This window comes from Carassius gibelio, chromosome B2 (genome assembly GCF_023724105.1).
Source record: "Carassius gibelio isolate Cgi1373 ecotype wild population from Czech Republic chromosome B2, carGib1.2-hapl.c, whole genome shotgun sequence".
Lineage (NCBI taxonomy): Eukaryota > Metazoa > Chordata > Actinopteri > Cypriniformes > Cyprinidae > Carassius > Carassius gibelio.
The window spans coordinates 3,431,603-3,547,928 of NC_068397.1; the positions used below are offsets into that span (position 1 = coordinate 3,431,603).

General features: G+C 37.3%; 6 protein-coding genes and 1 long non-coding RNA gene across 11 annotated transcripts; 4 read left to right on the forward strand and 3 right to left on the reverse strand.

Annotated features, from left to right (window-relative positions):
- The first annotated feature begins 725 nt into the window (after positions 1–725).
- Positions 726–52,872, forward strand: LOC127951065 (rho-associated protein kinase 1-like). Of its 2 annotated transcripts, none has more exons than XM_052548699.1 (33): positions 726–1,668; positions 22,851–22,932; positions 24,319–24,419; positions 26,178–26,315; positions 28,248–28,423; positions 28,512–28,596; positions 29,336–29,480; positions 29,631–29,769; positions 30,355–30,446; positions 30,622–30,772; positions 30,858–30,924; positions 31,028–31,116; positions 32,383–32,431; positions 32,605–32,740; positions 33,061–33,140; positions 33,493–33,739; positions 33,957–34,063; positions 34,509–34,659; positions 35,283–35,443; positions 35,632–35,816; positions 36,624–36,693; positions 36,957–37,060; positions 37,479–37,644; positions 40,690–40,783; positions 40,859–40,947; positions 41,128–41,319; positions 42,340–42,505; positions 45,861–45,931; positions 46,027–46,115; positions 46,247–46,325; positions 47,976–48,237; positions 49,239–49,446; positions 51,487–52,872. In XM_052548699.1, exons 1-33 carry the CDS (start codon positions 1,570–1,572, stop codon positions 51,488–51,490), a joined length of 4,074 nt encoding a protein of 1,357 aa, XP_052404659.1. In that variant the 5' UTR covers positions 726–1,569; the 3' UTR covers positions 51,491–52,872. The 2 variants fall into 2 exon arrangements, with proteins under 2 accessions (XP_052404659.1, XP_052404658.1); XM_052548698.1 differs by having other exon boundaries at positions 780–1,668; positions 49,743–52,872.
- Positions 31,361–31,851, reverse strand: LOC127951078 (uncharacterized). Its single transcript, XR_008152584.1, has 3 exons — positions 31,692–31,851; positions 31,516–31,615; positions 31,361–31,435 (listed from the first exon to the last, which is right to left on the reverse strand). It is a non-coding gene; the product is annotated as an uncharacterized LOC127951078 (long non-coding RNA).
- A 4,250-nt stretch (positions 52,873–57,122) lies between the features above and the next one.
- LOC127951062 (translation initiation factor eIF-2B subunit epsilon-like) lies at positions 57,123–70,617 on the forward strand. Its single transcript, XM_052548694.1, has 16 exons — positions 57,123–57,475; positions 58,787–58,911; positions 58,992–59,177; positions 59,249–59,426; positions 60,670–60,750; positions 60,837–60,914; positions 60,989–61,301; positions 61,573–61,718; positions 64,214–64,355; positions 64,677–64,778; positions 65,629–65,736; positions 65,844–65,934; positions 68,434–68,557; positions 69,046–69,171; positions 69,249–69,359; positions 69,561–70,617. Exons 1-16 carry the CDS (start codon positions 57,341–57,343, stop codon positions 69,618–69,620), a joined length of 2,106 nt encoding a protein of 701 aa, XP_052404654.1. The 5' UTR covers positions 57,123–57,340; the 3' UTR covers positions 69,621–70,617.
- Positions 70,618–74,166, reverse strand: LOC127951063 (mitochondrial ubiquitin ligase activator of nfkb 1-A). 2 transcript variants are annotated; one of them, XM_052548695.1, is made up of 5 exons: positions 74,002–74,166; positions 73,316–73,437; positions 72,421–72,508; positions 72,223–72,343; positions 70,618–71,307 (listed from the first exon to the last, which is right to left on the reverse strand). In XM_052548695.1, the coding sequence occupies exons 2-5, from the start codon at positions 73,430–73,432 to the stop codon at positions 70,821–70,823; spliced, it is 813 nt and encodes a 270-aa protein (XP_052404655.1). In that variant the 5' UTR covers positions 73,433–73,437; positions 74,002–74,166; the 3' UTR covers positions 70,618–70,820. The 2 variants fall into 2 exon arrangements, with proteins under 2 accessions (XP_052404655.1, XP_052404656.1); XM_052548696.1 differs by having other exon boundaries at positions 73,316–73,434; positions 74,002–74,162.
- A 1,340-nt stretch (positions 74,167–75,506) lies between these two features.
- Positions 75,507–89,935, reverse strand: serbp1b (SERPINE1 mRNA binding protein 1b). Its single transcript, XM_052548290.1, has 9 exons — positions 89,578–89,935; positions 87,823–88,000; positions 87,298–87,438; positions 87,149–87,220; positions 86,260–86,334; positions 85,984–86,170; positions 85,833–85,889; positions 81,817–82,014; positions 75,507–76,762 (listed from the first exon to the last, which is right to left on the reverse strand). The coding sequence occupies exons 1-9, from the start codon at positions 89,831–89,833 to the stop codon at positions 76,703–76,705; spliced, it is 1,224 nt and encodes a 407-aa protein (XP_052404250.1). The 5' UTR covers positions 89,834–89,935; the 3' UTR covers positions 75,507–76,702.
- Positions 89,936–92,445: 2,510 nt separating this feature from the next.
- On the forward strand, positions 92,446–99,668 carry LOC127950896 (uncharacterized). Of its 2 annotated transcripts, none has more exons than XM_052548288.1 (2): positions 92,446–95,240; positions 95,383–99,668. In XM_052548288.1, exon 2 carries the CDS (start codon positions 95,392–95,394, stop codon positions 97,285–97,287), a length of 1,896 nt encoding a protein of 631 aa, XP_052404248.1. In that variant the 5' UTR covers positions 92,446–95,240; positions 95,383–95,391; the 3' UTR covers positions 97,288–99,668. The 2 variants fall into 2 exon arrangements, with proteins under 2 accessions (XP_052404248.1, XP_052404249.1); XM_052548289.1 differs by having other exon boundaries at positions 92,446–95,215.
- Positions 99,669–107,516: 7,848 nt separating this feature from the next.
- LOC127951473 (phosphatidylinositol 3-kinase regulatory subunit gamma-like) lies at positions 107,517–113,997 on the forward strand. 2 transcript variants are annotated; one of them, XM_052549350.1, is made up of 8 exons: positions 107,517–107,896; positions 109,293–109,383; positions 109,480–109,578; positions 110,229–110,424; positions 110,518–110,640; positions 111,249–111,370; positions 111,992–112,156; positions 112,919–113,997. In XM_052549350.1, the coding sequence occupies exons 1-8, from the start codon at positions 107,833–107,835 to the stop codon at positions 113,100–113,102; spliced, it is 1,044 nt and encodes a 347-aa protein (XP_052405310.1). In that variant the 5' UTR covers positions 107,517–107,832; the 3' UTR covers positions 113,103–113,997. The 2 variants fall into 2 exon arrangements, with proteins under 2 accessions (XP_052405310.1, XP_052405311.1); XM_052549351.1 differs by having other exon boundaries at positions 109,296–109,383.
- The last annotated feature ends 2,329 nt before the right edge of the window (positions 113,998–116,326 follow it).

Below are 116,326 nucleotides of genomic sequence, written 5' to 3' on the forward strand. Positions count from 1 at the left end.
TTAAAGAAGTCTCTTCTGCTCACCAAGCCTGCAATTATTTGATCCAAACCACAGCAAAACCAGTAGCATTTTGAAATATGTTTACTATTTAAAATAACAGTTTTAATACTAAAGTGTATTTATTACTTAAACTGATTTTTTAGCATCAATGCTCCAGTCACATAATCATTTGGAAATCATTCTAATATGCTGATTTGCTGCTCAAAAAATATTTATTATTATTGCACTGAACAGCGGAGAATAATTATTTTTTCTTTGATGAATAGAAAGTTCAGATGAATAGGATTTATCTGAAAGATATATTAATTGTAACATTATAAATGTCTTTATCATCACTCTTGATAAATTTAAAACATCCTTGATAAATAAAAGTATTAATTTCCATACCCCCCCCCCATATGTTTTTAAAATAAATAATAATAATAGTTTAGAGAGCATGATGTTACAAAAGCTTTTTATTTCAGACAATCAAACAAATGCTGAATGTTTCTATATGTCAAAGAATTAAAAAAATAAATAAATTGATAATAATAAAAATAAAATATTTTCTTAAAACAGCAAATTAGAATGATTTACTAAAGATCACATGACACTGAAGACTGGAGTAATGATGCTGAAAATTCAGCTTAGATTTTTTTTTAAATATATTATTTTAAATAGCTAACTGCTGCTGCTAAAACGACTGTCTCTAACGTTGAGAGAGAGAGAGAGAGAGAGAGAGAGAGAGAGAGAGAGAGAGAGAGAGAGAGAGAGATAGCTCTGCGCATGCGCAGTTGGAGCAGTTTCGAAGTTGACTCTGGGGTGTTTCAACAGGAAGGCGGACATGTTGGACAGGCAGAGGGAGAAAATCGGGCACCCAGTATTTTTTTTGTATTTTTATTTATTTAATTTTTAAAAAATTTGACTAGGAGCATCGTTAAAGCTCGATTTAACCGCACACTCAGAGCATCGTGGATTACATACTTGTTGGAAAAGTAAAAGCCGGCATGCGGACTAAGAGAGATTTATCACAGCGGGATTCGTAAAGGATCGTTTTAACCAGGGTCTTGTTTTAACTCATCGAAATTCGTGAGGCGAAGTTTGTTTTTCCGCCACTTCTCACTCTGCAGCTGTCAGACTCGCTCGGCCTGGCGAGCTTTTATGCTCCGAGGCCTGGAGAAACTTCACTTCATCTCACGACCGCATGCTAACTCTGCAGCATTTGTTTTATCGCTTCTTTTCGCGTGAATTGCTTATGTTTTAAAAGAGCCCTTTCCCTTCATATCTCCCGAAGCTAAATTAGCTTAGCGCGGTGTAATCTGTCGCCGCTGCTGTTCGTGTTTGCCAAGTTGTCATGGACTAATCCCACTCCTCGTCCTGTTGATGGTTTGTTTCGAAAATGTGGCTTTTTGTCATCTCTCGGTGTTACACACGATTCAACGAGAGTGATATTAAGGCAATAAGACACAAAACGGTGCTTTGTTCAAACTAGTGCTCCTCGCTAAGTGAGGGCAGAGGAAGTTAGCGAGTTAATTTGCTAATCTTAGCCCGTAACTCGCACACGTCTGAATCAAATCAGTCTGATCAGTTATGAACATGTCTGCTGGAGAAAGTTTGACAGCTCGCTTCGAGAAGATCGATGCCATGCTGAAGGATCCCCGATCAGAGATCAACACAGACTGTCTGCTGGTGAGTGTGTCTGCTTTATGGTGCACATAACGTTGTGTTAATGGAAATGGTATAGAATGAGGTCAGCACAAACTAATATAAAACACGACCATCGTGCAGTAAGTTATCATAAGCGAGGCTTCATGATGTTGGTCATGTAATGCATTGCCAGCTTGTAATCACTTCAGTACAAGTCACACTTTGTGAGAGTTGCTGGATTTAAACTTTCTCTATGTTCCCTAGACCCTTATGCATTTTTACAACCAATTAATAATTGTTAATTAAAAATAAAGTTTCAGTTTGCAGTACATTACAGCTTTATATGTTTCTTGATAGTTCATCGCAGGGTTGAATCTACAACTTTTGGTAACCAGCAGGGTCTTTAACCGCTAGGCCACACCACCCATGCTCAGATTTTTAACTTTTCATCTGCCTTTGCACCGTGTGTTTACATGCAGTTTGCACTGAGGTGAAATGTGCAGTTTGTGCAACTGATTTTATGAATTATTTCAGCAATTTCATACATTTGAGCATTGCTTTTTTCAAGAATTTGAGCTCTTTGTACTTCTATGTCTGTTGTGCACACATGCACACAGATTGTGTTGTTGTTTCAGTTATAGTAAATCTCACTTTGCATTGAAAACCATTCTGACTGAGAGCTTTAGTTATTAATAGTGGCACTTCCTGTAACGTCTTTTGTCTTTGACAACATCTGTAATAAATGCAGGTCACAGGATTTTGCATTAATGCATTGAATTAGACAGTATTTATGTATAGACATGGATGGACGTGTACTTTGGTTACTACGACCATTCGTAACCCTGTTTGGTTTTCTGTACGTAACTATAAAACAGATAGTTCTGGTTTTGGCTTTTGATTTATCAGTACAGCATTCCCGCTCCACTAAAATTATCTTTACATCTCCATTTACATTTACAAATTTTGCATACACTATGCAACATGCATGGTGTCCTCGTGTCCTTAAAAAGTCTTGCGGTGAAGATGGGTTTTTTGGTCACATTAACGCTAAAATATTCATATTTTTATTTGCTTGACCCAACAAATAGCCTGAATAAATCTTAGTTGACAAAAAAAATAAAATAACCCACAAACACCAAAACGAAAGAATGATTGATCTGATTTTATTCCATTCAGTGTAAACAGTGATTGATAATCAGTGTATTTCTGCTATCAAGGTCTGTGTCTCTGTGAGAGACTTCAAAACAAATGAGCGTAACACCAAGGGAACTGTTTAGTTGAATATTCTCACGATTGCAAATGTTAATATTTTTTTTCTTCAATAAATAAGTATTTAGTAACGTTACTTTTTAGACACAATTCAAAATGTACCAGCATGCACCATTTCAGGCTAAATAAGGAGCAAAGGTAGCGCCTCAGTGACAGATCTGTCGACAAAATATCCTTGGTGTGATCGGAAAGAAAAGAGGCTACTTATACATATTAAATAAGAGAAAACACATCATGAAATCGCATAATATTTTGGTAAACAAAATTTTGCATTTATATTGAGATGTTATCAAAATAAATCTCAGCCTCAAAGGGTTAAAGCAGCGGTGTTGGGAAATTTAAACACTCTCTTTAAAATTCAATACCATATTACCATATTAAAGTATGGTATCATAGTCTTCATCACTGTCATTATTTAGACCTTTATACATCTCCGCCCTCTCTGAGACATAAGAGCAGTGTTCAATCTGTTAACGAGCTGATTCTTCACATTGAATCTGTTGAATCAGTAACAGCTTGCACTTGATTCATTCGTGAAATATAACTCACTGATCTAGTGTTGTAAGAACCTGGACTTTGGTATCAAGTTGATACTTACATTTTAAAAAACGTTACCAGCCAATCACAAACATGTTTCTTGAGCGTAAATGCAGTGGCCAATCAGAAGCTTTTAAGTCAGAAGAGTCATCTTATTTTAACATGATGTAGGCTAATTAAAAGATTAATTGTGCAGATCAATAGACAGTTTTCACGCAGTGAGCATTTACTATAAAGAGAGAACTCTTTGCTCAGTTTCTGTATATAACCCTCTCAGGCAAAAGTTGTATTTTTCATGCTGCAAAGTTTTGACAGCAAAACTGTTCAATAGAATGAAAAAAAAAAAAAACTTAGTGAAATAAAAGTGTGCGCTACATTAAGTTGTTGATGTGCTCATCAATCTAGCGCCATAAGAAAACAATAAATTAGCCATATTAACACAATTTTTTGCATACTACAGACTGGTTTGCATATCAGTTTAGCCACTTTCCTGCTAATAGCAACGCAACGAAATGATTTACTTCTTATTTATTTTCAAAAAGATTAGTTAATAATCAATACTCTATAGAGTTGATTTCAAGCTAATTACAGAAATATGAACACTGAATTGCTTTCGTGAGGCAACCGTGACATTATTTAACATGGTTTATTTGTTTTATTGACGTTTTTCCACAGTTGAAGCACTGATTGCCCAATTCCATGATGCATATTTTTTATTTATTATATTGCATACAAGTTGTAGTGTATCTTTCCGCATAGCTTCTGATGTTCATTCATGTTTATTTTTGTTCTATATCTAGTAGTAAATCGGAAGAGATGATCAGTGCCACATGAACTGAGGTGGGCATCAAAAGCACATTTACTGTTTGAGAGAAGGTAGAGATAATAAAACCGATTCACTTGAATTAATAACTCAAAAAGGCCTAGATGTTGATGCCTTTTGGGTTTTTCCAAATGTTGCTTCATGCATGGATGTTGTGTCATTAACTACATTTTAAAAACATTTAATTTCCACTTGGATTGTGAGGTTTTATTTTATTTTTACGCTGAAGATGTGTGGCTAGAAAATGTGCTCCCTGGTCTCATTGTCTTTTTTATATATCAACTGTTTTAATGAGTGTCTTAAAACACTGATAAATAATTTCAAATGCATACCATACCATTTTTAGAGACAAACAAGAAGAAAGTCAAGAAAGTTCAAATCTTCTCGAGGCATGAAATGGAGCAGTCTTCACATGACTCTTTGTGTGTGTGCTTGAGAGAGACAATATGAAATAACTTACAGCTGTAATACCAACTAATCTTGAGCAAATATTGCACCTCTGGCAAACCATGTGATCAGGATACTACTAAAACTATTCAGTTTAATTTTAGACGTGTGGAATCGTCTCGCATGCATTCAGAGAAAGCTGTCCTCCACACTTATTTGGTGAACAAATAATATTTGATTCTTCAGATGAGTCTGACAGATGGGCACACACAAAAAAAAGGCGATGAATTCTTCTACAGGAGAATCTTGGAAAGAAAATGAATTGCTTCAAGGCAAAATGTGGTCTATAGCGCCTCAGTCAGTGTAGCTCATTATGTTGTAGTCATGTAATGTGGTGATGTAGTATTTAAAGCGGTTGCATAATCTATATATGTTTGTTCAAAACGTTTATGTTCTCTGCAAACAAGGCCAATCATCTTCTACTCTATTTCTGCATTAATTAAACAGTCAGGTGTTGCAGGTGGATGGGTTTAGAGCGCTTTAAGTTTCTTCAGCTCCCATAAATGAACTGCACACGTGATGAGGGTGAACAATAGTCATCTATAATCATTCTACAGTCGTTTTAAGATATTCTTCCTCTGACAAACATTACTATGTGTTCAGCATTGCAGATTGGTGGACACACGCATGCAAGGGAAAATATTGTCCTAATGGAAAGTCCATTAAAAATAGTCACTGGTCTTCCTGGTAGTGAAGCATCGAAATAAAATAAAAATAAAGAAATCCTTTTTGTGCATCACTAGCATTTTTAAAACTGTTTTTTTTTTTTTTTTTTTTGATTTTTGCACAAGGCAGTTTTCGTCACCCTTTTAATAACAGAATAATATTTATACTCCAATATGCCTTTGAAATATAAACATTTAAAGTATGGCTGTAATTAAAACATTTGGTGACAGATTTTATTGAAACGTACATAATACATACATAAAATACATTCTTCAAAATGTCTTCACCCGTGTTCAACAGAAGAAAGAAACTCTTACAAGTTTGGAACAACTTAAGGTTGTGTAAATGAAAAGATAGTTAATTAATTTTTTTTTTTTTTTTTTTGAGAACTGTCCCTTTAACTGTGTATTATTCCAACCACAAACTCCTAGCAGTGAATAAATGGTAATGCAGTATCTATGGCTTTTATAAAAGATCACTTTATAATTGCTGTGAATTAAATTGCACGTTATAAATAAAATGAAATGCCTTTCAGTTACACACAGCATTTGTAAAGACCTAAGCCTTGTGTTTGCTCTCACAAAGAGCCAATAGTAATAGTAGAGGAACTTTTGTTTTGTTGATCTGAAGCTTTCACCTCTGGCCTGTTCTTACCCGTCTCTTCCATGTGTATGGCCTCACCTGTCCCCATATCCACCTCTAATACTTCCTATTACAGCCAGGGTTCGAGATACGACATGTCTGATGAGTCTAGAGTCTAGATCTGCATGCACCTCAGGGCAACTGGCCGATCAAAGCCACTTTGTGCTTGGGAAGCTCATGAGCGTTTCTTGTGGTGCGCTGGGGCTGATTCTTTCCTCTGCCATGGGGCGGCTCTGGGCGACCGGCATCACTGTTTCCAGCTTATGTTATATTTTCCTCTGACTTTACATTCCTGGAGGAATGTGTCAGAAATGACATTTCTCACCGCACACTGACCTAATTCAGATTTTGTGGCACCCAAACTACTTTTGAAAATGTGATTTCAGATGTTGGTGATTTTAAACCTATTTCAAACAATGAGTCATTCATAATTTAGATTTGCATTTCACATCGGGAAAGAAGTGTAAAAACATAATGCTTTCTCGATAAAACAACTAACTTAATTATTAAACACCATATTGATATTACAAATAAAAATGTGTTCCTGCTGGTCAGCTGTTACTGACAAACTCTGAGACAATTTCACTTTAATGACAGGCCTGATCAGGTTTAACCTCTAATTATAACGTTTACTTGAATTAAAATCATAAAAATATTGCAAACTATTACAATCTACCCAACAAAGTGGATGGGCAGTTACTAAAGATAATGACTAGATCAAATGTATAAAAAAATTCAGATACGGTTCTTACGATAAACCAGTTTGATTTGTATTATAGTTGACAAAAAAAAAAATTGTGGATGTGAGTGAAATGAAATATAAAAAAAAATATAAATTATAAAGAAAATATAATAAATATAAAAGAAAAGATCATTATAAAGAAAAGTTAATTTAAAATCATTGTATTCTTTTAAGATATTTAGATTGCAGAGAAAATTTTTATTTAGATAAGATTGACTAACATTTAATATTCATGGTTTTGAACTTGATTAGAAAATAGCAAAAAAACTGTAATTTAAGGGACATGATGACAATTTCAAACAAACTGAAACCAAATGTATGCACAAAATATATATTTGGGATTTTAATAATTAAAATATGTTGTTTCTGAAGAAAAGTTTTGGAAAAAATGTAACTATCATGAATGGACACGAAACTTGCCCTAAATTATAGAAAAAGTAACCATTTGTGAATGTTAGTGAGGGCAGGCCTGAGCGTTTGAGGGTTTCACACTCCGTGTTGGTGTATATTCCTGTTGATGTACAGTATATTTGATATACTGTAAACTATAGTGTGTAGATGCCAGACTCTCCGTCTCTTGGCTGAGAATAATCTGGTTTTCTCTCACAATTGCATACCGCAAAGAATTGACGCTCCGTATGTAAATGATATTCTTTGTTGATATTCAATGCATCACTTTATTGATGATGCATACTGTATACAGACAAACACGTGTGCATGGAATATGAATGTAGTGTGCTGTCTTGCATGCCCTGCATTTTCCCATAGAAACACAAAAAAGAAATGCATAAAGTGATAGTTCTCCCAAAAATGAAAATAGTGATGAGTTACACATTCTCGTCTTTTTGAAAAATGCAGGTAACCAAACAGGTGATGGCAGCCATTGACTTCCATACCTATATTCTTGACTTGAAAGAGATGGACTGGCCTGTGCTGCAGTTTTATGGATGTTTTGATCTCGTATCTGATCTCGTAAAAGGATAGGCATCCTTTTTTCTCCCAGCTGTTTTCTTTTTTTTTATTCATTTAACATAACTGAATGTGTTTATGTGGCCAGTTGTCAAAACTGGTTTGTGTGTTTTGTGTGAGCTTAGGCTGAGGATGAATGGTAATGATCTTTGGGGACGAGAGTGTTGTTTTGCCCTTCAGAAGCAGTGGTTGATCAGTGAATGGAGTCTTTACTCAGCCCTCGCTCCATCATCCTGTGGCCGCCCGACACAGCTCTTAATAAAATCACTTGCTAATCAATAAACCTCTTGTCTTGGACCCACAGGGAGTGTATGTGTGTTACAGTGCAGTGCTTTATGGCCCATGCATATTCTTGTGGTTTGAGGTACAGATTTGCAGTTTGAGAATTATGAAAAGCAGGAATTGATCCCAGACTCAGTTTAAGTCATTTGGGAAAATAAACATAGTATGAATTGCTAAGTAAATGGACCATTGGATGTCTTGAGCGTGTTTCTGCAAAAATGAGTATATAAATACTCAATAGTTGACTTAATTTAATGACTTTTTCTTAAAACATAAATGATGAGCATCTGCATCAGTTAAAGGCTATATACAAAACTTTTTTTTCCATACTACTTCACTGTTAAAATCAGTCTATAAGAAGTTACAGCAACATAAACGACAAGCCAAAATGAATTAATTTAGGCTAAAACAAAACTGAAACCAACGTTGGGTCTCTCATTTGACACAAATGCCAAATTAATGTTTATTATAACCTAGTTCACTCGTTTCAATATCCACGTAAAACTAAATGTTTTGCATAGCATCATGGCGGTACAGTGATAACACTTAACACTACAGCACAGATTTTATTACATATTTAAACTGAGCAGTGTGTTTTTCATATGTTTCACTGACTGTATTTTATTATAATGAACCTGCATTGTCAAGGTAGCAAAGCTTAACTTTGTGCGTTTATGCGGCGCAACCGCAGTCACTTAGCAGTCGTAGCAACTTCTCCTTTTAGTCATGAAGATAATGTAAACGGTTGGCCTTTATTTGCGTACATTCACAATAAAAACTAATTTGTGTGTAAAATAAGCCTAAAGAAAAATAGGATGCCGCTTTCTGCCGTCTGTTTCCTTTCGTTCAGGACAAAAATGAACCAAAACTTTGCGCTTTTCGTGCATTTTCTTAAGTTGTTATTCAAGTAAAAATATATTTCTTGTAGGGATGTCCCGGTCAGGTTTTTTGCCCTCGAGTCCAAGTCATTTGATTTTTGAGTATCTACCGATACCAAGTCCCGATCCGATACTTCTATAATATATAAAAAAAGAATAAATAACAGTGAAAAAAAATGATCCAGGATGTTCAATAAATAACATTTTGAAATATATTCAAATAGAAAACGGCTATTTTAAACAGGCTAGTAAAAATATTTAAAAATTGTACTGTTTTGCTGTACTTTGGATCAAATAAATGCAGGCTTGGTCAACAGAAGAGACTTCTTTAAACAACATTAACAATCTTACTGTTCAAAAACTTCAGACTGTATTATAGCAACTTAAATTTTTCTCTAATTTCTAGCTTTTAGTTGGCTTAGAAATCTATAACTGCTGGACGATAACAAATAATAATGATTTGTTTATGTACTACAAACACTGTTTATCACATAAGTCAGAATAGTTTCTATACTGTAATAAATGCTATGTCAATTAGCACTGCATTGTTCATATAATTTATGTATCACCTACTGGAGATGAATTGAAAAAACATATATTGTCGTTATCGTATATTAATATCTTCGATTTTCCAAAAGTTTCTGTTTTTCTGTGAAAATAACTGTTTTCATACAGCGATAGCTGGATGCTTTTGTCCATATTAGGAATTTCCTGATGTGACTTTCTGCGCGAGAGCGCCCTCTGGTGTCGAGTATGAATGAAACGCACACTGCAGGAGTGTTTTTAACTTTTATCGGGAGGTAACGTCCGATTCCGATCAAGTCTGAAACCACGTGATCGGCCCAGATTTACGATCCCGTGATTGGATCTGGACATCCCTAATTTCTCGTATAGGCCTATTTATTAGCTATACATAGCCTAGCTTTATTACGTTTTTCTCTACTCGCAGAAACGCTGCAGGTGCGTGATGTGGATGTGAATGCTGTTTTCTTGTGCTTGTAAAATGAATCCCCGGGAAACAAATGTTAGTATTTTTAACAGGTCACAGACACTGATCCTTTCTAATTTAATTCAATTCTAATAAAAAATTATCTTGTCGTTTAACGCTTAATAATCTGTTAACGAGCGTAGGTTGTCGTTTAGGAAAAATAATTGAAATGAACATCCCTGTTCTGAATGTAATAATAAAATGCGACTTCTATGCAACTCAAAAACACCAATTTATTTTTGTTTTATACATGTAGCATATTTTTAACATTTGCAGCAAAGTTTCAAATTGCTTACTATATTTAACTGATTAATCGTCGAAATTCTTACTTTTGGTTAACAAGTTAATATAAGCATTCGTAACTGTTATCAAATTTAATTTTATTAATATATTTAGCATTTTTGTGCACGCAATATTTTGAATGTGTAAAAGGTTTCAGGGAAATTGAGGGAAAATGTTTTTTTTTTTTTTAGAATGTTGGAAATCAAATTGACTTCCATGGAGAACAATTCAATGGCTGCCGTCAACTCTTTGTTACCAACATTTTTCAAAATATCTTCTTTAGTACTCTACAGAAGAAAAAAAACTCCCACAGTTTTGGAAAAGCTTGAGGATTAATAAAAGATGACTTTAAGACACAGTCATAACATAATGGCTATCTTTATGCAACCAGCTCCTGTTTCAGAAAAGTGGACGACTAGATGCTCAACAAGTACTGCTTAGACCAGGCCTTCACCACACACCAGATCTGCATTAGTGGTTTAGTTGTCCCATGTGTCACTTCTGGAAAACTCTGTTCAAGCCTTACATGGTGGTGTCATTCTGTTATAATGATTCATATAAACACTTTTGTATAGAAAAGGTTGGTAATCAGGTTGTAATATTAATCTAAAACAGTTTGTATATTGAAATCGAAATGACAAAGCGTGGCACTTCCTTTGCATCTCTCACTAGCAGATTTGTTTCCTCGCCCTGAGGTTGTGTTAACAGAGTAAAGACTTCCGGGCTTTCTCATGCTTTATGTCACGTAATTACTATAGAAACTCCCTTCTGAGGTTTTGTTGGTTCTTGTAGGTGCTTGAGAGGGGGGTAAGGCAGTTTCTTAATTCCAAGAAAGCAAAGAACAGTCTTGGATTCTTGTGGAGACCGGTCTTGCCAGACTACCGTGAGAGAATGAACTCTTAAGGTGCTATCAAGTCTGTATTCGATGCATCCAAAACACATCCGGGTAATTTCAAGTGTCCTCTGTCCTTCTCTTCTTGAGTATTTGACCTGAACTTCATCGGACGATGCCGCTGAATGAGTACAAGGATTGCATAAGAATGCATGAGGAGAAACGGTCTCCGCTGTGATGCTGTCACCAGCACGTGTGCAGCGAAGCACAGCTAATCCATGCCCTGCATTCAGACCGTTGAAGCAGTTTAGACGTGATTTTTATGGCAGGTAGGTGAAGCGAAATAGTTTCTTTCTATTCTTATGAAAAGATTGTTTCAAAATCTTTTATCATCCACTTTCAGACTAGGCTTTTACATTGTCTTGTGAATGGTGGCTCCATTCTGTTTAGCATCCAGAGTGAATGCTGCACTGTAAATATAAAACAAATTCACTTGTTAAATATCTTTGGAGAGAAGATGCATGAAATATGAAAGCACATATTGTACAAACTGGTCTTAAACATATTCTGTATGTTCAGAAATAACATAAAAAAAATATATAAATGGTGGCAAAATGATAAAATCTCAAGAAAATCGGCCATCCCTAACCATGTCAGAGTTTTTGCTGCTATGCATTACTGTAACTGTTTGTTGGTGGGTGGCAGGGCTTTATCCGTTAATAACTGGTCTCGGTTCCTTCCTTCGGTGTCCCCGTGTTCCTCATCTGCTTGGACATGCAGGATCTCTTCTGGCACACCATCACAACAGTGTTTGGCACATCTTCCGCCTTAAAGGCCATGAAAGCCCTTGTTTTAGCACCGATTAGTTCTCTGTTCTCTGAGGAAGGACGTGGTGAGCTGTGGAGTGGAGGAGGAGGACACCGCAGTGGCTTCTGATCCAGTTCGTTTTATTTCAGTTTCATTCATTTCAAATCATTAGTGGTTTCCACAAATACATGCTTGAGATAAAATAATAATGTGTGCATGAAGACCGAGATTACTGTAATACAGCTACACTTTAAAGGTGCAATATGCAAAAATTGAGGTAAAAATATCCATAACATGACCTACACGCATCAAAAGAATGAGAAGAAATAAGGGCGATGATGTCATAAAAAAAATGTCAAGTTATAGTGCTGCAGAGATATCAACCTTAATTAGCATTAGCATTACTAGCCCCGGCCCGACAGGTGTCGTAATACCAGTTTCGGCCATGTGAGGCGGTATGCGGGCAACATAACCACCAGCCAACCTGCAATACACGAATAACTCGCAGGGCGTACCTGAACCTGATGTCAATCATGTGTAAAGTACAGCCCACTACTTTCAGTTCAGGGAAGAGAGCGGAAGGATAGCTGAAGCCCTTGGCAAGAGACCAACACCCGCTACAGGGAAACAATCGCGCTCGGAATCACAAATCAAATCCGATAAGAATACCAGAGTAAACATCGGCACTGCTTTTAATCGCTGGAGACAACTGATGGACCTGAAAGAAATGAGGTTCTACTCCGAACTTGCAAGTTAGATGCTGTTAGTATTTCGCTAGAAGTTTGTTTTATATGTTTGTGTATTTGTTTTCGGGAAGTTATAACATAGAAATGTATCGAAGGCTGTTGGATAAACGTGCTAATGTTAGCGATGGCTAACCGTAGCTGCGTTTGATAATTAGCTAGCTATAACTTAACCTTATATTTTATTATATAGGGCTGTGCATGTCTTTACTCGTGTACATCTCATCAGTAAAGACGCTCCTGTAATTAGAAGTATATCTCCAGCACGTGTGTTCAGATCAGGATTGCCAGGTTTTCACAACAAATCCTGCCCAGTTGCTTCTCAAAACTAGCCCAATCTCGCTTCCAGAAGGTTCCCCGATAAAACATTGCTTCCCAGGGTTAAAATATACGTTTTTTAGCAGGGTTACCTTGGTATAATTCGCATTTTAGGGGCTAAATATCACGTTATTTGTATTGGGGTCGCTGTGACCAGCGGACATAAAAAACAACCACCACAGACTTGGCAACACTGGTTGGCATTTACTACACAGCCGTAATTCACTGACAATCTACACAACATCGATGTTAAAATCGCAGGCGATTCTTTGTCGATTTTGAAAGCGATTTTGTGTTAGTTGTCGGTAGACTAAGGCTCTGTGCAGTAACTGCCACTCCACCTGAACCAGTGTTGCCAAGTCTGCGGTTGTTTTTCATGTCCGCGGTTTGAAGCAATCCCAATACCAATAACGTGATATTTAGCCCCTAAAATGCTAATTTTACCAGGGAAACCCTTCCCAAAAATTTATATTTTAACCCCGGGAAGCAATTTTTATCGGGGAACCTCCCGGAAACGCGATTGGGCTAGTTTTGGACTAGTTTTAAGAAGCAACTGGGCAGGATTTGTTGTGAAAACCTGGCAATCCCTGATCTGAACGCACATGCTGGAGATATACTTCAAATTACAGGAGCGTCTTTACTGATGAGAGGTGCATGAAAATCACATTCGATTTTTTGCACAGCCCTATATATCATAACTAACCTGCTCTGTCTAATCTGTTGGACTCCGTGTCCTCTTTGCTTCGTGGTTTTTCTGTGCGTGAAAAAATTGATGTGTGGCGTGAAAGCGTGTGAAAAGAGTCAATTGCATGTGTCTCACGGTGAATGCTTGAGAGTTGGCACATTAGTTTCCAATCAGAATAAAGGACAGGTTGATTATTGCTGTATAGCGTTTGTATTAATCTATGATGTGTCCCTGTTTGCCTACAGGGACATAAAAAAATTAATTAAAAGTGATACATGGACCAAGGTGTCTGAGATTGTTCATTTTAAGTAAATGATCCTAATATTTCGTCCACAACAATATTTAATGAGGTTATAACTCCTTGTGGTTAGTCTGCATGAGATCAACAAGCTTGTTTGCTTTGCGGCCGCTTTAAATACAAAATAAGCATTCGATCTACGTTAGAGCGTCTGAGCGCTCACAAATCTTTCTGCAGCGTCGTGAGCAGAGTGGCAAGAGCGATTTTTGAAGCTCTAGACGCCGGCGGTGTGAACGCACAGTTAGGCTTCGGCTATGGCTGTAGTGTTGTTGTGAAAGTAGGGGCAGAGCATAGAGACTATGCCGTTTCTCGTTTGTTACTCTAGAGTAGACCAATTCACTTTATTGAGGCATACTGCCCCCATCTGGTATGGAATGTGGAGTATGACTTGATTTTTTTTGCCAAACATTACAGATGGCAACTTTAAAATGAATGTTAAATTCAAATCAGTATTTCATAATGGATATATAAATTATTTTACTTCATAGTTAGTAATGCCCAATATTGGATTTTTGCTAAAATATTTGAAACTCAAGTGTTTGTTACTCCCCAGATGCTATTAGGATTTTGATTAGTTTTGAGCATAAATTTAGTTGACATGATGACAATACATTCAAATGTTTAGAATGAAATCAGTCACTGCATGGGTTTTTTTCAGACAGATGAACATTTAAAAAAAACTTTTTTAGAGCTCCCTCTAATAATGTTTGAAAAAATGTATACACGTTAATATATCATAGGGCTGTCAAAATAAAATTATACTTTCTAATATTCGTTGAGTTTAAAATAAAAAGCAGATTTGAATGCAAAAAAGCTGCATTTGAATTTTAGGTGTGCATCAGACAGCCTTATCAGTGGCACACGAGATGCGATGACGATGTAAGTGTATGTAAAAGAAGGTGGAAAGAGTTTAAGGATGTATTTAAATGGGCTTTGATCCGATTTAAGGATGCGCTTATATTCAGTCATTTAGCAGATGCTTCTGTCCAAAGGAATTACAGACGAGGAGCATCAAAAGCACTGGATCATGTCTGAAAATATAAATATCTGAAAATATTTTATACTTTTATCCCTCAAGAGTAATCTAGAACAGTGGTTCTCAGAAAAAGTATCACCCACATAACACATAATCACCAAATCTAATTAAACGCAAGCTTATTGATCTAATTAATATCAATAATAACCCAGTGCTTTAGATAATGTTTCAAACACACATACACAATAGTAACTTCTTCTACGTCAGACTTCCTACTTCCGCTCAATTTCATTTCGCTTCTGTACTCAGTCTGATACAGCGTCAGAGCTTTCTGTTTGCCACCGGTCTGGAAACAGCCGGGCCAATCAACGAACAGAGGGCGTGCTGAGAGCCGTGACGTAGATGCTAAGCGCCGAGTTTTACATTGTAGGTTAGAGAAATCGAAAACCGAAACGACCGCGGAAATGGGAAACGAGACACGGTATGCAATTCGCTCTGTTATGGAGAACTGCACTTGTCAGAAGGAGGGACTCTCTTCTCGGTCTCTTTTATCGGTCGAGCTCGAACTGGTTAACGTTACCTTTTGACAGGCCAGTGTCTCCTTTCTTTTCCAGTCCTTAAATATTCCGATGTCATGATGTAATCTTGAAATTACGTTGAAGCATTTCCGACAAACTCGTGAGGAACAAAGAGCTGTGTTTAAAAGATCTAATCCTAAATTTGAGAGTTGGCTACAAACATTTTCTTGTTTCACTCTGTCAAAAATAAGTTTAGAGGCCGTGATTGTACCTTGTATGCGTAGATTAACTTCGCATAATCTGCAAAAGTCGTTTACAGCCATGTTCACTCCGGTATTTCGCTCGCATCATCATGTGTTTACAACAGGTTTACAGTGGAAGTTCAATCATAGATTTGAGTTCAATGCATGATGTCTGTGCTTCGATGCGGCTGTACAGGCGCATAACTTACGTCATAACTAAACGTATCTGATTGGCTTACGGGTAACCAATGATTTTAAACTTCAGACAAGCGCCCCCTAGCGAGAGAGAAAACACTTCTCTATTATGCCATTCCAGACTCTGTCTACGAAGCAAAGTGAAGTGGCAGAGTCTGGTATTACCAGGCTATTATTTTCCAACCAAAAAAATAAATGAATAAAAAGTGATAAATCACTGACATTTTGGCGCCTTTAGTGTTTTGGCAGCACGTTCACCAAGTTTGGTGTCTTAGAGGAGCAGTTTTTTTTTTTAAATACTCCTCCCTAGGAAGCTCACCACATACACATGTACAAAATCTAAAATGTGTGACTTCCTGTTGACTGTGATGTGAAAATGTGTTTGGCTCAATGGGAACTGAGTTTTTGGGGTTTACTACATATACATGCAAATTGGGTTACCTTTATCTATGTGGCGCTTCATACAATCCATATTTTACAGTCAGTGACGCAAACTTTATGAAATATGAGAGAAATTCTAATTCTGCTCTAAAAGGACTGGACCTTATTCAAGAAATGTGCATAAGTATACAAGTAAATTAGGAGTGATTAGCATGTAAAAAAGACCTTCCTGAAAACTCTCCTCAGGGATCACAAAAGCATTGCAGAGCTCCAGACTAACTCTTTTTACTAGGAGCACTGTAGCCCCTGACTGAACCTTTTTTTTTTGGTTCAGTTCAATAAATGTGTGAAGTGCAAGTATGCAAGTGAGAACTGAATGAATGCAAGTATGCATGAAATATGTAATCTATGCATTCAGGTGTTGTTCAAGGGGGCGCTACAGACTTCCAGAGCTTGTGCCAGAAACTTAAATAAATACTACAGCAGCACAATATAAACAATACTTTAACCTGTTAAATGTCACCCCGTCTCGTATACGGGACGCCTACGTTGACTATACTATATTACAATCAAATCTAATCTAATCTTGACAAACTATATATCGTTGGAAAGGTCTAAGACTCCCAAATATATATTATACCAATATTTTTTGTTAAAAATTATGTAGGAAAAGTAATAGATGAATTTATGACAAGAGTGCACCCTCAGAAATCTACATTACAAAAGGAGCTTTGACCTTTGTTTAAAAAAAAGACTTCCTCGTTGCCTTTTTCTCTATCACATTTTAGAAATCATCAGAAGTTATATATCACTTGAAAACATAAAATCTCAAAATTCATCCTTTAAAACCCATTTTAAAATCAGACATTGCATTACCATGTAAATGGCACATCAAAATCATGTTACAAAATGTTTTCAGTCGAGAAATATAAAAATTTAGGTTTGTATCATGCACATTCAAGTCTATCTTCAAAAACGTGAGTGACAGTTATCAGGTTAATAACTTTAATAAGGAACTATACAGATCCAATGGCCTGTTGGACTGGATGTCTACAAAAGCCATTCATGTTATCCCAACATAAAATTATTAGTTTGTACAAAATCAGTTTTTACCAATTCCTCTCAATTGAAAATAATGCAATTGGGTTGAGAGAAAAATGTTGAAGATTTCTATTGCATTGTTAGTTAATTTTAATAGAGCAATTTGAACAAGTTGCACAATCTTGGCAGGTCTCTGTGTCGTTAAACTGTGTGTGAATAAAGTGCATTTTTGCAACATAAACCAATAGGTAGAGGTTAAATAAACATTGGCCGTGCAGATGGGTAGCTTTCATTTAATTGCAACATTGGCTTCCATAAAGGTTTTTAAGTTTAACAGTTTAACACATTCAAGTAATTAACATTTGTATGGAGATCAAGCTTAACTGCTGTACTTTATATTATTTTCGTTTTACTTTTTTGTACCGTCCTTTAATGCTTGATTCCAATTTTGCTGAAATGTGAGCATTGAAAGGGAAACTCTTGAATGCACTAGTAGTTGCGGTCAGTTTAATCACAGTTCTGAATTAATTCACACACATAAGAAGGTCACTTGCACATTCAGAGATTACATCACACACAGAAACATCCAAAAATACAGAAACTTAAAGTGCACAGATAAATACTTCCATACTACTGCAATATTAAATGAGAAATTAAATAAGAATTGTCCATTTACATTTAGATCTATTATGCTTCTGTTGCTGTTTGCTGGAAACAACAATGTTAATTTTATCTATTTATTTTTATTTTTTTTGGTAGTGGAAGGATGGCATTTTAAGGAGAAGTCCATCCAGAAATGAAAAATTCTATTAGCTCTCTTTCATGTCATTCCAAAACGTTTTTCTCTTATTTTCTTGGTAACCAAACCCCATTAACCCCCCCATTTTTTGTGTGCATACAATGGAAGTCAATGGGAACCGGAAATAATTGGTTACCAACATTCTTCTAAATATTTTATCTTGTGTTCTGCAAAAAAATAAGACTGTACTTAAGTGAGTAAATTATTACAGAACTGTCATTTTTGGGTGCACTATCCCTTTAATCATTTTCCTTCAAAAAAGCAACAATGTGTTTCTTTTTTGTGAGCTCATAGAGTTCTGAACTTTTTCTAAAACTCCTGTTATAATCAATGCAGCTTACTCTACAAATAATGAATCCCTTATTCACATTCTGTCTACATTTTATTGGTTTTAAAGCTGGATGCATGGAAGGGTAACTCAATCAGTGAGCTCATGCTGAACAAAAGCATTTTGAGCAGATTTCTTCTGCTCACTGACTCATTTAAACTCCTCTGAGTGGCCGTTGCCTTCATGTGCTGAGTGCTGTATTGCAAGCAACGGATGCGATGGGAGTAAATATAAATAAATATGATGCTGTAATCAGCACTTTTCAAGATTAGGTAAACTTGATTACACGTACACATGGGATGCTTTGACAACAGCCACTTTCAATTGGGTGAAGAATTGAGTGAGTTGTATTACAGTTTCAGTGTTTGGGTAATTTTGACAACACTAGTCAAATCTGAAATTGCTGAGGTTTCTAGAGACGTTTGGACATGGATTTTAGACAGTTTTTAGAAACTTTTCCTCTGTGCTCTTTAAAGACCTACTATTTTCTGTTCCTTTTTTTCAGACTTTAAGTAAAGTCTCAATCGCTTTCGAATGGTGTTAATTAGAAATAAAGCCCTGTTCACTTTCTGACTGGTCTTAGCTGTTTTTTCCTCCACTTTGTTGGGAGCTTGTTCGGCTACATTCTTAAAATAGCTCTCTGACGTGTACAGTCCTGCTGTGGAATGTGACTGTGGCCGTCCAGAATTCTCTGTGGCAGGATGTTATGCAAACATACATTACTGAATGGGGAGGTTTGATATTATCTCAGAGTTCGCACAGGGTTTGGAAAGTTGGGAAAATGATCGATTTGAACAATTATATTTTCAAGACTCAAAATGTTTACTTGTTTTTGTTGTTGTGTGAATTTAAAAATAAAAATATTATTACAAAAAATAACCTTTAACAAACATTGAATGGTAAATCCATTGCACTTTGCGCGTCTCATTGCGTAGATGTTGCGAAATCACGTGATGCATTACTGCTTGAAAAAAGTGCATCTGCATATCCTGTTTTTATCTACAATTGAATGAACCACTGAATTGTTCGTGCTACCGTTTTAATGACCGCTGTTAATACGAGGAGATTTCTAAACTACGGCGAACAACAACAACACAGAATCTATAGCTTAGAATGCAAAAACAAGACATTGCTGTAATCTAACTGAAATAAAACTAAATCACGGTATGGCTTAGTGTGATTTATCCAATCACAAAGGCTGGAATTTAGTTAAAGAAATACTTGCGCTGTGTGTTTCAGAATGAAGCGTGACACTGTGGGAGGTGTTTGCAGATCGGTCCACAGTAAATGCTGCTCCGCACAAACTCTATCCAATACTATATGCTTTGACTTATCAACAGAAGCGAAGCTTTAAAGGGATAGGTTACCCAAAACTGAAAATTCTTTCATTTACTCGCCATCAAGCTGTTCCAAATACTGCATGTATGACTGACTTCCAGCTGGTGAACACAAAAGATGATATTTTGAAGAATGTTGGTAACCTTATTGACTTAAATAGTGTGGGAAAAAATACTTTGAATGCATGCTTCAAAATATCTCCTTTTGTGTTCAACAAGAGATATTAAGTCTTACGGGTTTAAAACAACTTGAGGGTGAGTAAATGATGGCAGAATTTTCTTTTTGGATGAACTATCCCTTTAAGAGATACCTGTGGTTTTCTGTCCGAACAGAAAATTTGAAAGTTTAAAAAAAAAAAAGATAATGTAATATAAAACACAAATATTATTTTAATAGTATACATTTCTGTATTTTATATATATTTTTAGATTTTTTTTAATAATCATAATTTAATATTGTTATTATTTTAATAGCCATATTTATATATAATCACAATGTTGGTCAAATTGCTTAGCCCCACAAATAAGCACAGCAAATCTGAAATTATTCTTCTTGCAATTTGAAAAGCCCTACATTGAACCCTACAATCTGAGAAACTAAATTAATAAAAGTTGGGTTAGGAGGTTCTTTTGCAATTTATAAAACTTGTCTGAGTAGACACAGTTACATGTGGTTTGGCAAATAAAGTTCTGTAAAGTTTATTAAAATTAAAAAATCTTGAAAATAGAGTTTTCGGAATATTTCAGCTTTACATCACAGAAATGTTGCATTCTAAAATACATTTAAATACAAAAGTTACTTTAAATTGTAATATTCCACAGTAGGCATGTGACGGTATCAGATTTCCATGCTGTGATTACTTGATTAAGGTTTTGTCACAGTATACAATTATATGAGAAATAAAGGTTGAAAATATAAATCAACTTCAGTGTTGTCCTTTTTAATAACACCTTTAATTATTTTAAGTAATAAAGAGTACCTCAAACATTAAAATACAAATAAGTATAAAGAAAACAACACCCAGTAATGATGCACAAAGTGAGCAATTGTATCAAACATAATAAAGTGCAAACTGCAAAAGAACAGCTTTTGTAAACTGCTTTTAAATACGTTAAAAGAACTATAAAGTGTCTACAGTAAACATCTTCAACCCATTCCTGGTATCTTCTGGGTATTCCTTCTCAAATCCTGGTTTTGCTACAGTGTGAATTGGTGTCATGTCTTGGCAATATAATATGCTATGGCATGATTGATTTCTGTGGCCCGGTGAGATGAAGCCTGACGGTGGAACGCATCTTTGACTGAACAATGGCTTCAGCTGAAGATGAACCAGAACTGAAAGATGCATGGCTACTCTGTAAATAGAGAAAGACAGGAAAAACATTACTTTATAAAACTGACATTTTGACATGTCTTGACATTTAAATGGGCGTTCATGATGCATAGTAACTTGTCTGTACAACACTTGTACTAAAATTCATATTAATATTATTATTATTGTCTGAATAACAAGCCAAGCCAGTGTTAACTATTATAGCTAGCTTAAACTATTTATAAAAGGCAAGATGACTCGCACTTTGTGACAGTGTACGACTTAAATGCATTCCATCAACGTATAATTAAAATAATTGGTCACACTTTATTTTAGGGTCCAATTCTCACTATTAACTAACCAATAACTATGACTTTTGCCTCAATTAACTCCTTATTTGCTGCTTATTAATAGTTTATAAGGTAGTTGTTAAATTTAGGGTATTGGGTAGGATTATGGATGTCATGCATTATATGTACTTTATAAGCACTAATAAACAGCCAATATGTTAATAATAGACATGCTAATAAGCAACTACTTATTAGTGTGAACTGGACCCTATACTAAAGTGTTACCAAATAATTTTTCTGGAACAACGTCATTTTTAATTACTCCGTTTACTTTTAGATTTAACTTTTAGCATAGCTAGCCTAGTGGAGCTCTAGCTTACTCTTAAACTACAGTAAAAACAAGCAAGCTTACATTACATGCAAATGAAAATAGTCTGTGTAACTGTGGCATCTTTTCATTCAAATAATAGTTTTTATGCGGTGTTCAACACAGAAATGAGACTAAGTGTAATAAACTTACCTTCATCTCTCTGAATTGGACTGAATGGTTGTCACAGAGGTGAGCGAACATGTTAGACGTGTTCCCGTGTTGCACTGCCACTTTCCGTCCACAAAAAAGGCAATAAAACAATAAAAAGACTTTTGACTAATGTGTATATAAATGCCCATCAACTGTTCCCAGTTAAGAAACTGCAGACCGATGGAAGCAGGTTATTCGTGGCATAAGTGACATCAACAGGCTTTATCTTAATCTACTGTAATCCAGGATCTCTTAAATCAAGTGTGGCGTGTGCTCAGACCCTCAGCCTCAATTCAGGCTACATGACTTTTTATTGTTTTAACATATTCCTTCAGGTTCACTTACAATCTTACAAAGTCAGTGCCACTCATTGTGGGCTTGTGCATTGTTAAAACAATGATAAACCAGGAAAGAGAAGTCTGTTTGCTTCTCCTACTCTGTCTAACTGGTGGCTTTCTGTTCACGTTTACATTTCAGTTCTTTCTTTTTAATACATGTGCATTGGCGATTGACAGTATGGGGTATGGAGCATTAATGACTGTGAAAAATAGTAATATACAGCATTTCAGCACAACTTAAAATGATACCGCACGTGTTGTTTTTGAACAATCGGTCAATGTATGATTGTGCAGATTACTTTTTTCTAGATGTAGCCATTGCTCATTGTGCATGTTAATGCATTAACTAAGGTTAACTGATGAGATCTTATTGTAAAGTGATTTATAATTATTTTGCACTTTAATCTGTGTAAAATGTTTACCTTTTGTAGATTTGGTTTTTGAGTGTATTGCCTTATTGTATTTAAGTATTCGGTTATTAACCTGTTATTCTGTATTATGCAACTAAATTTCAGTATCCTGACAATTCTGTGTACCATTATAAAAGCATTAGCAATTAATTGCAGCATGAAAATTTGATACTGGCATAGACAAATTGTGCATTTTTTGCTGACCGTGCAAGAATATTTGTTTCCTAGTATGTAAAAATGATGACATGTAGCACAAGTACTGTTCAGAAAATACAAAATTCAGACTTCATTGAAGTAACATTTGTGTTTTGTTTTTTCTTATTTCCAGGACAGTCTGGATGCTCTGGTTTATGACCTTGATTTTCCAGCCCTGAGGAAAAACAAAAGCATCGATAACTTCTTAAATAGATGTAAGTATTGTGTCTGGCGCGAGTCTAAAGAGTTTCAAACTGCTTTGCTGTGAATGGGGATTGGTTTTGGGTCAGTACTTTCAGCCAGACACTGTTTTGTCGCCAAGTATTCACTTAACAAACATGGCACTGCATGGTGGAGACTCACGTTATATTCTCTCAATGGATGCATATCATTTTATTTCAATGTATTTCTTAAACGGCATGCAATTGGATGTTTTCCTCCTTAATTTGCAGTTTGCAAGTGTGAGGGCATTAAAACAGAAAGCAAATAAATAATCCTAGAGTTACGTTTGATTTTTGTAAATCAGTGCATCAAAACGTCTGTGTCCATTAATTTAGGAAACCCACCTATTTGATTACATTTTAAAAGATGTTATTGAACAATTAGTTTTTTTAAGTACTTTTATTTGGAATTTAATTATTAAAAAACTTTCTCAAGCAATAAACATAGTATTTTCAGTATCTAAAACAGTTTTATGCATCTGAAAGTTTGCCAGAAACAGAAGCAAGCAATATTTTCTTTCCTAGACAGGAGCAGGTCAACGCTTGATTCACATGCATTGATCTTTTTTGACATGTTTTCTCCCCTCTGTTTACAAGCCATAACCAACGGTTTAAGTTAATTTTGCAAAATGCATTTAGTCTCACACATGCAGATACACACACGGGCAAGCGTGCAATTGACCTGTTCGCTGCATTATTGCCAAAACTAATCATTAAAAAAATAACCTGAGGATCAGTGTCTTTGTGTTTATGTAAAATTACTGTTCATCTGATCAAATACTTAAATAGCAAGTTATTTAACAGTAAAATGCTAAAGAATATCCAGATATGACTGATTTGCAACTTGGCACCAGTCTAGTCCTCCATGTCCTGAAATACAACTGTTTTCTTTCCCCGAAATGTTTTGCAAACTGTCCAGCATAGCAAATAGCCATAAATCCTTCTCTAATGTTTGTGTGAATACTGTGGGATTTCTTCATAACTGAGACTCTGTTCAATTGCTGGCTTCTCTTTACCCGATGAATGTGATCCAGATCATATTGTTTCTCTGTTGTATTTGTAAATCTGTTGAATCTGGAGGCCCCCCCGCCATCTGTTCATACTGGTGACAAGTGTGACTCGTTCAAGTAAGAAAAGAATCTCTCTTGATCAGCGAAGACCAAATCTGGCTGAATGTCATCCGTTCCCTCAGTGGTGCACACCTTCATCTAATCGGGTGTCTCTCTCAGCGAGGGTGTCTAAGACTAGGTTCACACAGTCTGTTGACAACTGCATGTAGTTACAGGATTGAGTCTCTCTCATAAAGTGCATCTTATTAAACCAAGCACACTAAGGGTGATATTGTGCATATGTTTTTTTTGTTTGTTTGTTTGTTTCTAGATAAGGACACAATCAGCAAAATCCGGAAGCTTCGTATGAAAGCAGAGGACTATGAAGTGGAAAAGGTCATAGGACGAGGGGCATTTGGAGAAGTACAGCTGGTAAGTGTATGGAGTATTGTTGTCATTTATGCTGCGTTACTTCCATTTGTTCCATATATATATATATATATTATACATACACACACACACACGTTTGTTTTTGTGAAAAGTGTGTTCATCCCATAGGCGTAATGGTTTTTATCCTAACCCCAACCCTCACAGGAAACTTTGTGCATTTTTACTTTCTCAAAAAAGCTCATTCTGTATGATTTATAAGTGTTTTGAAAAATGGGGACATGGGTTATGTTCTCATAAGTCACCCTCTCCTTGTAATACCTGTGTCATACCCATGTCATTATACAGAGTTGTGTCCTGATATGACACAAAAACAAGATCACACACACACACACACACACACACATACACATCACCTAGTGCTGGGACCAAATCAAACTCTTATCTAACTAATAATTACATATTTTACATTAAAACCTCCTAATTTGCTGCTTATTAATAGTTAGTAAGGTAGTTGTTAAGTTTAGGTATAGAGTTGGGTTAAGGGATCTAGAATATGGTCAAGCAGATAAAGGCATTAATATGTGCTTTTTAAGTACTAATAAACAGCCTATATGCTAGATTGTGCATGCTAATAAGCAACTAGTTAATAGGGCTGTCAAATGTTTTTTTTTTTTTTTTTTTTTTAATTCTTTGAATTTAAAATAAAAATCCACATTCGAAGGCAAAAAAGTTGCATTTGAGTTTTAGTTGTGCATCAGACAGCCTTATCAGTGGTGCACAAGATGAGATGAGGATGTAGGTGTCATTGCATTTTAATGCTTTTTTTAACCTATTTAGTTGAAGCGGCGCTTTATGTTGCTCATTAAAAAAATTGGGGAAAAGAAAACAACAAAACTGAAACCATGTAGTTCACACAGAACGCATATTTATCACATTTTCTAAAGGGGCATCTATTTAGAAAGCCGTAGGTTCAACTTTTAAAAACACATGTTTTACCCATCCCACTGCATCTGAAAAAGCAATCTTTGTGATTGGTTTTCGGTTCTTTGTATTAATCTGTGCATGCATAGATGATGCTATTTTGTTTCTAATTGTTTACACATCTTAATTATATATGGTTTATAAGCATTATTTTAAACATTATACTCTTTTTTTCAAAGTCGGTCGTTATTTTATTCCATTGAATAAACATGCAATTAGTAATATTAGTAATGCATAAATTTACACCTATGCATTTTTTAAATAGATGCATTGCTAAAACTATGTGACACTGTTTAGCATGAAGAGCGCTCTTGAGAAGGGATGCTATTACCAAGACATTTTATTCAATCTTGACAAACTATTTATCATTGTGTATCACTGATTTATGACTCTAGCTTTGATATTTGCCCACTATTTAACAACAAAATCTGTTATGTTGACAGATATTTGTTCATTTCTGTTGGGAGAGCAAACTAAAAGTGCAAGATCAATTGATAGTTATTGATTTTTCAAATAGAACAATAAGATGCATGTGATTCACAAAACAACATTCATTAAGGCATTCAGTCCATAAGTGTGCAGATAGTGTGCAAGAAGTAATGTTGTTTTCACATATCTTTACTTTATATTTCTTTATAAGGAATCGTTATTTCTTTTCAGTTTCTATTAAATTAAGCTCTGCCTGTCGTAGTGTGAATACAGTAGTAGTTCTAAGAGTGTTATATTCTGTACTGTTTACTTTATTTGAATGTCGTTGTCCAGTGAAAGGTAAAGTAAATACCAAGCCCTGTTCATGATCTCTTTCTCTGTGTTTGGTAGGTGAGGCACAAAGCCACAAAGAAAGTGTACGCCATGAAGCTGCTCAGCAAGTTTGAGATGATCAAGAGGTCGGACTCTGCTTTCTTCTGGGAAGAGAGGGATATTATGGCCTTTGCCAACAGTAACTGGGTAGTACAGGTAGGACTATCACATGCTCACAGACTTTTTTAGCTTCAGAATATGATCCTATTCAACAATTAGATTTTTTTAAGTGATTTAAAAAGATTTTTTGTGTGATTTTTGTTTTAATTTGTCATGGATCTGTTAGCAATAAGATTCATGTTTCTGTCTGAGTTTGTTGTTTTCAGAACAACTTGAAAGTAGGAGTGTGTGAGATTGACAAAAAATTATATCTCTAGTGGTTTATTTTTTTATTTTATGACGATAACAACATCTTGCTGAGTGTGTTTTTGTGCTGCGCTTTTAGTGTTGGACATTTCATGACATGGATAAATAAATATGAATGAATAATTCATTTAAAAGATTCATACATTTAGAAATGAAGTATGAATGGATCATGGAATCATTGACTCAAAAGATTCATTAAAAAAAGATTCATTTAGGAACGAAACGCTGCAGTTCCGCTTTCATTTGGAACTATGTGTATTGACAAAACAAATAGATAGACACTAGGACTGCACGATGTGTCGTTTAAGCATTGATATCGCAATGTAGGAATCCACGATAGTCACATCGCAGGATGTGCGATATAGTCGTAGTTGATCCGTTATTCATTAACTGTATGGACCAGCTGCTCCCCGGCCCTTGACGAATGTGATTCGCAGATTAATTGCACAGCTTAACCATCATAGAGTGAAAGTTTGTGTTTTTAAGTCCTGTCAGTTTAACAGGGGGCATATAAGAATGAGTAGAGAGAGAGACAGAGAGAGAGAGAGAGAGAGCGAGCCCCGGCTGCGCACGCTCACCTTCACCGTCTTCAAACAACACGAGCGCTGTCTTGCTCTCTCTCCCTTTTGATTTAAATAATGCATTAGTAAATGTTGAAATTAACATGAACTAAGACTTAAATAAATGCTGTAGAAGGATTGTTCTTGCTTAGTTCATGTTAACGAAAGTAGTTAACTAACATTAACTAATGGAACCTTATTCTAAAGTGTTACCGGTTTCTGTGTTGTCAAATCTTGTTCGATGTCCTAAACTGCCAGCCGTACACGTCTGATTTGCGAACTAATGATTCCTTTGAACCGATTCAATTTAATGAATGGTTTAAACAACTGACCTGTCCAACACTGAACTCACGAGACGTCTGAATTGGTGTATAAAAAAAATTGTAACACTTTACAATAATGTTCTATTTATTAAACTATTTAAGTACATTATTTAACATTTACTATTACTAAACTGCACTTCTACAACATTAATTTCAACATTTAGGCTATAGCCTTCACTGTTGAAATCAAAAGTTGTACAGTAATTGTTAACATAGTTAATGCACTGTGAAGTAACATTACCAAACAATGAACAAGTGTGTTTTTATAAACTAAGATAAACAAAGATTAATAAATATAGTAACAAAAGTATTGCTCGTGGTAAGTTCATGTTAGTTAATATGTTAACAATTCAAACCATATCCTAAAGTTACAAACATGTAATTTACTCTAATTTAAATAATACTCTGTTTAAATCATTTAAAATGACAATGTAAGTGCTCACCCCATTTTTGTTTGTAAGAAAAAATTAGATTAGATTTCATATCGCAATATATATCGCAGAAAAATAAAATATCGCAATGTAATTTTTTCCCAATATTGTGCAGCCCTAATGGACTTTGGATTTTTTTTTTTTTAGTGAATACTTGATAATGTTTTTTAAAGCTCCTATTTGCTGTCTTTTAAAACTGCTACTTTATTTAAACTTGTAACGTCTTCAAACTTAAAACCATATGACTAAATCTGTTAAATCCACTTCGTTCTTCCTAGTCAGGCTTTCTCAAGCCAACAGGTAATTTCTTGTGACAAACCTTTTTTTTTTTTATCCCATGATTATTAATAAAGTACGTTTTCTTGAAACATGTAGCCGTGAAGTAATTCTTTTCTTTTTGTCGTCCAGCTGTTTTATGCCTTCCAGGACGACCGCTACCTCTACATGGTGATGGAGTATATGCCAGGCGGAGACCTGGTCAACCTGATGAGCAACTACGATGTTCCTGAGAAGTGGGCTCGTTTCTACACTGCTGAGGTTGTGCTGGCACTGGACTGCATCCACTCCATGGGCTTCATTCACAGGTCTCAGTCATACATCCAACAACCCTTTCATGCTTTCTGCTGCTGAGCCTACCTGCTTGAAATGTGTATGTTTTCGCTTTTGTCTCAGGGATGTAAAGCCGGACAACATGTTGCTAGACAAGGCCGGCCACTTGAAGCTGGCAGACTTTGGGACCTGCATGAAAATGAACAAGGTACTAGGGGTGTGCAAAACTACACAACTTCATAAGAGTCACTGTGGGTTGTCTGAATGACCAGTTGATCTCAAGAAACCTGTATGAGTTTGCAAGCCCTGTAAATGTACAGGTACAAAACACAATCGATTGCGGAGGTATCAAGATTAATTTTTATAACTGTATAACCAAGGATAGCCCAGACAGAAGCTACAAAAGTTATTCTGTTACTAAAATACCAATAATAATCTGGAAAAGTCCTTTATGCTTATTAAAGGACTTTTAATTATAAACAAATCTGAAATACCCTGGGACTCTTATTTTGAAAAGTCTATGTGTTTCTATCACAATGAAGAAAATGAACATGTATTGTCACGGTAGATCTCTTAAAGGGATAGTTCACCCAATAATAGAAAACTCTGTCATCAATTGCTCACCCTCATGTCGTTCCAAACCCATAAACCCTTCGTTTATCTTCAGAACTCAAATTAAGATATTTTGAATGAAATCTGAGCGCTCTAAACCTACCATAGACAGCAAGGATATTACCACGATCAATGCACAGAAACCTAGCTAGGAGATCGTGAAAATAATTCATGTGACGTCAGTGATTCAACCGTAATTTTACGAAGCTACTATTTTTAGTTTTAAATGTGAGAAAAGACTCGCAATGTGGAACAAACCTGAAGCATTCCTTCAGTCACATTTAGTGCCCTTTCAGTTCTTCTTTCGACTGTTCTGTTGTTTTCCCCTCTCTCAGGACGGCATGGTACGATGTGACACGGCAGTAGGAACTCCAGACTATATTTCTCCCGAGGTACTGAAGTCGCAGGGAGGAGACGGATACTATGGCCGAGAGTGTGACTGGTGGTCTGTGGGGGTCTTCCTGTATGAGATGCTCGTCGGTGAGTTTCAGGATCAATGCAACCTGAGCGCTTAGGCAAAGACAAGTTCTTAAGAATGCGAGTTTTCCCGACAGATGGTGAGATCATGGAGCTAGGAATAGAGGAGGCATTCTGAAGAGTAATGTTTTGTGTGGTTGAACGTTTCCTCAGGTGACACGCCGTTCTACGCTGACTCTCTGGTGGGCACCTACAGCAAGATCATGAATCACAAGAACGCCCTGACCTTCCCCGATGACAGCGACATCTCAAAGGATGCAAAAAGCCTCATCTGTGCTTTCCTCACAGACAGGTTTGCATACAAAAAATATTTTACATTGCAATAGAATAATATATCAGCCACTGAAAAAAAACATTGGAGAATGAATAGTTTATAGTCTTGACACAGCTGACACAAACATCACTTCCTGCTGTTGGGATTTAAAAAAAATGCCATACCTGAAGTATTAAACACCAGTGTGTAGTCTGACCCTCACATGATACCCCAAATCTTCCCAACAATTAGGCTTATTGTGAGCTCTTCTAAGTGACCAGACTTACTTTTGTCTGACTTGCAATGAAAAATGTCTTAGACTAATATGCATTAAACTGTTGTTTGTTTTTATTATTTATTCACTTAGTTAATTTCTGCATTTAACTCTGTTTAAGAAGAAATATTAATAGTTTTGAACTGCGTAAGATCATGCATTAGGATTAATATTATGATCAGCTCTTTCATATCCATCTGAAAACTCAGGAGCTTATGAGTTAAAAATCACCCTGTGCTCATCAGTTAGCAGGAGTACATGTATTCATCCCTATTCAGTTGAATAGGAAGAAGTGAATCAAAGATTGTTTACTCAAAATACATTGTGCTAATCTCATTTCTTCTCACTAGGGAGGTGCGGTTAGGACGCAATGGAGTCGACGAAATCAAGCGACATGGTTTTTTCAAGAACGACCAGTGGTCATGGGAGAACATGAGAGAGAGTGAGCTGAGCTTCTGAACCTCAAATCTGCCAGCTTCAATATCATTTCCAGTTATCTTAAAATAAACTGTCTGTTATTTTTGAAACCTGCCTTGTATTAGGCTAACGTGTTTGTGCTTGTAGCATTGTTTATTTGTTCTCATTAAAATGCACTACTGTATTGTCGCATACAATAGCGGCTGCTCCAGTGGTGCCGGAGTTAAGCAGTGATGTAGACACAAGCAACTTTGATGACATTGAGGAAGATCGAGGGGAGGAGGAGACATTCCCCATTCCTAAAGCATTTGTAGGCAACCAGCTTCCATTTGTGGGCTTTACCTACTACCAGTAAGTACTGAGATTCAGAACAGACCCTCAGTGCTTAGAGGCCGGATGTTTGTGTTAAATTTATTAATTATTGATTCTCTGTCAGGTTTCCTCGGGAGCCAGCTATAAAGACAAGTGACAAACGCAGCTCGACAAAGGAAGATAAAAGTCATGTAAGAAATGTAACTTTTAAAATAAAGAGTTTCATGGCAATATAATATTGAGTCTGCCTCTTAAACTGTGAGGGTGACTGATCTTGTTTCTCTGATACCTCAGTTGGAGAATCTTCAGAAGAGAATTTATCAGCTAGAAGAACAACTTCACAGTGAGATGCAGCTGAGAGACGAGATGGAGCAGAAGTGCAGGTGTTTATCTGTCTGTTTGTCCATCCACCAAAACACTTTATCTTACCATCCATCTGTCTTTTCAAACCAATCAAACCCTTTATCCATCCATCAACCTTTCAACCAACACCCTATCCAAACCAGTCAAACACCTCATCCATCCATCCATCCTTCCAAAACCATACTCCTCATCTATCCATTGGTCCATCACCAAACACCCTACTCAAAACCAATGAATCTCCTCATCTATCTATCCAAAATCAATCAAACACCTCATCCATCCATCCATCCACCAACCAATCAAACACCTCATCCATCCATCCACCAACCAATCAAACACCTCTTCCATCCATCCATCCATCCACCAACCAAACACCTCTTCCATCCATCCATCCATCCATCCACCAACCAATCAAACACCTCATCCATCCATCCACCAACCAATCAAACACCTCATCCATCCATCCATCCACCAACCAATCAAACACCTCATCCATCCATCCACCAACCAATCAAACACCTCATCCATCCATCCATCCATCCACCAACCAATCAAACACCTCTTCCATCCATCCATCCATCCACCAACCAAACACCTCTTCCATCCATCCACCAACCAATCAAACACCTCATCCATCCATCCACCAACCAATCAAACACCTCATCCATCCATCCATCCACCAACCAATCAAACACCTCATCCATCCATCCACCAACCAATCAAACACCTCATCCATCCATCCATCCACCAACCAATCAAACGTTTCATCTATCTATTGGTCCATCACCAACCTACTGAAACCAATTAAGATCTATCCTTTCAAAACCAAACACCTCATGTATCACTCAATCCATCAGCAAACACCCTATCCAAACCAAACTAACTCCTCATCCATATTTCCAGACCAAACTAGCTCCTCATCCATCCATCCTAAACCAAACACCTCATCCATCCAGCCATCAAAAAACAGTCAAATACTCCACCCACCCATCCATCCACCCAAAGACCCTGTTCAGACCACTCAAACACCTCATCCATATATCATAGATACACCCAATAGCAACCCCTCACCTACTCAGCCACAATGCAACAGTCTGTCCCAAATACATCCTCAAACCAAACTCTTCATTCCACCATCGAATCAGTATGTAGATCCATCCATCCTCAAATATCCATCCACCTTTCCTCATTTAAGCTCCTTGTCCCTGTATCCAAACCTAAAGTAAAATTTTCTCACAATAAAATCAGACCTTTGAAATCTGTTCTTTGATTCGTTTCCCCCTCAGGACGTCCAATACAAAGCTAGACAAGATAATGAAAGAGTTAGACGAGGAGGTGAGTGAAGAGATTTAATCTCTAATGCATGAATGTAAAGAATTACAGAGGGTTTGTATTTTGTATAAAAGGCTCTAATTAAATAATTTAATATAAAGATCTGTTAACACTTGGGTTGTTTTTAGTATGCTAATTCTCGGTTCTCGTTGTTCTCTTGCCCTGACGTGATTCAGAGTAACCTTAGGAAGAGTGTGGAGGCTAACATGTCTTTACTGGAGAAAGACAAGATCATGATCCAGCACAAAGTTACAGAACATCAGAGAAAGGCGGAACAGGAGGCTGAAAAACGAAGAAATCTGGAGAATGAGGGTGAGGATTCAGTGTCTCATTCTGATATACCTTGGGGGTATTCTTGAAAGCAGATTATGAAACGAAGTATGTTTGCTCAGAGTAAGCGGCAAATCCATACTAGAAATAAATCCACACGGCCATTTTATCTTTATAATTAGCACTTTTTTTTTGAGAATGTCTTTGTGTGTTAACCATGAACTGAGTTTCAAACCCTGGGTTGACTGAACTCACTCTTAACTCTTACTCTCTACGTCATTATAATATGCATTTTAATGTTCCTTCAATACGTTATAAGAAAAGATGAAGCACTTTAAAAACTTTTATTTCCTTTTTACTAGTGTCTACTTTGAAGGAGCAGCTGGAGGACTTGAGGAAAATGAGTCAAAACAATGATAAGGTCGCTCAGCTGCAGAACCAAGTAAGTTTGTATAGAACACAATTGTGGTATTAGAAATATTCAGGAGTTAGACGAGGAACAACGTATAGTACTCACACATATAATATTATATATTTTGTATTATTGATATATTGTGTGTGTGTCTGGTTATAAAGAGTTCAGATGCAAAAGCCTCTAACTGTCATCTGCTCTGTTCAGGTTCAGTAATGTTACTCTAATGGCAATGTATGGGTCCTTTTTTATGCAATTAAAGTGAAAGAGCTGAACATAAATATAGGAGCCTCATAAAAATGCCCATTTTAGAAGATCTTCTGAGTCTGGATCTTCACATTACAATTAAGGAACCGCATCTCACACAACCTTGTCCCCACAGCTGAGGGAATCCAACGACCTCCTGCGGGCCGAGTCTGACACGGTGGTGCGTTTGAGGAAGAGCCACACAGAGATGGGGAAGTCCATGAGCCAGCTGGAGAGCGTGAACCGCGAGCTGCAGGAGAAGAGCCGCGCCACAGAGAGCGTCAAACAGCAGCTGGAGAAAGAGCTGCTTCAGCTGCAGACCACGCTGGACACGGAGAGACGGAGCTGCAGCCAGGGCTCAGAGGAGATCAGAGAGCTGCAAGGTGAGAGACGCTTTCCCTGTCGTGGCCTAGTGGTTAGAGATTTGGACTCGTAATCCAAAGTTTGTGAAACCATGGAGAAGTAGTGCATTGGAATGGAAAAATGTGTTCTGTATTATCGCCAATGTAAAATGCACAACATTTTTTATTTCCAATCGCTCCCTTTGCAGATAATGTGATCATCCGATGTGATGTAAGTCTGTTGTTTGTCTCTTTGAAGCTCGTATCACGGGTCTACAGGAGGACAACAAGAACTTGAAGCACAGTCTGTCTAAAGTAGAGCTGGAGAGAAAACAAGTGCAGGACAGATGTAACATTTTAGAGAAGGTAATACTTTTATTATTAGATTATTAAAAATTTGCATATATTTTTTGTGCGTGTTTTAGATAATAATTGCAGTCTGTTGTGGACCATTAACAATACTTGCGTCGTGTCTGTTCTGCATCAGTTTACATGACCATAAATTACCAATTTTGTATGAAAGTTAATATAATTAAATAATAAAAAAGACATATCAGTTGGTGCCTTCTAGCATTTCAGTAACTGGTCATGCACAGCAATGCACACTGAATGGAAATCTAGGATTTAACATGTCTCACTGTTTCAAAGGTTTATACATAATGCATAAATAAAATAAATTAGTGTTGTAAATTGATCTAGAATCACTGCCAACGTTATTTCCAATCCATCTCCTGTCTTGATGATGTCGTCTTTGGCTGCTGTAGTGTTCACTGTGTAGAGTAATTGTGTTTTGTGTAACCCGTGCTTTCAGGAGAAGAACAGTCTGGAAATCGACCTGAACTACAAACTGAAGACTCTACAGCAGCGGCTGGACCAGGAATCCACCGAGCATCGCATCACGAAGGCTCAACTCACAGACAAATACGAGTCCATCGAGGAGACCAAGTCAGCTGCTATGCACGGTATGTGTGCGTGCGAGACGAGTCCAGACACCGAGCAGCGTCTCGCTTCGCTGCGTGCCCAGACAACACCTACAGGATCTCACACTTATGGATATAGAGCAGACGACTTGCTTTTAATAGCATCTTAATAGACACGATACTATTAAATGAGTTCAGAGAAAGCACAGTGTGTTGTAATTAGACAGTGTGATATTTAAAGCAGTAGCTCACCCAAAAATCAAAACGGTGCATCCTCACCCTCAGGCCATCTGAGATATAGATGAGTTTGTTTCTTCTTCATATGAGACCCAGGACAACAAAACCAGTCAACTTTTTTAAAATCATGTTGAATAAATAAGCTTTCCATTGATGTATGGTTTATGATAAAAAAAATATACATGTTAAAGTTTTTTTTTTTTTGGCTTGAACGAAGCGGAAACTTGACTGGGTCTGTACTGCACTTCTATAGATGTTTGTCTCCGTGACTGAAACTATGAGTAACTGACAAAATTGTGATAATTATTAAATATAATTTGTGGCAGAAAAATCAAAGAGCAGCAGAAATGGTTTTGACGCGCTACACTAAGGCTGATTCAGATGAGGTACATCGATCACCTGTTCATTCTTTCTCTAAACCTAACCAGTGGTGGACCAGAAGGTGGCGGAGGAGACCACGCTGCGGATGCGGGCGGAGAGCAGGGTGGTGGAGGTGGAGAAGCAGTGCTCCATGCTGGAGTTTGACCTCAAGCAGTCTGTGCAGAAGATGGAGCAGCTGATGAAGCAGAAGGAGAGGCTGGAGGAAGAGGTGAGCCTGAACACGCCTTACGGCCGAAAAGCTTTGCTTCATAAATCTTTTGTTGATTTTAATTGCATGCATTATCCTCATTTGTAAGCCTCTTTGGATAAATGACTAAGACTTAGAGTAGTATAAACTGCTGAGAGAGTTTTAGCGTTACAGGTTCAGCATGTTTCCTCTTTGCTGCGCTCCACCAGGTGAAGGAGCTGCGGGTGCAGTTGGAGCAGGAGTCTGGGAAGCGTGTGCTGGCCCAGAACGAGATGAAGAACTGGACGATGGAGGCCGAGCGGCTGAAAGGATCAGAGAAGCAGCTCAAACAGGAGATCAACGCGGCCCTCGAGAACAAGCGCTCTGTTGAGTTCCAGCTGGCACAGCTCACCAAGTACGTTGCTTTCTCTCTCCTGACCTCCCGAGGGTCATGAAAATACAGCCTGAAGAGGGTACAAATGTGTCTCCCATTGTATAATTAAAAGACTTACCAGTAATAATGTTTAATTTCTTGCCATTGATCACCCCTTCACTTTTTAAGCCTGTCAAATGGTTCAATTTTGAAGTCTTTCTAATTAATCGTAATACGGTTGGGTTCCAGATCAGTCGCACATCAATCTACAGTAAGAAAATAATCCAAAAAAGATTATTTTGATTTAGAATTGCATAAATAATTGGGTCAAAACACATTTTTTTTCATAAGTAATCACTTCAAGTTTCTGGTCTAATATTTTTTTTGTACAAGCATTTCTGTTGGACCCCAGTTGTAACACTATCGTTATAACATCCTTCCTTTGGCTCTTTACAAAAGCCATTACATCATTAAATATCTGAGCTGCTTTTCTATTGTAGAAATAGCTATTATTGCAGCTTATGTTTAAACCAGACCGAAACAGTTGGCTGCCAATATTTACACGGATGGATTAGGGATTATCCGGTTAATCCTTCACCTCTCCTCCTGTTGGACTCGGTCGCTTTAAAGTCAACATGAAATCACTGTTTATATCACACAGGTTCCTGACTGCATTGTGAGCAGTGCATCAGTTCACATTAGATGAGAATTAAACACAAGTTTGTCTGTGTAATCTTTCATCAAAATATGATTACTCAAGTCATCACTTAAATGTTATAATGGACTTAGAAAGTAGAAATTTTAATGTTCATTTGTGTTCATTTGGCTGATGGAAATGCATCTTCTCAGGCAGTACCGAGGAAATGAGGGTCAGATGAGGGAACTTCAGGACCAGCTGGAGGCTGAGCAGTATTTCTCAGTGAGTATCAGACCGCTGGTCATACTCCAGTTTTAATAATAAATGCAACCGCTGTCACCAGCAGCGAATTAAGCTTTCTGTTCTTTTTGTTTCATTTTGAAAAGCTGTACACCAGCATCTCTAATTGGAAAGTAAAATGAAAAGCATCCGAAACCCTTCCAGTTTTGTCACAAGTTGATATACTGATATGATCATTTCCCCCTTTGTGACGTCACTAGTGTGCTCACGTCATATATTCTCAAGCTGCTTTTCCTTGTTTTCAGACGCTCTATAAAACTCAGGTGAAGGAGCTGAAGGAGGAGATCGAGGAGAAGAATCGACAAACTCAAGAGGCTCTGAGAAAAGTCCAGGACATGTCCTCAGAGAAGTAAATCGCATTTAAAACAGGGCTGCTTTAAAACAATTAATAAGGAACGATAGAGTATCTTGTAAAGTGGTAAAACATAGAAACTGTAAAATATTTGCACATATTTATCAGAGCATGAAATGAAATGGTCTTTTTTTGAATTTATAATTTCTGTAACTTATACAAAGCAGCCTCTTGCTATATGTATCTATTTATATTGATATTTTAAATATCTTTATTTGGGAATTGGTTACATATTGAAAATGTCTTATCAGTAGTTACTTATTAGTTGCTTTGTTGTAATTGCTCTCTGTCAGGTGATACCTGTGCTTCTAGGTCATGTGACCAAACTTCTGCCTCAGAACTACTGTTTATTAGAGTACCCTGTAACTGTGAAGTACTATCAGCATTTGTTTTGAAGCTGGTCTTGTGTTTATAGGGAGTCGCTGTCTGCTCAGCTGGACCTGACCATGACGAAGGCCGAGTCGGAGCAGTTGGCTCGCGCGCTGCAGGAGGAGCAGTACTTTGAACTCTCTCAGGAGCACAAGAAAGCCGTCTCGCGGTACAAACAGGAGATCTCAGAGAAGGACTCGACCATCACACAGGTCTGTGATCTCACCACAGGGCATGCTTCTCTGAATCATACAATGCAGGGCCCTATTTTTTTTTTTTTTTTTACAAACAAAGTGCTCCACAATCCCTCCTCAGTCTGCACCAGTTGCATCGCCCAGAGTTAAACTTTTTTCAAGTTAAACCACACTTTTATTTTGACGGAGTAATGATAAATCGATGCGGAAATAGAATTGTGGATTCTCTCTGGAATCGTTTCTGAACTTAGATTTTAACAGCAGATGGCGCTCTAATTTTTAGTTTTTCTAGTTTTTATGTGCACTCTAAAATTCTCATGCAGAAGATCGCTGAATTCCTTTTAGAGGTCGACCGATATATCGCTCGGCCGATATATCGGGCCGATATTTGTCATTTTTTAATATATCGGCATCGGCCGATATCCGTGTTTAGTAGCGCCGATTTAAAGTCAGGCACGTCGGCGGGCAGCCCCGTGTTATTGGCGCGGTGGAAAGTGCTGCTGCAGCCACTGCATGTGAAGCACCCCAAGCCAAAACTTTTGGAAGATTCAACAACAGACCTGCGAGATAAAGGTAGTCAGAGAATTTCACTCTGTAAATGGGGTGGAGAAGTTGGCAGCTCTCACAAACACTGCAGCGTGATTGAGGGCTCCGTTACTCCGCCGCTCACAGACAGCACCGCGCTCGGAGAGACAGCTGTGCTGGAGCTGCCCCAGAACGGTGAATGACATTTGTTCAGAAGCATGGTTTGATGCAGACAATAACCAGTTTTCCATCCAACTCATTTGTATTTAGGGATGTCAATATTTGATAATTTCCATGATCGATCGTCGTTTAAATTAACGATCAAGTAATAACCTTAATGCTGCAAAATGCGTCTGCAGCGGTATTATTATTATGTGCAAAAGCCACTTGGAAAAAAAGCTTTCTCACCTGAATTAAAGGGGTTTTAGTATTAATAAAATGCTAGTAGCAGGACTGTAAAATGAATAAATGTGATTATGATCGTTTGATAAAATGAAGAGAGCGCGCCATACGTTTGAGATCATTTTACTTTGCTGAATGTTTTCTGTCAAGGAGACCGCTGAATGCGCCTCTTTAAATGGTTTCGTGGTGCTCGTTGTTGTATTTTGAAACGCAACTGCAATGTTTTCAAATGACACTATAGTAGTGGTGCAACGGATCATCATTGATCCGTGATCCGTTCAGATCAATATCTTCAGTTCGGTATACGCGTGACCCGCGGATTGATTTTATGCAAAAAAAAAAAAAAAAAGTTGCGCATGTTCAGTCCACACTCAGTGATAATGCCGAGCGGAGGAGCTTGAACGCCCTGCGCATTTTGGCTTCCCTGTCAGATATACTGATGAAGGAAAGAGGTTAGAGTGAAAAGATTGTGCCAGATCTTTATGAACAGGAGAAGAAAAAAGTTGTGGATGAACTATCCCGAGCATCCCCTGTTGCGCTCACGACAGACGGGTGGACGTCCAGGGGGACGGAGAGCTCTGTGATGATAACTGCTCACTTCTTCACAGCAGACTGGGAGATGAGAAGTCCTTATTATTATGTTAAAAAGAAGATATTATGCCATGTGCACTAAGTTCATACGAGGACGAGCGAGCGTGGGTTTGACTAGATGTATTTGGAGGTTATTGCTCACGTCTCGTTCTGCACATATCCAAATGTTTCCATATTCGCAATGTATCTGAATGTTAAACTATAATATTTTTTTTAATGTAAACTAGACGGAAAAATCATCCTCTTCACATGAGCAAAAACGTCCTTTGCATTACAGCAGAGAGGACCGGTATAGGGTGTATTTAAACTGACCAGTGTAACTTTTTAAATGTTTGGTTGACTCTACTATATTTTAATAATGAACAGACTGCGATGTAAGTTCGAAATTAGAATGCACTTTAGGTGTTCTGTGTCATTTATACGAAACACAAATGTTGCTGGTTGCTAGTGTCTTTGCAGCACTACTGTTATTTATTTTTTATATATTTATTTTTTTATATTTTTCTGTTTAATTGATTTTTATTTCTAAAATTGTATTTATTTAAATGTATATTTAAGTTTACATTTATGTTCCAACAAACTTGAAAAATTCTACTTGATAAATGTAAATGCTCTAAAACTTTTATGTAAATGATTGACATATATATATATATCCTGTTTTATATATTTAATACTTGGTCAGTTTATTAATTTTAGTGCACTAAATTAAGATGAATGAAGAGATGGTTCAAGTCAGTGCTCAATAAATTATGATAGGTTTAGAAAAAATGTGTTGTGCATCCACTTATTATTAGTGTGACATTTTAGCATGCAAATCAAGGGGAAAACTCCAAGATATTGGCAGCACATATCGGCCATCGGCTGACCCTGACCTCTAAACATCGGCATTGGCTATAGAAAAACCCATATCGGTCGATCTCTAATTCATTTATGACGCCAGGTTAATGTAAACAGCCCACTGTGAACCCCCTTGTGATTCGCTTCAACCGATTAACTAAAGGTTTCTAAAGCATGCAGCGCCATCTGCTGTTCAAAACGAAGCTCAGAATCGACTCGATAAAGAATCGCAATGCATCCGGAAAATCTCAGAATCGATGCAGAATAATTTCACGATTGGCGATGCATCAAGTAATATACTTCTATCACAATTTTTTTACAAGTTAAACCGCAGTTTTATTTTGACGGGGTACCATTTTTTTGTATATGATTTTGCGATTTTAATCAAAGAATTTCACATGCACCAAGTCCATATATTGCCATGTGATTAAAGTGTACTGACCTACTCTTCATTCGTTCATTCAAACGTTTTAACGAATTTCGTGACATTCTACGTTTTCCTGAAAATTCAGTTTTTATGACCTGATTCCGTGTCTTCTGCAGAAATCGTAGGGCGTTAGCAATGTATGTAGTCCATTTGTGCTCCATCACAGTTTCAGTATCAGATCTCTATGTACTGTACAAGCCACCTGTTAGCTCTTGTCGTTATTGTTAACTCTGTGATTATATCAGAGGTTTTTAATTCAATTATAATGCATTTTCACGTAGCTTGAGGAATCCAATAAAACCCTCACCAAAGATGCGGAGATCCTCAGTAAGGAGAAGGCAGAGCTGAGCGAGGGACTCCAAGCTCGAGAAGAAGGTAATGTTATTCCAGTTGGTTAACCTGCGTTTTATCTTTACGTATTATCATGACTCTTCTAATGTCTTCCTGTAGAGTTTGCAGCAGAGAAGGAGGAGCTGACAAACACAGTAAAGGCTCATTACGAGAAGGCGCTTAATATAGAAAGAACTCTGAAGACCCAGGTATAACCAGCGTACAGCATTAAACACACAAGATTATGAAAACAATGCATGTTTATAACAATGCATGAAAAAACTGATGTCATTGTTGTAGACTGTGTGAGAAATAGCAATATTTTTAATACCCAAATACAAACGTAGACTAAATGTAAAGCATCTTAACTCCTCAACACGTGTCTGCAGGCGGTGAACAAGCTGGCTGAGATCATGAACCGCAAGGACATGAAGTTGGACCAGAAGAAGAGAGGCAGCACCACTGACCTGCGCAAGAAAGAGAAGGAGAACCGCAAGCTGCAGCTGGAGCTCAACCAGGAGAAGGAGAAGTTCAACCACATGGCCATCAAGTACCAGAAGGAGCTGAACGAGATGCAAGCGGCAAGTCAATGTCCTTTAGCTTCTTTACAGTAACTGTTGTTATCGTTAAATGCTGCGGTGAAAACTGATAAAGTTATGTGGCTAGACAGATCAGAATAATATCAGTATTCATGAGCCAAGTATTGCAATAGCATCATTAACCTTTGTTGTGTTCCAGTCATTTTCTTCCTAGTTAATCACTTTGGACTTAAAATGACTGACTTCCCCCAAAAACTGAAATTTTTTCCCCTCGCCTTGTTACCTTGAGGTTCCTGGTCAGAAAAGACTGACCTTCAAAAATGAATCTATGCTATATTATTAGCAAATCTCGGATTCAGTCTTTTCATTAACTTGTTTTGTTACAATTAGCACAGGTTTTGCATTTCTATTAAAGCTTATGCACTTTAGTCTTTGAGTGAACTTTGCCAAAAAAATAAATAGCAAATCATAAATTGAGGTGCATGAGTTTAGATACCTAAATCATTTTCAAAAATAAATACAAAACCTATACTAGTAAAAAAAAAGTTGTAAGTGTCAATTTTTCGAAATTAAGATTTTTACATCAGATGACAGCTGAATAAATGTCTGGTTTGTTCGGAGGACAATATTTGGTTGAGATGCAACTATTTCAAAATCTGGAATCTGAGGGAGCAAAAAAATCTAAATATTGAGAGAATCATCTTTAAAGTTGTTCAAATTAAGTCCTATTACTAATCAAAAATTAAGTTTTGATATATTTATGTTAGGAAATATATTATGTTAGTAATATATTTATATTACAAAATATCTTCATGGAACATGATCTTTACTTAATGTCCTAATAATTTTTTGCGCACAAGAAAAATCTATAATTTTGACCAATACAATGTTTTTTTTGGCTATTGCTACAATTGTACCCCAGAGACTCAAGACTGCTTTTGTGCTCCAGGGACACATACAGTATATAATGAGAGGCATACAAGTTGGTCTGGTCATTTTTGACTGGGAACACCTAATAAGGTAAAGGATTTTCATCTGAGTTAATGTTGTCTGTGTTTGCAGCAATTGGCAGAGGAGTGCACGTATCGCAACGAGTTGCAGATGCAGCTGGACAGTAAGGAGAGTGACATCGAGCAGCTCAGAGAGAAACTGAACGACCTGCAGCTCCGTGTGGACAGCTCCAGCGTCACCAGCCTGCAGCCAGACGAGACGGACAGTAACATCGCCGGTAAGCACACGCGCACTGAACATGAGCTTTTCTTTAAGGAAATTAAGGAGCCAGCTAGGTGTCACTTTAGTCTAAATGGGTAGTGGTTAGATTTTGTCGAGAGTGGAAAGCACACAATAGCTGCTAATTCTGAAGTGTGCACATGCGGAGTAAATACCTTTATGCATCTCATTCATAAATGTGTTTTAGCTGATTTATCAAATCGGCGTGCAGCATTGTCAAAATGCTTGCCTTTGTTACTATAATGTTACCTGTTCAGGTAACACTTTACAATAACCTTCTTTAGTTAACCTTCGTTAATGCATTAAGCAGCATTAATTGACAATGAGCAAATACATTTGTTTCTTTGTTCATGATCGTAAACAAAAAAATAATTGTTTATAGTTTAAATAATATTAACAGATAAAGGTTTAGATTTTTTTTAAATGTATTAGTTCATGTTGAAATTATTTTGATTATGATTTATTAATGCTGTAGAAGAATTAATTTTTCATGGTTAGTTTATTAAATAATGTAGTTAACTAAGGAAGTTTATTGTGAAGTTCTTGTCCTAAACTACTTAAACTGAATGTGGTTCCAGATTATAAATTATATGCCAAGGCGATTCTTTGTAATGCATATCATTTTATTATGTAAAAATATATTTAAAACAAAAAATATGCCTATATTCGGTTTATATTAGTTAGCCATTTTATAAAAAATCCTTGATCTTGGCTACAGTATCATTTGCTAGTAATATGCATGCTAATAAGCAACTAGCAGATAGTAAATTGTGTACCTTAATATAAAGTGTCATATTTTCTGTATCAGCACATAAATTGCGCTCATCACTTTTAATCCTATGATGCTAGGATGTTTATGGCTGCCATTGTCTGTATTTAAAGTCCTCTCTCATCTCTCGTTCTCCCTCATATGTAGTCAGTTCTCCTTGCTCTCCTTATCTTTCTGTCTTCTATTCTTTTTCCTCTGTGAGTAACTTTAAGATTGGGGTCGTGTTATGCCTGGATTGTGCTTTTGGGTGGCACTTTTGTTGCTTCTCTTTTTTTCTTTTTTTCTTGTGTTTTGGGGATGCCTCTGAAATAAGCTACTCAGAGTGTTTCTAATGATAGAGAGCAAAGTTTAGATTCAGTACTAAACTACTGAAAGTAGTGAAAAAATGTTTTTTTTTAATAAAACCCCTACTCTGAGCACCTTTCAGAGGTGTTTTAAGTCAAGTCACACTCTTAGTGTGTGTGTGTGTGTGTGTGTGCGTGTTTGTGTGAGTGTGTGTGTGTGTGGTTTTACACATTGTATTCCAATAATGTTAAAATGACTAGGGCTCCAAAAACTGATCGATAAAAGGGATTCGATGCATTATATTTGCTCTCAAAGCCTTCAGAATACATATTTCAAAATCTGGAGGAATGATTCACCATCAAGAGATTCGAGATTTTCCTTTGGGTTTTAATAATGGGTTTTTTCAATGTACAAGTTAAATGAGTCATGTGGTAAAAATAAATTGATAATACTAGGACATTTTCCTCTACTTACTACAACAAAAATTATAGACTGAAAATGTGGATTTTGAAGAGTCTGTTTGTAATAAGGAACTACTTAAGAGTAATGATCAACCGATATATCGGCCGATATTTACCATTTTTTTTATTATCGCCATTGGCTGATAAGTTTTTCCTGCTTGGTCAATGTGTTCAAAGCAGGACTTTTAGAGCGACAGCACCTGAACACACAGTGCTCACAGTCTCTCTATCTCTCGTTCGTCATCGTTGTTAACAGTTCTGTCTAATACAGACAGAAGTCTGTCTAATAATCAGATAAAATGGTTAAAGGAATTAATGTATACAGAAAGTATTATAACAATTACTTTTATATTATTAGTAATGGAAAGGCAAACATAATACTTATTCGTTTGCCATCAGCATTAAACAAATATGCATTTATATCATTTAAACAAATATTTGAGTGACTATGATCACGTGTTCTCTGTGTGATGGTCAGTCCGTGTGAATTGAATGCTTTAAACTTTAAACTCGTGATTTCTAATAATGCCGCGCTTTATGCATTTGTCCACTGTCATATTCATGTCATTTTCACAGTGTGCTGAGAGTAAAATGAGGGTTACCTTGGCTTTATTAGAAAAATATGATTCCCAATGAACACAAACTTCCCAGAATTCAGAGTGCCCTGTTGGTTACAAGTGTTTACTTTCTTTTTAATTATATATTTTTTTAAATATTTATATATATTGTGGAAAATACTTTATCATCCAAAGTATATTTATTTATCCCTTGTCAAATTATTTCAAATTTCTTAAATATTAATTAAAATAAAAAATTATATCGACTATCGGCACCATGCTTTCCAAGATATCGGCTGTTAAAAAATCATTCTCGGTCGACCTCTACATAAGAGCACTTGGGGTGTTTGCAGGTTACATTGTAGAACAAAATGCCCAAGGTATTTTTACCACAGACATTATTTTACTCATGATTTGAAAAAACCCTTGTTGGAACCTATGGTGAATTAGTCTTCTGTGTTTTAATGTCACGACTGCAGCACTTGTGTATGTGGACTGTATGTATAGTTCGTTTGTCTATAGCACCAGCAGCATGTTCACTACAGAGTGAATGACTTTAGCAGTCACACAGTTCATGCATGATTCTTTAAACGGTTCTTTTGTCACCTAAATGTATTTCCCACCAAGTATGCTTTCAAACCAGTACCATTTTAATTAAACTGCATTATAATTTGGTCGAAGGGCTATATATACTCAAATACTCAAATACAAAATGCTCTGTTTAACAAACTGTTGCATTGAGACAGTTACTAATACTATTGATACATGATAAGCATTCTTAGTTTTATGATGCACATTTTCAGTCCAAATTGAAAGCTGTTTGTCTAGGTAATGTAATACATTGTTTCACCTCGGCTAACATTGCCTATTGGTCTATTCATTCATGAGACTCAAATAACTAATAGCTGCTGTTGTGATGTTTTGAGTGATTGTGTAGCATCCCATTTCACCATCCCATTAATTCTAGAAAATTAAAATAATAAAGCCCTGCCTTCTCGTCCTTGTTAGTTGCACCTCGCAGCATCATGGAAGTTAAAATTATATGCGGATGCTGTTTTGTGTTGAAGTCAGCAGCATGGGATTTTATAACTACAACCATGTGACATGAAGCAGTTGTTTTAAAGCGTACCTGGTTTACGCATGTTAGTAAAAGCTTTTTGATTTGTATGGATTGCATCACAATCTTGGTTTGTTTTTCCTAGATTACCCGCATGTTGTCTTCTGTTGTTTGTTCAAATTCTGACTTGGACTGTATTATGCATGCATTTAATTTGTCTTCAGAATCGAGGCTTGAAGGCTGGCTCGCGATACCAAATAGGGCTAATATAAAAAGATACGGCTGGAAAAAGCAGGTGAGACTTGCATAAAGAATTGTGTTTTAAAGTATTATTTGTGCATTTGGACATGCATGAACCACTCTTTAAACAACATGTTTTGTTTCTTTCAGTATGTTGTGGTGAGCAGTAAAAAAATTCTCTTTTACAATGATGAGCAAGACAAGGAGCAGTCTAACCCCTGTATGGTACTAGACATCGAGTGAGTATTGTAATAAATGACTAACCATGAATTAACTATCCATGATAACTGGCCATTTTAATCATTCTTGTATTTAAAATGTAACGTTTTCCCTTTCTGCTGCTTTAAAACTTTTTGGGGTTTTTTAACAGCAAACTTTTCCATGTGCGTCCTGTTACGCAAGGTGACGTTTATCGAGCTGAGGCCGATGAAATTCCAAGAATATTCCAGGTCAAGTTTCTTTCTTTTTACACACCAATTTTATTTAATAAATAAACCCCATGCATACACATAGTTTAACTGTGCTGGATCGCGAAAAATTACTGTAGGAAAGTAACTACTTTAACTACTTGGCGAAAACTGCTAACTATGATGAAAAATGTTTGTTGACGAGCTTTTTCCCAATGACTGAAATGAGATGAAGATGAGATGACAGTAAGGTCAGTAAACGATAACTATGACTATATCAACATGCAATTTCGTTGACAGAATTAGACGATACAAAAAAAAAACCTTTACCAAAAACGGCTTTAAGTCAAAAAAACAAAAGACAATGTTGTTCTAGACCACTTTTTTTATTAAGCAAGCTTTCATGAGTGTGATGCCAGATATAAAGAATTTAAATCCCAGTATTATAGCTTAGCTTTAAACAATCTGGCAACCATGTGCTCCTCATTGCGGAAGCACCATCGACGAAGATCTGAAAACACCAACAAACAACTGGGAGGTTAGCAATCAAAATGAAAACTCAGTTTTTACACTCGCTTGAGGTGGTTTTTGACTTCTTTGAAAAAGGGTTGATGCAAATATATGGAAATGATTATATCCTCCTACTTTTCTTAGTGATTTATAGTTCCAGTTTATCAGGAAGTGACGATTTTGTTCACTTTGACTTGTTGGATGGAAACGGTGCTTGTTTGTGAATGTTTTATGCGAAATTCCAGTTTTGCGCACAAGTTAAATTCACAACTTTGGATTGAAATCCAACTATTCAGCCAGTCTGTGTTCTGTCTTGAGATCTCGACTAAAATGTGACTAAGTTTTTATTGACTAAAATGCTCAAACATTTCGTTGACTTACACTTGACTAAACAAAAACAGGTCAAGGTTATGACAACTAAAATGTACATTTGAGCAAGACTAAATTAATACTGCTGTACGCTTCATTAATAATAATCTACCTGCTGAAAAAGTTTTAATTGACTACACTACACTAGATTTTCTTGGACTAAAACTGTATGAAAATTTAGAGACTTTAATTCGACTAAAACTAAAAAGGGTAAGGTTTACTAAATATAATAAAGATACAAAAAAAAAACACTAACAAGGACATTTAACACGGGATTAAGACTAAAATTGAAAATGGTTCACAAAATTAACACTAGTTTTGATGCTGTTTGATTTTGCGCGAAGGAACACGACCATCTCTTCCTCTTTACTACTAGTTACAGCACAAAACAAACGTGAATTAACTGCTCAATCAGTGTTTAAACTGCAGAAAGACCTCAATAAAAACATTCTTATAGCATTACATTAACCTTAGGCAAGTCATTAAGTGTCTGTAGCTTGTTAGTTTGCTAGAGAATATGGTTAGTAAACCACTGTTTAATATAGAAGAAAAAATAGCAGTTTATTTATATAAAATCATACAGAACCATGACGTTAAAACTGAGGCATGTACAAAAACCGTCATGTTTGTGTACCGTTACTACCCTAACCAGATCTGCTTTACTGTGATTTGAATGTACTGATCATTAGTCAATCTGTCCACTCTTATTGAGTCCACACTCAATAGGGCTTCAGTGGGGGTTTTTTTCGGGAAAGGTTTCCCTATATGTGTGCATATTGAGATCATGACCCTATAACTGTTTTTGTTGTTTAGATCCTGTATGCTAATGAAGGTGAGTGCAGGAAGGAGGCGGACATGGAGAGCGTTCCTCAGGGGGATAAGACCAACTGCTTGCCCCACAAAGGCCATGAGTTCATCCCCACCCTTTATCATTTCCCCACGAACTGCGAGGCTTGCTCCAAACCGCTGTGGCACGTCTTCAAGCCTCCTCCGGCCCTGGAGTGCCGCCGATGCCACGTCAAGTGCCACAAAGACCATTTGGACAAGAAGGAGGATGTTATCGCCCCTTGCAAAGGTGAAACACATTGCATGTATACAATTTCAGTACCCGAGCACTTACTAATGTTTGTATGTTTTAACAAACAAACAATTATTTTGATATTAGAACGATTAATCAACTAATCGGGGATTATTTCACTGATGCTAATCACAGTAACAGTAATCACTTCAGCTTTTAAATGCCATGTTATGTAATTACAATTATTATACAATTAATTCATGCATATCTTGCACAGGGATATATAGATGATCGATAAATTAACTCAATGACACATAATTCTGCCTTACATCTCCTTTTGTAAGTCATATGATTAAGAAACAAAATGTTTAATACTGTAAAGCTGCTTGATTTAAGGCTATCTATTGCATAAAGTACTTTATAAATAAACAAGATGTGACTGGAGTTTACTGCAGACCTCGTGCAAACATCCACATCGCTGTAATCAGATGCGTTTTTAACTGGTGCATTTATACTGCTGTCAGTTTTTGGTGTGTTTATTTCATTATTGAGAGCAAAGCGCACAGCATATATTTACATATTCATATATTACATATATTCAGGTTAGTTCGGCTGCGTTTGCTCTGAAGTGCTCTCTTCTCTTGAATTGCATCCAGGAGAGATTAAATAAAGTCTTGCACTACAGCGCACACTGGTCAAACTGCATTATTACAGGCTTTTACATTAGGTCATATGAGATCAAATGACTAGTGGACAACAAAAATATTTGTTGACAATTTTTTTTTATTGTCAATAATATCGACTTATCATTGCAGCCCTAGTCTAAAGCACGTAAAGTGAATAAGATAGCATGATCAACTCATCTTTTTACATACACGATGAGAAACCGTTAAAAACAAACTTGCATTACTTCCCTTCCTTCATTCAAGTCTTCACTGCTCTGTATTGGTCCAAGTCGACACATGGATGGTCCTTTGCATTACTCGACAACATCTACAGCGAAGACTGCATGTGTGCAAATGGCTAGACTCTCACAACCGTTTGTCCTTGTTCCTCAGTGAATTATGATGTGACATCGGCTAGAGACATGCTGCTCCTGGCCTTATCCCAAGACGAGCAGAAGAAATGGATCGGTCATCTCGGCAAGAAGATTCCCAAGACCCCTCCATCTACCTTCGCAAGGGCGTCTCCACGCACGATGTCCACTCGCTCCGTAGTAAACCAGTCCTTCCGCAAGAACCCCAAAAACATGTCGGGCAAGCCAAGGTAACTACAGCCACACAGAGTCACGCTCGGCATGAATCACATCATGCATTTAGAGCAGAGAGGGTGTGGGAAGTGCTTGAATGGCATAAAAATAATGGTCCCAAGAAATTTTCTTAATGCAAAATACCATGTTTGGTACTTGGGATGAAATGTAACAGGGACAGGTTTTTATGAGATTCAACCATTAGCAGTATTTGATGTAAACAGCTATGATTGTGACGCTGAAGGCCATAATTTGGTGGCTGTAGAGGCAGGGTGGTCTCGTGACGGGCTGTTTGTTTGCTGTTGTCTCATAGCAGGGCGCAGTCCTTTCTCCAAGCGGCAGACACAACATCCAGCACATGCTGACAGCATCACGCAGCCTCTCCACACCTTAGATTTCTAACGGTGTAGTCCATTCCCCCTTGTTTTTACGGTTGAGCTTAACTGTGGTGACGTGTTCTTTGAAGGGGTGTGCTTCTGTTTACTCTGGGTTTTTGTTTACCAGATTAGCGGAACCTTTCCTTTACAAACTTAACCAATTCTGGGCGATTCAAAGGGAATTTCCTGTAGCTGGACTGAGGCTCTCTACAGGCTTGGCTTGAAAACTTTAAATTTCGCTTTCTTTTAAGATTCTGCTAGAAACCCCCCTCTTGAGCGTCCTCCTGCTAATGAAGCAGCATTCAGTTCAGACGTGACCCTGGAGCACAAAACCAGTCGCAAGTAGCATCGGTATATTTGTAGCATTAGCCAACAATACATTATATGGATCACAAGTATAGATTTTTCTTTTATGCCAAAAATCGTAATCGGCATCCCAGGATATTAAGTAAAAATCAACATTAAGATTTTTTTTTTTTTTAATTCCTACCATAAATATATCAAAACATTGATTTTTTTATTAGTAATATGCATTGCTAAGAACCACATTTGGACAACTTTAAAGGTGATTTTCTCAATATTTAGATTTTTTTTGCCGCCTCAGATTCCAGATTTTCAAATAGATGTATCTGGGCAAAATTTTGTCCTCCGAACAAACCATACACCAATGGAAAGCTGATTTATTCAGATGTGTAATTCTCAATTTTGTGGTCCAGGGTCACAAATGCTTAAAAACCATCTTATTTGTACTTATGTTGGCAAAAGTAACACTTTATGGGCCAGATTTATTAAACAGGCAAATTAACATGAGAACGCGATCCCATAAAAGCACCTTTAGGAGTGAAAACGTTTTGCTGATCTACTGAAAATGGTGCAAGCTGTTAGTAAATCTGGCCCTAATTCTAACAGGGACATGCAAAAGATTTGACTTGTTGCATTAGAATAAGGCAAAAGGACAAATCTTTGAGTATTTTTTTTCTTTTAACCCCCATCTTTCTATGATGGTAACAAAACATGAATCACATGAAACCTGACAAAGGAAGGATGGGATTAAATTTTGCATGAAGAAAATGAAGCTTATTTTCAGGATTGTTTGCATTTGATTAAATTTTACATTTATGCATTTAGCAGACGATTTTATCCAAAGTGACTTACAGTGCATTCAGGCTATATATATGCCTTTACTGTTAAATGCCATTGTTTCTCCTTAAACTCTGCCGTGTATGTGTCCATTGGTCATTCATAGAAGTACTAAAAATAAAATGATTTATAGGCTACAGAAAGCGAACGATGAGAGATCCCTAAACTATCATTCACTTCAAATGACAAATTGAATGTTGAGGCTCTGCCATCATTTAAAAATGCATATAATAACCTTGTTGTGCTAAGACAATATCTTCTTAATTGTCACAAAAATTGTGCATTACTATATCTTAATAGTCCTAAAGGCTTCATTTCCTTTATGTAAAATATAAGTTTTAATCGTTACTGTTTGTTTAGTTAAATGTGAGCTGGATGAGCTTTTGTTAGATTCACTCACATGACCACAAAAGTTGAGATGTGAATCATATTTCATGATTTATGATTGTCTGTTTAACATGAACCCCGAAGTAAGAATATGATCAATAACCTAAACTCTCTTACAAATACTGGACCTCTTCTTTTTCTTCTTTCTTCCAGCTAACCATCTGAACCGAATTGGGATTTTGTAGTTTCCTCTCCAAAAACCTCTTTAGAAAAATCTGTCACAACCTTGGAATTAACCCTTTAATGTTGCATTTCACAATTGAATAAAAGTCTAATTGTTGCAGAAGTTCAGGATTTAGCGATCACAAAGCATCATGGACATTTTTCGGCATCATCTATTCTCTCCCTGTAACACTGGGATCCTCCGATTCTGTTTAACCTCGTGCTGTCCAGAGGAAAGCATCTTTTCACATCTTGGGAAGGAAACTATAAGCTGTTCTCATGCCCACGTCTTTCTGTTTGGATTCTGGGAAAGGCACTGTAGCTTGACACCATAATAAAAGGGGAAATTTGGTGAACTTACCATAAAAGGGTCTTTGGGACAATATTTTTAGTTTGCAAACTATTTCTACTTCGATCCACTTCGATGCCGCCTTCTGATGGACTCTGGTTGCCTTATTCAATCTCTCAAAGTCTAAATGGAAAATGAATTGGGTTTGGGGCAAAAGATTGGGTTTTCGAGGGGAGATTTTGAGATGGAGAATAATTACAGTCTATGCATAATATTATCAGAATTGTCTTTATCATTATACTTTGTTTTGGAGTCTCCAAGCCATAGGATATCATCATAACGGCGTCAGGAGACATGAAATGTCATAGAAACCATTGTTTAAAGTTGAGTCTCTGTGTGTGTTCATTGGGTACATCGTTTCTGTATTATTCTTTTGTTTATCTTTTTTTTTTTCTTTTTTTTTTTTTATTGTTGCCTTACATTTGATTCATAGATAACTGTTCCAAAAAGGAAAACATTAAGTTAACAAATGTAACTGCACTGTTTGATTTGTAATTTATTTGTAGAAGACTAAAACAGCTGTAGCGTTCGGCTCACCTAGTGCCTTTTGGATAACAATTTTACTGCCATATCTGTTTCTCTCCAACAAATCTTTACTATTATGATACTTTGAAAACCAACATATCTATTACAGTGTGTCTTCTTTTCTTTTCATTTCTTTTTTTTTATCGAAACCTAAATGGTTTTCAGCCAGAGCGGACCATCTATTGCATGTCTTAAATGTCGTCAACCAAAGTTCAGAAGTTCTGCATGAAGCGCCATGATGAAGGCAACATGTCCTGCTATTTTCATAATCGTTAAAACAGAACCGTTAACATCCCCACCTTAAAATAGATTTCATTCAGTGTACATATTCAATTGAAACGAGATGATGAATACCTCATCAGTAATCTGACATGGTTTTTACATGCAAAAAATAAGCACTGGAACTATGATCTGTTTTGTCGTGGATGCATTGCATGATAAATTGCATTGGAGGCCACACTGATGGATATGTGTCAATAAACATATCTTTATCTATCACCGAAGACTGTCCTCTGTGTGTGTTTCACCTCATTTAATAATGTTTGATCTATCATTTGGTGGAAGCTGACCCTAAAACACTGTATTATCAAAGTCTGTCTAGAGATGAGATGATGTACTTTTTACAAATATTAATGGTTGATCATCATGACATTTTCAGAAGTTTACAGTTGTGGTGAAAATCCAGTGGTGCGGTGACTTATGAATGTTTTTCTTTGTAATGTAGAAACCTGAATGAAAATTCAGTAGCACTTCATTGAAGTCTTTATATATGATGCATTTAATGCACTAATTATGTTTTCTAATGCACCCTAAAATGCACTATATTATGGTATCATGAATATACAGTATTGTTCAAAATAATAGCAGTACAATGTGACTAACCAGAATAATCAAGGTTTTTCGTATATTTTTTTTATTGCTACGTGGCAAACAAGTTACCAGTAGGTTCAGTAGATTCTCAGAAAACAAATGAGACCCAGCATTCATGATATGCACGCTCTTAAGGCTGTGCAATTGGGCAATTAGTTGAATTAGTTGAAAGGGGTGTGTTCAAAAAAATAGCAGTGTGGCATTCAATCACTGAGGTCATCAATTTTGTGAAGAAACAGGTGTGAATCAGGTGGCCCCTATTTAAGGATGAAGCCAACACTTGTTGAACATGCATTTGAAAGCTGAGGAAAATGGGTCGTTCAAGACATTGTTCAGAAGAACAGCGTACTTTGAATAAAAAGTTGATTAGAGAGGGGAAAACCTATAAAGAGGTGCAAAAAATGATAGGCTGTTCAGCTAAAATGATCTCCAATGCCTTAAAATGGAGAGCAAAACCAGAGAGACGTGGAAGAAAACGGAAGACAACCATCAAAATGGATAGAAGAATAACCAGAATGGCAAAGGCTCAGCCAATGATCACCTCCAGGATGATCAAAGACAGTCTGGAGTTACCTGTAAGTACTGTGACAGTTAGAAGACGTCTGTGTGAAGCTAATCTATTTTCAAGAATCCCCCGCAAAGTCCCTCTGTTAAAAAAAAGGCATGTGCAGAAGAGGTTACAATTTGCCAAAGAACACATCAACTGGCCTAAAGAGAAATGGAGGAACATTTTGTGGACTGATGAGAGTAAAATTGTTCTTTTTGGGTCCAAGGGCCACAGGCAGTTTGTGAGACGACCCCCAAACTCTGAATTCAAGCCACAGTACACAGTGAAGACAGTGAAGCATGGAGGTGCAAGCATCATGATATGGGCATGTTTCTCCTACTATGGTGTTGGGCCTATTTATCGCATACCAGGGATCATGGATCAGTTTGCATATGTTAAAATACTTGAAGAGGTCATGTTGCCCTATGCTGAAGAGGACATGCCCTTGAAATGGTTGTTTCAACAAGACAATGACCCAAAACACACTAGTAAACGGGCAAAGTCTTGGTTCCAAACCAACAAAATTAATGTTATGGAGTGGCCAGCCCAATCTCCAGACCTTAATCCAATTGAGAACTTGTGGGGTGATATCAAAAATGCTGTTTCTGAAGCAAAACCAAGAAATGTGAATGAATTGTGGAATGTTGTTAAAGAATCATGGAGTGGAATAACAGCTGAGAGGTGCCACAAGTTGGTTGACTCCATGCCACACAGATGTCAAGCAGTTTTAAAAAACTGTGGTCATACAACTAAATATTAGTTTAGTGATTCACAGGATTGCTAAATCCCAGAAAAAAAAATGTTTGTACAAAATAGTTTTGAGTTTGTACAGTCAAAGGTAGACACTGCTATTTTTTTGAACACACCCCTTTCAACTAATTGCCCAATTGCACAGCCTTAAGAGCGTGCATATCATGAATGCTGGGTCTTGTTTGTTTTCTGACAATCTACTGAACCTACTGGTAACTTGTTTGCCACGTAGCAATAAAAAAATATACTAAAAACCTTGATTATTCTGGTTAGTCACATTGTACTGCTATTATTTTGAACAATACTGTATATAATACGTATGTTTATTTCCATGCTTTAGTAAAACTATAATGAATTGGAAAAGATGACAAACAACCAATTGTAGATGTAACAGCAAATATGTAACTATTAGAATGCACTTTTAACTTTGGTTTTATGTAATGCAACGTATGAAAATCTGTATTATATACGGTTTTGTTCAAAATAATAGCAGTACAATGTGACTAACCAGAATAATCAAGGTTTTTAGTATATTTTTTATTGCTACGTGGCAAACAAGTTACCAGTAGGTTCAGTAGATTGTCAGAAAACAAACAAGACCCAGCATTCATGATATGCACGCTCTTAAGGCTGTGCAATTGGGCAATTAGTTGAAAGGGGTGTGTTCAAAAAAATAGCAGTGTCTACCTTTGACTGTACAAACTCAAAACTATTTTGTACAAACATTTTTTTTTTCTGGGATTTAGCAATCCTGTGAATCACTAAACTAATATTTAGTTGTATGACCACAGTTTTTTAAAACTGCTTGACATCTGTGTGGCATGGAGTCAACCAACTTGTGGCACCTCTCAGCTGTTATTCCACTCCATGATTCTTTAACAACATTCCACAATTCATTCACATTTCTTGGTTTTGCTTCAGAAACAGCATTTTTGATATCACCCCACAAGTTCTCAATTGGATTAAGGTCTGGAGATTGGGCTGGCCACTCCATAACATTAATTTTGTTGGTTTGGAACCAAGACTTTGCCCGTTTACTAGTGTGTTTTGGGTCATTGTCTTGTTGAAACAACCATTTCAAGGGCATGTCCTCTTCAGCATAGGGCAACATGACCTCTTCAAGTATTTTAACATATGCAAACTGATCCATGATCCCTGGTATGCGATAAATAGGCCCAACACCATAGTAGGAGAAACATGCCCATATCATGATGCTTGCACCTCCATGCTTCACTGTCTTCACTGTGTACTGTGGCTTGAATTCAGAGTTTGGGGGTCGTCTCACAAACTGCCTGTGGCCCTTGGACCCAAAAAGAACAATTTTACTCTCATCAGTCCACAAAATGTTCCTCCATTTCTCTTTAGGCCAGTTGATGTGTTCTTTGGCAAATTGTAACCTCTTCTGCACATGCCTTTTTGTTTAACAGAGGGACTTTGCGGGGGATTCTTGAAAATAGATTAGCTTCACACAGACGTCTTCTAACTGTCACAGTACTTACAGGTAACTCCAGACTGTCTTTGATCATCCTGGAGGTGATCATTGGCTGAGCCTTTGCCATTCTGGTTATTCTTCTATCCATTTTGATGGTTGTCTTCCGTTTTCTTCCACGTCTCTCTGGTTTTGCTCTCCATTTTAAGGCATTGGAGATCATTTTAGCTGAACAGCCTATCATTTTTTGCACCTCTTTATAGGTTTTCCCCTCTCTAATCAACTTTTTAATCAAAGTACGCTGTTCTTCTGAACAATGTCTTGAACGACCCATTTCCTCAGCTTTCAAATGCATGTTCAACAAGTGTTGGCTTCATCCTTAAATAGGGGCCACCTGATTCACACCTGTTTCTTCACAAAATTGATGACCTCAGTGATTGAATGCCACACTGCTATTTTTTTTTAACACACCCCTTTCAACTAATTCAACTAATTGCCCAATTGCACAGCCTTAAGAGCTTGCATATCATGAATGCTGGGTCTCATTTGTTTTCTGAGAATCTACTGAACCTACTGGTAACTTGTTTGCCACGTAGCAATAAAAAAATATACGAAAAACCTTGATTATTCTGGTTAGTCACATTGTACTGCTATTATTTTGAACAATACTGTACATACAGACTTCAAATAGTGGTGGTTTTTTTTTTTTTTTTTACCTGAACTAGCTTAACTTTTGTGCGTGTGTGTGTGCGCGCGCGCGCTAATGAACCTGTACATTCTTAAACCAATGTTCAAAAACACTTAGATGCTAATGTGAGGCCAGACTTTATTTGACGTAATGTTAACAAGACTTGGCCCTAATACTGTAACAATGAACTCTTTAGTCATTTAGTCAAAGTAGTTTGATATTTCTATTAAACTATCTAAAAGTGCAAAGAGGCAAATAAAAAGGACATTACTCCATTACAAATTAAATAATAACGATGATGATCCATACTCCATTACAGTAGGTGGCGGGAAATACCTACCACACGTTTGCTTGCTGACCGCCATAAACATTGAAAAGGCGCGGCTTTCGAAATGAGACGCGGCTTGTGATTGGTCCATCTTGATCCATCGCTGAGAAAAGTAACAGGTGTTACCTGACAGCGCGGTTTTCGCTGCTGTCCAGCGGCAGCTCGAATAACAATTTCTAAATAATTACTGACACTGAAAAACTGTAATAGACACTAAACGGACGTTATGTAGTTCAAAGTTAAAACTGGAAAATTCATATTAGAATTAGAGATAACATCCGGGTCACCAAACCGGGTTTCACGCTTCACTCGTATTTCCGTTGTGTTGTGTTTCTGACACACTGCTGTCGAGGAGGAACATGGCAGGCAAAGCAGCGAAACAGAGTCGAGCTCGAAAGGCGGAGAAGGATGATGAGGAGCAACCGCTGCAGGCCGTTCTCGTCGCAGACAGCTTCAACCGCAGGTTCTTCCCCATCAGCAAAGACCAGCCTCGGGTGAGTGAGCGAGCTCAACATCACAATACTGAACCAAACACACACTTCATAGTGAACATCAGCGCGAGCACATGTGTGCCTCTGGATCCAAACACACCGCGACACTGAACACAACACCGCTTCAGATCCATCATGAGTTCTGGACGTGATGCTGTGGATGCTCTTTTTTTTCATTTGTCTGTATGTGAACTTAAATGTGTCATATTTTTTCATGTGCAAACATGGTAACGACAATACAGTAGGTTCGGTATTTATTTATAATTTTTTCGATCAATATCAACAAGTAGCATTTTTAATATAACTTATGAGATGTTATATTAGAAAGATAGTCATTGTGACAACCTGGGTTTCACTTAAAGTATTTTGATTCGTCTATATATAATATTATTGAGTAAGGAGGATGTAAATAAACAAAGACATTTATTTTGTTGTACATAACTTTCCATTGCTTTCTGCTTAGTTTTACTACAGTGTCCTGAAAAGTATCTTTGTGTACCATTTATAGGTATCTAATGCTATTTTATTCTACCTTTTTTTTGGACAAATGGTGCCAGTACTTATAAAATAGCTTGAACTATGAACTTCACTAAATTGAAAAAAAAGAAAGAAAATGCATTGCAGTGTTTTGTTTGTCTGCAATATGAAAATGCACAGGAATTTTCACCAGATGACTTGCATAGCTTTATTTGAAAATAAGTAATCCGATGTAATTTTGTGCATCTGCATGGGATAAAATTATAAAAACAAGTTCCAACATTTTCACTAGCCTTGACACAATATAATAAATGGAATCAAAAGCACTGGTCTTTATTTTTGACCCATTTTGATACCACAGCAAAACCTGCCAACTAATATAAAACTCAGAAAATACTAAAGATAAATGAACAACCAGTAATAAAATAATAACAAAGAACAAACTACAAGCAATAACACAAAAAGAAATGCAAAAATGCAGTGATTTAAATTTTTCAGGTAGATCTTACATTACTATTGAGTCCCAGAAGTTGAATAATCAGATAAAACACTGCGTAGTTCTCACTGTACAAATGAATGTAGTGCAATCCTTTTAAAAACTATTAAGTTATTCAGTCTTGTATTGTTTTGCTAGCATTAATGACAGACAATTGCAAGACACAAGCCCTAATGCGAAATTATTTTGACATTATTTGTCTTTATTTGTCCATTAAAGCACAAGAAGACTCAAAAGAGAACTGTACGATGGTTCATACACTGTTTTTCTAAACGAAGAGTTTTACTCGTTACCTCTTCGACACAGTGTTATAGACTATTAATACTCTTGTTGCCCCCCAGGCTCTTCTTCCTCTGGCTAATGTCTCCATGATTGACTACACGTTGGAGTTCCTGACCTCTACTGGAGTGCAAGAGACGTTCGTCTTCTGCTGCTGGATGTCCAGCAAAATAAAGGAACACTTACAGTGAGACGCTGTGATGGTTTTAATGATGCTGTTGAATGCCCGTGACTCTGATTACTCAGTATTTGTCGTCGTCTTCACAGGAAGTCCAAATGGTGTCGCCCCACATCTCCAAACGTGGTGCACGTGATCACCTCTGACCTGTACCGCTCTCTCGGGGATGTGTTGAGGGACGTGGACGCCAAAGCTCTCATCCGCTCGGACTTTCTGCTGGTGTATGGGGACGTGGTGTCCAACATCGATGTTTCCCAGGCTTTACAGGAACACAAGTGAGAGTCTCTCCTCCACACACACGGTCTAAACAAATATATCATTAATACAATGTTCACTTCCCTGACAGACAGCGGCGCAAAATGGATAAGAACGTCTCGGTGATGACCATGATCTTCAAAGAGTCTCCTCCCGGTCACAAGACTCGCTGTGAAGACGACGACATCATAGTTGCTATAGATGGCAAGAGCAAGCGTATTCTTCATTACCAGAGAGCACAGGCCTTAAAGAGACTCCAGTTCCCCATGGTGAGGGGTTTTACTAATGATTAGGGGAGCTCTGTTCAATCGAGTAATGATTGATAACAGTTTGCCAATTTCATAAACAAATCTCATACTGATGATGCAAAAAGTGTCATCAAATGTAGAGTAAATCTCAGTATGACATGCATTAAGAAACCTTTGGGTTATGGTTATCATCAGTCCAGTTTTAAGCAGTGTAGGCTTTGCCCTCACACGCTCATCTGGCTTAATTTTGGTTTTAGTGTGTTTATATTTAGTCAACATTTGAAGTGGATCAAAAAAGTTCATACAAGAACGCATTTTGGTTTGATGAAAGGTTTTTGCACACTACTATTCAAAAGTCTGTCATTTATAAAGGGGTTTATGTTTCTAAAAGACGTCTCTTCTGCTCACCAAGGATGCATTTATTTGATCAGAAATACAGTAAAAATTGTAATATATGACCCTGGAGCAGAAAACAAGTGTCATTGTTTCGAAATTGAGAGATGTATACATCATCTGAACACTGAATAAATCAGATTTCCATTGATGTGTGGTTTGTTATGAAGACGATATTTGGTTCAGATACAACTATTTGAAAATCTGGAATCTGAGGATGCAAAAAAAAAAAAAACTAAATTTTGAGAAAATCATCTTTAAAGTTGTCTGAATGAATTCTTAGCCATGCATATTACAAAAAAAAAAAAGTTGTTATATATATATATATGGTAGGAAATGTACAAAATATCTTCATGGAATATGATCTTAATGTCCTAATGATTTTTGGCATAAAAGATAAATATGTAATTTTGACCTATACAATGTTTTTTTTTTTTTTTTTTGGCTATTGCTACAAATATACCCCTGAGACTTAAGATTGCTGTGCTCCAGGGTCACATATAATCATATAGTTTACTATTTAAAATAACCATTTTACAAGATTTTAAAATACTGTTATTTTTCCTGTGATTAAAGCTGAATATTACGCATCATTACAGTCTTCAGTGTCACATGACCCTTCAGAAATCACTCTAAGATGCTGCTTTGGTTCTAAAGAAACATTTCTGTTATTATCAACGTTACAAACATTGATCAGTGCACACTTATTAACATTGTGGTTGTTTAAATGAAGGTTATTGCAGTCATGCAAATCAGACAGCAGATCAGATAAGACCATAATGTAAAAAACTAATTCCAGACAGCTCAACAAAGCAGATAGAAATTGTATCATTGAGTTCAGTGATTATAATTGTTCCTTTTCCCCACACAGAATATTTTCCATAGTGGAAGTGATGAGTTTGAGATTAGGTTTGATCTTCTGGATTGTCATATTAGCATCTGTTCTCCACAGGTGAGCGTTCATTTGTTTTACAGTTGTGCATGTTTGTTTAAATTAAAAACCCATTGCTCCATAAAAGTGAATGTTGTTTATTGTAGGTTGCTGAGCTTTTCACAGACAACTTTGACTACCAGACAAGAAATGACTTTGTGCGTGGGCTTCTGGTGAATGAAGAGGTAAGAGACACAGAATGGAGTGACTTGCTCATTTATGAGTGCGTTTATTATCTGACACAGGGTTTTTTCACTAGATCCTGGGAAACCAGATCCATCTGCATGTCACTAAAGATGGATATGGGGCTCGAGTGTCGAACCTCCTCATGTACGACACCGTCTCTTCAGACACGATCCGCCGCTGGATCTATCCCATCACACCCGAGGCTAACTTCACAGACCAGGAAGGCCAGAGCTGTACTCATTCTCGACATAATGTGTACCGAGAGCCGGGGGTCAGTCTGGGTCACGGCAGCCTGATGGAGGAAAATGTGCTTATTGGCCGAAATACAGTGATTGGAGCGAACTGCACCATCTCAAACACTGTGATCGGAGCAAACTGTGTCATCGGTACGGTCTTCATATGAAATTTAGTTTCGGTTCATTATATTGTAGGGCTGGGCGATTAAACGCGTATCATGTTAAAATAGCATAAAAGTTTGTAGATAATGCCAATAAACTGTACATTTTTACTCAATATGGAATTATCTAACTGCTAATTACACAGGAGAAATGAAAGCAATGGTCCAATCACACAATCCATGCTTTCTTAAACTCCTTATATGTTGCTATTTTTAAAAATACTGTGACCGTGTGAAAATCTGTTGTTTTGTCTACTTAGGAGACAATGTTACTCTGGATCGAGCTTACATCTGGAACAGAGTCCACATAGCCAACGACGTGAAGGTCAAGCAGTCGGTGATCTGTGATAATGTGGAGGTGAAACACGGAGTCGTTTTGAACGAGCAGTGTGTGCTCGCCTACAACGTAAGACGCCACAACACCGCCTCGAATTACAGACAAGAACAATTGTTATTTGAAGTCAAAGTAACTTGACGCTACAGTAAATGATTGCATCACTTATGAGTGACTGTTAAAAATGCATTCAAGAGATTTGTTCAGAAACGCTGATTCATCCAGTAATGAAGCAAGTGAAGTGTTTATGATCAAGTCATTGAATCATTCATTCAAAAGATTTGTTCAGAAACGCTGAATCACCCAGTAATGAAGCAAGTGAAGTCTTTGTGATCGAGTCATTGAATCATTCAAGAGATTTGTTCAGAAACGCTGATTCACCCAGTAATGAAGCATGTGAAGTCTTTGTGATCGAGTCATTGAATCATTCAAGAGATTTGTTCAGAAACGCTGATTCATCCAGTAATGAAGCAAGTGAAGTCTTTATGATCGAGTCATTTAATCATTCATTCAAAAGATTTGTTCAGAAATGCTGATTCATCCAGTAATGAAGCAAGTGAAGTCTTTGATTCAGTCATTGAATCATTCATTCAAGAGATTTGTTCAAAAAACAGATTAATCCAGTAATGAAGCAAGTGAAGTCTTTATGATCGAGTCATTGAATCATTCATTCAAGAGATTTGTTCAGAAACCCTGATTCATCCAGTAATGAAGCAAGTGAAGTGTTTATGATCAAGTCATTGAATCATTCATTCAAAAGATTTGTTCAGAAACGCTGAATCACCCAGTAATGAAGCAAATGAAGTCTTTGATTCAGTCATTGAATCATTCATTCAAGAGATTTGTTCAGAAACGCTGATTCATCCAGTAATGAAGCAAGTGAAGTCTTTGTGATCGAGTCATTGAATCATTCAAGAGATTTGTTCAGAAACGCTGATTCACCCAGTAATGAAGCAAGTGAAGTCTTTGTGATCGAGTCATTGAATCATTCAAGAGATTTGTTCAGAAACGCTGATTCACCCAGTAATGAAGCATGTGAAGTCTTTGTGATCGAGTCATTGAATCATTCAAGAGATTTGTTCAGAAACGCTGATTCATCCAGTAATGAAGCAAGTGAAGTCTTTATGATCGAGTCATTTAATCATTCATTCAAAAGATTTGTTCAGAAATGCTGATTCATCCAGTAATGAAGCAAGTGAAGTCTTTGATTCAGTCATTGAATCATTCATTCAAGAGATTTGTTCAAAAAACAGATTAATCCAGTAATGAAGCAAGTGAAGTCTTTATGATCGAGTCATTGAATCATTCATTCAAGAGATTTGTTCAGAAACCCTGATTCATCCAGTAATGAAGCAAGTGAAGTGTTTATGATCAAGTCATTGAATCATTCATTCAAAAGATTTGTTCAGAAACGCTGAATCACCCAGTAATGAAGCAAATGAAGTCTTTGATTCAGTCATTGAATCATTCATTCAAGAGATTTGTTCAGAAACGCTGATTCATCCAGTAATGAAGCAAGTGAAGTCTTTGTGATCGAGTCATTGAATCATTCAAGAGATTTGTTCAGAAACGCTGATTCACCCAGTAATGAAGCAAGTGAAGTCTTTGTGATCGAGTCATTGAATCATTCAAGAGATTTGTTCAGAAACGCTGATTCACCCAGTAATGAAGCAAGTGAAGTCTTTGTGATCGAGTCATTGAATCATTCAAGAGATTTGTTCAGAAACGCTGATTCACCCAGTAATGAAGCAAGTGAAGTCTTTGTGATCGAGTCATTGAATCATTCAAGAGATTTGTTCAGAAACGCTGATTCATCCAGTAATGAAGCAAGTGAAGTCTTTATGATCGAGGCACTGAATCATTCAAGAGATTTGTTCAGAAACGCTGATTCATCCAGTAATGAAGCAAGTGAAGTCTTTATGATCGAGTCATTTAATCATTCATTCAAAAGATTTGTTCAGAAATGCTGATTCATCCAGTAATGAAGCAAGTGAAGTCTTTGATTCAGTCATTGAATCATTCATTCAAGAGATTTGTTCAAAAAACAGATTAATCCAGTAATGAAGCAAGTGAAGTCTTTATGATCGAGTCATTGAATCATTCATTCAAGAGATTTGTTCAGAAACGCTGATTCATCCAGTAATGAAGCAAGTGAAGTCTTTACGATCGAGTCATTGAATCATTCACTCAAACCAATTTTATGAAAAGCATTTAACATTTTCTCACCTCTAGTAAATTACTTACTTTCTGTTGTCTATTCAGAAAAAAAAGTGATACTATGTTTTATATAATATATAAACTAAATATACAATGCGTTTTAAAATGTGTATATTCAAATATAAAATATATAATATAATTTGTGATCATTATAATATAATATAAAATAGCTTTTAGTAAAGCTTAATAAACTTAAATGTGTCCAAATATATTTAATTGATTATTTGGTCCCTATAATGATAATCAAAAAAGAGGCTTAATATGAGAAGTTTTTTACATTAAATATTCTTCACTGTGTGTCCAAATCACTGGTTAGTTTCCTTGTTTTCTAAAGAAATGTTGATATGCAGGTTGTGGTGGGTCCAGATATTACTCTTCAGGAAGGCACAGTTCTGTCCATGCACCATCCAGATGAAGAGGATGATGAAGATGAGGATGAGTTCTTGAGCGATGACGACGTTGGCTTCAGTAAAGACAAAACCAAACAGAAAGGTTGATCTTATTTTCTTATGTGGACAACATTTGATTGTGCCATTCACACTGACATTGATTTAAATTGGGTGGAAATTTTAATGGGATTATTTTTGGAAACACTATTTTAATGTGTCCTTGTCACTTGATACATTTATTTAATAAAGTAAGTAATGCTAAATCCATAGTAAGTACATGTAACTTAATATTACTCGCTATGTACTTGTGTTACAAGGATGCATTAAAATAAATTGTGATCTTACAGAAAAAAATATGATGATGATGAACATTTAACATGCATGGGCAAAGGTTAATTATTATTATTTTTGATTGTGTTGTCAGTGTTTAACCCTGCAGAGGTTGGTTCAGAGGGTAAAGGATACAGATGGAAGACCAGCAGTCTTGATGACACAGAGGAAGATGAGCTTGCTGAATGCATTTGGGGTGAGATGTCTTCCATTCAAGTGATACTCAAAATATTGTCTTCAAGGATGAGTTTGTTCCAAACTTGAAGCACTCTTTCCTTCACAAAGGATTTTAAAGGGTTGCTAAACTGGTCTGGTCTATAACTCCCAGCCAATTGACTTAAACAGACCCTATACTATAAATGCAGTTAACATAGCGACTTAAAGTTCAGTCAGTTCCTCACAGTAAACTATTAAGTGACTTTGGTGACATTTAGTAGTTTATGTAGTTTTGACCCAGAATGCTGAATAAAAAAATCAATGGTTTTTAATATGGTAAAAAAAAAGAACTTTGCATAAGATATACAGATCATTTATTTTTAATTTCTTTAAATACCTGGAAGTGAACTGTGGCTTTACATTATGCATATTTTGTTGTTGTCTCTTCTTTTTTTGCGTGCATCAGTTAAATTAGTCTTATTTTACTTGTAAATGTAAAATACATTTATACACATACCACTGTATGATTTAATTTCTTGTAAACGTGACTGTGCATGCACAAAGACACTATAAACAGACAAAAGATGTAACATGCAATAAATAAATCATAGCTAATAAACTACAGCCAAAAGAGGTAAGAACAAAATTACAAAGACCAAATAATTTAAATTTGAAGAAGTCCACATCTCATTCTGCTTGTGCATATTGATTAAACATTGAAGACTCAAAGTGATCGTTTATACAAGTAAAATGAATATGTTTTGTTTTGATGAATTATTTTTGCTACATAAGGTCAAGTTTCACCGGATCATAACTGACCAGGGAGTGGGAAAGGTGTATACAGTATACAGTTAATTAAACGGGCATTGCTGATGATCTCGTGTTTCCAGGCCTGGCGCTGAATCCCGACCCTGAGAGTGACAGTGAAAGTGAGGTCAGTGAGGGGTCACATGACTTGGGAAGCAACCCGGCATCACCTGAACTGGATGATGTCAAAGGTGAGAAGTGTAAAAGAGTTGACACCATATATGTTACATAGCTATGGATCAGAGCTCTGTTCACCCTTTCAAACATCAGTTTCACACACTCTGTTCTTTCTCCTCAGTGTTTCAGAATGAGGTTCATGGCACGTTACAGAGAGGGCTGGATGAGAACATAAGCTGTGACAATCTGGTTCTTGAGATCAACTCACTCAAGTAAGTTAGAATTGCATGCACAGTTCGCTCATGACAAGTGTTTAGCGTGGTAATGTATGTGGCAGTGTTAAAGGGGTCATATGATGCTGCTAAAAAGAACATTATTTGGTGTATTTGGTGCAATGTGTTTATGCGGTTTAAGGTTCAAGAAACATATTGTTTTCCACGTACCATACATTATTGTTTCTCCTCTATGCCCCGCCTTCTGTAACGTGTAGATCTTTACAAAGCTCATTGGTTTGAAAAGCGAGGTGTGCTCTGATTGGCCAGCTGTCCAGTGCGTTGTGATTGGTCGAATGGCTCAAGCATGTGACGGATATTATATAAAACTAAAACCTGAAAAACCTAAAAAGCAGTTTATTTCATTGTTATTTTTTATGTGCTATCATCTTTATTTGTTCTTATTTTATTACTGACTGCTTACTTGTCATTTTTTTATTCAGTTCAAAGTTTGAAATCAAGTAATCTCGTGCGGCTGCAACATTAGCCCCCTGTAAAATAAAAAATACACTGAGTGAGCAAAACTTTGTGAGAGGGCTAGTTATAAGGGTAATATAACAATGTTTACATATGAATAAACGTCTACATTAAAATGTGTCATATAAATTGTTCTCTTCATTAGAAATGAGCCTACTGACTGCAACCATTGATTGACACTTTTAAAAGTAATATAAAAAATATTTGTAGGACAGTATATTCTGCAGTTCTTCCTTGCTGTACCAAATATCTATACTTTTTAACAAAAATTAGTTCATTAAGCCCTTGTCTAGCGATTCCAGTGCTCCAAATGGTAAAAACATATAAAATTATCTTTATTTGTGCATTTTCTGAGGTGATTAACGTTACCTTTCCTCATCCGAAGCGCACGCATAAGCAGGCTTGGGAGGGTTACTTTAAAAATGTATTCCGTTACAGTTACTAATTACTTCATAAAAAAAGTATTCAGTAACGTAATCCAAGTACCACAATAAGAAAGTAATGTAACTGATTACTTTTGGATTACTTCTGGATTACTTCAAGGTCAAATATTATTTTTTAAAAACAACAACATGTATTAAGAATTTCACAGCCCTGAATTAATATATATGTAAAGGACTATACAGACATCTAGTGCATGGTATTGGTATTACAGATTATTTTGTTTTATTTTGAAGAAAATATAATAAGAAATAATTTTAAGCAAATGTTTCTTCAACAGGAAAATAGGGAATACAAATTCATTTTTTTCCCAAGCAAATATAATAAGAACAAAAATTTTTGACAATGGAAAATGTTTCTTCAAAAGAGAGAATACTTTTTTTTTTTTTTTTTTTTTTTTTGCAAATATAAAACTAATTTTTAAAAGTGCAAATGCTCCTTTAGGTTGGATGTCGAATCCTTCGATGAAGAAAGTGTTTTCTTTGCTGGCACAGTTTGCACTGTTCAACGTTGTTTGCAATTTCTTCTTTTTAAACAAAAAAGCAGCCTAATTTCCATGAAATGAACGCGTTTTTGCAGCAGTGATTCAAACTGCGTCTGAGGAGATTGTAGACAGCTGTTATTTGCGCATGCACCAGCGGGTGGCACACGTGACTCGCGTGAGTCATTAATCAAGCTGCGCTTAATATAGTATTATGCCAAAATACTGATTTATTTAGTTTTAAATGAAACCATTGTAATCCTGAAAGTATTCCCCCTTTTTTCAAAATGTAACTATAATCTGATTACTACGTTTTTTGAGGTAACTGTAACGGATTACAGTTACTGGATTTTTGTATCCTGATTACGTAACGCCATTACATGTATTCCGTTACTCCCCAACCCTGCGCATAAGACACTTTCATCAGTTGTGCGGTCCTGATTAATGTACAAACACACACCGAATTACAGTATTTCAGTATTCACACACACGATCTGTTTTGTCTTAAGTGAACGTTTGTCTGTGACGCCGTGTTGCTTCAAGCGCATCATTCTGCACACCGGATGTGCACATTGTAAACGCTTCGTGCTGCACTGAATTTGTTTTGTCCTGTCGTATCTATCATATGTTGCTGCACTATAAAAAAAAATGCTTTACATTAAAAGTAATGTATTTTAATTTTATAGTATATTTTTGCATATAAAATCCATTCATTAAAATGCATTTATAATACAAATAGCATATTTACCATATTTAGTGCAACACTTTAATTTGTTCCCCACAAAATAGTTTTTTCACTAAATGTGAAATCGGTATCGGAGGCAAAGGCGGTGGATCGGAGCATCACTAATATGAATGTGAACTTCATTCTGGTTGTTCAGATGCCATATGAACAGACCAAACGTTGCATGGATTCTGATGGCCGAATGTCATTTATTTTGCAAGGTGTCAGTGTGCTGATCTGAGTCTTATTAATTATGAATGAGATTTTGAAGTTTGAAGCAAAGACTTGAAGTAAATGGAGACACTTTTTCTATCTGTTCCTCACACAAAAGTCACACTACTTGTATTGTAAGGTAAATGTCATCGTCTCTTCTCAGGTACGCCTACAACATTTCTCTGCAGGAGGTTATGCAGATCTTGATTCGAGTTGTGCTGGAGTTTCCTTTCCAGCCGCAGGGAGCTCCGATGAGCACGGCTCAGTATTCATCACATCTGCTTCCTGTGAGTGCGACCGCTTGACCTGACCCGTCTTTTCAGCATTTATCAGACCAATAACTTTTTATAAACATGTCTATTATCATTGTTTTTACATCTTGTAACAGATAACAATGTTTTAAGTGAATCTCTTAAAGGGATAGTTCACCCAAAAATGTAATTCTGCCATCGTTCACTTGGCCATGCGAGTGTTGTTCCAAACCTGCTTGAATTTCTTGAACATAAAGATATTTTGAAGAATGCTGGTCTCCTAACAATTGCTGGTTTGTATTGAAGTTTCATTTTCCCTACTATGGAAGCCAATCGAGACCAGCGTTTGGTTACCAACATTTTTCAGAATATCTTCTTTTGTGCTCAACAGCCTGAGGGTGAAAGAATGACGACAATTTTGATTTATTTTGGGGCAACTCTCCCTGTTTTATAGCTGCTTTGAGCGTCTGTATAGAAACTTCAGCAGAAGACACTGATAACGGTCTCTCTGTTTTTCCTCCCAGTTGTTGAAGAAGTGGGCGCCAGTCTTCAAGAACTATGTGAAGAGACCTCAAGACCAGCTGGACTGTCTTGCTTCCATGGAGGAGGTTTTCCTTGAGCGGGAAGCTCATTGGGCAGCTTTGGTCAAAGTGAGGCTTCTCTGTTTCTGCAGTGAACCATAACACAGGTTCTCGAGCTGATTGTGTGTGATGTGTGTCCACCTCAGGTGCTGATGAGCATGTACCAGCTGGAGATCTTGGAGGAGGAAGGCATCATGCGCTGGTTCAAACAGAGCTCCAGCGCAGACAAGAGCCAGCAGCTCCGCAGGAATCAAGGGGTGCGAATCTTTAGGCTTTAAAAGCCTGTAGCTACCTTTACACTATTACACTCATTGCTGTCAAATTACAGGTGTGTGTGGGGAAATCTGTGAGAGTAGCGTGACTTGTTAAAATCACACGACGGCAGAACAAGTTTTCTGGGAATGCACTGAGATCTGTGTGAAAGAGGACTATGTTAACTATGTCTCGTCTTTCTACAGCTCTTGAAGTTCATCCAGTGGCTCGAGGAGGCTGAGGAGTCTTCAGAAGGAGACGAGTGAACAGAAACCATCATGTTTGACAGTCATTTATACACTTTACAAAAAAAAGAAAACACATCTTGGTATGTTTGTGGAAGAAAGGTTTAATTCCTGACAAATAGCAACCTGTGTAAGATGTGGCGATGGATATTTATTCAGTTTTTCTTTTCTTGATTTCTGTGTGGTTGTAATGCTTCAGTTGTTCAAACCAAAAATGAAAATTGATTTAAAGGGTGCTGTATGTTAAATTGAAAGCTAGTGGTTGAAATGGGAACTGCCGTCCAAATTCAGATGGCGATCACGTGGGTTGCCAGATTGAGGACTATAGGAATGAGTGCGGTTGACAATGAACGGCGATGAGCCTTAAACTGTAGAGGAGTTGATTTATTATTCCCTTGACCATGGAATTTATTAAATGGATGCAGAGACTTTTTATGTTTGGTAGGATCTGAGATCTCTTGAGTCAGTCTGTTTGCAGGTTTCCAACTGGCAACCCTAGGTGTCAAATTCTATTGGTTAAACTGGCAGTGGGCGGAGTCACACAGACCAAAACAAAAACAGAGGTTCTGACACGGAACACATTTCAAATTAGAATAGCTGCCTGTCGCATTGTTTTCAGAGAACTTAACATTTCCTAAATATCTGCAAACATAGTATGGTATCTTTATGATGCAGTACAGTCGAAATAATTACATACAGCACCTTTAATTTACCATCTTGATCCAAATATTCATTTCTCCTTCAGAACACAAAAATTATATTTGGAAATACAAACAACATTGGACCCGGTTTTAATTTTTTTGGTTAAGGAAATACTTTTAAAAATAACATTCTATGAATATATGTCCATACTAAAGCAAGACCTATTGTGGCCCTTTGATGAGTTACAGAAGTTACTTGCTTATGTCTGGTGTAATTATTCGGAGATAACATTTTATAGTTTTTTTTTTGTGTGTGTGTGTGTGAACCTTGATGACTGAGAGTCCACAACAGAATTAAAGTCGACATGAACACCCAAGAGATATAAATGACTTTTAATATTGGTAAATCATTGACCTAACATTATTTTGGATTCATAAAAAAGGAAACACAGATATACAGACATTTTGGATCCCTTATGGAAGTGTACAAGGCTTGAGAAATATAGCCAAAATTAAACAGCTGTTTTATTCCCATGATTTAGAAAGTGTCACAAGTATTTAACCCTAATGACTCGGTCCGCTAGTTCTTTTTATCCTTGTTAAGCGCACCGTGGATGAAACCAGCTACGAGCGCTAACCCTGTTATTCCGAACAGCGCCGTCAAGCCGCTCCACATGTTGGCGCTGTTCTCGTACCGCTGTATGAAGCTCTTGTAATCGCTGGGGATCAGGACGTAGCTGCGGCCGTCTTTGGGCGGCTGTATCCTCATGATCTTGTCCTGCTCCAGAACCAGCTCCCCGAACGCGGTGAGGGGCGATCCCACACGCAGCAGCTCCTCTCGCTCCTCGAGGGCTACAGGCTTCTCTCCGCTCAGCTCTCGCACCACTGCGTCCATCAGCCCCTCTTTGGCCTGTCTGAGCCGCTGGTGCACCTGCTCCAGGTAATCACCGCTCGCCTCCAGAGGAGACTCCACGCGCACAGACACCTCGCTGGTGTACGAGCCGGGCTGGACCAAGCTGAAGGGCACCGTGTTGGTGGTCTGCTGCTTGTTCACTACTTTGGAGACCCTGTGTGGAGGTTTTTTCATGCTTTACTTTATAATAACTGGTTTTCACTACCAGTCAAAGGTTTGTGAACCGTTAGATTGTAAGAAGTCTCTAACGCTCACCAAGCCTGCAATTATTTGATCCAGAGGAAAACAAAAACAACTGTTCTACTGATTTTTTTCTACCGAGAAAAAGTACAAAATAATGATACTGGCTCCCAAGTTTTTAAATGGTATAGTGTATGTCACAAAAACTGTATTTCAGATAAACGCTGAACTTTGGATATTTCTATTCACCAAAGAATCCCGGAGAAAAATTCTCAACGGTTATAAATATTGATGATAATAATGTTTCTTGAATAGTAAATCAGTATATCGGAATGAATTCTGAAGATCATGTGACACTGAAGACTGGAGGAATGATGCTGAAAATACAGCTGCACATCACAGCAATATTCAAATAGAAAGCAGTTATTTTAAATGGTAAAAAATATTTCACAATATTACTGTTTTTCTGTACTTTGGATCAAATAAATGCAGGCTTGGTGAGCAGAAACGATTCAGGAGTTAAACTCTATACAGGAAAATAGATTTTTAACAATGACTGATAACATTTTAAAAACAGACCTGATGTGAACTCTGTTGTTAATTAATGGTTTGTTGAAACCATCTGTTTTTATTATTTTAGGCATGCACTAATGCACTCTCGAGGAACGGCTATAGTTAGTCTGAGGGCCAAAAGTAAATGCTGCATTATATCCAATTAGATCATAAAATGCACATTTAAAATAACATTTTAAACTGCATTTCAATGCAAATATATATATAAATAAATAAAACAATGATTAGTTAGTAAGGAAGATATTCCTCAGTGGCATCTTTTTACAACCCTGTTGCCTAAACAAGCCACGTGATTTGCCGTGAAGCATGTTCTTACCATGTTTTCAGCACAGAGTTCCAGTATTTCCAGTGCTCGTGCACGGTTATCTTCTGGATGACACCACGACAGCGGGGCACATACTGGCTGGAAATGGGCTCTCCGATGGCCTGCACCAATCCTGCAATGGAGGGAAAAATTAAGATGCATCAATTAAGACTTTTCAAAGCACCAGGTGTTACTGAGCAGTTTATTTACCTTCTACAGCAACATAATGAAGTCTCTTGTTGGACGACGCATTGAGAATCCTGAGCAGATGATGGTCTGCCTGAAAGCTTGGGATCTCCTGGAAAGTGGAGGAAACGTTAAAACTCACTGCATGCTATTATTAAACTCCTCTAATTTGGGATTGAGCTAAATGCTTATTTTAAGTGACTTACATTCAACTTCAGCCAAGCCATAATCATTCAACAACATTTTGATATTACAACAATACAGACATCTGTATAGGTTTACAAGTAACATCGGTAACAATTTCACCATTTTGACATGCCTGGCCAATCAAATGGTATTTATCTTGATTGGGTTAACCTCAAATTGTAATATTTATTTGAACTGAAGTCATTAAAATATTGCAAACTTTAACAATATATCCAACATTGTTGATGGGTAATTAATACACCCCTCAACGAGAGGTCATTAGAGATCCAATATAGAAAAAAAGAACAGGAAGTTCTCCATAAAGAGTTCAAAACACCCACCACAGAAGAGAAAGAGGTCACATGACTCTGGTCACATGGGTTAGTTTAGCTTCAGGAGGGGTTTCATTTGATGACCTCTTGAACTCAATCTATTTTATATAAGTTTAATATAGATAATCTTGAAATTTGACTTTTTTATTTGTTATTTTAAATTCAAGACTCAATGTGGATATTGCAAAAACTCATTTAAGGGACATAAAGACAACTGAAACATTATTATTTTTGATAAAATGTTCTTTGAAGAAATTTGTTTCCATCATCATCATTGCTGGACATGAAATGTACACTAAATTACCCAATTCAATGACCCTTATCCACCTTGATTAAAGACACAGTGATGATGTTAGATGAATTAGAAGTTCAGTTTAGAGATGTGGAAGTCAATACTGTACCTTCAGCTTCTGTACTTCTTGTCTTTTATCTGAATAAAGTTTATAAAACAGGCCAGAGAAGGCGAAGCAGGATCCCGCACAGATGACGGTCAGTGGGTTGAGGAGATGGTCACTCATTTCTGCTTTGGAGGAAGTGAGACACAGTTAAAACCTGTCTGAAATGTTTAGTTGTAAAGCATAGTAAACACCAGTCTCAGCACAATCAACAGCAATGGGGCTGGCACACTGATTTATCTTTCCTGCTTCTTCAAATAGTATCATATGGTCATGCAATTAAATGAAAACCTTGTTAATAGTGGTTTAAAAATGCTGAGCAAACAAGGAAAGAAATCCCCATATTGCCCAGTTAACAGACTTAAGTTTCGTTTAGTAAAACCTAGTTTTGTTTTCACTTCATTTCAGGTTTTTATGTGTCTGAACAGATACAGTACAACCATTGCAGATATATACGACAAAATCAGATAGAATCGTGTTTGAAACTATTTAACAAATAGTAACTTAAAGGGCAAAAACAACAGGTGAAGCCTCAGCGAAAGTAAAACATTTCAGAGCTGTTCAGAATCAGGAAACCTCGGCTTTATATTAGACAGAACTATTACTGTGAAAACTAGCTTGATTAACAACATCTATTGTATGTATTATATTCACACTAGTTTTTAGACTACGCTCAGTTGAATGGTTCTCACCATTAGAATCCTCTTTCTCAGCTGAAGGTTATCGTACACACATCCACTCCGCAGTCACTTGAGCTGCTGCGTGCATATGATTCTTGAACGAATCGTTCTTTTGAGCAGGAATTAACCGGTTCACCAAATCGAACTGAATCGAACTTTATTTCCGGGTTGATGACGCAGGACGCACAGCACGTCCGACTTCTTAAAAGATTGGTTCAACCAACCGCCGAGGATTCTGACGATTGAGTTGTACTGCATGTATATAATGTGAATCACTTTTTGAACCGGTTCAATGAGTCGAACTGTCCGAAAAAGAACCGGTTCGCGGAAAAGAATCGTATTTTCCGCTGGAGGACTCCGATAAAGAAAACACACTCCCACTGATAGACAATAAGGGGTAAACTTCACTAGGAAGTGAGTATCCCTGTGCCCTACTAGCTGTCAGTTCAATTAATCACCAAAAGTTCAGACTTCATCGATTCGTCAGATAACGTTTCACGCTATATGTTATTAAGTTATTAATTAATGCTGTTTTGTAAAGCAAATTCCTCAAGCATTTAACCAAAATTATAGTTTGTCATGCTTTTTTCCCTTCCTTTAAGTGTCACGCTGGAAGGGGTCACGTGTCAAATAACGCTACTGAGCTACTTAAAGAGACAGCTCACACAAAAAGCACCGAGTCTTCTCCCAAATGAATCTTGAATCGCAATACGACTCAATACTCAAAGTTTTATTCCCCAATGATATATAAGTGGTGGCCATAAAAATCAATAGCACTTACCGAACTCCTGTTTTCAGTTACAGTCGCTGGTTTCAATTCTGCACGTCACATTTTATTTTATTTTAAGCAATAAAAGTCATTGTGAAAGTAATTGATTTTTGTCAGCACACAAATAAAATGGAGCAGTTCAGGCACAAACTTCAGAGGCTAACAGTAATTTTTTTTTCTTCAACAAATCACTTCATCATTTAATACCTGCATGTGTGTTTGCTCAGATTGCTTTTGATAAATGTTATATTCCGTTTTCATTTTAGAAACAATTTAGTATGAGAAATACACAAAAACAGAAGAACGCATGGGGGGCAAATACTTTTTCACAGCACTGTATTTCTTCATAAATAGGGGGCCAGATAAATGTCTAATTGGAATTAACTTATATTGTAATAACTTGACATACTTGAGACAAAGATACCAAGACAATATTTTAAACATTATTGAAAAAAATGTTTGCGACAGCAATATTAACAATAAGAGAATCCTGTAAGAACACATCCTGATGACGTCTACAAAGTAAAGTGTTTAATGAAGATTTATCACAGCTGGCTATCAAACATGGGAGAAATGAAGAATTTTTCAAATAAAGAAAAATATTTACAATAATATGCACCATTTAGTTCTATGTCGCCTAAGTTTTCCAACCTATTTTTATTGCATGGGAAGCACTGACTTTTTATTTTTTTGCAGACATGTTTGCGGTAGAATGAGATGAAGGAGAGACGAAGCCTGGACTCAAATCTAGTGTCGTCTTCCACTTTATTGTCCCTCCTGCAATGAATACAGAGTACATCGTCCATCACACCTGGAGGTCTCGCTAGCTCACATACAGAAGAAACTGCTTCCAACTTTTCTTTCTCAGCACACCGTTGTCCCACCCTGAATTACACTTTTTATTTGATTTTTTTCTCAGAAAACGCAAGCAGTAGTGCCATCATAGTAATAATTCAAAATAAAAACACTGCAAAGATCACAGAAGGAATAAAAATAAACAAATGGTACTGATGCAAACAGACCACGTGCTTAGTAGCTAGATTTCAAACGTCACCATAATCTAAGTGCAAGATATGTCAACAACCTCAGCTAGAGAAAACTTACTAAAATGTCAATAAAACTTCATGTTAAGAACATGACTTGCACAAACTTACCATCTACGCTAAGGAAAATAAACTTATGGCAGATGATGAGTTTTTAAAAACAGGTTTTGTCTCTCACACACACACACACACACTTCACCCACATTTACAGTTCAGAAAGTGGTCCTAAAGTTTCTAAGAGATGAACTTACAAGGACCAGCCTGGATCTCCATTGAGCTCCAACAAGATGAGGAAATAGTCTCTCTGAGGAACAAAGATAACTATGCATACTAATATCACGGGTCCAGCAGAGGACGACAGAAAACACCAAAGCAAGATCAAGACGATGCATTTGCTTCTCGCTACCGGTCAAGAAAAAAACTCCAAATGACAGGAGGGTAGCCTGACCTTAGAGCTTTCTTTCAAAACATTTAAAATAGTCAATATACATTATTCCATGTATATATGTTAATAGTAAAATCATCACTACGAGTCTCGTATTCTCACTTGGAGAAAAACAAAAACGTTCTGCTTTTGGTAGAGCCATTGAGATTCTATCTTGAAAAATGCATACATTCAGGCAACAATAAAAAAATATGGCAAACGCATAATCTCTGGAAAAAAAGAAGAAAAAAAAAAATACTGTATGAACATCCCTGCTATCATGTCTCTAAATACAAAACCTCTACCCATAATTTGCTTCAGTGTAACAAGAAGTCCTTTTTGTGTTTTTCCGCAGGTAAAAGTCAGTTCTCAGTGTATGGATGACAGTCTGGTGTATTTCTCTTTTCTGGTTTCTATGGTCGAATGATCCGTAAGCATGCAAGCGTCGAAGAGGAGGAGCAGGGCCTGGAGGAAGGTTTAAGCCAGGGCTGGAAAAGCCTCGGGATCATCCACATTGGGAACGGAAATGCCTCCACCCTGTCGAATTCAAAAGAAACCGAGTTCAAGCCAACATTTGAGACAATCATTTATTCATCCAAGTACATATACAAATTGCATTTCCCTGCACATAAGCCATTCAAACTACTATAAAAAGGACAAATCTGGAAAATATAATGCTTCTATAAGTGCAATTTCAATTTCTGAAGTCTGTGATTAAAGGTCCCATGACATGGATTATTTCCTTTTCTTTAAATGCTTTTTAATGTTCTCTTAGGTGTACTTATATTGTTAGTATGAATGCTCTGTTTGAAGGGGCGTGTCTGCTGTCAGACTCAGAGTAAACAATGACTGTTGTGATTGGCTGACATCTTTGCATTCGAAATGCGTTCATGTGGAACCCCTCTCAAATATATATATATATATATATATATACATATATATACATATATATATATATATATATATATATATATATATATATATATATATATATATATATATTTACTATTACAGCTGTCGAGATTAACGAATCGTGGAAGTGTTGATTATATAATTATTTTTTCGATCTTTTCCCCATCACATGAAAGGCTGCAGTGATGAGCATTGAGTAGACAGAGTCTGTTTATCACGTGGATGCAGTGATCTCGTCATTATTGCAACACGTTATCTCACAAAATGCTTTCACCACAGCTAACAGCAAACACATGAATACAGTAAGAGCTCTGTTGTGCATTCATTGTAACGGCAGTTTGGGCAAGTGTGCAGATATACTTGCGATGTGTAACAGCTCCGGAAAAAAGCGAGCGTTTCTTTGATCGCTCCCTGTAGTAAAATCACAATTTAAATAACAGATTTGTTTCATGCTACTAAGAGAAACAACGTGAAGTTGATCGTTTAGTCACTGGCTTGATACACTGATGCATAAACAGTATTAAACGATTTAGAAAGAAAGTCTGTGTGAACTTGAATGATTAGCTACACATCAGAAATCACTGATCACAGATCAGGCATTAATGAACACTGTTACTCACTGTTTGTGCCAGTGCTGTCGAATATCAAAGTCTGTTTAAACGCCTGTGCTGACATCGCGACTGAATTATATGTAAATATTTGGGCAGGCAAAGCAGAGAAAAGGGAGGTAACAATTCTCGTTGCAACGTCACAATGAGGAGATTCAAGATCAGCCCGTTTGAGCTTCCATTTTCTCAAAGGCAGAGAATTTCTAGAAACTTGGGGACCATATACAGGCTAGGGGAACTCATATTAATCTTAAAAAATCTCAGAAAGTGAAATTTTCATGTTATAGGACCTTTAAAGACCAATCTTCTATAGAAGTCAATAGCCGCATTTCCACTGTCGGGCCAGTGCGAGCCAGGGCTTAAACCGGGCCGGGCGGAGCTCATAGCCCCGGGCCAGTAGCACGAGGCCAGAATAGCGCAGGGTTTCCACCGTGGAGCTTGAAGCACCGCTGCACGTCACTAAAACACGCCCTTTGCACGCCTCTCAGAACAACGTCATGCAACCTCAAAATTTCACCATCAAAGAGAAGTTATCAGAAAACTAAGAAATAAGTCACTGGAACATGCGCGATCACAAAACGAAGATGATAAAAGCGGCAGTTTGTTTGCATGATTTGTTATATTCAAATTCAAAAGCATCGATTTTTTTTTTACTATAGAATAAGTGATACATTGATCATATTGATTTAATTTATCAGGACTCAAAATTAATGACACATAAATACACTTATTTATATTTTATTTATTTATTATAACGCTCATGACAATAGCCTGCTTATTCAGTCGAGTCTGTTTCTGTTTATTAGCCACAGTAGCCGTCATATTTAGAATGAATGATAATATCTCTATTTTTATAAAAGCTCCCGAACAAAAACACATTATTAGGCTATATTCTTTTATGATAGGCAACGTGAGAAAAACTCTCGAGACGAGGCTTGTGGCAGATAATATAAGTTACTTAATAAAAACACGATTGTCATATAGAGAATAAGGTCTGATTTCTTCAAGCGGTCATATTTTACCATGTTTACTATATGTTTAGCGTGCATATCTTTTTCATCGCTTATAAATATTTCAGCCTTGTATGGTGATTCTAATCCACATTGGATCAAGTTATTTCAAACACTCGCTGCTGACTGAAAGAGAGTTTTGAGCTCGACTTATTTAAAAAAAGTGTTTAATGCCGGTGTTAAAGCTGTCATCTTTCTTAAATGATCCTCAGCGCAGACTCTCTATTTTTATAAAAGCTCCCAAACAAAAATCATTATTATATTTTGATGATATGCAACGTGGAGCTAAACTCACGAAACGAGACGACAGATAAAATGTTACTTAATAAATACATAATTGTAATAGAGAATAAGAAGTTGACGTCTGATTTATCCAAGCAGTCATAATTACCATGTTTATATGGTAACGTTAACGTTTAGCGTGCATAGTCTTTTACATCGCTTATAAATATTTCTGCCTTGTTTAGTGATTATAATCCACATCGGATCAAGTTATTTCAAACACTTGCTGCTTACTAAGAGTGAGTTTTAAGCTCAACTTATTTTAAAACATATTTAATGCTGGTGTTAAAGCTGTTATCTTTCTGAAATGATCCGCGCTGACGCTCTCTAGACACGGAGAAACTCCGCCTTTGTTCATAACCCCTCCTCTAGCCCCAGCTGGCCCGCTTTGGCCCAAGGATTTCGTCGGGCCGAAAAACCCTGGCCGTTGGCCCCGAGGAAGCCTCGGCGAGGCACGATCAAGCCCCGGAAGTGACAGTGGAAACGCGACTGGCCCTGGCACGCACTAGCACGCCCGGTCCTAGCTCGATAGTGGAAACACGGCTAATGGGGACTAGAAACTGTTTGGTTTCCCACAAGCTTTAAAATATCTCAATATTATACAGAACTAGGGATGCACGATATTATCGGATTATCGGATATTATTGATATCGGAATCTGCTGATAAGGGCTTTAAATGCACATCTATGAAAAAATATGCCGATATGTCTTGCTGATAAGAGGAATGTGTTAACTCGCATGTGCACAGGGTGTGCTAGTGATTAGATCACGTCAATTGTGTGGTTCATTCTTGAAGCAAAGTTTTGCCTGAATGGGGATAAGACTCTCTGCTTTGGGATCGCTGCATTTTAACTGAGAACGCATGCACAGAATAATGCGTTGTGTGTGCTATAGAGTAAAAGTAATTAGCACATGCAGATTTCATATATACTGATTTATTCATTTATGTGTAATGCGTGTTATATTTTTAAAACAAGCTCCAAAAGATTTTCAGAATATTCTGCTTTATACCATCTAAAAAAAATTAAATCTTAAAATAAAATGTTAAGGTTATTACTGCATGTTTCCAAGCAATTTATATATAGTTTATTTATAGTTCTTTTCAAAGCTTCAATGTACTGTCATCATATAAAATAACTTCATTATTGTTTAATTCTAACAAATAGCCTAGGTTCTTGATAAAAACAAAACAAAATAAAAAAATGATTAACTTAATTTCCACACAGGAAATATATCTGTATCAATATCGGCCAAAAAGAGTTTAAAAAATATCGGCAACCCCTAAACATAACAGAAGAAATTTTGGGTGAATTATCCTTTTAAGTCTGGGTCAAGAGCAGCAAGTGATTTTTTTGGGGTTTATGGTTCACATTAAGGATTGAGAGAAGCTGGTGCATTAGTCTTCTGTCACTTCAAGATTGATGGTTTATAATTTAGCACCATGCCATCTATCATGGCTATATTCATGGCAAGATACAAGTGGAAAAATTTATTAAACTACATAAAATCAACAACAAACTTTTTTTTAATTATATTATATATATATATATATGTTTATTATTATTATGGACTTAATTTATTATTTACAGGTCTAGCAAAGAATCTTTTGTGATCATCTCATTTAAATCATTAAGTTTAGAAGCGCAAATAACTATGAATGCACATTTCAATCACTGAATATTAAATATACAAAACTGCGTCTTTTTTTTCAGAATTAAGATAAACTGACCATTGTCAGAATTCTCATATAAACTTTATCCCGCAATTCTGACTTTAAAACTTCTGTCAGTATAATCTCAATCCTGAGAAAGTCAGAAATTGAGATAAAAAGTTTTTTTTTTTTTTTTTTAATCAGTGGCAGAAACCGTCTTCCATAAATAAAACATGAAAATCAAAAATTTTCAAATCAAAACATTACTTTCTATCACAACATAAAATTTTTGTATTGTTTTACATCCAACTAACAGATCCAATCCTGTAATACTCAAAAGAAAGGACTGAACTTTACAACAATAAAGCGTTTAGTTCTTTGCTGGTGTATAAGCGAATAATGTCCATTTAAACTACATGTATTCTGTTGGTAAAACAGTAATGATATGGGTTTCAGGGACAGACTACAGTTTTTTTTATGTAATCGGCATCTGCCACAAACTTTTTAAATATGAGCAGGGCTTGATTGTTTTTAATAAAACAAGTTCTATTTAAAGCAAATGTAGAAGCCCTTTCACACCAAAAGTGTAATGATTAAACCTCAGACTGAAGGAAAGGTAAATTCATGTCTGTACAGTAGAACACAGGAGAAGGTCCTCACTTCAACAATAAAATTAAAAACAATGAAGCACAATTAGTAGTTTACCTAAAGTAATTTTTCCTTATTAGTATAGTTGAACTGGATCATCAAAGGTCAGCAGCAAAGACATTAGTAAATAAAACGGAATTAAATATATTTAACGTTTAATTAATGCAAGTTTGCGTCATATTCTGAGATTGCATTTCACTGTTTTAATTCATTTGGATTATTACTAAATATGTTTTTTGCGAGTGTGATGAATTGATGCACATTCACATTTAGACTCGAACTACTACATGCTCACACGGCACACACAACGACTCTGCACTTCTGATTTCTCCCAATATGGGGACAGGAGAGCTGTCAGTCAATAAATGGGAAAACAAAGTGACTGGCATTACTTTTTTGAAAAAGTAATTACTTATTAAGTAACTCGTGTTACTTGTAATGCGTTACCCCCAACACTGACAATATCAGTATGTCATGTACCTTCTCAGATCTGCCTCCGCCTCCTCCTCGGCCTGGCCGTCCTCCTCCTCCTCCTCCTCCTCCTCCTCGAGCTCCTCGGCCTCCACGAGATCCTCCTCGGCCGCGGCCCGGCCGACCCAAGTCTCCGAAGTTTATCTCCAGCTGGGAGGTGATGTCATTGGCAGGCTTCCGGAAGTGGTGATCTCCCCCCTCATCAGACTTTAGGAAGAAATATTACAGCATCAGCTTCAGGAACTACAACACATATAGCTTGCTTTGTTAAAGCTGCAGTAGGTAACTTTTGTAAAAATATATTTTTTACATATTTGTTAAACCTGTCATTATGTCCTGACAGTAGAATATGAGACAGATAATCTCCTCCCAGTGTCCTATTTCCATTTGCAGTTACAGACCGAAAAATGAAAAATGTATATAATAAGCGAGTACACCATGAATCCATTTTCCAAACCGTGTTTTTGGCTTGTCCTGAATCACTAGGGTGCACCTATAATAAGTGTTTATATTCAGACTATTTTAGATTGCTTCGGGGATACCGCGGCGGAGTAACCCAGTACCTTTGTGATTCTTCATAGACAAACAGAGAGAAGTAGATCCGGCTACAATGTTCTTCCACAAGACGCAAGCAGTTCTGTTTATTAACCGCTAGAGCGTCAAAAGTTACCTACCGCAGCTTTAAAGTGTTGTGAGGATTTCAACTAGCATACTGTGAGATTTCCTCGATGCGGAGAACATGGACAAAATCACACAATCAAATCACAAGAAAGGAATTTACAGAATGCTTCACAGTTTTTGGAGGAGTAAATCACAAGTAGGCTGCACAATTAATCAAATCGCAATACTGACAGAATTCTGTCCACGTCGAATACCCTCAAATTCAAAGACTTGAGAGAGAGGTTACATAATGTCATCTTTTTAAGAAACATTGTTACAGTTTTCAAAACTGAAGAATATTCGGTGCATCCTAATACTGTATTCTAAGATGATCTGATATTAACTTTTGCGACAAAAGCAGAAGAAGCGGCTCGTAGGAGAAGCATTATAGCCGTGACGGAGGCAAATTAATATCAAATTATTAAATAATGATTTAAAACTACAAAAGGAGACGACAACAACGGAACAAGAGAAGATTCTTTCCATCTCCACAAGGACTTGAACCACGGCAGATACTGTTGTATAATGCTATTTGATATAATAAAAAAGACACATATTTATTTATTTTATCTAAGAAGGCATTTATTAACAGTGCTTCCAGAGTTTTTTTTTTCTTTTGGGCTGCGGTTTGACGTCGGCTTCCTCCTCATTTTGTTCTCCCTCTTCACAGGGAAAATCAACTCATTACGTGTTTAAAGGTAGCCATAGGGAGAAAAAAAATCCCTGTTTCGTCCCTGAACTGCCACTTCCCGCTGCGTGTGCTTTTATCATCAGACCTGACCAGTGTTGGGGAGTAACTACAGGTAACAAATACCTAAATTACAGAAATGCAACTGTGATCGGTTACCGATACTGAGGGGAAAAAAAGTGTAATTAAATTACAGGTACTTATGAATGTGTTAATGATTGTTAATGAATGAAAATGTGTTAATGGCTAATAACCGTTTTATTTCCTATTTTGGTTCATTATTTTTTTTTTTCTTTCTCCAAGGCATTGTTAGATGCCAGTGTTTCCTGTCATGGCTATGCAAAGATTTGATTTCAAAAACAGTATCATAGCTATTCAACTATATCTTAAGAATTTTAATCTGTATTTAACCTCAAAAAGATCTCAAAGTAAAAAGAGCTGCTAAAGTCCGTTGTTAAGGCTTTATACAATTAAATTATGGTACTCTTAATTCAAGTGAAGGATACTGACAGTAATCAGTGTTAAGTGTTAAGCAGGCCTGCATTCAACACGAGCTGCAGGAGTCAGATTTGACTGATTGAGGAGAGATTTAAATACTCTGTGTATTGATAACGGCTCCCCGATGCATGAAAATTATACAATATTAGCATGTTTGCAGGGAGCGAGCAGTAACGGTCAGAAATTCAGTGGGACCTGGATTAAGAAAACAGTCCCTCGCAGCGCTTCAATACAAAACCGCACTGGCAACTGTAGAAAGCTGAATTCATTCAGAAATGACCAGCCAAACACATTTTTTTAAGATCCAAAAAGAGGAAATATTGTCACTATAACGTCACGGCTAAGTACAACACAAAGTACCTCACGCGTGAAACACTTAACGCACAAATGTGCGTAACTGATGTAAATCAAGCAAGCTTGTACGCATAGGCCACGAAATGTTGGCGAAATAACACATTAGTGGACCAGAAGGAATATGGATTTTTTCCAGAAAACCTCTTGTACATTAAAGCTTATTCCAGAAAAATTAAAGCATTTATGAAAAAATAAAACTGATTTCATAAGACCCTACTATGACCACACAGCTGGTCCCTCCACCGAAACTGGATTATTAATCTAGCTTTACTTGGACCACAAAACAATATATATATATATATATATATATATATATATATATATATATATATATATATATATATATATATATATATATATATATATATATATATATATATATATATTTGATAACAAATGGATAGTATAACAGGGAAGAATTTCAAGTTTCATGCCAGATATCTCGATATCGATACAATATGATATGACTACGTGTTCTTTTGCTAACCACGACCTGGCACAACATGTCACTCTGGTTCACATTGTCTTTTCTGGAACCAAAATACTTCCAAATTATGGAAGATGATTTATGTTTTGGCACCAAATCAGATTCTTCACTGCCACCGGCCACATTATCTCCCGCACTCATTTCTTTCTTTCTAATTTATCCGCTGTCTCTGTACAGTTGGGGGGGGGGGGGGGGGGGTCTAGGGTTTGTTCGTTGTTTTTGTTTTCCGTAGTTTTATATATATATGTGTGTGTATGTGTGTGTGTGTTTGTATATATATAAATGAATACAGAATCTGAATTAAAATGTGTTTGATTTAAGCCTACATTTCAAAATATTGTGTCAGAAAATGTATTGTTTTAAAGCCTTTCGCACGTACGATCACACAGGTGTAATCAGTCTAGGCTTGTCCCTGGCGCGTACGATCAAGTGCATCACACGATCAACTGCTAAATTCAAATGTTGAATTTAGCCAGAGACAGGCGCGCTCAGAGCTGTCATAGATCACAACTTTTCAGTGTTTTCAACCACATACCGTTTTTTGTCAAAATATAAATTCACATAAGTACAAAAAAAAAACAATACATTTAGAGTTTGTAAAATACACACGGATGTCTATGGAAGAGGTAATAATAATCCTTTCCATTATAATTCCACACGTTTTAATCATATCAGATACACATTGTGTAAGTAACTTCAATGTTTACTCTATTCCCAGTTCACCAGCCACTTTCTTTTAAGTATTTCGGGAGAAGTGGATGAATTCACGTGTTGTAAACATAGAGGTTGTAAATCCAACAGATCTGATTCTCTGAAATGCGTCTGCGGCACAAACTAACACGGCGGCACTCATCGCACATACAGCTCAACTAACGCGATCGTTATAAAGGTGTTTAAACAACAATATACTTCCACTTGACCATCGGAATATCAGATATTTCATGCCATAGCTAACACATTTGTGAATATTCTGAATAAAAAAGGAAAAATGATAAAAGCAGATCACCGTTCATTCAGCGCTGTTGCTACTGCAGTGTGTCACGTGACAAGCAATGACATGTCACCATGGAAACGCCGCCCCCCCCCCCCTCACAATTTAGTTGCCACGTCCCTGTTAGTGTGTGCACGCATGCTTTAGAGGTGCAGTCAAGGTTGTATGCAGGGTGAGCGCGGAGAGGGGAAATCCATATCGTCTCGATCGTTGATTTTTCGATAGTAATATCTTGAAAGTTCATATCTAGATATAGATACGATAACGATAAATCGTTCAGCCCTAGTTTCAAAGGTGACCAAAAGGGTGACAAGAGAGTAAAACAATGCAAACCCAGACACAAATACCTTTTGGAACGCGTCAGGATCAACATCTCCAGCTTCAATCACAGATCCAGCATGCCGCTGAAAACACACAAAAAGGAAATAAGCCACATTAGCCTCGAAAACAGTTAGAATAAACATTTACGAGGCTGGAAAATGGACTCATTTAACTTACCGTGCCAGCTTCCTCACTCTTTGACTTGTGCAGTACGTAGCCCTTCTTCCACTGACCGTCGTTGCCCTCGTTGGGCTTGCGGATGTTGAACTCAACTTTGGAGCGTTCTTTGTCTTGCATGGCCTTCCACTCATCCAGTGTCATCTCCTTAGGACCTTCCTCCTTCACCTCCTCGGCTTCATTCTCCCTACACAGACACAGACACATCCATGGCATGCTCTCTGTACATCTCATCAGAGATACTGCATTTTCTGAACACGGCTCTACTTGACTCACTTGTTTTCAGAGTCGGCAGGAGTGTGATCTTCACCTTCAGGAACAGGCTCCGGTGCTGCAGACTGATCCAGCTCACTGTCAAATCAGACATTATTAGATCAGGAACCCTTGAGATAACACACTGTCCCACTAGAGCAATGAATCAGAAATCTTCAGTGTCAAGAAATGGACCAGCCCTCCATGTCACACAATATCAGAGTTAGTTTATTATAATTATTAACAACAACGACGACAATGGGTTCTCTAAATGTAAATGTCTAGGAGCACAATGAGTTTGAAAACACAGCATTTAACAGATTTCCGTTACTTTTTCATTCATTTTACCAAATATTAATTCAAGAATCTTTGCACCCAACCACTAGACTTCATAAAAGACAAACTGCAGTTCTTCACTAATATTTTTTATAGTCTTGTTTTCCCGTGCAAAAGATTTTTAAATCGAGATGCATTAACTTGAGAAGCAAAATGACAACGCTTTCTGTGGAACGAATCAAAATGAATAGTTTGATTTAAAAAATAATAATATCTGCCACTGGGGCTTCAAAAAATCACCTTAAATCAAAAGGAAAGCAAGTTTATGGCCCATTGACAGAAATCTGTTCACCTTTTAAAAATAAACTCACTTTTCACACAGTTACATTTCGCAGAAAACATTTTTGCATCTCAAACAAATGCATCTTCATTTAAGGATGCTTAGATATTTGTACTGGAAAACCAGACAAAATGCATGCATTTTCAGCAATGCGTACAACACTCAATGCCATATCTTTAGGAATTGAAGACTTCTTGCTCCCATTTAAGGCCTTTGTTTGTGTGGAAGGGCGAATTGAAACTTTTTAAGACTCGCAGAAATCATCAAGCCTCAAATATCCCACGTCTCCAATCCTACCTGGCTTCTTCCTTCACATTTCCCCAGTTGTGCAAGCCACTCCCACCGCGCTTCTCCTCTCCTTTCTGTCGACTAAAGCGAGAAGGACATCCCAGTGAGACTAGTGCACAGCCTGAACCATTTGTTAGTGCAGGCTTCATCACACTCACGATTTGTCATTGCCGCTGTGTCTGTCAAAGTCACGTTTGCCTCGGGAATCTAATCCATCTCCTCGTCCCATGCCCCGTCCACGACCTCCTCTGGCCCCGCGGCCTCCACCACGACCTCTAGAGGGCCTGTCCCCTAATGACCTGAGGACAACATGCACAAAGACATTACCAATCTGGAGCTAGAAAATCAATAAACAATGCTCAGATATTGATGAAATGGGAACTCAATGGACTTGGTGGTTCAACAAATGATTAAATATCACAAACAATCAACACGAAACAGAGTTTGGGGAAACAGAGCGATGCTATTTTGGTGATGCTAGTCACTTGATCGTGACTGACAGTTCCTTGATCGTTGAGACTAAATTTAAAAGCGGCAACCTTGTTTCTTATCAAAGTGAGAAAGCACACTACAAATAATGTGTTAGTAAAGTTTTGTTTGCACATCAACAGCATAAAAGGTCAAGTGTTGAGTGATTGTGTCAGTCTTAATGCTGTCAGTTTTGTTTTAAAGCAAACCCTCACTTGTCCACAGTGAACTCTCCCCCCTCTGGCTTCTCTTCAGCTGGTTTCTCAAAGCGTCGTTCACGAGGAGGGCGTCTCTCGGGTCGTCTGTCGCCGGGCCGAGCCTCTCCTTGACCTCCCTGATGCTGGGAAATGACCTGACCCTGCTGCTCCGGCCTCCGGCCAACCCTCCTCATCCCTAAAACAGATACGCAGATGCTCGTTAAAACACAATGAGAACCTGTGAAGTGTGAGTTGATTTAATCACATTTCATTCAGATCAAAACTAGAGCATTAATATCTGATGGCTGCGTGTCACTCAAAGAGCACTTCCACCAATCGGACACACTTATCCAAATCAGTGCACTTATTACAGGTCAGAAAACACACTCAAAATACGCATAAAACAGTCTCACAAATGCCTCCTAGAAGTACTTCCAATTTTAAGCATTTGTGTCCCTGAAGTCTTAAGTCTCAGGAGTATATTTATAGAAATAGTCAACAATACATTGTATGGCTCAAAATTATAGATTCCTCTTTCATGCCAAATATCAGTAGGATATTAAGTAAAGATCATGCTCCATGAACATATTTTGTAAATTTCATACCGTAAATATATCAAAACTTAATTTCTGATTAGTAATATGCATTGCTAAGAATTCATTCAGACAGCTTTAAAGGTGATTTCCTCAGTATTTTGATTTTTTTGCATCCTCAGATTCCAGATTTTCAACCGTTGCATCTCAACCGAATATTGTTACATCCTAATAAACTCATACACCAATGGAAAGCGAATTTACTGAGAGAGACTGGTTTTGTGGTCCAGGGTCACATATAGTAATTTAGTTGCTGGCTACTAGCACCATTTAAATGCTCTATATGCAAAATAAACACAGCATGCACACTTATGTGTTTGGAACAACATGATGGAGAGCAAAAGACAGCATTTGAGTAAACTATTGGTTTTAGTGTTTTGTCCAAGGTCACGCTGTTCATCAATCAACTCTAATGATGTCTGAAGAAGCATTTTCTATTACTGCCTCAGATTTTAAAGCACCAGGTTACATTTATTTTGTAATTTAAACAAATCACAAATCTCGACATCATCAAATATGAACACATAAAGAGAGTATTCAACCTGGTCAACTACATTTAAAACCACTAGACTGTGAGTTAACGTTACTCCATGTAAGTTATCCGTCACTGCACGCCTTACAAAACAAAACTGAAAGTGCTCTCCTAAAAGTAGTTACATATTTGCATAACATCACAACACGCCATTGTTTCCTCCATGTGCAGACCAGCACAGAAAGATGCTAATCACAGAATATCCTCATACAGCTAGCAGATTAGCATGTGGCTAACGCAGCTACGCAGTTATGAAGAAAGTGAAGCTGATCAAATCGAGATCGGATAGTAATGTTGACATGTCAGAGGAAGAAAACTGTTTAATAAAACATCTCCGGGCGCATCTCGCACACAAACACAGTGAACAGTTAGTGAACATTAATCAACACTGGTAACGTTAGCAGGCTGTTGTTGTTCATGTTGACTTCTCTGTCTCGTAACCTACTGTGCTGCCTAACGTTACCTAGACATCATTACAGGCACCATGCGCGCGATTCAAGAACTCAACCGTTGGCGCGTTTATAGGGTTTACTCCAGCAGTTTTTACCGAGTTTATGGCTCTGAGCGGGTCTACAATCTTCAAATATGCTACCTAGGCTTTCTATTTTTTGAGAGACAGCCGATATTTAGGACTGTATTTCTACATACCCTCTTTCTTAAGCGGCACGGGAGCCTGGGTTTCTTCTTTCTTGTCCTGCGCTGTATTTCTCCTGTCTTTCTGGGACTCTTTCTTCGGCTGTTTGGCGGCTTGAGCTGCTGTCTTCGAGGCGCCTGACGCGGCCGCTTCTTTCTTCTTGTTCTCGGCCGCCTTTAATATCTCGAAGGGGTCGGATTCGTCATCCAATAACTGGTCGAACCGATTGGTCACGACGCAGCCGAAGCCTTCTTGCAGATGCCCCGGCATGATGGCGCCCCAACAACGGGATTATCCTCCGATTCTTCGAGGCTTCGAGCAACAGCTCAAGATGGCCAAGGCAGACACCTGCTTCTCTTCCGGCGCTCGTATCCGGGACTTTACAGCTTTCGCGCCATATGGGGGTTGTAGTTTTACAGCTGTACTATTCTGTATGCGGTTTACTCAAGGTGTCGAAAATATTTGCGCGCTGGATATTAATTATTTATTTAAAGATTAATAACTTAATGTTTTATTAATTAATAATCGTTTAGAGATTAATTTGGTGATTAATTAATTGTATTGTCAGCCTATTCATTTTTTTCTTTCTACAAATGCAAAATGTATTTAAACTTTCTGTTTTTTAATTAAGATTGTTTTAATGCGGTGTTTGTACTTATATGTGACCCTGGACCACAAACCAGTCATAAGGGTCAAATTTTTTTTTAATTGAGATATATGAACCATCTGAAAGCTGAATAAATAAGCTTTCATTGTCAATTTTGATATGCAACTATTTGAAAATCTAGAATCTGAAGGTGCAAAAAGTCTAAATCTTGAGAAAATCGCCTTTAAAGTTGTCCAAATGAAGTTTCTAACAAAGCATATTACTAATCAGTAATTAAGTTTTGATATATTTATGGTAGGAATGATAATGATTTTAGGCATAAAAGAAAAATCAATAATTTTGACACATACAATTGTTGGCTATTGCTACAAATATACCTGCGCTACTTATGACTGGTTTTGTTCTCCAGAGTCACATATAATAGGTGTCTAAAATATTTGTATGCTTGACATTAATTATTTATTTTAAGATGAATAACTAATAATTGTATTCATTATTAATCATTTATGAGGAGTAATTCATTTTATTATTGGCCTATTGACTGTTTTCCTAAACAAATGTTACATTTACAAATGCTAAATTTATTTAAACTCTCTGTTTTTTTAATTTTTAAAACTATAATTATTCTAAAAGTTTACATCATACTTTTACACACAATCCATCAAATTAATGCCTGTGTCAAGTACAAAAAAAAAAAAATGTTTCTAAGTGATGAAGTTAGGTATATTTACAGTATAGGGTTTTTAATTGTTTTCCTAATTAAATACAAAGACAGTGAGTTTTGAATTATGTACCTCCTGGAGTGTTTAGTGTTCTGTTAGAGTTGATTTTTATTACTGCAGAAATACACATAATTGTACAGTTTTGAAAGCAGTGCTAGAATCTGAAAATTGTGCTGCAGATTTAGTGTTTTACAAGTGATAGAGTACAAATGACAAGAGTTCATGCAGATGGTCACTGAAGGCATTGTGTGTGAAAAAACATGAAAAATGATTAACAGTTTTGCGGACTTTGTTAAAAAGTTTTGACAGTGTGACTTCAGTTTTGACCAGTTCAAATTAGCAAAACCTGTAAACTAAGGGAATATACAAGTTGGTATATTATTATTTCCTAAAAAGCATGGTTGTCAAAAATATGTGTGAAAATAATATTTTGCATAAAAAATGAAGCCAATTTTAAGACTTTTCTTATTTTCTATTCTTTCTTTCTTTTCTTTTTTTCTTTTTTTTTTGCAGCATCACCATTGGTTGAGAGATTGTATAAACACAACAACATTCATTTTTTTTACCTTTTAATGTGTCTGGGGGAACACCGTACACTCTAATTTATGTAGGCTAAAGTGTTAATGCATGGTTAAAAAAATAAAAATAAAATAGTTACAGGTAAAATAATGTAAAAATGGCTGTTAATTGAGTACCCTTACTATGAAAAACTATCAGGCATTAATAAACACTTCCACAAATCTCTTTCTTGCAATCAACATTGATGGGTAATTGAATTTACTGCTTCTCTTTATCAGTTCTGAACATAGGGTTTATGTTACATATTTTGCTGTTATATGAATGCTTATTACATGATTTTTATCATGTCATTACCATGATGGTGTTTATTATTTGTGTGAATGACAAATTGCACCTTCTATATGCATGTATATTTACTTCAGCTTGTGGAAGAGCTACTTGTGATGCATGAGCTTTGATTCACTGTGACATTTTATCATTATCACCTGTGCTTTTGGTGGTTGTTAGTATATTATGAAAGTACAAAACAAGCAGCTATACACTACACAACTACTACACTTCTGCACCGAGCCTGTCATTGGAGATGACTGTTGAGCTCTCACTGAGGATCCCTAAGAAAAAAACAGATCTGACTAGTCCTGGGCAACGATTAATTGCAATTAATCACATCCAAAATAAAAGTGTTTATGTGTTTAAGTTTATGTTTATTGATGTGAACTGTGTATATTTATTTTGTAGTGCTGTCAAATGATTAATCGCGATTAATCCCATCCAAAATAAACGTTTTGATTTATAAAAAATGTGTGTACTGTGTAACATCTGCTTAGGATCATGCTTGATAGTTTGGGCTTTATGTTGGAGGGACTCCTTTAGCCCTTTGACATTTGCATATAAATGACAGAATCTGGCCCCATATACATTTATATGAGTGTTTAGTGGCAAGGTTTACCCCGCAATATCTGGAAGAGACTCCTCATCCAACTTCAAACACATTCTGAGATAACTAGATAGCTCTCGATGGCAGACACCACACATTTATTCATTTAGACTATAATTATTTAGTTATAAATGTATCTGGTATATGCATGTATTGTTTGTATGTTTCACTATGGTATGTAGCCTAGTTAAAATTCTTTATTTGTATTAGTTAGACTCTCAGTGCTTATATTCAGCTATAAGAGTGTATCTCTGCTCTAAGATCTTCTACATGTTTCGTTCTTAGTATCAAAATGATCTGCTTTTTATTCCTCAAACAATCATGTACATTATGTGTTCCTAAAATGCATCATACTATTTTTACCACAGTTTGGGTAAAACTGCATAAATTCTCTAGACTAGCAATAAACATTCCAATGGGCAATAAACCGGAGACAAAGGAACTCTCTCGCGCTCAAAATGCATGCCTCTGATTGGGCATCCCACCCAAAAGGTGGGTGTGACTACAAACTGTTAAAAACCATTATCTTTGGATAATCTGTGTTCAGAAACCCTTGCTTTTTGAGACGAACACTCTCCAAGACTCCTCAAAACTTTTTACTTTCTGGCAGTTTCTCTTCAAAATAACCTTGTTGAGCTTTCTGACTTTCCTTTCTTCAGAAGAACCAGAGGAAAATCTCCAGCTTCATTCTAATAAGAACTCATCACGAACCTTAATTTTTCTACCGCATCAGGACTCTTGTTCAGCAACAAAGCCAATGCAAGTAACCGTTTACAACTCTTAAGATGCGTGTTTGAGCCCCTCTTGAGGTGATTTTTGTTTCTTTGATGATTCTCATTAGGTTGTGGTTAACTGATGTGAATTACTGCCATTCGCTTGCTTCTTCTCTCTCTTTTCTTTAATCTCCTTTATTCTGTATATTTACATATATGTGTTTTTCTTGGTTTAGTTATACGCTAGCTATAGGTTCGTTTATTAAATATCTTATAATCACAATTGATCTGTCTCTGTGTGCTTTAGCACCCACTCATGCTAAACTACTGATAGTATGCACGAGTAAAGCCCTTATCTGATTGTATCGCTATTTGAAGTCATTGTTTATTCCAATTTCATTCAACTAGACGACTTTTGACTTTCACTTTAAGTAGAACAGTTAAAATAACCTTTTCTGGAATTGATTAATGCTTATTTTGCCAGCTCGGTGGACGGATAGATCGAATAATGGTAATATAAAATCTGCTACAGTTAATTATAAAATCTAATATAAATATGAATTATTAATGATAACCAGTTAAAATTAATCATAAATATTTCCTTTGTTAGCTAATCTGCTACATTATTTGGTGGCAACGTTCAAACTTTAATATCTTTAAAGTACATTTTAATATTATTAAAATCGCCTGTTGGAACGAAGAAAACTTCCTTCATTTGCGATAAAGATTGATTTGAGCGATGTTCCTCCTATCATCTTTTAAAGCCCTTATCTGATTGTATCTCTTGATTTGAATTCATTGCGTATTCCATTTTCATTCAACTACGATCTTCCTCCTTTAGGATTAACCATTAGCTGACTAATGCGTGCTAATGCAGATCTGATCATAAGAATACTGTGAGCCAGTAATAAATAACTGATTGGAATGTAAATGGGAGGCGTTAAAACCTTGATGAAGTGAAACTTGTATAACAGCAGCGAAGAAACCCTGTTGTTTATAATTTTTATTGTGGGCTGGCAGCAAATAAATCCTGCCAAACGTATCATTGTGCAATTAAGTTGCACATACTGTAAGAATCTGTTGTCACATTGTTCTTGTGATAGCTGTAGTAATCTCACACTAAACGCGATCAGTTTTGAGCACAATTGGAGTTAAGGCACAGTACCTTAAACTAACGCTAGAGGGCAGGCTGTTTAAGTATCTAACACTCCTTGAACTTCTCCTCCTACCCTCTTGACTTTACCTGTTGTGGGCTCACTCTCTCCATCTTGTGGTAATTCCCAGCTAGGTTCACTGCTCTCTCCCCAATTCCATGGATTTCAGTTTGTTTTATTGTTAATTTCGTTTGTTTTTTTCTTCTCGTCATTATTATCATTCTTGTCCATTCTAGTTACCTGCTGTTTTATTTCTTTATTTTGTATTATTTTTGTTTTTACTGTATTATCTTTTATTACTTTTATCATTTTATTTTTGTTTTGTTCTGTTTTATATAATTATTGTTATTTGATCAGGTTTCTCTCCCTCTCTTCTTCTCTCACTTAACCACTCACTTATTTAAATTTAGTTTAAACAGTGTTTGAAAACTAACTGCTGTATTCTAGCCATTTGTGTTCGCCTATAGGTAGCACTCCCTCTAGTGCTTAGTTGGTGAATCGTCAGTTGCTTCGACCGCAGAACACAGTGAGCTGCCGAAAGATACCGACGGGATAACCTCAATCCTTCACTAAGCCTAGGCCATAGAAAATACTGAGACCCCCCCCCCCAGCTAGCAAAACCCCAAAATCAGGTTTCTCCTCAATCTGTAAAGTAATTAGCCTACACCTGCTGTCCAAGCAAGGCTGACACACTATATGTTATGACCCAGAAGCACCCTCTACTCAGTAGGCCCTGTCATAACCCCTAACAGCAGTGAAAGGCTTAAACCTCCTTTCTCCTCTATCTCTTTCTCTGTGTTTTGAATTTTTTTATTTTTTTTTGCAGTTTGTTCTGTTTTGTTTGCCTAGAGACTGAACCTTTGAGAATCATCAGGGAAGGCTGAGTAATAGATTGACGACCCAAGACCCAAGTCTTTTCTGTCAACAATCTTAATTAGATCCTTTCCGGTGCCCCCCACAACAATTAGACACACCTTGCCATTCACGGCCAAGATAACAGGTGCCTGGTCTACACTCCACTAACTGTGTGTACTCATCAAACAGACCGTGCATAAAACAGATAATTGCTATAATTGCAACCTGCTAACCCTGTAAGGACTTGCATTGGCCTTTTTGTGCTGTCCCTCTCTCTCCCTCTCTCTCTCTCTCTCTCTCCCTCTTCACCAGTGAGCCAACATGTCTCGATCATCCAGCCCTGATGCCCACTGGGATCGACTAGAGTCCTGGCTGAGTGCAATAACTGGTACCCTCCTGTCTGAAGCCTCTGGTGGCCTGCAGGACCTGAACCGGGAACAGCTTGATGACAACCTGTGTGCCCTGTTGTCACACGATCCAACAAAGGACTACAGCCACAAAGATCTCACCAAGATCATTGGGTCACTAGCCCACAACATCCTCGCTCAGGCAAAGCTGAGTGAGGCAAGCATCTCCCGCATGGAACAGGAAGCAGCAGCGCTAAAGCTTCAGGCTGAGGAGGCTCAGAGAAACCTGGTGCTTGCTCAAAGTCAACTGGACCAGCTAACATCACAGACTCAGCACCAACACAGGACAGCGGACGAAAAGGATCCAGAGCTGCAGGAGGAAATAGAGAGACTCCAGAAAGCCTTGACTGATCTCGGTGTAGACAAAGCATGCCGAGAGCAGAATGAAAAGGGCACCATAGAGGAACTGAGTGAAAAACTTCAGCAAACTGAGGCTCTCCTGAGGAGAGCAGAGACTGAACTCAAAGAGAGAGATGCCAGGGTTAAGGCCTGCGAAGGCCACCTGCAAAGTTCCCGGGCTGAAGCCCGTGCCCTGGCCCAACAAAGAGACGATTTAAAAGATGAACTTGACATAGTTCACCGGGAGCTTAAACATGCATATAGACTGCAAAGTGACTCTGAAAGGGAAATGTACACCACAGAATTTCCCCTAACCAGTAGGCTGATACCTCCTAGTCAAGAATTCCCATTTCTAAAGGGGGGTGAGAGCACACTTCTCAAGACATCACCTGCCAGCATCCCAGAACCCCCAACAACAGAAAGTGGGTGGGAGTCTTTCCAAAGGCTGTCTTCCAGTCACGGTGTGTCACCTAAAGAATTGGATGAGCTGGCTAGAAACATTCCCACGTTCACTCCGAACCCCGCGGGAGGCAACGATGTGCACGCCTACTTAAAAGACATTGACTTTCACTTGCAAACTGTCGCCAATGCTACCGCACGAGACAGATTCTATCTGCTCAGGATCACCTCCAGCCGTGAAGTGCGGAGCTTTCTAGACCGGCAGCCAGAAATGATCAAAGTGGATTGCCAGAAACTGCAGCAGGCTTTGATTAAGGAATACTCTGACCCAGAGTCAGAGCAAGGACTGATTATGGCCATGGACATTAAACAGGGCAGACAGGAAACCATACAGGCCTACTACAACAGGTTTAGACAGGCATACTTTGGAGCACGGAACGAGCCAGGAATGGAAGAAGATTTGACCTTCAAAGCTCTGTTCCTCCGGAATCTGCATCCAACCGTGACTTACCACTTGGGGGTTCTGGCTTGCCCACGGACTATGTCCACCCAACAGCTGCGAGATTTGGCCCATAAGGCCTATTCAAAACAAAGAGCTGCTACTAAAAAGACAGGAAAAACAACCACAATCTATCCTGTCACTAATCAGAGTTCAGAACTTGCTCTAGAGGGCGACGAACCAAGCCATAGTGACCAACCTGTCAACACAATGTCAAGATCCATCCCAGCCAGCAGAACACAGCGTGGTCATGGTGGTGCCCGCCCTAAGCACCAGACTGGGCACCCCGAGAGATCCTGGGACAGGTCACAACCACCCCTCAACCGAAAGGGTGGAGCCACATGGGAAGCCAGGAGACCCCCCAAAGGGAACCGATACTCAGCGGCACAAGCATCAAGCTCAGACTGCCAGCGGCAGAACGGATATCAACACGCCCTGGACAAGCCCAAATATAAACTATCAGCAGAGCAGAACCGGGAAGCTACATCTGAATCAGCAGAGGTCATGAGACTTTTAAAGGAACTCCTCCAGAAAAAGTACTACAAGGAAGACAAAAGAGATAAGTCTGATTAGTTATGACTAAGCATTAGATCGGACTCCGACGCCCACTCAGATCCCTTTGAAAATGAACCTCCCAACCAGACCACTGCTAATCCACTGCTGACCACAGAACCAGATATCCCATCACCAAGTGATGACATCACTCAACCACCTCAGCTGACCACTGAACCACCAGAACCAGCCAACATCCCTCAACACACCTCCAGCCAGGACCGCAAAGTACCAGAAAGCGCAGTCTTGGTGGTCTGCCTCCCTGACAAGCCACCCACGGCCAGCTCAGACTGCTTGCCAATCACCACACAAGCCCAAGGGCCAAGACCTAATCAAAAGGGGGGTTGCCTTTACCTGGCCATCACATTGGAAAATAAGGTGAGACTGGAGGCCCTGGTGGACACTGGAGCTGACCTCACTTTAATGTCAAGCCAACTTTTTGACAGATTTCAAAGTGAAGCCAAGAGACAGAATTGAACTCTTAAATATCAGAGGTGTGTGCTGAACATGCAATCCTACAGCCAAAATGAGGTCCAACTTGAACAGGTAGCTCCAGTTCACCTGACCAACGGCCCTATGAGTTTAGTGCACCCTGTGTACACACCTGCTGTAGTAGCCTGCCATGACAGTAACCCACAGTTATACCTGACACCAAATCTGCATATGTTTAGCCTGACAAAAGACATTCATTATCTCTGCCCCAGCAAGCCCTTCCTTTGAGACAACACTGAAGGAATCTGCGGGTTACAACCCATACAGAGAGAGACATTCGGACCAGTTGAGGCCAAGCCTCGCACACAAGTCACAGAAACACAAGCAGAGGTTGTGGGAAATCAGTGGCTCGTCAACACCCCCATCCATACTGCCACTCTGACCTATGACCAGCATGACACAGCCACCCGTGTCAGCCTGCCCAACCAGAGTATGTGGATTCAGGTGCCCAAAGGTGCCATTCTACACCTTGGGGACCTGGCGCTGTACCACCTTCCAAGTAAAGAGTACCAATCCAAGGTAGAAATTCCAGCTTTCTTCAAGGACCACAGTCTCACTCTGGAATCTGAATTGGAACTGGGCATTGATAAAGGGGGGTCCCAGACGATTGACATCACTCCAATCAACACAAAGGTCCATGAACAGGTGCACAGCTGCCCTTCCTCGAACCTTCAAACGGAGCCACCAGAAAGGACCCAGGCTGAGACAATGCTGATCCTGACTAAGGTTAACACCCAAGCTGATGGTCCAGAGGAAGAGGAAAATTAGCAACCACCTAGCATCTGACCATCTGGATGCACCTGCCATCCGGTCTTCCTGATCCACCTGCCATCCAATCATCTTGATCCACCTGCTGTCCGACCATCATGACAACCCTTGTCTGACAATGTTTGCGGGTGAACGTCGTCAGCCAATAGGGGGGATTCTGTAGCATCTGCTTAGGATCATGTTTGATAGTTTGGGCTTTATGTTGGATGGACTCCTTTAGCCTTTTGACATTTGCATATAAATGACAGAATCTGGCCCCATAGTATACATTTATACAAGTGCTTAATGGCAAGGTTTACCCCCATTATCTGGAAGAGACTGAGCAGACCTTCTTTTGGGTCTCCCCATCCAACTTCAAACACATTCTGAGATAACTAGCTCTCGATGGGAGACACCAAATGGTCCTGGCTGACCAGCCAAATCACATTCACACAACACACACACATTTATTCATTTTGACTATAATTATTTAGTTATAAATGTATCTGGTATATGCATGTATTGTTTGTATGTTTCACTATGGTATGTAGCCTAGTTCAAATTCTTTATTTGTATTAGTTAGACTCTCAGTGCTTATATTCAGCTATAAGAGTGTATCTCTGCTCTAAGATCTTCTACATGTTTCGTTCTTAGTATCAAAATGATCTGCTTTTTATGCTTCAAACAATTATGTACATTATGTGTTCCTAAAAAGCATCATACTATTTGTACCACAGTTTGGGTAAAACTGCATAAGTTCTCTAAACTAGCAATAAACATTCCAATGGGCCATAAACCGCAGACAAAAGAACTCTCTCGCGCTCAAAATGCATGCCTTTGATTGGGCATTCCCCCCAAAAGGTGGGTGTGACTAGAAACTGTTAAAAACCATTATCTTTGGATAATCTGTGCTCAGAAACCCTTGCTTTTCGAGATGAACACTCTCCAAGACTCCTCAAAACTTTCCTGAGTTTTACTTTTCAAAATAACCTTGTCGAGCCGCAAAGGACTTTCCTATCTTCACAAGAACCAGAGGAAAATCTCCAGCTTCCTTCTAATAAGATCTCATCAAGAACTTTCCTTCATTCTGTATATTTACGTATATGTGTTTTGCTCAGTTTTGTAATTTGCTAGCTATAAGTTCATTTATTAAATCTCTTATATTCACAATTGATTTGTCTCTGTGTGCTGCTCACAATTCGAAGTCACTGAATGTTTGTTATCTTGCTACATGCTAAACTACTGATAGTACTGCATTAGTAGAACAGTTATTCTTCATTGGCCAGGAAAATAACCTTTTCTAGAACTGATTAATGCTTATTTTGCCAGGATGGACAGATTGAATAATTGTAATATAAATTATGCTACAGTTAAGTTTAAAATCTAATTTAAATATCAATTATTAATTATAACCAGTTATAATTAATCATAAATATTCCCTTTTTTAGATAATTTGCTACAACTTTGTATATGTATTATCATATTTAAAGACACACATTAAACACATATTTTGAAAATATTAATATTTACATGTATATATTTATATAAATTATTTATAAATATATTAAATATATAATCACAACATTTTTTCTTAAAGGGTGGGTGAAATGCTATTTCATGCATACTGAGTTTTTTACACTGTTAAAGAGTTGGATTCCCATGCTAAACATGGACAAAGTTTCAAAAATTAAGTTGTACGTTTGAAGGAGTATTTTTGTTCCCAAAATACTCCTTCCGGTTTGTCACAAGTTTCGGAAAGTTTTTTTCGAGTATGGCTCTGTGTGACTTTAGATGGAGCGGAATTTCCTTAAATGGGTCCTGATGCGCGCTCTTCTGCCTTAAGAGCACGCGCTCCCGTATAGCAAAGCACTGAGAGCACAGACATTTCACTGATCAGAGCGAGAGCGTCACGAATTGTCACAAAAGAAGTGTGTTTTTGGTTGCCAGGGCAAGACAACCCTGCACAGATTACCAAAAAAAACACCATTAAGGGACCAGTGGATGGAGTTTATTTTTACAGAGCATCAACGGAGTTGTGCAAGTGTTTGTGTTTGTTCCCTGCATTTCGAAGATGCTTGTTTTACAAACAAGGCCCAGTTTGACGACGGATTTGCGTATCTTTTATTTCTTAAGGATGATGCAATCCCAACGAAAAAGGGTCACGATCGTGTGTTGGAACCGCAGGCGGTGAGTAAAACTGCTTAAAATATCTCTGCCTCCTTGTTAGTGCGTCCTCTCCCATGCCAGAGACTCGGGTTCGAGCCCCGCTCGGAGCGAGTCGTTGCTGCTGCTGCTCTCGTTCAGTTTCAGCCTCTGGATCTGATTCTGGATCATAAATAAACGGCTGAATCTGACTGTTAGCCATGGTTTGTTTTGGATGATGGTTTTTCCCTCACGGTAATGTAACAGTTTCCACATGCTCTCAACGCAAGAGCCTACTCGCGCTCGTGATTCTTTAGCTCCACCCACACGGCACGCCTCCAGCCGGTCGGGTTTTTCCGGGAAAAATCGGTACAGACTATCTTTCTCTTATGAATATAATAAAACTAAAGACTTTTTGGAGTTATGAAGGATGCAGTACTACTCTATAGGTACTCAAGATTAACAGGATATTGAGTGTAAACGAGCATTTCACCCCCCCTTTAAATATAAACAGGGATGTGTGTGTATTTATATGTACATAATAAATATACACAGTACAGACACACACACACACACACACACACACACATTTTATGTATACAAAAACTTTTATTTTCAATGTGATTAAAGGCACAATATGTTCTGCATAATTAAGGGCGTGGCCACTAGAGTAACAGGTGGATTGCCGCTTCTGTCATCACCGTCAAGCTAGGTGGGCATGGTTTCAGCAACCAACTCCCGCCTTTTTGCCCATTTTCGTTTACCTGGGAGTGACGTGTGGTGACGCACTGCCAAGATGGCACTCAACACTTTGCCTGGCTGAATAAATTGTGTTTTGGATTTGGATTCCGACTCATATTACCAGTGCTATTCCGTGTTTGTGTGGTGGATGCCAGCACCTGCTGTTGCTGGATTGTATCCTGGTCTGGTTCTTGTTTGATATGTTTCTGTTTTGTTTTTGCCTTGTTGCCTTTTTATTAATTAAAAGAAAAGTTATTTCCTGCACTTGGACCCTGCCCTTGTTTTTTCAACGGGGCTCACTTACTGTGCCGTGACAATTTTGGCTTCAAAAACACTCTTCGGAACCCTATGGGTGATGTCACAGACACTACGTCCATGTTTTTATACAGTCTGAATAAAAGCGTCTTTGATAATTGAGCCCATTGACTGTCTCGCCACAAATCCCCTCCAAGTGGATAACCTTTTTGGGGATAGATCTGGACTCTAGTGCGATGAGGACACGATTCTCTCCCCCACAAGTTTAGTCTTTAATGTCATGCCTTCGCCATTTCAAAGCAGGCCGCACAGTGATGGTGAGTTTGTGCCTCAGACTTTTGGGTCTAATGGCAGCAGCATCACCTGTAATTTAGGTTTACTTCACATTGATTTTAATTTAATGATTGATTTTAATTTAATGACCACACAGCCAAGCTGGTGGAATTTGTTTTCAGTACAGCTCTGTATAAGGAGTCATGCTTAATCCACAGTCCTCAGCGTTCAGAGTTCAAAATGTTTATTGCTATTGGGATGAAACTGTTTTTGAAGCGAGTTGTTCTGGAGGCGATTGTCCTGTAATGCCTCCCAGAGGGCAGTAGCTGGAAGGCGTAGTGTGCAGGGTGGGTGATATCAGAAATTATTTTGTGGGCTCTGCGTAGTGTCTGTTTGTGGTAGAGTGATTCAAGGGATGGTTGGGGTGAACCAATGACTTTGGATGCTCTGTTGATGATGCGCTGTAATTTCTTCCGGCAAAGTGTGTCAAGACTGCCAAACCAAACTGTAATGGATGTGGTGAGGATGCTTTCAACGATGGCCGTATAGAAGCGGAGCAGGAGATGAAACCTTACTCTGAACTTCTTGAGCTGTCGGAGATGGAAAAGTCTTTGCTGGGCTTTTTTGTAGATATGATCTGAGTTGATTTTCCATTTGAGGTTGTTGCTGATATGGGTCCCAAGGAATTTGAATGTATCAGTGATGGAGATGGGTTCACCTTCAATGAGCACTGGCTGACGTCTTAGGTCGACGATGAGTTCTTTTGTTTTTGATGTATTGAGTAGGAGATCATGGTCTGTACACCAGGTCACTACTTGGTTGATCTGTGCACGGTATTCGGTTTCTTGGTTGTTGGTGATGAATCCTATGATGGTTGTATCGTCCGCATATTTGTATAGGCCGACAGAGCTATGGTGTGATGTGAGCTGGTTTGTGTAGAGAGAGAATAGCCAGGGTGAGAGAACACAACCTTGAGGTGCGCCTGTACTGGGGAACAGAGGGGAGGATGTATAATTGTTAATCTTTACCTTCTGTTGCCTGTTCCAGAGAAAACTGTGAATCCAGTGACAGATGCATGGGTCGGTATTCATGTCCAGTAATATATTAAAAGGTTTGGCCGGGTTTATTGTATTGAATGCATAACTGAAATCCATAAACAGGATGCGGGCATATGTATTTGCGGACTCAAGGTGGTTCAGTATGTGATGAATTGCTAAGTTGACAGTGTCCTCAACTGACCTGTTGGCTCTGTATGCAAATTGGAATGGGTCCATGAGGGGGGTGGTGACAGTTTTTAGGTGATTGAGTATGATGCGCTCGAATGATTTCATGACTGCTGATGTCAAGGCAATAGGTCTGTAATCATTGAGGCAGGAGATGGTCTTGGTCTTAGGAACTGGAATGATAATGGATTCTTTGAAGCACTTGTGTACTAAGTTTTGACAGAGGGAGTTATTGACATGCGTCCATTTCAGTGGCGGACGAAATGCCAAAGGATTTCATCCCGTTGTTTTCCGCATCAAACGATTTTGGTGACACGAAGGTGTGTTCTGATGATAAAGACTTGGATGTCGGCCAAATTTCTTCGGAAAGGAGTTTGATTATGGGTCTTTTTTTCCCATGAGACTGTCTCGACAGACACGTCTTTGAAAGGTCGTTTACTGTTTACTACCTGGTGTAGACTTCTTAATATTGATCCAGCTTACTGCCCTGTCACTTCAGTATTGGAGTTTCTTCAAGACCGTTTTTGCATGCGTATGTAGATGTCTCTCGAATTATGCAGGGTTCAACCTTGCCATTATGCAGGTTATATACTTAGTTTATGAGGTGCGTGGGTTCGCTTCACCCTTAGGTATTCAAGGTCATTCCACAACGGCAGCGGCTTCATTTCAAGCCCTCCTTAGTGGATCTTCTATGGTCGATATTTGTGCAGAAGCAGGATGGTCCTCACCAAGCACTTTCGTCAAGTTTTACAGTATGGATGTGAGGACGGCTCCTTGCTCCCGGGTTCTCTCCCCTTTAGCAGATGCGTTTCTCAGATCCCAGCTATCTCAGGTACGTCAGGCGTGATGGTATAGGGTTCCCATACGGTGACGTCACCGCAGCATCAAAGTGACCAATGAAAGGGAACATCTCGGTTACGTATGTAACCACAGTTCCCTGAATAAGGAACGAGATGCTGTGGTTCAGGCCGTTCTGTACCTTGATAGTGTTTACTTAGATCATGAAATCTGAGCGAAATAGCGCACAGCACACAGCTGTACTATGCTTACGCTTGCATAAGGTGGTGTCAAGCACTATTTGGCCAATGAAATTGGCGGGATGGCAAAGGGCTTCAGACACCGCAGCAGTATAGTCTGCACAGTTGCTATGTGCACAAAACTTAAAAAGAGCTTTATTATAAGAGATTATATGTAATAAATACATGCAAAATGTTCTTTCACCTACAAGAACTTATAATACCCACACTTGTATGGCTCTTAAACTTTTTCATTTCTTTTCTTTTTTAAAGTTCAATCAGAGATCAAACTTGCCTCTGTAAAGTAGTTTTTAGATGACTTCTATCTCTCTTACACGCTATGTAGTTTTTGTTGTTTTTTTCTGGGCAAAAGGTATTTCCAACATATTAAGACCAAATGCAAATGGGGATGAAATATCCTTCTATATTGCTATATATTCACAAATGTTATAGACAACAAATAAATGTTTTCTTCAAATGTGCCATAGGTGAATGTATTTTTTATTTATTTAAATATATAGGCCAAAATGTATTTTTATTTATTATATCATACATATATGTATGTATGATGGAGCATTTATCCTGTTACACCACAAACCATATGGTTTCCACATCACCTCGAGCCACAAGCCTGTTACTCATCATCCAGTAACTCCAAAAGTGACAAATCTTCAATGCTCCCAAAATATAGTGAGCCTGAAGCGTATTGAAGCATCAGCCCAGAGGTGTGTTTAGGATCCTTGAGCAATTATCAGTAGAGCGCAGGTCACATGCTTTCCTAACAAAAACCCACAAAAGACTAAACTTGCGTCAGAATGAACCACAAACAAAGTTATTTTATTCCTGTAGTGTTTGTGATGGAATAGCATGTCCTCATTTGCAGACTGTGACCTGTGCTAGAGACCTTTCTTTATCAAACACCAAAACAAATGCCACATTCCAGCTCCGATGGAGCAGATGCAGAATCATTGAATTGTTTCTCTGTAAAATGTTGTTATTGTGACAATTAAATTGCAGATTGCTTTTATATAAAACTTAGTTGTTTCATGATTATGCTTAATTTTTCTCAGTATTACAGTGCTTCCTATACAACATATGACAAAATATGTTTAAATATGCCGTATATGCATTTAAATATGCTAAATAGCAAATAAATAACATTCAAAATATGTTGGAAAAAATGGATGCTCAATATAATAGTATTTTCTAAATAGAAAATATATTTTGTTTCAACCTTCATATATCAAAATATATTTTAAAATTAAGAAAATAAATTTACAATTTAACAGTATAACAAAAATGTGGATGAAATATCCTGCTTTATTTTATTCTTATTTTTGAGAGTTGGGGGTATGTTAATATTTTAACATATTTTCCTTGCTCAAATGTAGTAAATATACACATGAGATACATACACAACAAATACAGATTTGCTTTAAGAGTTTTTCAACATATATTAATGTATTTTCTTGGACTGAAGTATATGGAGGGCAAAATATATTTTTAAAATACATTTATATTTTTTTAAATATGTTTTCAAAAATACACAAAAATGGCAAAAAATATTTATTGCTAGAAAATGTATTTTCAAAAATATATATATATATTTATATATTTATATATATATGTGTGTGTGTGTGTGTGTATGTATATACAGTACAGTATATTTTACATTCAAGGGAATTATGTTTGAAATTGCTGAGTCTGTGTTTTATTAAAAAGCTATATAAATAAATTATACATGAATATAATTAGCTTTAATCATTGTAAAAAAAAATACTGCACATATATAAAAATGTATTATAGGCTTTTTAGTGACCTCACAGTTAAATTCACATAACTGTTATGAAACAAAACAATGTGACAATTACCTTAATTTACAGTATGCAGATTGGTTTTATTGTGTTTCTTTGTTACCCACAGCTAAAGAAAAAAAAAAGATGCAAGTGAAATTTGAGATTTGAAGAAAGAATTCACTAAATATGACTTAAATTAAGAAATACAGAACATACATAAATCCAGAGCAAGAGAAACTATGCTTGCAGCGTAACTCAGGTTGGCTCTTAAAACCAACCAAATGCACTGCAGTGGAGGTCAAAGCATATATAATGATTCATATTCTAATCTTTGCTTGCTAACAGAGACTAAATGAAGCTGTGAAGCCGGAAACACAATGGCCATGGCTCTGGATATACGCACGTCCTGATCTCGCCATAGTTTTCCATAAACCACCAGAAATAGACCCATATCACTGAAAAAGGGCAATGTGATCCTCCCAGAAGCAAAATCCTCGATATTTTATTCCATTTAACGTGGATTGTTTGTATTATTACATTTGTGTTATGTATCTGTTTGTATTAAACAAAAAGGAAATTTTATTTGACCCAGAGATGTGTTTGAAACTGATGTTATCAGTATGCATAAACACATCTCAGTCATATTATCATATAAAAGCAAAAATAAACACCAGTTCTATTCTGACATCTCAGTATGTGGTGCTTATCGCCATGAAATAAAATATTGCATTTAGATATGAGTGAAAACATCACAAAATGTTTTCACTTGACCCTACAGAGGAGGTCAGCTTTTGTTTGTGATGCATTATTTATTATTACTGTCCTTACTTGCAAGGAAGGAACCGGAGGAACAGAAAAGAACATACTTTTCCAGTTAAACCAGGCCTATGCACATAACATTTCTCTTAATTTAATATACGCCAGCTATTGCAGTTCTGCATTAAATATTAAAATTGATTTTAAGACACACAAATCATGTTTTTTTTTTAGAAGTATGCTGCTTTGCAAACTCATCCGGACTAGTGTTTGAACACTAAGTGTGCAACTTTCAGTCACATGCAGACAATGCCAACAGTACACAATGTTCCCTACTGAGGGAACTCCCTCTATGTGCAGCTGGCACGAAACGCAGCATGACCTTTCAAACATTTAAAAGCATAAAAATCGTCTAGACATTTTTCTTTACACATTAAGACATTTTTATTATTATTAAACCTCATAAATGACAGTGTTTGTGTGCGTAAAACTCAGAATTATGACTTTGAACAAGTTGTTCGAGAAAAGTACCAACGGCACAATGCCGGACACAAATGGACCGTAGCATAATCACGGCGAGAGGGGGGTGGAAACTTAACATTGACACAAGAGTGGCCTTCAATAAGTGGATATAATTAATACACAATTTTAAAAATATATTTCACAGAATATTCGAATAAAAGCAAAGACAAAGTACAATATCAACAAAGTGATAAAAACAACAAAACAACGACATCCTGTTTAACGTTCTCCCCATGTATATCAATGGTATCGTCCTCAGACACTTAAATCGTCCCAAACCTTATAAGAGTTTGATTTATTCACGGCGCGACGCCGTTCGTTTGAGTTTTAGATTAGTATATGGAGTAGCTATCATGATGATTCTAAGCTTAATTGCTAAATTTTATTTCGAATGACTGGCTGCCAGATTATAACAACTGGACACTTGGAGTAAGAGAATAAGTCCTGGCATTTTTCGCCTTTTTAACATTGTTAAGCCGTTTTTAACTTCGATATCTTCGATATAGCCACCGGATAGTCGTTTAGAATTATTGGACGATACTATTTACGTTTTCTAAAAGGACTTTATTCACTTCTGCAACACGATCCATTGTTGAAGAAAAGATGTCATCGTCTGCAGAACCATTTTTTTACATCGAAATGAGTCGAGTCCGCACAGCTGGCTCTGGTATGTAACTTTATTTATCTATTATTCGTTTCTTGCTCGTTTATATTTGATGTTTAGTCTGTTTTAGCCACACTGCCTTTGTTCTGGTTCAAACGCGACGTAAGTGTCAACCGTTAATCACTGGAGCGACGACGCACCAGTTTTCAGTGACCGTAACATTTGTTAAAGTGAGTTCGTATGATGTAAAAGTCAGTTAAACAGTGTTGGGCTCTTGATTCGTTGAGATCTGCGTGTCTCAACATGTCAGCGCTGAGTTCATTCGGGTCAGCGGAGCAGGAATATCGGGCACCAAACTACCGAGTTTACTATGACTAAGCGCTAGCTTATGAATATTAAATAGGCAATGGTGACGTTGGTTGGTAACAGATCCCGAGCGTCCAATCACCTAACTCGATTAGTATTCATGAGCCTCGCAAAGTCTTCAGTTCAGCCAATAGTAGAGTTCCGCTCGTCGATGTCAATTGGTGTTGTAAATATGCACAAATCGTAACCTTCTCCGTAGTAGAGGAGTTAAACTCTCAAGCGGGAATACCGGGGAAATCCCGAGAGTCCACAGCTGTCCCTTCACAGCTCAGGACAGAGTCATGATAGAAACATACTGTATCTGGATAACAGTATTACATGAAAGAGTGGGTCAGAATGAAAGTTTCTGTGTCTGCTCACCATTTGCGTCTCATTAAAGAAGTCGTGACCGCGGCTGCTTCTGACTCCGCGTGCACGTTTAGATATTTCACCTAATATATATATACTTAAAAAAAAAAAAAAAAAAAAAAAATATATATATATATATATATATATATATATATATATATATATATATATATATAAATAAAATATATAGATTCCGTTCAACAGCTAACGTTAGCACTCTCTATTCTAATTCTTTTCTTTAAATAAAAAAACTTCCATCTTTTAGGTTTGCACTCTATCCATTCACTAACTGCTTGTTTTATTTTTGTTCTATTTTTTTTATTATTATTAATATTATAACCAAAAGCAAAAAAAGCCAATAAAGTAGCATAGTAGTAGTTTTTTTTTATTCGATCGGTTTTCTTTTTATTTATTATATAACGTTAATAAAAAAAACCTTCATGATTTTGCTTGCTTCCGTTGTTTGTATTTGATATATTTCAAAAACATTCAATGTAATGTCTATTTTAAGATTTTTATATATATATATATATATATATATATATATATATATATATCTATCTATTCATTCTTCTAAATAATAATTTTGTAATGTAATGAATAAAACAATGTCACGCCTTTTTTTTTTTTTTTTTTTTTGTAAATTCATTGTAAAACTATGAGGTTTTACAACAAAACTAGGCTTAAAATACAACAATTACCAGTAGCCTATTGTCTGACCCTTCTGTTGTATTGTTTCTTCAAGCAGAAATCAGTAGTGAGGATCATCTCCTCAGAAAACTGGAGCCCAGTGATTCATTACAGGAGGCCGAGTGGTACTGGGCTGATATATCCAGGTGAGATTCAGTCTAGTATTTATGTCTCTATCAGTTCTCTGCTTATTATTCCATTAATAACTCTTACAATCAAACTCTAATGTGCTGAACCCTTAGAGAGGAGGTGAATGAGCTTCTCCAGGGTATGCCTGATGGTGCTTTCCTGGTCCGAGATGCTTCCTGCAAGCGACCGGGAGAATATACATTAACCGTCAGGTAAGGATTGCATGTTTCAGGATTCCTGCTCTATTAAAAACAGCAGTAAAGTGACCTTTCACTCATGAAACAGACCGTATAGATCACTTGCTACACATGTAATTGAAACTGGATTGAGGTTCGCTAGTATTTTATCATCAGCTTAATTAGCAGGGGTGTAAAATATACTGAAAAACTGCACTTAAGTTAAAGATATGTCTAATTGTTACTAAGTTGAAATGTGAGACTGTTGAAAAAATACTGAAAATAACAGGAACTGGTCAAAAACGACTGCGTTTTTCTCATGTTAAACTTAGCAGATTTTAAAGAAAGCCAATATCCCTAAAGCTGTTCCTTGAGTATTTTCAACAGATGATTTTACGCTGGATTGATATTTGAATATAGTTATTTTTAGGCTAATCATACACTCTACTCAGGTTCATTGATCTAAAGAGAGATGTTATAAAAACGCATTACTAAAGTTTGTGTCTGAAAGGGATTAATTCATCCAAAAATGAGCATTCAGTCTTTATATACCCACCCACCCCTGTTTTTTTTAAATGTTAGAAATGTAAGACTGCATGTTGCCAGATTTGTTGTCATTTCACCTCCGGGTGACGACTTCTCAGAAAAGGCTGTATGTGTGAAAGCACTTCTTGTCATCCCCACAGGAACAATGGCAGCAACAAACTCATCAGGATACACCATCAAGATGAGAAATTTGGCTTCTCGGAGCCTCTGACGTTCAGCTCGGTGCCGGATCTGATCTCTTTCTACAGGCACCGCAGCTTGGTGCAGTACAACAGCTCCCTGGACGTCACGCTGGCGTACCCCGTGTCCCACTGCGAGCCGCTGCCCACCTTCACGGTGAGTCTCATGGGAACATCATCTGCGCTAGAAGACATCGTGTTAATGTATTTTTTTCAACACCTTGAGTGATGAAACGCACTGCATTTTCAGGATCTGCCTGTGAAGGAAGAGTTTCTGAGTGCGACCAGAGAGAAGCTCCAGGAGTGTTTGAGACTGTTTCAGAAGACGGCAGAGTACGAGCGGCTCTATGATGCCTGCTCCACACTGTTACAGGTGCGCCATGGGATCCGTTTAAACTAGTATAGTGCTTTTGTTTTTTAGTTATGTTTTTAATATTATTTTCAATTCGTAACTGACTTTGTTTTAGTATTTTTCTTCACATTTTTTTGTATTACGGTATTTATATGTATGTGTGTGTGTGTGTGTATGTATGTATGTATGTATGTATGTGTGTATGTGTATGTGTGTGTGTGTGTGTATTTTTTTAATTAATTACATTAAACATGGTAATGATAAACAATTCTTAAAAAACGAAGACGAGTCGAAGTAATAACTAAAACGAATAACTAATCTCTCTCTCTCTCTCTCTCTCTCTCTTTATATATATATATATATATATATATATATATATATATATATATAAAAGCTACATAGAAATATTTATAATATAGTATAGATGTAACTGATATAATATAGAACACAAATACACTTGGGAACTGAATATTTTGCTCAATATGTTTATTTTTTTATTTTAGTTTAAAGACAGTGATTTCAGTTTTTGTTTAGTTTCGTTTTTTTTTCATCTTCTTGTTAAAAAGAATAAGAAATGTCTAGCATATCGAGTGCATTGCTTTTCTAAGGTTTTCCCTGTTTCTTTCCAGGAAATCCAGAGGAGAAAAACCCTGGAGGACGTCAGCACGACGGAGACGGCTGAAGAACAGTGTTATTCTCAAGAGATCTCTTGCAAGGATTTCCAAGAAACCGTCCACAGTGAGCTGAAAGAGTGAGTGTCCATATGATCCTGTTTAACTCAATCACACAGAGCTGAAAGAGCTCAGTGTTTCTCTGGGAATGAAGCGTACAATCTAATGATAAATCAGGATGTTGTTATATGTTTAGTTGGTATGGATGCAGTGGTTGTTCGTACATTCCTGTGCAGGCAACATGATAATGCTACATTCACTTTGAATTAATAAATCAAAAGTAGGGCTGTACACGTAAATGATTCGTGATCTGGACTAGGGTCTATAAAATATTATACCTCAAGAATACTGCCATTTAGTTTAGGCTTAATGAATCAAAGGTTTCATTAAACATATCATCTTTGACACATGTGACACTAGACTTGGAAAAGCCCAGTAATTAATACTTTTACTGTATTTCTACAAACATCGTGCCGGTCACCACTGATTTGACTAAAACAGACCGTATTGTACTTCTCTGAGCCCCTCAGTACAAGGCACCTTCTGAAGCCGCTTAGTTTCTGCTTCTTCTTAATGAAGTCAAAGGGGGCGAGCGGGGTCTGATGCAATCGCTCTGTAAGCTCTGTAGACACAAAGGGACCACGGCTGCTGAGCGCTGTGCTCTGAGCTCACAGACGAACTGAGCTCTGCTTGTTTCTCAGGTCTGAATGTGAGCGAGAGGAGCGCGTGGAGCTGCTGGAGGAGGAGAGCTGGTTTGTGGGAGATCTCGGTCGACGGCAGGCAGAGGAGCTTCTCCGGGGAAAACCGTCTGGAGCTTTCCTGATCCGCAACAGCAGCAGCAAGGACTGTTACGCCTGCTCCGTGGTGTAAGTCTTCAGTCACTTCATCATGTCAGAACTGAAATGCATCGCTGTTTGTTTATTTAGCACAACATAGAAATGCCTTCTCATCTTTAGAGACTATAGTGTCATATGGAGACATCTTCTACACATTGCTTCCTATTCTGTCCCAAAAAGTAAAGCACAGCCAATCACAGTTTGCATTATGGGAGGATTGTTGAAATCCTCTTCAATTTAAATCGAACAGATTCATGATCTGAATCAACCTTAAAGGGAAAGTTCACCCAGAAAACAAGTTCTGTCATTTACTTTACCCTCATATTCCTTCAAACCTGAATGACTAGTTTTTTCTGCAAAACACAGAAGATAAACATTTCTTAATCGAGCAGTTTTGCTGTGCAATGAATTCCAATTCATGGACAATAAAAACAGACATTTCTCAGAATATCTTGTTCCACAGAGCTAAGAAAGTCACACAGCTTTGTAATGCCATGAGAGTGAGGTTTTTATGCTCAACATTTTAATAAGAGATGTTATTAAAACATCAAATAAACATTCTAATAATCATACTCTCATCATGAGACAATAAAGTATTGCAAAACTAGTCTAAAGACCCTGAAAATGATTTTCATACTTGCATGCTTTTGTCTTGTTTTTTAGTACAAATATCTAAACTATCTTAAATCATTACATTTTACATTTTTATCCAAAGCGACTTACAGTGCATTCAGGATATAAAATGTTAATTGTGTAGCAATGCATCATTTTTAATAGTTTTTTCTTCCACAGGGTCGGCAGTCAGGTGAGGCACTGCGTGATTCGTCACACGGAGCGCGGCTACGGCTTCGTCGAGCCCTTCGATCTCCACAAGTCTCTGAAGGATCTGGTCCTGCACTATCATCACACCTCGCTGGCGCAGCACAACCAGGCTCTGGACGTCCGGCTGGCGTTTCCCGTCCACGCCGCGCACTAAGACTGACGAGATCCCGCTCAATGTTACGAGTGGAGGCGACTGTCAAGCCGTTTGTTTGTGTATTGCACTTTCCAAAGCATTCCTCGTGGTCATAAAGATACTCCAGTACTTGAACAAGTGTTTAATGAGCCCTTCGTAGACATGTTTACAGACACTCCCAAAAACGTCAGAAGTTGTTTCTAAGGGTTTCGTGATGCTCTTTTAGGCAAACCGATGTAGTAGTAGTTTTGTGGGGATGAATGATGATCTTTTTATCGCAATCCATGCATCACCCAAAAGATTTAAAAAATGTATTTTGTGAATGTAACACCGTTATTGGAAGACACACTTTCAAATCTTGAGTTGTAACTAAAACCAGATGCCTGCGGTTCATGCTCTTCTGCGTGCACATGTGAGGATTTATGAGTTTTTTTTTTTTTTTTTTTTTTTAAGATGCATGGTTTATTTGTTCGAGAAACATCTTCAAAACTGGTTTTAGTTCATAAAATTTGAATAACATTTTAAAAAAGGCTTGAAAATTTTGCACAATAAGAGTATCCATTTTGCAACTGACAGGAAATGTATTCGTAGAATTTACATTTCTAATGTTTAGTTTTTTTTTACTAATGATTTTTTTAGGAAAGCCAGGACCGTGCAGTTGTCTTCCGGGCTCAACAGCCCAGGCACTTCATAATTTAATACACATGTCTGTGGTGAACCACACAATGCCAAACTGCTGCTTCTTGAGATGAGCAAATCTTTATTTGTCAGCAGCAGACAGTACAGCGGGAACGTTTCCCTTTCTTTTGCAGAGCTTATTTTGTGCTGCAGTGTTTTCTCTTGCATGCTTCTTAAAAAAATAAAAACAAAAATAATGCAGAGCTCATGTATGATTTATTAAACTGGTTTCAGTTCACATTTTGATGGTCTTCGTTCTGATTTTGCTGTTACATGTCAGCAGTCATAATAGACTGGTGATGGTTAGTAGAAATAAGCTGACATGTACTTGCAGTTATTTTAATATCAGTGACTGACAACTTGAAGTTTTTGTTACCATTTACATTTTTCTTTTTAGTTTCTTTTTTTATTTTATTTTTTTATAAGTAATAGTTTTTAATGCCTTTTTAATTTTCGTTTCAGTTGAGATATTTTAGTACATCAAAGTAAACTTATATAAACGTACAGTATATAATTAAAATTAAACTCCTGGTAAAATGTATTTATTTTAATTAATGAAAGACTTATGATTTTAGTTTATTGTAATAATCCTGAAGAATTGAATGGACGCGAGATGTGTGTTTAGATTAGCTCTCGCTCTCCGCATCAACACTATGGATGGGCTTAAAAGCTTTGTGTGTGTGTGTGTGTGAAGAGCAGTCTGTAACGTATGCAGCTGTGAGTAAACCCAGATTAGTTTTTACTGGCCCTACACTAGACACAAACTGAGGAAATCTGTAGGGACAAGAATTTATTCATCTGAGCTTAACAATTAATTGGAAACTTGTGGCCTGATTATTTGTAGTGTTTTATTATTGTTGTAATATTATTTTTGTTTACTAAGCAAGCAATAGTTATTTTATTATTATAAACTATTATCGTTTCTATCTATATAATCTTTTATTTAATTATTATTATTGTTATTTTACTATTGCTGATGTGTGTTTTATGCTCAACTTTTTGAAATACAAAAATAGAAATACAGCTCTATCAGGGGGCGTGTCTAGGGGAAGGGATGATAAATTTAAATTTAAAAGTGGATTGTTTTGTGCATATTTTTTCATCGCTAGCAGATGGGTCTGACCCAACAAAAATCCAGTTTGGCGCTGTTTGCTCTTCGGGCGTCCGCGCTCAGAAAAAGTGCATCATGTGAGAACAGAACGCCAATGAAATGTTTACCTGGCAGAGCTTTAGAGGAGTGTCGTGTCCATGCCACCGCAAAGCAGCGTATGGGATGGAAGTGCATTGAGGGCTGAACAGCCTGATTTTGACTGAAGCAGGTTTTTTTTAAGAGTCAGAGAATTCTGTTTTCCGCTCGCTCTCAGAGTGCTCCATTACTGCTCAATCAATAGCACTATTAATGCCCTTCTAAACAATTCTTTTGAACCTGGGGCCGCATTCACAAAGAATCTACAAGTATCTCCTAACTGGTGAATTTAAGAGAGACTCCTAAAAATAATGGGCGTGTCAGTCATAACTTGTGTTTTACTAGAAGAAATACATGAAGCATTTTAGCCCTAAAAGTAGCTCGTCTGGAACAGCTTAGAAGAAGAAACAAATTAATTTACCTCTTGCTTAATTTGTGCCGATTTTTTTCAGTTGTTTATGTTGTCCCAAACATGACATCCTGGTAACTCCATCTGAGCTATATCTAAAAATCTAAATGAAAAAAAAAAAAAAAATTAAATACAAAAATCATATAGTGATGATGGGGACAGCACTGTTTCAGGTTGATCATTCGTGAAAGATAAATATGTGAGAATCAAAACAGCACAATATGCTACACTTTGGCCTCCAATATCTCCGATATACTTCAGCTAAAGAAGAACATAAAATGAAAACATTACAATTAAAACATAAAAAAAAATAGTTTGAGAAATGAAAACATTTTGGTTTTCTGTCTCTATCTGAAATTTCAAACACAGTTTAGTTATGTGCTTTAGTATGTTAATCAGCAGATTTAGAAAGTGCTCTTTAAAGCGCAAAAGAAAGATTATTAAAACATTATTAGGATTTTTGATTGTTAATTTTAGTTCATATCTCTCTAGGCCTACCTTACATTCTTCATATCAGACCCATGTTTTACAGGAAATGCATTAAATTTTGAATTGAATATGTTCTTAATATTATTTCTAATTGTTAATTTGATTTCTCATGTCTTTTTCATTTCCTACAATGATATTTCTCTGTCTTCAACATAAATCACTGGTTTTACTGTGTTATTCTGTCCACACCATTCACAAAACACTGTTGGATAATAAATAAATGCTTTTTAAACTTGTACGCCCTAGTCTTATTCATATCTTCATTCAATAGCCATACATTATTTTCTTGTATTGAATATAAATTCCTTCCTTAAATTTCATAATTCCAGTGATGTAAAAAATTTTTTTGTTTTTTTTTGTTTACCGTTTTTGCTTTATTAAGATAGCTTAACTCCACTTTGCTGAATAATGACCGTATATATATATATATATATATATATATATATATATATACATTTTTTCATTCTTTTTTTTATATTGTTG

Excerpts from the sequence above, each read along its gene's own strand:
- LOC127951063 (XM_052548695.1), bottom strand. The coding sequence starts at position 73,432 with ATGAGTGACCATCTCCTCAACCCACTGACCGTCATCTGTGCGGGATCC. Across the intron at positions 72,344-72,420 it reads TCATTATGTTGCTGTAGAAG|GATTGGTGCAGGCCATCGGA; the intron begins GTAAATAAACTG and ends CCTCCATTGCAG. Across the intron at positions 71,308-72,222 it reads AACTCTGTGCTGAAAACATG|GGTCTCCAAAGTAGTGAACA; the intron begins GTAAGAACATGC and ends ACCTCCACACAG.
- LOC127951062 (XM_052548694.1), top strand. The coding sequence starts at position 57,341 with ATGGCAGGCAAAGCAGCGAAACAGAGTCGAGCTCGAAAGGCGGAGAAG. Across the intron at positions 59,427-60,669 it reads AGAGACTCCAGTTCCCCATG|AATATTTTCCATAGTGGAAG; the intron begins GTGAGGGGTTTT and ends TTCCCCACACAG. Across the intron at positions 61,719-64,213 it reads AGTGTGTGCTCGCCTACAAC|GTTGTGGTGGGTCCAGATAT; the intron begins GTAAGACGCCAC and ends GTTGATATGCAG.
- LOC127951065 (XM_052548698.1), top strand. The coding sequence starts at position 1,570 with ATGAACATGTCTGCTGGAGAAAGTTTGACAGCTCGCTTCGAGAAGATC. Across the intron at positions 24,420-26,177 it reads CATTTGGAGAAGTACAGCTG|GTGAGGCACAAAGCCACAAA; the intron begins GTAAGTGTATGG and ends TGTGTTTGGTAG. Across the intron at positions 29,770-30,354 it reads TGTGCTTTCCTCACAGACAG|GGAGGTGCGGTTAGGACGCA; the intron begins GTTTGCATACAA and ends TCTTCTCACTAG.
- LOC127950896 (XM_052548288.1), top strand. The coding sequence starts at position 95,392 with ATGTCTCGATCATCCAGCCCTGATGCCCACTGGGATCGACTAGAGTCC.
- serbp1b (XM_052548290.1), bottom strand. The coding sequence starts at position 89,833 with ATGCCGGGGCATCTGCAAGAAGGCTTCGGCTGCGTCGTGACCAATCGG. Across the intron at positions 87,439-87,822 it reads GGAGAGTTCACTGTGGACAA|GTCATTAGGGGACAGGCCCT; the intron begins GTGAGGGTTTGC and ends TGTTGTCCTCAG. Across the intron at positions 86,335-87,148 it reads AATGTGAAGGAAGAAGCCAG|TGAGCTGGATCAGTCTGCAG; the intron begins GTAGGATTGGAG and ends CTGATTTGACAG.
- LOC127951473 (XM_052549350.1), top strand. The coding sequence starts at position 107,833 with ATGTCATCGTCTGCAGAACCATTTTTTTACATCGAAATGAGTCGAGTC. Across the intron at positions 107,897-109,292 it reads AGTCCGCACAGCTGGCTCTG|CAGAAATCAGTAGTGAGGAT; the intron begins GTATGTAACTTT and ends TGTTTCTTCAAG. Across the intron at positions 109,579-110,228 it reads GAATATACATTAACCGTCAG|GAACAATGGCAGCAACAAAC; the intron begins GTAAGGATTGCA and ends TCATCCCCACAG.